The 121,896-nt window shown below is 38.7% G+C and overlaps 7 protein-coding genes and 2 long non-coding RNA genes across 14 annotated transcripts in view; 4 read left to right on the plus strand and 5 right to left on the minus strand.

The window, feature by feature from the left end:
* The window catches only part of LOC148849915 (protein MID1-COMPLEMENTING ACTIVITY 1-like), a 21,070-nt gene extending 18,041 nt beyond the window's left edge, over positions 1 to 3,029 (minus strand). Inside the window, exons 1-3 of one of the 2 annotated variants that reach the window (XM_088945038.1) lie at positions 2,597 to 3,029; positions 2,398 to 2,481; positions 1,212 to 2,209 (exon numbers count right to left, since the gene is read on the minus strand). In XM_088945038.1, the coding sequence (XP_088801164.1) occupies positions 1,212 to 1,622 (411 nt within the window). In that variant the 5' untranslated portion in view covers positions 1,623 to 2,209; positions 2,398 to 2,481; positions 2,597 to 3,029. Of the gene's footprint in view, positions 1 to 1,211; positions 2,210 to 2,397 lie in introns of both variants that reach the window. The other variant, XM_088945039.1, reaches the window with a different exon arrangement.
* A 13,916-nt stretch (positions 3,030 to 16,945) lies between these two features.
* On the minus strand, positions 16,946 to 17,661 carry LOC148849916 (uncharacterized). Its single transcript, XR_016098818.1, has 2 exons — positions 17,439 to 17,661; positions 16,946 to 17,352 (listed from the first exon to the last, which is right to left on the minus strand). It is a non-coding gene; the product is annotated as an uncharacterized LOC148849916 (long non-coding RNA).
* Positions 17,662 to 29,844: 12,183 nt separating this feature from the next.
* Positions 29,845 to 32,831, plus strand: FBS4 (F-box family protein). 3 transcript variants are annotated; one of them, XM_088946469.1, is made up of 6 exons: positions 29,845 to 30,073; positions 30,271 to 30,355; positions 30,445 to 30,961; positions 31,940 to 32,014; positions 32,155 to 32,264; positions 32,363 to 32,831. In XM_088946469.1, exons 3-6 carry the CDS (start codon positions 30,575 to 30,577, stop codon positions 32,613 to 32,615), a joined length of 825 nt encoding a protein of 274 aa, XP_088802595.1. In that variant the 5' UTR covers positions 29,845 to 30,073; positions 30,271 to 30,355; positions 30,445 to 30,574; the 3' UTR covers positions 32,616 to 32,831. The 3 variants fall into 3 exon arrangements, with proteins under 3 accessions (XP_088802595.1, XP_088802597.1, XP_088802596.1); XM_088946471.1 differs by having other exon boundaries at positions 30,494 to 30,961; XM_088946470.1 differs by having other exon boundaries at positions 29,876 to 30,073; positions 30,479 to 30,961.
* A 4,879-nt stretch (positions 32,832 to 37,710) lies between these two features.
* On the plus strand, positions 37,711 to 42,564 carry LOC148849918 (chloroplast protein FOR GROWTH AND FERTILITY 2-like). Its single transcript, XM_088947090.1, has 2 exons — positions 37,711 to 38,288; positions 41,602 to 42,564. The coding sequence occupies exons 1-2, from the start codon at positions 37,974 to 37,976 to the stop codon at positions 42,433 to 42,435; spliced, it is 1,149 nt and encodes a 382-aa protein (XP_088803216.1). The 5' UTR covers positions 37,711 to 37,973; the 3' UTR covers positions 42,436 to 42,564.
* A 229-nt stretch (positions 42,565 to 42,793) lies between these two features.
* LOC148849919 (GDSL esterase/lipase EXL3-like) lies at positions 42,794 to 45,367 on the minus strand. Its single transcript, XM_088947091.1, has 5 exons — positions 44,992 to 45,367; positions 44,648 to 44,778; positions 44,301 to 44,534; positions 43,391 to 43,646; positions 42,794 to 43,292 (listed from the first exon to the last, which is right to left on the minus strand). Exons 1-5 carry the CDS (start codon positions 45,290 to 45,292, stop codon positions 43,099 to 43,101), a joined length of 1,116 nt encoding a protein of 371 aa, XP_088803217.1. The 5' UTR covers positions 45,293 to 45,367; the 3' UTR covers positions 42,794 to 43,098.
* A 1,876-nt stretch (positions 45,368 to 47,243) lies between these two features.
* Positions 47,244 to 53,233, minus strand: LOC148849920 (GDSL esterase/lipase EXL3-like). The gene is made up of 5 exons (XM_088942449.1): positions 52,133 to 53,233; positions 50,565 to 50,695; positions 50,207 to 50,437; positions 48,504 to 48,759; positions 47,244 to 47,653 (listed from the first exon to the last, which is right to left on the minus strand). The coding sequence occupies exons 1-5, from the start codon at positions 52,431 to 52,433 to the stop codon at positions 47,460 to 47,462; spliced, it is 1,113 nt and encodes a 370-aa protein (XP_088798575.1). The 5' UTR covers positions 52,434 to 53,233; the 3' UTR covers positions 47,244 to 47,459.
* A 14,543-nt stretch (positions 53,234 to 67,776) lies between these two features.
* LOC148849921 (GDSL esterase/lipase EXL3-like) lies at positions 67,777 to 70,498 on the plus strand. Its single transcript, XM_088947094.1, has 5 exons — positions 67,777 to 68,613; positions 69,033 to 69,163; positions 69,287 to 69,517; positions 69,685 to 69,940; positions 70,070 to 70,498. Exons 1-5 carry the CDS (start codon positions 68,319 to 68,321, stop codon positions 70,261 to 70,263), a joined length of 1,107 nt encoding a protein of 368 aa, XP_088803220.1. The 5' UTR covers positions 67,777 to 68,318; the 3' UTR covers positions 70,264 to 70,498.
* A 2,524-nt stretch (positions 70,499 to 73,022) lies between these two features.
* LOC148849922 (protein FREE1-like) lies at positions 73,023 to 96,919 on the minus strand. Of its 3 annotated transcripts, none has more exons than XR_016099724.1 (10): positions 95,485 to 96,857; positions 84,874 to 84,960; positions 84,575 to 84,706; positions 82,676 to 82,807; positions 76,649 to 76,714; positions 76,420 to 76,530; positions 74,537 to 75,633; positions 74,068 to 74,101; positions 73,540 to 73,610; positions 73,023 to 73,422 (listed from the first exon to the last, which is right to left on the minus strand). XR_016099724.1 is itself a non-coding variant. In XM_088947092.1 (10 exons), exons 1-10 carry the CDS (start codon positions 96,697 to 96,699, stop codon positions 73,345 to 73,347), a joined length of 2,019 nt encoding a protein of 672 aa, XP_088803218.1. In that variant the 5' UTR covers positions 96,700 to 96,857; the 3' UTR covers positions 73,023 to 73,344. The 3 variants fall into 3 exon arrangements, 2 of the variants coding, with proteins under 2 accessions (XP_088803218.1, XP_088803219.1); XM_088947092.1 differs by having other exon boundaries at positions 75,541 to 75,633; XM_088947093.1 differs by lacking the exon at positions 74,537 to 75,633 and having other exon boundaries at positions 95,485 to 96,919.
* A 6,196-nt stretch (positions 96,920 to 103,115) lies between these two features.
* LOC148849923 (uncharacterized) lies at positions 103,116 to 120,883 on the plus strand. The gene is made up of 3 exons (XR_016098958.1): positions 103,116 to 103,452; positions 120,446 to 120,540; positions 120,627 to 120,883. It is a non-coding gene; the product is annotated as an uncharacterized LOC148849923 (long non-coding RNA).
* Positions 120,884 to 121,896: the final 1,013 nt, after the last annotated feature.

Below are 121,896 nucleotides of genomic sequence, written 5' to 3' on the forward strand. Positions count from 1 at the left end.
CCTTTTAAATCATTGGATATGATTCAATTACTAAGTCACTATAATTCAAAAGAAAAAGAAAATCATGTAACTATAAAAGTATTCTCAATCTAATCAAAACATAAAATAACAATAAAGGAAAAAGTTAAAATGGCAAATAAATGACATATATGGAGAAAGAGAAGATAGCTAAAGACCAAAAGGGATACAAAGAGAAACATACCTATTACGGTATCTTAATTTTTCCTATTTGATTTATATAGTTCTTTGCTATGGTTTTGAGCCTTAAATGTGCAATTTTATATTTCTTCTAATGATGTCTTGAAGGTTTATTAACAAATTCTGTGTTTCTAGAAAACTTAACTGATTTTTTAGGTTTTCCAAATATCTCAGCAAAACTAGTGAAATATCTCCAAAATTTCTCCAACTCTAGATGGCGAAATATTCATCAATATTAAAATAACAAACCATGGCAGGAACCTAGCAACTAAAACCTAGACATTCTAATAAATTCGATAGCAAGACAGCGCCCATTTGAGTCAAAGGTAAGATTGATGCAGAGTTTAGATCAACTGCCCCAAGTAGGACAGGAAAGAAATAGTATGTTCAGTTACAGGATAAAGAAAGGTGCTTTATTGATACACAGTTCCTCACAGCACACCAACCTGTTGAAATGCTTGACCTATCCAGCCAATCCCAAATCCCAAATCCCCAACCCAAATGGTATTGTTGCAAAAGTTAAAGTCAAAATACATTTTTAATGAAATCCAATCAAGCTGAAGTTTTCCTTATGAATGATCATTTTTCCTACTAAGCTGTTATCAGTTGTTAAGATTGTGCTCCACCCTCTAACATGTAAAGTTGCAACTGAGGTCAAATGTACTAGAAAATAGCAGTGTATGTAACTATGTATAGCACCAATATTTCACCCTCGTGTGCAATAAAGATCATAATGTTATAATATCCCTGAAGTCATTATTACATCTGAATGTTAATATAATTTAAAATAACTAGCATTGAATTCCAACTAATTAAGCAACTAAGAGAAGACATAATGCAGAGAAAATATATTTTGACTTCAATTTCTGATAATCAGATTCCAGCAATAAATAGGAGATACAGCCATCAAGGGAGCAGTACATTGCAAAAGGCAAAAGAGAGAACACTAGTACCTTATAGGAGAAGAATCAAAACAACCAAAAAACAACAAAATGAAAATAATTAAAGAATACCTTGAGCCTCGCATTATCCACAAGGGTGATGAGGGGAATAATTTTCAAGTACCGGTCAATCTCTTGCTGGGCTTTCCTGAACTGGTACACGATGTTCCATCCCATTGCCAGCAGATAGAGATAGCTCCTATCCTGGCAACTATTCACCAGAATGTAAGACCTTCTCAACGCATCTTCAAGTTGTTCCAATGGCTCTCGGGTTTCCGGATACTTCTTTAGCTCTGAGATCTTGAGCTGCTGTAGCAAGTTCCCAATTAGCTTCAGATGCAAAGCGAACTGCCTGCAGTTCTTCTTGTGCATACGCGCTGTGCTTGCGGCTTGGACTATCATCCCAATTAGCCGCACGGCATCAAGGCCAGTGAGCTGTGCAACATTGCCAATCTCCCCAAGATGATCCCAAGCACTTGCCATCGTTACCTCTCGATCACTCTAATTCCTGCACATCTTAGCCAAAGCTATATCCACAACCCTAAAGGGAGGCGCTTTCCAGCTCCCTTTCTTCAAGAAACTTTAAACGCCAAACTCTTCACTGAATCTTAATGTAGAATTAGTTTTGAATTCGTTAATTTAATGACAAAGCCTAGATATTTCCAATATTTTCGGCTGGAAACAACAGCCCACCTAATTCTGACAACGCACCACCTTTGATCAAAAAGTTTTAAACCAAGGAGGTGGAAATAATGATTTTTCTACCTCCTTTAGCTCTTCAAACTTGTTTTAATTCCAACAGTCCGCCTATCCTCAACCTCCGTAAAGAAAACCTTGGAACAAAATATTGCAACAAAGGAAGCCGAATTCGAAGGACAACCGATGATACCGTCGAAGAACCAAAATGCAGGGCCAAGAACCAAAGATTACAGAGATCAAACAGCTTTTTCAATGCAACATAAAGTTCCCAGCGGAATCAAACTCTTTTCCTCCAAGATCCTTTTAGAAATCGCATTCTCATGATAGATCTTCAACCAGCAAAGCCGAAAATCCTCCAACACTCATTTCATCTGCAAAGAAGTTCAGCAACAAAGACAACAAAATGTCGAGATTTATCCACTACGTTTTTTCCATTGCTTTACAGTTACATAAAGAAAAGCTAATTAGAAAAAAAAAAAAAAAAAAAAAAAAAGGATACTGTGGTCGTAATCACTTCAGATGGAAGAAAGAAACGGAAACAAGAAGAGAAAAAATTTACCGAAATTTCAAAGCATTTGGCGGAAACCGGTTAGCCAGCCGCATTCCGCCAAAATGAATCATTCGCCGGATAACCTTCACATCCCTGCGAGATCAACCGTCCTATCACTAACACAAGCACCCAGAAACAAAAACTGAAGCCAGGAAACTTTTCTAGCTGTCAAAAACCTCCGAAAGCATTCCGAGACCGTGAAACTTACAAAGAGAATGGAGAGACCGAGCAATAAAGCTCAAAAGATGGTAAATACTTTTCTTTGCAGTGGAATTTTCCTTTTTCTTCTATAGGTTTCAATGTTCCTTGTTCACGCTCAAAATGCCATTTTTATTTTTCCTGTTATTCGCGATCTTCTTTTATGATCAAACATATAGAGAGTTTTGATTTATGCGAGTATTAGGCATTGGTTTGCGTGAAAAAAAGCCGCTTATGAGGGAGAGAGAATTTAGGGTTACAGGAAAGATATGAAGGTCGTCATCTTTGCGCAGAGAAGAAACTCCGTTGCACAGTCGCACTCGGCTTCGGTGTTGTTGCAGAGCTCTCGTGCTGTGTAGCCTAGCAGCCTGCAAGTACATGCAATAGCAGTTACTAGCCAAGCAGAGTGTGTGAAGTGGTGGGTGGGTGGGCACAGGGCACACAAAATAGAAACTGATGACCCTCGATTTTTACGTATATTACGAAAACACCCCATCTTTCACGGACGAGTAAATTCGGATTGCACGACATTGACCAAAATGCCATTATTTGAAATAGCTAAAACTGCCATGTAGATGCAGTGCAATTTTGTGCAGATTCTAGATTTCTAGGGTAACGACTAACGAGGCATACCCCATAATTTCAAGGGATTCTAAACTACCAACGGAAATATAAACCGTATTAGATTTATATATAATTTACGGTCTACCCTGTCACCATGACATTCCAGCCTCTTCAAGCTCAACATGGGATTTGATGAAGGAAGATTTGGCACGAACTCTCTATTACGTGATACGAGGCATAAACAATAGCTCGACAAAAAGGGCTAAGCCTAGGGGGAACAAGGGGATACTAGCGGACTGAGCTCCCTATCGGGGGCCCGAACTGACCCACCTATAGATACCTCCGAGCTCAAGATCGCCTCGCTCAGCACTTCGCATCACTTGGCACCAAAACCAAACAAGTCGTACCACGCCTGACACTAAGGAAGTTCGTGACCAAGGGCGTCGCGTCTGACTGACTTGGGATCTGACATTTGACGGTAACACCCTAAACGGCCACCTGCTACCGCCACTGACACCGCCATCTCCAGTTAGATGACGGTTAGGCAGTGACGGTTCTGTCTCAGCAAAAAGGACGACGGCCAAATTGACAAGCACAAGGGTAATCATACTTGACCTGACAAGGGCCCCGGGACGAGTGCACGAAGTGACTATAAGAGCCCCCTGCCCCCCGACAATAGAGATATGCAAACTTTGCGCTATCTGGTATTACCTTGCTTTTGAAGGATTCTAACTTGAGCTTTGGAGCCTCTACACCGGGTTCCCCCCGGAGCTTCCCCATCTCCTCCGTTTCAGGTTCCCTGCTACCCCGTTCAGAAGCAAGGCAACGAACAGCCAAGACCGGTCGGATCGCGCTCCATCAATTGGCGTCGTCTGTGGAAAACGCTTCAAAAAGCCTCCCTCCAAACTTCGATAACCCCTTTTATCAAAAAAAAAACCCAACACTCATGGCCTCCTCCAGCAACACCGGGCGTGGCACGGAGACAAACGCCATTGGGGAACAACTTCAAGTCCCCGTGGTGTGCATCGGACAGTTCACCATCCCCCTTTCGGCGGATGGGATCCCCAGCTTGAACGCGCCACAAGCAGTGGCACCCGTAAACCCTCCTACTACAAGCATCCCCTTTCCTCTCCCCATTGAGACAACCTTCACTGAACCGGCTACCGGCTACCGTCCCCCTGGCAGCTAACCAAAACCGATTGGACGACCTGATGCAGTGCATGCAGGCAATGCAAGCCCAAATGCAACAGTTCCAACAGCACCAGCTTCACCAGCACCAAGTGCTGCACAACATCTCCCAGTATCACTATCAACAGTAGTTCCCACAACTGCCACTGAACCAACCACTACTTCCACCTCGCCACCCCTCTCCGAGGCCGGTCAAGGCCTCCCCGCAGAATGGGCGCCCCCACCAGGCGAAGGCCTCCCGGCCCCATAACCACCAGAACAGCCAGGCCTCGTCCCCAGGCCGAAGAGAGAAAAATGTGATCCGCGCCTCGCAACCCGCAGGCGGGTCGAGAACCTCGCCCGCGAGGTCGGCACCCCGGTGCTCCAAGCCCGAGCTCCCGCTCACCGAAAACCAATTCGCGCCGCTGGTGGCAGACTACCAGCATTCCGGGCCCATCGAGCTCGGTAACACGGAGGCCAGCAGCGCCAGCACAAGGCCCGCTCAACGGCGAAGGCGCCGGCGAAGTCGTCGAACCGCCACCCGCGCCTTGTCGGAACCCAGAGGTAAAGACACGAGCTCGGATGAGGTAGGGGCTCCCCCGGTTCTCTCGGTTCCTTCCCCCCTCGCATCGGAACTCCTGGCGGTCCCCTTACCCAGAGACTTCAAGCTCCCACCTCTGGACAAGTACAACGGGTCCTTCGACCCCAACGACCACGTTGACGCCTTTTAGTCCCAAATGCACCTCGCCAGGGCCAGCGAATCGTGCATGTGCGTGGCTTTTACCACCACCCTCAGGGGGGTAGCTCGCACTTGGTACAGGAACCTGGCCCCCGGGTTGATAAAGTGTTGGGCCCAGTTCGTGCAAGTCTTCACCACACACTTCGTCACCAGCCGACGGTTCCCCAGAATAGAGGAAAGCATCTTCGGAGTGGTCCAAAGAGAAGGAGAATCTATTCAGGGCTACATCAAGCGGTTCAACGAAGCATGCTTGCAGATACCGCGGTTGGACCCCGCAGTGCAGCTCGCGGCGGCCAAAAGAGGGGTGACGCACAAAGAATTCAAATGGCACATGGTGGCCAACCAGCCCGCAACTGTGGCCGAATTCCTCAAACTCGTGGATAAGTTCATCAGGCAAATCCCGAGGTCAGAAAACACTAAGGTCGACGCCCTGTCCCGGTTAGCCAGTACGAGTCACAACAACATGAAAACTATGTACATAGAGGACTTACCTTGGCCTAGTATTCTCGGGGGGACAGAGGAGGTCGCTTCCGTCTTAGAAGCAGAGCCGAGCTGGATCGATCCACTCGCGAGCTTCTTGATAGACGGAACCCTCCCTGCAGAACGCAATGCGGCCAAGAGTGTGCAACGTCAGGCGGTCAAATACGTCATAATAGACGAACGGTTATACCGACGGTCGTACACGCTCCCCTATTTGCGTTGCCTGCGACCTACCGGAGCCGAGTCCGTACTCCGCGACACTCATGAAGGCCTGTGCGGCGGACACTTGGGGGGCAGAGCACTCGCCCAAAAGGCAATTCGACAAGGATACTACTGGCCAACGAAGAAGGCAGAAGCTGTCGAGCTCGTCAGAAAATGCGACAAGTGTCTGAAGCACGCTAACATCCACCATCAACCTGCCTCCGACCTCAAATACCTCGCCAGCCCGTGGCCCTTTGCACAATGGGGCATCGACCTCCTGGGGCCATTCCCACCAGCAACAAGCGGAAGAAAATTCTTAGTTGTTGCAGTAGATTACTTTACGAAGACCGACCGGATCGCGCTCTATCAGGATTAAAATTTAATAGCTTAGAGTTTAATATAATTCCCTTGTAGCCCCTCCATTCAATGGATTGTCAGAAACACCTCACGCTTGATGGGAATCAATCCACAATTACACTGCACGGTTCGAATGTTCCGGAAAAAAAACAAGATCAAGTTTGTCGTAAATTTAAAGTAAAGATAAGGATATTAAGGTCATCTTACTATCTTAGCATACATATAAGACGGGGAAGAGCTCACGGGTCACAGCTCAGTTATTAATTTGGGCAATTAACTGCTTACTCAGTTATTAATTTGGGTAATTAACTGCTTACTCAGTTATTAATTTGGGTAATTAACTGCTTACCAATACGATGTGGTGGACAAATTACTATTTACTAGCCTCCGATTTGTAGGCTATGGGGGAGCTCCTAGTCCTATACGTGTAGGTGGGTTAAAAGCCGACAATGACAGTGGGTCCCGCTTAAGAGACGGCCTGATTTTAAGTTTTGAATGTTGGGCTCGTGACCAATCTGATCTGACGGTTGGAAAACTGATGCCTAGAATTCCTTCCACACCCCCGATACGATACAGTCGTATCTCGCTTTTCAACTCCGAGTTGCAAGCGATGGGAACAGCTGTCACTTGCGGCTTTTGGCTCCAAAATCCACCCCTGTACTCTCCCTCGGTACAACCGCACAAGCCTTTGACTCCCAACTACTACTCGAATCAATTCGTCCAACCGTCCGTCCATCAGGGGAAAATTCAAATCGGACGGTGGTGACTCAGAGAGTACAGGTGTAGAAGTAGAACCCGTGGAGAAACCTGGAGAGGGGTAATTTGGGAATGAAAAAGATAGACTAGCGGGTATGAACCATGTGAGGGAAACCACCCACTGACCCAGGACGAAACGAGCACCTCGCGCGTCCACTACCACGGTTCAACAGTCACAGACTCACAGGTCAAGGCGGGGAGGCCCGGCACGCATTAGTCCCGATACGACCGCATACGGATCGTTTCGAATCCGGTGGATATTTATAACGGATCCAAATCGATAAGAATAAGATTGCAAATGAATATTAAGTAAGATAAATAAATTGAAGTAAAAATGAAAATAGTATAAGTTATTAATGAAATAAATTAAAAATGGGTTTGGAATTGTGTTGTTATGAATACAATGACTTGAAAATTATTTATATGAAACTTGAAGCTATGGCAATTTGAAACAAAAATTCAATAAAGATAATTTGTATTATTATAATAGTATAAAGGGAAGTTGTTATTCAGAGTGCACATGATCAAGATAAAAGATATGTATAAGTCAAATATATGTTTTATAATAGCAGAAAATAAATACATAGAGCCTCCTAAATGGGGTTCCAAAAAATCTATAATAATTTATGGAAATAAATTATAAATTTTTTAAAAATAAAACAAAAGTGAAACAAAAATAATTTTGGTATTTGATTTGGACATGAATGGTGGGAAGGAAAGACAATTATCAGCCAATTGCTCGACAATCCATTTTTTTCATGGGAGCAAGCAACCATTGACCCAACACAAACATTGGAAGTCACAATCACCACTCACCTGACGTAGCTTTCATTTGTGACTCGTGAGGTGGAGCAATGCTTTGTAATTATGTCCCGCATGTATCTCCATGCTTTCCCTCTATCTGTCTGTGCGTGTTCAGAAATTTCAAGGCACAGTGGCAGTCAGTATAATAAAAGTTAAACAAATGTCTTACTGTACTCCACCGTTGTTTAGTGATGAAAGAAATCTATTATCAATTTATCATCATCCACGGTTTGGCAAATTTTTTTGAAAAGATATTCTCATAGTTATAATGGTCAATATATGTATTTAGGTTTTGAGTAAGACCCAGGCAATTCGAAGACTCTTTGATACATACTTGTGTTTTCTTTTATGCATGGTTTTGGGTCTTTTCACAATAGATTAAAACGTGAGAAGTTTCATTTAGAGGTTCTCAAATTTAGTCTAAAATGAGATTTGCACATATTTTCGGTGCTATATTTTTTGGCGGTTAAATCCTCTGCGTGCTAAATAGGAATAAATCGATTTTCCATCTTTTCAACTTATAAACAACCGAAAAATCATACAAAAAAAAACACACCAAATGGCATTTTAATTGACAAAATGAGAGTTTTAGGTTTAGAATGTAATCTTCACAATCGAGCTGTGAAATCACATCACCAACATCTTTTATTTTGTTTTTCCCCTAAGTATTCTGAGGCAGGGTCGGATTGGTGAGAAGGCCGGGGGTGGGGACTTGTAATGGCTTCACCATAACCAACAGGAAAGGGCCTGGTGATGGTTGGTGGTTAGAGGTAAAGAATGGTGGGAACAAGGGATGTCTTGAAGCTTACACCATGCAACACACACCAACAATCTGATAAAATGCTTAAGATGTGATGTCTTTGTAATTAGCTTCTCTTTGATGAAAAGAATATATGGCCTAACTTACATAATTTAACATCAAATTGAAATATCACAAGGACATCTTTTGGGGTTGACTACAATATATTTAAAATTTAACAAGCCTCTACCTAACTACATAAGAAAAGCTGAAATCACATGGAGAGTCACAAGGTAATTAGCTTCCACCCCTTTCTCTCCTTTTCTTATCCATTTAGACAAGGTAATTATTAAGGATATACATATATATATATATATATATAAGCACCCTCTAATTTGTTATTTATTATTATTTTTTTTCATTACCTTGCTGGTTGTCACGGGTTTGAATATTCAACCTTATCGATGTAGTTCTGAATTGTTAATCAAGACAGAACCCACCCCAACGAACACATATTCCCACTACAATTCTGAATCCCAAATGCTTACAAACCCTCCAGCTGCAACAAAAAACATTATTATTTATTTTTTATATAGCTAGAGCGAAAGAAGAGATTGGGATAAGTGACGTCCATCTGGTTTTCCGTAAAAGTAGGCCAAGAATTGGGTTTGATACTGAGGTGGGGGTCAAGTGGAAACGTCCATATCATTTGTTTAAACTTAGCAAGCAGGCTTGTGACAAGGAATCAGCACTAAGTCACTAACAAACAAAATGGAGGTTGAGTGCAGAGTTGGGATTTGGGGGAGGGAAAGAAGCATCGAAGCCTTGATTCTTGAATGAAGAGAGAATCCACCAGCATCAGGACGAGCAGGAGATAGAAGGTTTTAGATTTTAATATACAATTCTGAATCATTATGAGAAATCACACAAGTGGTTGCCAGCAACGCTTTTTCCATATGTCCATTTTCTATGTATGAAAAGTTTGGGGCCTTTATTAGTGCTGAGAATGTGGCCGGCTTCTCTCTCTGTAGCATATTAGAATAAAAGGGGATATCCTAAATGATTCAACCTTCAAGCGCATAACACCCAGAAAGACTAGAGACCACATAGTGTGTGTGGGTTGTTCAATATAAAATAACCACCTTTAATCTTTTTCGCCTGTCGTCGTCACTCATTACTCTGCCTAGTGAAACGGCTAATGAACACAACCCAATATGAGATAGTGTACACTTTCCCATTGTGTTTTTTACATCGGTCAGCTTGAATGCAGCAGGATCCATGCAATTGCAAAAGAAAAAAGAAAACTGTCTATGTAGTTTTTTTGCCATCTTTACATGAATCTGAACCCGGCATCGAGGAGGTTTCCTACTTTTTATCTATTGTAGTGCGCCCTCGATCTGGTGCTGGGTTGATGTTGTTTTGTTTATATTACAGTGTGTCTGCAGTTTGGTAATTTTAAGTGTCCGCAGTGTTTCTGTTGGTGTCTCTTATTGTTTGTTTTCTTCCTTTTCTGCTATTGCAATTAGGGGTGCAATCTGAGTGCATCAAATTACAGTGTGGACTGGGGTCGGGTTGGGAAATCGGGCTTGACCTTGGGATTGATCTAGATTTGGGCCTTAAACCAAATTTTAGGGTCGGACCGAGGTTGACCATGAACTCAGTCCTACCCACCCAACTTACACCCCTAATTGTAATGAATTGCCTTTTTATCAAAAACAAAAACAAGATATAAAAAAAAAAAAAAACGGATGAAACACAAACTTCCCCTCTCCTAAGTAATCATCTTAGGCTTTACATTGGGTTGGGCATTGATGTTGTTTGACCCGAGGTGGAAAGATGAAACTGCACACCAAATTTTAGAATCACACGAAGAACCAAAGGCCCGAGGAGTTATTTCCAGAATAGGCACTCCTACGCTCAAGTTAGTGAGTGGTAAAGAGATCGGTCAAGACAAACCGAGGTATGTAGGTTAGTTGAGAGCTTGGTGAATGCAAGAAAGGTGCTTGATTGAGTTCTGAGTCCAAAAGTCCCTTACCATGAGCGTGTCGTACCTATTCATAGCTAAAGGTGTATGTTCTGGTTGGATTGGGCGTCCAGGATTGTCAGGATGAGGTTGTTCATCGAGGTCTTCAAGGGGACTTCCTCAATGAAGTATGCTTCATTGTCTATGTAGGACACTCCTTCCTAGTCGTGCCCTCCCATTACACAGTTGATACTAATGCTGCCCGAACAGAGCAGCCACGGAGTTTGCCACATGGCACCCTTAGGCCAACTTAGCAACCACCCAAACAGGCAGGAATGGCTTGGTGCTAGGGGTAGATTATAGCCAAGCGAGCTAACTATTCAAGCTCGAGTCAAAATCTTGAGTTTAGCTAAAGACTTGAGCTTGAGTTCAGCTCAAGTCAATATCTTGTAAACACGAGTTCGATTATGAGCCAAATGTTTTATAAAAATAAGATTTTTTTTTGTTTGATATATAAAAATTAAGAATTATAACAATAGTTATTATTATATATAAAAATAACAATAGTATATATAACATTTTTATTTTTTATTTATATATTTATATTTATTATTTTATAATAAATAAATATATATATATATATATATGTGTGTGTGTGTGTGTGTGTGTGTGTGTGTGTGTATAAAAGCTTCATTAGGTTCATGAGCCTCATAAGCCCAACTTTATTAGGATCGAGCTCCACTAGTACCTAGGTTTAGACAAAGTCGAATCTAGTTTTTCACGAGCCAAGCTCAAATAGCTCATGAAAAGCTCAACTCATGGCCACCACTACTTGGTGCTAAATCAATCTAAGACAAGTTCAGATTTCCTCCTCCCATCAATAACATAAATTCCAATACTTATTCATGGGGAAATGTTCCCAATACATAGCTGCAAAAGACTATGAAGACCAAATTGTGAGGGGGAAATCCAAATTCACCATAGATTGCCAAGTGCCAAGTTGCATTCCACTACCAACATATCCAGATTAGATACTCACACCAACCTCACAATACTTGGAATTGCACAATGGGAGTATCTCCCTATTTGTAAGTTGTCATTCATTGAAGATGTTTCCAATGCAGGACTAGAAGGTGTTGTAGCATGTTGCAACCCTGCATTGGGAACATCTCCCATGAATGATAACTTACAAGCACATAGATGTTCCAGACATACATCTCCTAGTGCTGAGAGGTTGGTGTGAGGAGCAAAACCTAACTTCCATTACCATCGTTGTCAACACTAATGCCTCACTTGATAACACTTTTCAGAGGTCTAGCGTTTGAAAAACTTGCTTTTCAGACACCAGACTCATTTGGTGTTGCGTCTGAAAATAAATTTGAATTATTTTTTCCAGATCTGAAATTTTAAGTTAGTAGTTTAGCACTTATGTGTTCAGATGTAATCGAATTAGTAGTTTAGCCCTCAAAGAAATTTTAATATTACATGTTTTTGTCCTTCATGTAACTCAAGTTGAACGCTTAGTGCGACCTACGAAGCTCCACCACCGCTGCACTCTCCCTCTCTCTCCCTCCTGTATTCTCACCATCGCCGCTGCAACTTGCAGCAGCAACGGTTCCTTCTCTCTCTCTCTCTCTCTCTCTCTCTCTCTCTCTCTCTCTCTCTCTCTCTCTCTCCCTCTCTCTCTCTTCTCGCTCGCTCTCTCTCTCTCTCTCTCATCTTCTCGCCACTACCACCACCGCTGCAAGTTGTAGCGGCGGTTCGGTGAGTAGAAATAATAATAATATTATTAATTATTAATTATTTTAATATTTTTATTAAACATTAATAACTTTTTATTAATTATTAAGTATTAATATTTAATAATTATTTTTTATTAAACATTACTAATTATTTTTATTAAATTGTAATTTTAATTATTTCATTAATTTTTAAAAATTATTTTATTTTTATTTGTGTAAATTATTAATTATGTTAATATTTTTATAATCATTAATTATTTTTTTAATTTTAATCATACCATTTATTAATTAGTAATTATTAATATATTATTTTTTATTTGTTTTGTTTCAATGTTATTTTGAGGTTGAAAATTATTTTTTATGAGATAATGCATATTGAACTCAACATTTACAATAGTATGTTATAGGGGTAAAATAGTAGAATCAGTAAATTTCATATAGTAATGGGTTGATTCAATAAAAACAAACTCATGGATTTAGAGCTTCTGAAAAATAGAAAAGCATATATGACTCTTTTCAGATTTCAGACACTTAATATCTTTTTAACTTTTTAGATCTGAATTTTCAAATTTATCAAACGCCACCTAAGTGTATAGAATCACATGCATAATTCAATACTCATGGGATTTATTTCTCAAAGAGCAAATCTCACAGATACATCCTTACCATGTATTGAGAACATCTTACATGAATATAATACACAAGTAGGGAAGATGTTTCCCTTTTGAGGTTAAGACGTGTTTTGAGATTGAGGATAACTCTGCGAGGAGCAGATCCGGTCTGTTGACGATGAATTCACGATGGCATTGACCATATGGCGCGTAGCTATTAGTAAATGTACCAAAATGAATCCATCTTTCCATGGGTATGGGTCTCGTTATTTTGGGCCTAGAATTGTCCCACGAACGTCCATGATAAGTTGATGCACAAGTCTGATCCATCATTAAGTTCATAGCCCGATCCATCATTTTTCCCCACCGGATTTCATGTCTAATTAGACTAAGGCTGCATTCGTTAAAGTTAAGGAATGCCAAATACAGCCTAAGGCTGTTTTAAATAATTTGCCCATCTCAAAATTAAATCGAGGCCCCGTATGTTACCAAGACCTTGCACTAGATCTAGATCCCAGATCTAAATAGAAATGTTTCAAAAGGATACTGAAAACATGCCTGCACAATGGCCCATGGGTGATCATGGGCCGGGCCTGGGCTAGGCTTTGCACCTATGATAAGGATTATACCTTAGGCCCTACACCAACATTCCGAGCCTGAAACATTAGTCTTAACTTGGGCTCGGGTTGGTCCAAATTTAAGTTTTTTATATTAAATGTTATATAATATACATATAAATTTATTTTATACATTATAAAATATAATACATATACTAAGTGTTACATTGTAATATTTATATATTAAATATATAGCATAACATATATCCATATCCATTTGTACACATAAATACATTATGTTTAAAATGCAGGCTTAGTATTAAGCCCAGCCCGGCCCCGAAATTTTTTAATTTCATGTGGACTCAGGCCCGTCTGGGCTGAAATGATCACTCATTGGGCTTCAAATTTGCTACAGTCTACAAACAAGATTTGTAAAATGATCTACGTCAATGAATCAAGAGTAAATACATCAGTTTCTGGTAACTCTAAAGGTCGCTGGTGTGTTCGCTTCATTCATATTGGGCTAAGTTTACCATTATAAACGCCATGCTTGTAGAAGATCCGGAGTGGAGTGTACCAACTATCTCTCAATCTGCAAATAAGAGTAATAGCCTAATAGGCGTATTATTGCATAAACAAATTTTATATATATATTTGAATCCAAAGTTGGAGTGCAAATACAAAGTACAAATACATATAAAATAATACAAAATATAAAATTTTGCACTCTACATATTTGTATTTATATTCATTCTAAACTGAGCTTAATGCTCAATGGAGATCTACACTATACATATATATAATTCACAGTACCCATCACAGAACCATATTCGACTATGCTGATAGTTTGACAGAAACGAAGATAACCAACCGTTCATAGAACATATTTTTTATTAATAACAATAACAAATCCTTCACTACTACTTCGTGTTAACATATTCAACACTAGATTCCATATTTTAGCTATTAAAATGTGAGGGTAGTTTTCTCCTATGGCTGGGTAAGGTTGTTAATGGATCAGTTTTGGATTGGACCCCATCCAGTCCAAAATCAATTTAGATGGATTGGACGGACCAACAAGATATATTGGATTGGACCAATCCGGTCTAAAATATTTATTAGATTGGATTGAACCTGGCCCATTCGTAATAAATTTATATTGGATTGGATTGGATTAAGCCAATATCTGGTCAATGGACCAGATTTGGGTTGAAACCAATCTAAATTAAAATGGATTCGAACAGACTGGATGCTCCAGGCATTGAATTGGACCAGTCCAAAATATTCATTAGATTGGATTGTCCCTGGTCCACTTATAATGGACTCACATTGGATTGGATTGGACCAAATCCAGTCCAATTGACACCCCTATGACTGGGGAATGTAGACCCCCTATTTTAGAATCCTCTTAACAAAGAATAATAAAAATGTCCAAAATACCCATATAGTTACTTTTGAACAAAATGTTTATTTTCCAAATTTTCTCTTCATATCAATCAATATTCTAAATCCTTACAATCACTAAATCCTTTCAATCACTTTTCTGAAATCGGTTTATTTATTATTTTTTTAATTTGCCTTTCATATCAAAGGTAAAGCTACAACTTCAAATTATCTTTTATTTGTTATTCATGAAGTTTGTATTATTTTTTCTCTATAAACCAGCCTCAGTTGTAAGTTGTAACTGCATTGGTACTTTGGACATTTTATACCTCTTTTTTAGAATATTCTAACAGAGGGGGTTCTACTTGCAACTATGTCAAAAAGTTGAAGGGAGGTGAATGCAATTACCAAAATTCAGGGAAGTTTTTAGCAACAGCCAAGAACTTAAAAGATCTAATGGTTCGACTACCATACCAGAAAAACTTGTAATCAATCACCAGGTATAAAGACATGATAGCAGAGCTACTTTCATTGATCAAAATCCCCCATGAATTTTGACAAACACCACCTAATTGTTTATTGCATTTGTGATACTAGTTAATTAGGTGGCGTTAGATAAATCTGAAATCTGAAGTCTAAAAAGTTAAAAATATAGTCTCAAATTTGGAAAGAGGCATAGATGCTTTTCTACTTTTTAGAGTCTATGAATAGATAATCTTGTTCGTGTTGGATCAAACCTTTAACATATAAAATTCCCCGATTTTTCTGTTTTACCCCCGAAATAGACTATTTGGTAATTTTGAGCCAAATTTGTACAATTTCAGATAAAATAATTTATCAAATTCAAAATGATATTTAATAATTAATAATAAATATAAATTTAATAATTAATAATTAATAAATTAATAAATTAAACTAAATAATTAACAACCAATAAAAATACTAAAATAAATAACACTTATTAACAATTAATAATGTCAATCATTATAATTAGTAACTAATAAATAGTATAAAAGTAATCAACACTAAATAAAGATTAAAATAATTAATAATTAAAATTACTAATACGTAACTAATATCTAATAAAAATTCAAAATAATCAACAGTAATAAAAATTAAAATATGAAAGTATTAATAAAAATCATAAAAAATAAAAATAATTTATTCAATTCAAATAATTGATTAAGATAAAAACAAAATCGAAAATATGTATACTTTCTAAGAATTCTACTTGAAAATTTTTAAAATTGAAAATAAAATATTAAAAAATAAAGTAATGTTGAAAATACAAATAAATTCCACGAATCCATGATAACAATTAGCAAACGAATATGCTGAAAAGTTTCAGAAATATAACACTCAAAGCAATAAGCAACTTGAAATAGTTAGCTTCACCACCATTCGGCTAGCAACTAATATGTTTTTTTTCATTTGCTTAAAAGAAATATGGAATATCAACCATAGTTGATATTTTCATTTGCTTCACCACCATTGAAATAGCTAGCTTCACCACCACTCGACTACCTTCAATTCTCAACATCCAGACACCTTTTCTGCCTCTCCATCCATCTCTTATGATCACAAGATTCAGCTTGCTCTAGATCAAATTGATCTGTATGTGGAAAACTCTCTCCAGCTTTTAAAGCTGTACCAAAAATTGTAGAAACTATCAACTTCTTCTATTGCAGTATTCTCATTACCTAAAGATGGCACTGGTTGGTTAAGTGACCATCTCCCATTCCTCATGAAAGCTAGACCAAATACATTGAAAAAATCCTGTGGGGCAAAATAATGGGAATTTCATCATCGAATTTATCAGTGGAGTCATAAACCCTTCTCTTCACAGGGTCAATCAGGACCTCATAAGCTTCTTGAATGGCTTTGAAATGGTTTTCCATTTCATCCTTCTTCGCTTGCTTTGTAACTTCAGTTTCCTCCGCAAAAAAGGGGGGCTGCCTGTTTGTCAGGATGATACTTTAAAGCAGTCTCCCTGTAGCTTTTTCTTATTTGTTCCTTGGTGGCTAGAAACAGTAAATGCCCCAAGCCGAGCAAAGCATAACCGTAAATGCCCCAAACGCTAATTTTAAGCCCCGTTAATATTTAAAAAGAAAAAAAAAACAATTTAAGGACGAAGAAATCCATCACAAAAGAACAAAATCCATAACACCACAAAGCAATTGAACCAATAAGAGAATTAGAACCCCGGCCTCAACTTTATCGGTTATCACCATACCAATTGAAAAATTAAAAACAAAAATCCAGGCCAACTGAATGAAACCCAAAAAATCAAAAGAAATATGAAAAACAGTGACACCAGATTCATTATTCAGCACCATAAGCACTAAACCAAGGGAAATAATAATACTGATAATAAAAACAGAACTCCTTGAGCATCTACAACTCCATTAGAAAAACGCCCAAGCCCAACCATTCTCGAAATTGCCAAACAATTTAACCTCAAAAAAGCCAAGGAATTCAATCATCAATAAGTTACAAAAATTCATTAAAACAAATATAACTAACAGAAGAAAGCTATATTGAAGAACCACCGACGATTTGAGAAACTTGCCAGTGATCGGAAAAAACCAGGTGAAGAAGAGTTGGAGAAGCACCACCGACGGTTCGCGAAACTTGCATGTGATCGAAATAACCCAGACGAATAAGAATCAGAAAAGCTGGAAGAAAGGCACCACTGACACACCTCTGCTAATGCTTCAATGCTGAGAGTTTGCATTTGCAACCACGAAATAGCAAAACGATCAGATAAAGTAAGTGGATTTGAGACATACCTGGAGCAGAGCTTCGAAGGTATCCTGTTCGTCTTTCTCGGCAGAGAGGAACACTAATGTTTTGGTTTTGGGTTTAAAACGGGGGCATAATCTGTTTTTTCCAAAAAAAATGTTGGGTACTTTCTACTTTAGCCCACGTCTAAGACGCATCTGAGCACAGAGCACGTTAGTGCTGGGCCAGCGTGTTTGGTTTCAGATCTGAAAAATCATTTCAAATCGCCATTCAGATGCAATACTATCAAAGGCGCCCTTTAGTTACAAATTTTTCCAAACATGATGTCTACGTCTCTTTGGTGTCTTGGTGGAACCCCATAAAATTGATAACCAATTTAGTGGTAACGTATAAGGCTGTTTATGCGTCGGGTTTGATCGATTTACTAGTTTATTTTTTATTTTTTTAACTGACCCGATTTCGTTGGGTTACTTAAAGATTTAAACTAAAATCGATCCTATTAAGCAAAACCGACTTGATGAGTTTAAGTCGATTTTTTAAAAATATATTTAAAATTGAATTATGTATTTCAGAATATATATATATATATATATATATATATATATATATATATATATTATAATATTTCAGTGAGAATATATTTATAGATAACTCGATTCGATTTTGGTACTGAAACCGAACTGAATTATTGGTTTATCTATCTTTTCAACCCAAAACCAACCGGTGGTGAAGAAAAATTGGCCAAATCGGATTGGATCGAGCCAGATTGGTCGGTTTGATCAATTTGAATTTATTTGTGAACAGCCCTAATAACGTAGATATAGATTCTATATACCTATAAGCTGCATTTGGATGTAGTACAATTTTATTTGCACTGATACAAATGCATGAGAGTGCAAATGAAAAGAATGAAAAATCTAGCCTAATTTTCTTTTGGGTTTTATTTTATTATGCTTCAGGCCTTATTTGACTTCACTTGTATTGCGATCAAACAAAATAAGGTGAAATTTGAAACAAAAATACACCAGAGTTTGCATCCAAATCAATTGCACAAACATAATTTTGCATCAGTGTAAATTTGTTTGCACCGCAATCAAATACATCCATATGTGTTTTTTAAATATGAAAAATATGTATTCATATGTAACCACTCCCCATCTTTATATTTTGAAAAAGAGGACTGTAACAACCCCATGATTGGCCCTTTTCGGACACTTGGCTTTGATGCTTTGTTTCTGCCATATTTGTTATTAATGCTCAGTTTGGAAGGAGTACAAATATAAATATATAGTGTAAAGCCTGATATTTTGTATTATTTTGCATGTATTTGTACTATATATATTTGTATATTTGTATTTGTATTCCTTCTAAATTGAGCTTAAAATCAGTTTGGAATCAATACAAATACAAATATGTATAGTATAAATACATACAAAATAACACAAAATTTAAGATTTTACACTCTACATATTTGTATTTTGTACTCTCTTATAAAAAAAAATTATGTAATGGTATGTGTATATATTTTCATCTTATTCTTTTTTATAAATCGAATAATGAAGCACAAATGTAAGACAAAATTGCATAACATGAATAAAAAGATTTTCAAACCCATGCAATCCCGCCTCGACCTGAACTATCTTAGCTGTATCTCTATGCTTGGGTTGGAAATTTGTCAGATTTTCAATGGGCCCGAGCCCAAGCCTTAGTATATTTTTTTTAAAATCTTTTTTTTTCTTCTATTAAAAAAAGGTAAAATACAAAAACCTCCCCTCAAGTTTCTGACAATAATAAAAACCTCTTCTCTAGTTTACCTTTAGCAAAGTCCTCCCTTCTACTTTCAAAAAAAAAAAAAAAAACAACAAAAATCTCCCTTCCTTAATGAATTTGATAGAAACCGTTAAATCGATGATACTTTTTTAAAATACCCATTTTAATCCTGTACAAGTTATTGTGTTCATCTATTTACTAAAATACCCTTTGCATTTTTTTATTATCCTGAATAATGGGTGAGGAACAAACAAAGGAAGAGGGCAACTGGAGAATGAACCAAAAAGAAGAATGGTGAACCTAGAAGAAGGATTTCTCGGTCACACAATTGCAAGGCTTTCACTAGCAAAACTTGGGAACTGCAAAGACAAAAATTTTTGTCGGATTTAGGTCAGAGTCACTTAACTTGTTATAGGGTCACATGGGAAAAAAATGTAAAGCTGTTTCATCTCTGTTCTTGGTTTCTTATTCTACCACTTAGTTGTTATCAAACGGCAAACTTTGGGTCCACATTGCACATAAAGATATTATACGGTGGCACCTCCTACACTCAAAATGGTTCCTTTCACTTTTGCCAACCCATCTTTCCTTAAGACATTAATTGGCTTAATCTGAAGAAGTAGTGGATGATGAGCTCAAGTTCGGGCCCCCTAGCAACAGAAAACTGAGGATATTGGTAGATTTTTACGTAGACGTCTCAATGAGGGCGGATTTGAGAAAGGCAAAGGCAACTAGAGGCAGAGGTAGGGGAGGGAGAGGTTGGGTGTCGAAATAGCTTCACACTTGGACAGAGGCTGTTTCTCTTGAGTTTGGCGTACCCAGATGCGAGGGCTCTGTGTTTGGGAACTAGATTGCTCAGGAAAACAGAATTGTTATCATTGTTCCTCAGTTTTTTCAACGCCCATCTTTTTGGGTTGTTCTAATAAGTTCATCTCACGTTTATTTGTTGATTTCAGTCTTTATTTTGAGTTGCGTTATGTAGCTTCTGTTCCAGGTCCCTCCCTCAGGTACTCTGTTGCAATCGTTCTCTTTTTCTCTTTAATAAACTATTTTTATTTATTAAAAAAATAGGCCATCTGCTCAATTAACTCCATGTTTGAATCTTAAGAATTCATATCATCAATGAGGTCTTCGATCCAAATGTAATTGAAAGTTAAGAATTAAATATCCGTTTTGTTCATAACAATGGGGTTTAGAATCGGAATGGGTCATTCCCATTTCCTCCCTTGGGAATGAAAATCCATTCTACTTTATCCAAACCAGAAATGCTTGGTTTAGGACCAAAATCATCAATTTTCTTATAAGCTCTAATGGCATCCAAGGGTAAATCAGCTTTGCAACAAGCCCGAAAGATAACCCATAAAATTTTCGGCCTGATTTCATAATCCCCACTATATCTTTCATCTCATAAAGAAAAACCCATACCAGAGGAAATTCCTTGCTGCAGCCAAGGATATCTACTAGAATATGGTAGCTTTCCCTGCTATGATTGAAACCTGGCAATTTTCGGGCCCAGAGAAAGAACCTGTGAGCAGAAATCCCTAGATTTTTACACCTTTTCAACACCTGTTCAACCAAATTAGCAGAAATCTTGCCTGAGAAACGTTCAAGTGCAGATTCAAGGTCATGATGAATGCAATGGAAATCACTCAACACCTGGCATATCTCATTTACATCATCTGGTAAAGCAGTTGGACCTGACCCTATTATTTGCAAGAACAACAGAATCCATGTATAGAACCTGTTATGGAACACCTGAACAGACACATGCTGCATAGATTCAAAAAATGAACCTGCTATGGAACACTTGAAAAGAACCTGTTAATTCATTCATCCATCACTTCAAGAACTGGCCGTCGTCCGGTGAAGAATCGTCGCCGAAATATTCTGGCAAGTGAAATATTCTGATCATTGTCTGCTTGCAACAGTTAGGGTTAGGGTTCGACTGTTTTTCTCAAGAGAATAGTGAGTTTTTGCGAACAAGGGTAAAATTGATATTTTGCAAATTGCTTAGGTGTTGTATGAGGATAAAAATGTAATTTTTGATGATTTCCGTCAGATTCATTAACGCATGGGAGGTTTTTGTCGCTTTTCTTATAAGTAGTAGGAAGGATTTTGCTAAAGGTAAATTAGAGGGGAGGTTTTTATTATTATCAAAAACTTGAGGAGAGCTTTTTGTATTTTACCCTTAAAAAATGAATTCAAACGTAAAGCAATTATGGGCGCATGCCCCCCCCCCCTCCCTTTTTTTTTTTTTTGATAAAATGGCCCAATGAAATTGAGATCTTCAAATGTGGGCAACCCGACTGGCCCCCAACTTGGGTAATGTAATTAACCATAAATGATTTGGGATACGTTAATTGTATATTAAAACCGGCTGGCTGTAGTGGAGATGCAAGCTTAATTCCTGTCTTCACCATGGCTGGGATTTGGGGGTCTGATTTCTGAGGTTTGGGGGAAGAGTCTAGATCTACTACAGCCGCACACAGGGAACAACTCTCTTGAATGCCTACGTCCATCCACCATGGCTGGGATTCAAGTTGAGCCAAGCCGGGTTAAATATTTGACTATTCAATTTCAGCTTGCTGAAACTGTATTAGGTTTGAGTTCGAGTTCGATTACAAGTCAGTTTAAAAAAATATATATACATATAAAAAAATTATTTTGCATACAATAAATTAAGAATTATAAAAATTACTTATTATTATACATATAAAAATGTCTTTATTTTACATAAATAAAAAATTATTTACTATTATAAATAAATAATAAAAATTATTTATTATATATATTTATATGTATGTATATATATAATAAAAAAATATTTATTTATTATACTAGGCTGGCGAGCCTAACGGCCAAGATTCACTGGGCTCGAGCTCGAGCTCGAGTTTGGTTTAAATCGAGTCAAGCTGAGCTTTTCACAAGCCAAGCTCAAATAGCCCTAACAATGGCAAAGCTTATTTTCAACTCGGGTTTATGTTATAATTGGGTAGGAAGTTGTCCTTTGGTCTGACATTATTTTTGAGAATTGTTTGTAACTCATCTCCCGTAACGAATGGAATGCGCCTGATGGTTGTTTTAAGAAAAATAAATAAATAAATTTTAATTGAAGTTTGATGGACATAGAAATATATATGGGTGTCAATGGGGAGTCCAGATTTGTTCCTCACAATGCACGCCTCATGCCAACCTCACAGCATGCCCTGGCTGCACATTGGGAATATCTCTTGTACCTGTATTTATTATTAATGGGAGATGTTCCCAATTCAGGATGGGATGTGGCTGTGAGGCTGGTATGAGGCACGCTCTGTGAGGAGCAGATCCTAATTTGTCATTGAAACTAGATTTGATCCAATGTGATCCTGGGTTCAATATGAGTCCATTACCGATAAATCAGGTCCATTCCAATCCAATGAATAATTTGGACCATTTTGAACCAGTATAATTCAATCTCTAAATCACCCAGTTTGTTCAAACTCAAACCTGGATCAGATATTGGTCCAATCCAAAATAAAATTATTACGAATGGAGTAGATCCAATCCAATCAAATAAATACTTTGGACCATTAAGTCTGAATTGGTTCAACGCAATATGTTTTATCGGTCCATCCAACCTATCCAAATTGAGTTTTATTTGGGCATGCAGGTCCAATCCAAAATCAGTCCATTGACACCTATTATGGGCCTATATATGACATATTTTGAGGGCTATGGGCCTATGGCATAGTCCTGAACTCCATTTATATTCAATGGAGTTCAGCCTAATTCCATCTTCTTCTCTACGTGAACAAGTCGATGAAGCAAGTGAGGAACGCATCACAAACTAGATTAAGCAGCTCTGATTCATATTCAAAGTTTCAAACAATCAAAGTTGTGATGCGCTCCCATCCAATGGAGGGTCCAAAATCCTTGAAAGAAAGTCTGTCAGTTTATGGAGGATGGAGTCCTCATACTGTTCACGAATTGGCTCTCGATAGGGAGACCTATGAATGATAATCGCGTTATTATTCCCATAGTTTTGAGCGCGGATCTCAGTCCTTTTCAAGATGACGATGATGATGTAGGAAAGCCTAACAGCCTAATAGTCAATTGGTCTCACTTAAAAACGCATCCTAGAATGAGAAAGAAAAAACAAAGAAATTGATTAACGATTTGACTAAAACTATATCTCTACGCATGTATATACTTAACAGCTCAGCAGCCTCTATCTCGATCCCTTCAATTTTTCTGTTTTTTTCTTTGAAAATTTAAAAAATGCTACCAAGTGTCTTATGGGCTCATCGAACTATCGAAAAAACTGTCACGGGAGAAACCCCATTCAACTTCACCTACGGCACTGAAGCAGTGATCCCGGCGGAAATCGAATTACCAACATTGCGATTAGAAACATACAATGATCGGACGAACGGAGATGAGTTACGTACCAACCTCGACCTATTGGACGAGGTAAGGGACCTCGCGCACATCCGAACAGCGGCATACCAGCAGCAGGTAGCTCGCTACTACAATAGCAGAGTAAAGCAACGAAGCTTCCTAGTCGGTGACCTAGTCCTTCGTAAGATTATGGCGCCCGAACCCGGCGTGGGCAAGCTCAGACCTAACTGGGAAGGGCCCTATAAAGTAAAAATAGCGCTCGGGGGGGGCATACGAACTTGAAACCTTGGAAGGCAAATGAGTACCTCGAGCGTGGAACATCGTGAACTTAAGGCGATACTACCTATAAACCACCAAGCGAAGTGGACGAAATCAGGTCCTATGTGCCACGATGCAAGCCAAGAGGAACCCCAGCGTAGACAAGCAAAGAAGTCGAGCATATTATCAGCTCGGCAAAAATCCAGTTCGCGGCAGAATAGACCGCGGAAATATAATAACCCGGACAAAGTGGCATAGACAAAGAATCAGTTCGGGGAAGAAAAACACGGGGAAAAAGACATATATATTCCATTGCAATAAACAATACATTGGCCATCAGAAATGACTTACAAAAAAAAAAAAAATTACATGCCCGGAGCCACTTCTTCGCCATCGGAAGGCACTTCAACAACACCCGAAGGCCCTGCCTCTCCTTCAGAGTCCGGCTCACCATCGGCAGCATTGGCCATCTCCTGAGTTATATGTGAAGTGGATATGGCACTTACATCGAGGTCGGGGTACGTATTCCGAATCATCCACCGGCTCAACTTGAACCCCCTCCTATAAAAATCCACCATCAGATCGTCAAAACGCGGAGAGGCAATGTAGTCTTCAACTGCCTTCTTCTTGGCATCTTCAATGCCTTGGGAAAAAATCTGTGTTCTCTACCTGATGTCCTCTTGAAGATATTCGACTTGATGCTGCAAATCCAACTTCAAATCTGCCATATGCTTGACAACTACCCCCATGGCCTCGGTGTCACGCTGAGACCTTGCCTGCCTGGCCATCGCGACGCGAGCAGCCTCTTCAGCAGCGTAAGCAGCCGCCTCAGCAGCCCGGGTATTTGCCTCTGCAGCACGGAAAGGTTCTTCAGCAGTATAAGCGGCAGCCTCAGCAGCTCGCGCCTGTCGTGAGCTCCTCTCCACTTGGGCCGCCAAGGCATGAATTGAAGAAAAGGAAGACGGAATCTAACTTACCACCATGGCATGTGTTACGGCGCGGCAAGTGACCTGATTCAAGGGAAGATCGGTCCACGCCGCGACCTCCTCAAGGAAAGTAGCATCCCTACTCTTCTGAAGAGCGTAGTTCGGCATCAACACGCTCCTAAACTCCCCTTGAGCTCCCGAGCCTGAGTGCCCAGCCCGCGTATGAGCGGACCCGGAGTGAGCAGGAGCACTTGAGTATGCAGGAGCGCCCGTATAAGTGGTCTCAGCGTAAGGCGCCCCGACAGTTTCGTGCATCGGTGGAGTCACTTCGGGCTCCCTGGGCAGATCCTCCGGCGTATGGTCTGGAGCTTGGGGCTCCTCATCCAGGGGCAGCTCGGTACGAGTTCGCTTGGCGACCCGCTTCCTCCTCTTCATACCTTGGAACAAACGCCCCCCACGAGTTCTCTCCGCGTCCATTACACCTGCAGAAACGAATTCGACATCAGAAAAAACGAAAAGAACAGAGCAAGCAAGAAAACCGCATAGCCAGAAACCTACCCGAACTCAGGCCAGCTGCAATAAGCTTGGCCTCCGTTAAGTAGTGGTGGCACTTTAAACTTTGTCGTGCCCATTGCCGGAGGCCCTTCACCGTCTCTTTATCGAGAGTCACGCCTAAATCGGGAGCGGCCTCACCCCACCCGGTCTAAAAAGGGCCATCCTTGTGCACTTTGCACGCCGAAGTAGTCCCGCTTCCACGCTGGGACCTTATTAGGAAGATCGTGCAGAAGCTTATAACCCTGGCGAGGAGAAAGGTAATACGCCCGTCTCCCCCCAGGAAGAGAACCCGCCTGTCTTTTGAGCATCAAGATAGAGGAGAATATCTCTAAGTTCAAGGGGAAGTTCTGCTCGCAAAAAAGGGAAACTGTCCCCACCAGGTTCCGAATAGAGTTCGGATGAAGTTGGCCAATGGTGACACCGAAGTGGTTTATGACTTCGACGAGAAGGGGATGGAAAGGAAGTTGCAACCCCACAGCGAGCTGCTCTCGAAAAATCACGATCTCGTCAGGACCGTGTTCCCAAGGAAAGCTACCCGAAGGAATAAAATATGTGTACCCCCCAAGAAGATTGTAAGACACAAGTATGGATTGAAGCCCCTCAGGCGTCATGGTCGAAGGACCAAACCTGTCTAGCATCCGACCTCGGCGGGAGGTAGACGCCAAACTGTCCGAAGCGACTCGGCCTATTGGTTCATAGTCCTCAAGCTCCACCTCAGGATCATTGAGGCAGTCGAGGGACACGGCTCGGTTGGTGGAACCTACGTCGGCCCTACTCGAAGAATCGTTTGAGCTATCAAAGTTAGACATTGGGGAAAAGATGGATTCAGGAAAGTACTCACCGGAAAGTTTGAAGAGCAAGCCAAAGAATCGTGAAGACTATATAACCAGCCTTAATGCAAGCTGGAAAATTCTTGGACACGAGCTCAGTAGACACACCGCAGAAGTGACAAACCGACTGGGGTCCCCCACTATTTATAGCTACAGTACCAAGAATCGACCGTGCAGATCGAAGACGATCCGACGGCCGACGTTCTTACCGACTGCACGACTCTTAAGGTCGAGACATGATTGGCGCACGTCTTTCCGAAAAAAGTGAAACGTCAGCGCACGCCTTTTTGAAACCGACGTCGCTTCGACACGCGTCTTTTCGAAACTGACGCGCCGCACGTCTCCCAAACAGTCGCCCGCGCACGTACAGCGGTGGCGCGCCTTTTTGAAATGACCCACTGTCACGTCCCAACGGCGCGAATTGGTTTGAAATTTAAAACGCGCGCTGTCACAACCATCAGTATTCTTGAGTAAGCACATTTCCAGCCTTCTCGGAAGCCGAAGGAACCCTAGCGAAAGCAACTTGCGCAGTGAAGATTCGAAGGGTGGGACAAATCCACCTGCTACCTCGCGAAACTCCCCGCACCATGGCAAGACCACCGGCGCAAGGAGTGGGGGGCAATTGATGAAGGAAGATTTGGCCCGACCTCTCTATTACGTGACATGTGGCAGAAACAACAGCTCGACAAAAGGGGCCAAGCCTAGGCGGGAAGGGGACACTAGCGGACTAAACTCCCTACGGGGGGCCCGAACTCACCCTTTGTAACAGCTCGGGATACACCTCGCTGAACTGGCCAACTTTGTAACTGCTCGGGATACACTTCGTCGAACTGACCAACTCTGTAACAGCTCGGGATACACTTTGCCGAACTTACCCTCTGTAACAGCTCGGGATACACTTCGCCGAATTGACCAAACTTTGTAATAGCTTGAGATACACTTCGTCGAACTGACCAAATCTGTAACAGCTCGGGATACACTTCGCCGAACTGACCCACTTTGTAACAGCTCGGGATACGCATCGCCGAACTGACCTGCCCTATAGATACCTCCGAGCTCAAGACTGCCTCGCTCAGCACTTCGCATCACCTTATGGACACCAAAACCAAACAAGTCGTTCCATGCCTGACATTAAGGAAGTTCGTGCCCGAGGGCGCCGCACCTGACTGACTTGGGACCTGACGTTTGGCGGCAGCACTCTAAACGGCCACCTGCCACCGCCACTGACACCGCCGTCTCCAGTTAGAAAAACGGTTAGGCAGTGACGGTTCTATCTCAGCAGAAATGACGACGACCGAATTGACGAGCACAAGGGTAATCATACCCGACCTGACAAGGGCCTCAGGGCGAGTGCACGAAGTGATTATAAGAGCCCCCTGCCCCCCGACAAACGAGGTATGCAAACTTTGCGCTATCTGGTATTACCTTTCTTTTGAAGGATTCTGACTTGAGCTTTGGAGCCTCTACACCGGGTTCCCCCTGGAGCTTCCTCATCTCCTCCGTTTCAGGTTCCCTGCTACCCTGTTCAGAAGTAAGGCCGCGGACAGCTAAGACCGACCGGATCGCGCTCCATCACCTTCCTTCTCATGTTTTTCCGTGAGAATTATTTAAAGATAACTTCGATTTTTGTGCATGTCTATCATTTGGGAAAGTTATTTTTTAAAACTTTATCAAATGGTTAGGTGTTTTTTAGCTTTTATGATGATGTGGTGTCTAATGGCGCCTATTTGTCATAAATGACTCTAATTATTAATTTTCTTGGTTTTGCAAGCAAATAAAGTATAAACGTTGAATGAAAAAATGTAAGCAAAACCAAACACATATTTGTTCTATAACAAGGCAAGAAAAAGATGATTTTGCTTTATATCACTAGGAATGTCAATGAGGTCGGTTTAAGAGAGTTTTGAAAATTTTAGACCTTATCCACCTACCTCCCTAGACCTCTATACCCGTATCTTTCCCAAAATTTTGATGGCACATGGAAACATAAAACATTCCCCTTATTGCATTTGAGGGTGGAATAGGTCGGATAGAAAATACATAAATTTTCAATTGCCTTTTAACATATATGATATCTGAAAAACAACTGACCAATTGATCAAAATCATAAACATGGTAGGGAATGTGGTGTTATTCATCAAAATTCATGGATGTGTTTTGATTAGGAAACTCTTTCCATAGCATATATTTTCTACATCATATATTTTCCAATTTCAAAATATTATTAAATTCAATATTTAATACATAAATTTATATGCCTTAATTGCCTTGCAACACTTAGGGTCCGTTTGGTTCGTAGTCAAAATCGGAATTGAAATCCTTCGGAATTGGAATGGTCTAACCCCATAGTCTGTTTAGTTCAAACAGAAATGATAATGATAATTAAAATTAGCAGGAATGGGATTTCATTTTCGAGGGAGGGACAAGGAATGGCCATTCCCTAAAATGGGGGAATGCCATTCCAACTGAAATGGGAATGGGATTCTAATTCCACACAATCAAACAATTGAAATCGGAATAGCCAATTCCGATTCCGATTGCAGACCCCTATTCCCGCAAACCAAATGGGGCCTTAATATATATGTCTTCAAGTAAAAAATCATCTCTATTGAAATGGATATAAATAAATACCTATTCGAATAGACTCTGGATCTCCTGCCCACATCTACCCACAATACACTACCCTTTAAATTAGAAACATCTATGCAAAGGATGAGATATTGTCCATGTGCAACTGTGATAAACGTTGGCAGAATTCTCGTGGGAAAGAAATCCAGATTCGTTTTACTAGGGTAAAAATTGCTACAAACAAATATGGACTTATATCATATATAATCTTATATCTCTACAGAGTCACCCGAATTTTAAAACTAATGATACCAAATCAGGCAACCCATCTGTCAGACCTATCTTTGACTGGGTTATAAAATAGGGAGATAGAGCATTGATCACCCGGGCCATCCCACTAGACCCGGGATGCTTGTTGGGACCCAGCTCCGTGTAATGGCGGTGTCCAATGTTCCATACACAATGGACATGACTTGGAGACCAAAACTCAAACCTCCTTAAATCATTAATGTCCCACTAAATGCAAAAATAAAAATAAAAATAAAAAAACTGGATTTTCAGGTGAGGGTGTAAATATACTGCCACTATAGGGACAAAAGCGTATATGTGAAAATAGCTCAAGTTCAGCCAATCCATTACACGTGAAAGGGTTCAATTTCGAGGGTCTAAATTGTCCTTCCCAACATTTAACTTCCTCATGCGAAACTGCTGAAGCTGTGGAGTGTGAGCCTGCATGGAATAGTAATACAGACGTTATAATGACTAATATACCCTTGTAATTTCACATAAAATCGCATACCCATACTAATTAATAAAAAAGGAAGCAGAGTTCCGAATTCGCTTCAACCGGGTTAAGAAAGATTTTTAACTTCCTTGAAATGGATGGGCCGTTTTTCCCGCAAATATTGCGTTAACTCCCGGAAAACTCGGGCGATATTTACAAACTCAAAGGGCAATTTAGTCATAACAGGAATCCAGGCTTCCGTGGAAAAAAGGTGAAAGTAATTTGTAAATTTGATCTCCCATTTTTTTCACCGTACGATTAAATCCCACTTAAGATACAACATATTCCACTCGTGCCTGCAATAAATGTGGGCCAATGGGGACGCGCAACGTGTACTCCTGCTAGATTTAACTATAACTCGTTTTTTTTAGGGTTTTGTTTTCTTGCGTGAGTTGATTGAAAATTTGGCGGGCAATTGGATGAAAGAATTTCAAACCAACCAAACCCTAGAGGGTCCCTCCAAAACAAACCCACATACACGCACTCTCTCTCTCTCTCTCTCTCTCTTTCCCTCTCTTTCCCTCTATAGTGTTGTTGTTGTTGTTGTTGGGTACTTGGGTTTTCAGTTCCTAGGATTCTTATCTGCAGCCCTGCACTCTTGTCTACCATGAGAGGTTCGTATTTTTCTATTGTTATTATTGTTTTTGGTTGATTCTTCCTGTTGGAGGTTCGTAATTTTCTGTTCTGGATTGAATTTATTTTTGCTTCATTAGTTCATTTTTTTGTTACATACTTGTGATTCCTTTCATAGCCAGTAAAAGAATTCTCATCAGGGGTTTGTTGATTTTCAATGTTTTTTCTCTTCTTTCAGGATAGAATGAATGATAGAGCTGTATGGATTGGAGGACCGTGGCTAATTGCTTGAAGGTCATCTTCATTTCTATTATTAGTTGCAGGTTAGCATTCCATGTTTTTTTCTTTATTATCGTTATTTTCTTTTCTCGGTTGGGAAACTGACCAAGTTTCTAAAATACATCTATCTCAGGTGTAAGTGTCTAATTTATTTTCACTACAAAAAGTAAACATTTTCATAGGGGGAACCGGAGAAGAACAGGGGAAAATCGATATAAGGAAGCAGTGAAGGGAGCATACAATAAAAAGATAGGGTAAACAGTATGGGAAAGGTTTCTCCAAAGGATGAGAGCTCCATGACTCCGAAGCAGAAGAGGCGACTGAGGAAATCGAGTAACAAATATGTAAAGCGTGGTTCTCGTTCTCAGCTTCGTTACAGCAGGGCTACCTCTGCCAAGTCTTGTACGGATCTTGGCAAGAAAAGGGTTGTTGTATTGGACTCCAATGAGACCAAGAGTGAGTCGGTGCTGAACAACAAGTTCGTCCTTCAAAGCCCTCCGATTTTGTCACCAGAAAGGATTACTTTCCGCCCGGCTGGGGGAGCATTGGATTCGATTAGACAGAATAGTTTGCCAAAAACACCGAAGACACCTCAGGATAAACACTGGGAGTCAGAGTCGAGGCTTGAATCTCTTCCTATGGATTTACTGGTATTTGTTTAAATTTCATCATAACCTCTAGAAAAAAAGAATTGTTCTTTTTTCTTTTAACTATTGTTAAGTTCAATTTGTTTCCTTAACTCCTATATTTTTTAGGTCGGCTGTTTATGTTTACATCCCCGATAGCTGTTGATTTGTTTATTTTTATTGTAGCCACAGCAGTACCTGTGTTTGGGTTCCTTGGTTTCCCCAAGATCATTGCCTACTGTTTCTAATTTTCTTTACTGATGTGTATAATTTACATTTATTTTTGCCTTTTCTATTGCATCAAATGAAGTTAGACTCTGTTTGATTGGTGTAGCCTTCTTTGTTCTTGCCACATTGAGATTTTTGTACTTTTCATTTACCAGATGGAGTTGATTCGTTCCTAGATAGAGAAATATAGTTAATTTACCATGTTTGGAGATTGAAGTTCTTGTTGCATTTCTACTAATTTACAAGATAAAACTGGTTTTCTAACTATTCTTGTTCCACGGCTTAGGGATTGAAGTATTTGTTTCACTCTCTTTACTTTGACAGTAAATATTTATTCTCAAGTGGGTTTTTGTTTAATTCTTTTAGTTCTGTTCTGTGTCTGTGTTCATGATTGCTGTTGTAAGTCCAATTCTCAATATGCTAGTAAGATATTTCATTAATTGATCTATATTTTGTAACTGGGATAGGAGTAGAACTATTTTACCATGAGAAAAGATCTAAGAATGTGGTTGGAATGGTTAAAAATGAAGTTGTAGCAATTCCCGCACACCTCTGAACTATGATTTGCTTGTTTTCTAATTGTCTACTCATAAGATGACATATGGCTATGACCAAACTATTTGTTTGAGTTCACAGTTCTTGTTATGATTCCCCTACTCATGTTAGATGATCTTTATTTATTTATTTTTTCTTTTTACATTATCTCATTATGATCACTGATATTTTTCTACTAATAAAAGTTACTGATTTCTTGTCTATTTTGTGTATTTTGAGGTTAAAATCCTTTGTCACTTGCACCATGACGAACTGGAAGCAGTTTTCTATGTCTCTCAAAAGCTTAGAAAGGCTGTAGGTGTCTCTCTTCCTTTCTCCATCCCTATCTCTCCTTTACCTTGCTGTTCTGGTTCATCCTTTTATTCATCTGTTTCTGTTCTAGATTTTAAATTCATTTTTGAGAATAGAGATGATGCTCGCAACTTCTGGAGCAGGTTGACCTTGCTATGAACTGCCATTTCAATTACACAACTCCTGATCGGTCACGGCAAGAGATGTTGAATATGAAAACTCCCCTCCCAACAGAACGTTGGCCTTTTATGAGGTTTGTATTTCTAATAATAGATTTCCAGTGTTTTGTTTTCGGTGATTGTTGTTTTCTTGACTTAGATTGATCATGGGTATATCCTGGTCCTTTTGCAGCAAGAGAGATGGGAAGCAAATCTGTCCTCACACCCCAAAAGCACCTAGACATGGTGCTCGCCCTCCTTCTCGTCTCAATATCACTGAGATGCGGAAATTTTCTGCTGTACTCTTCCCAGAGTCTGCTTTCCCTTCAAGATGTGTAGTGCTGCCTGGCTTGCCAAAGCCTCCATGCAAATCTTTGGCTTCCAATCGAGCTTTATTCTGTGAAGATGATTTGTGCCAGGCTGTTGCTCAGAATAAACTACGCTGATTCCTTTGCTGTTCCCTACTCGCTTTTGTTTGTATATGTATATAGTCTCCTCCCACTCTGTAGGGGTAGTAAGTAGTGAAGCAGTTTTGTAGTTTGCCATGGCTGTATTAGGTTTTCTAGTGGAAGTTGATAGATTATAGTTTACAGTGTCAAGCTACTAGTATTAGACATATTGGTTACCTGTATAGTGTTCTATATATATTGCAAGTTGTGTTATACCTCTGGAGTTCTCTTGTAATAGGTCTTTCATATAATTCTTGCTATTCTTTTTGGTTTGCAGTAAGCTGGGAGAACTCTTGTAATAGTTCTTTCAACTATTGGTGCCATCTGCAGCTTTGAGTGATATTCACTATTCTCCCATCTGAATTCTGATGGAAAGCTGTGATGACATGAAATTCTTTATCCCCATATAGCTTATGTGTATGTGGAATTTGTTATGTGTTTATCTGACATGCACACTTACTCTGCTTTTCACCAGGAAAAACATCCATTAATGTACTTGAATTTTTTTAAATGAATAAATAGGGGTGAGGAAAAAATAACTCATTTTTTCCTGTAGACATAAACTAGCTGGTAGGCCAACATGCTATGTTACAGAACCCGATCACGGGTGAACCAAGGTTCAAAATATCGATATCCCTCTAGGCATATCGGGCAGTATTGATAGCTTTTTATTTTTTTATTTTTATTTTCTTTAGTATTTTTTTAAATCCGGTTCAGAGGGGCTGGTTTAAGGTCTGTCCACCCCTGAACCAGTTGAAATCCTGAAACACCCCCCGGAGGGGATTTCGAACCTTGGGATGAATGCCTAAAGTATTATCAAAAAATTATAGAAAAAAAAATGGAAGACATACCGGATTCTATTAAAGGAAAACTGAACATTTTTGTTTGGGTGGCGTAAAGGGAAACTGACTCAAGAAAAATAAAGGAAAAAGATACTCAGCTTCTTGGTCCAGTCTGGTCTTCAAGACAAGACTCAAGAGGAACAACCGAACAATGGTTTGCCAAAGCTAAAGAACCCAAATGGGTAGTGAAATGATGTAACCATCTGAAGAGGATTTGGACCTACCACTGAATGGTTTAAGGGATTTAAATGATGACAGAATGCTGGTGTTGGCCTTATAGAAAGATACACAGGAATAAAGGTAAAGATGGATGGTTTGCCTTTGCCTAAATAAATCATTATCAAATAATTTTTAATCCAATTTTTTATGTTTTATTTGGGCTATAAAGTATTAACTTATCAATTACGTTCTTTATGTCAAAATTTGGTAAATTAAAGATGCGCAGTTTAATTTTCCTTCCTTGTTCTAAAGCATGGTTTTTAAAAACGAAACGGTGACCGAACCGGTCAGGGGTCCGTTAATCGGTTTGAATGGTCTGACCGTTCAACCTGAATGGCCGGTCTGTTCTGACGAGAAAAATAAAAAAATTGGAAGACGGTCAAAATCGTTCAAATGGTTAACTGGCCGGTTCAGCGGTTTGTTGACCAAAATCAACGGTTTTGAGGGAAAAAGCGGTTTTAGAGTAAAACGAAACCGGTCAGGTGACCAATTCCCGGTTTTTCCAGTCCAACCGTCCTATCCGGTCCGGTTTTGAAAACAGTGTTCTAAAGATGCCAGTTGGAAGAATTGAGCTTTGGGGTTTTTATTTTTCAGTCCACCCCAGAAATCTGAGCCCCACCATACAAGTGGGATGAATCCTGACCGTGGATTGTTGCCAAAATCCAAATCCACAGCAAGGAAGGGGACTAGTGGGACCACTATTAGACTTGGAGGGGGCTGTAATTTCAGATTTCTGAGGTGGACTGCAGTCTATTTATCCCTTGAGCTTTTAACCCTTTTGGTTGGTCATGCTAATAAGATGATTTAATGAATATCAATAAGATCTTCACCGTCAGTTAAGCCTCATCTACTCTTTTTATAAACGAACTCCACATAAATAATAATAGGGTAAAATACAAAAACCTCCCTTGAAGTTTTTGACAATCATAAAAATCTCTCCTATAGTTTCATTTTAATAAATATCTCCCCTGAATTTTTGAGAAACTCAACAAAAACCTCCCTTCTGTCACTGTCCCAGATGGAAAACGTTAGGTTGGTGCATCGGATTTTTCCAAATATCCATTCTACCCTTTTATAAATTATTTTCCATACACAATTACTAAAATAATTCTATTTTAACTCAACAAAATAGGGTTATTTCAGTAATTTTTGTTGAGTCAAAATGGGGTTATTTCAATAATTTTGTATGTAAAATAATTTATAAAAGGGTGGAATGGGTATTTGAAAAAAAAAACTTGTGCGTCCATCTAACGTTTTCCATATGGGATAGTGATGGAAGGGTGATTTTTGTTGAGTTTCTCAAAAGTTTAAGGGAGATATTTATTAAAATAAAACTATAGAAGAGATTTTTATAATTGTCAATAAGTTGAAGAAAGGTTTTTGTATTTTACCGATAATAGTAATAGGGATTTTTGGCCTACAATCCCCTTTAAAAATACAATTTGCAACCTCCTCCTCCTAGTCCAGTAGTTAAGCCCTCTCAGTTAAAGAGTTTCAAAAAGATGGGAAAATCTTGCTGCAAATAGTTGTATTTAATTTACTGTATATTTGAAGATGCTACTGTCAAAGAAATTTATGAGACTTATAAACTTTGAATATTAATAAATAATTTGATATTTAAATGCTCTATTTACTTAAAAAGTTAAAAAAAGACATATCCATTGAAGAGAATCAAGAAAAATATTTTACTTTTTATATGAGGTAGACAGATAGTGGTTTTCTTTTCCTTATGCCATATGGCAAATTGGCAATGCATATATTTTTCGTGGCACTTACTAGTAACTGCACCCATAACCCACAGTTGGACATCATAAAAGAGAAAAGTGATCCAATGAAGGGTCCATTGACCATTGGAGGGACTCTCCTTTGGCCTTTTTCTTTTGGCTCATCTTGAATTGGAACAGGAACCAGTCAACAGTCAACAAATTATCATTTTCAAATTTCAACTACTTCCATTTATTATTTATTGCCTTGTATCATTAGGTAAAAAGGTAGCCAATCAACCCGTATCATTGATTTGGTAACTAATCAACTGTTATTCATTCAAATTCAAATTCCTATAGGCTTTTGATTGCTTAATGTTTTCCAAGTATGGTACCTTTTCGTCATCATACAAATTGCCTTCATACAACATTATGAGCCGGTTTCAGAGGGTTCCAGCGTCCATTGAGTTGAATTGACTGAACTGCTATTTAAGGGAAAAATTTATAATTTGTTTTTCTCGTAAATTTTTATTAATTTTTTAATTGTTTTTTAATCATTATTGACTTAGATGGTTTTAATTCTGTTTTACCCCAAACATAATATTTAGCCAAAAATCATTAAATTGGTTAGTGATCTATTGATCCAAGCGGTTGAATTGTCAACCTGTTCAATGGTTTTGACCATTTTTTTATTTTAATTATTTTTTAGTTAGAGTGGACCGTCCATTCATACCAGACGGTTGAACTACCAACCTAGAAACCGATGGCCAGAATGGTTCTGATTCAAAGTCGTTTTTTAAAATCGCGAGTTTTTTTGAATGTATTACCCCAAACCCTATTCCTAGTTATACAAAATCTATAAAAATTTATGAGGTGGGAGAATTTATAAAAATCCCTCCTAAAAGCTAACGATAATAGCCTCACAGGAAAGTTGATTTTAGTTATTTTTGGTTTTCTTTCAGGGTTTTCATAAAAATGGACATCATGACTTTGTAAATTAGGTACTAGAATCCTAAATAGGCACTATATATTTGATATTTGCTCGAACCTGAATGGAACACAATCCTTTTTTCTAATAATTATTGTAAGAACATGTCATATGTGCAATATGGTAAAAAAAGTATAAGTTGACACTATATCATCAAATTTAACTTTTATGACTTGCACCAAAACTAAGGCAAATATGCGCTTTACAATATTATAATTGTGGTTGAGGGTTGAGATATGAGAGCCGGGGAAGAGCCAAAAAGGGGCATAACTCTTCTACATAATTTACAAAATACAAACCGAATAGCTCTCAAATTCTTTATCTTAATAATTTCCCAAACCTCATCTATATCAATCAAAAGCATGTTTGAATCTAGTAATGTTTCGAACCATCTTATGGTGGCTAAGCTTGTAAAATCTTTGGATAATTGTAGTAGAGATCTAGGATATGCTATTATGGGTATGGGGGATGGGCTACCACCCATTGTTTAGCCCATGAAGTAAAAAATAAAAAAGTAAAAAAAAAAAAATTACAAACCATTTTTCCCTTGGCCATTATGTCACATGACATAATGTGATAAATTACCAAAATATCCTTATAAAATTTTCTTATTTCTTTTCATTGCCTTTTTCTCCTAAGCCCTTATTGACAAAAAACTGCCTCCTATTTTTTTTTTTCAAACGGAACTGGCTAAAATAATACAAATTATTTCATTGATGTAGAAAAACAAGTTTCTTTAAATTCTTGTTTCATTTCACTGATGTCTCTATTCATCTTAAAATATAAAAATATCCGCTCCTTTTTTCAATAAACCAAGAAAAACCAAATGAAATTGGCTAAAATATATAACAAGAATCATTTTATTAATGTAGAAAAGTAAGTTTCTTTAAATTATTATTTCATTTCATTGGCATGAGTATGTATATTCATATTAAAATATAGAAAGTATCCAATCCTTTATCCAATAAGTCAAGAAAAATCAAACAAAACCTTAAATTTATATCTATAAAAAAAAACCTCTATCATTTCAATGAATATCATAAATCATTCAGATTTCAAAGCAATGGAAAGAGATTCAAATTCGATATTATATTTGCAAAATTAATCAAGTCATAGATATTTCAAATAAATAAGAAAATAATAGTTTGGGAATTTAAAAAGTTTTAAACAGGTGAATGATAATCTTTTTTTGAGGTTATCTAAGCAACTCACAGAAAGGGGTACTTGTCGCAAAGTCAAAGTTGAGGGGTAACTGTCTGTCACTGATCCCACAGTACGGAGGTTCTTTCGTAATTTATCGAAAAATAGAAGAGAAAAGTTTAGGAATGTTTTCGAAAATTGCCAAATTCATTAACCCACCATAGAAATATAGAATGATAGAATGAACCGTGAACGCAGTAATCATTCGCCGTCTTTCTACATTCCCTGTTTATCCAATTTGTTGAGGATGCGATGAGATCAGTTCAACGGATGTGAGTCTATAATATTGCATTTGCAACTTTATCCTAACTCTCTCTCTCTCTCTCTCTCTCTCCTGTACGACCTGCCTTACCTTTAAACTTGTTGAAGATCTGCGAAAAAACAAAAAGAGGGAGAGAAAAGAATGGAGAGGCTTATCTATTCTTCCCCTCTCCCTTCCAAAATATCTCTAAAACCCTACTCTTTCCTCCCTCGAATCGGCCGGCTTGATACTGGAAAACTCGGGCCTTCCCCGTTATTCCGTACCGAGTTCAGGCGGGTCGGCTCGTTTTTCTGCAAACAGGAAGGTCTACCTTCTTCATCGTCACCATTCCCCACGAAATTTCATTCCGGATGTTCGTTAAAGGCGCCACCTTCCCCCGCCGATTCACCGGTTCGCTCAATTTCCATTTTTCCTTCTCTTAAACACATCTTTGGAAGTGCTTCAGAGCATCAAAAGGTAAGCTTTTATGCTCCTTTTTCTGGATAAAGCACTTATTGACGGCCGTTCTTGACATTCTCCTTTTTTGTGCATTTCGGCTATTCCTTGCTAGATTCCAATAACTCTAAATTGGGTTAAAGCTGCTCAATGCGAAATCTCTTCTTTTATTGGTTTCTATTAGTTCCTGGACTCAGGTTACATGTCTGCTAACCAACCCTGATAGGTTGAATGTGGTTTTAGCATGTAATTGTTCCATGTTCACGTCCAACATCTTTCTTACGCTCTATTGTTTTTGACTGGTCTGAAATAAGATTTTATGTAGTTTGTTTAAGAATTTTTAGGAATTCAGGGCCTAGTGTGAAGCACCACATTGTAACTTTTGTACTGATGCTAACATTGATGTAATTGGGCTATTCAGGATAAGGGTCTCGAGGGACTCCATTTTCTTCTTCTCCCCTCATTGTCTTTTTTGCTTTACTTCTCTTTTCCTTAACAAAATGAAAATTGGCAAGAGCTTCTTCTTTACGTTCACTCTATCAGTCTATCTTATTCTTACCCATATTTAACTATGGTATTTTCCCTTTAGGGAAGTAGAGTGCTACCGAGTTAACTGTGACAAGTTGGGGCGGGGGGGGGGGGGGGGGAGGTTGCCCATTTTGATGAACTGAACCATAATATGTTAGCTTTCTAACATATCTTTGTCTGGAGTTATATTTAAAGAATTATTGATGCTCTGAAACTATTTAATTTTGTGATGACTTGTTAGATCAGTATGCATATTCCCTTGAAACTATTCGGTTTTGCCTTTTCTTGTAATATGTGTTCATCTGGAAGAAATATAGTGTTTCAAGAACTAGTGGCTTTTCTGAATGTTGTTCTTGAATTATTGTATAGGTTGTGTTGGGTCCTCTTTGTTGTTGACTGAGTTTTGGTTGATGATCATACAAGATAATTAGGTTTTGCAGATGGAGAAGCTTATCGCTGACATCAAAATTACTCCATCTTTGCAATTTGTGGTAGTTGTTGATTGTTTTAGTTATGAAATGAAACTATTTTGATATTTGGAATTTTGCAAGAGGCTATAAAGAAATTGGTTTTCTGTTCTGAGGTATTCTTACATTCCAGGTGTAGTAGACGAGATTACAGTTGATGGTCTATGCAAACTTGCAAAGATGGGATGTTACAATACCAATACAAAAGACAGGATGTTGCGATGTAGGTGGTGTAGGACAGGTAGGGGGTCCTACAACTTTTAGATCTAATGGTATTATAGGTTGAAGGAATACAGTTAAAATGATTAATGATGAAGACAGAGATGGAGAAGAAAGTAAACATTGTGCTGTCCGCTAAAGAATGAGCTAAATGTTAGGAAGGAAAAAATGTTAGAGTTGACAGCAAAGAGATAGTTTTCTTAGGAGAAGAAATAAATATGAGGGGGAGAGAGAGGAGAAAAATACCTGGCTACAACTAAAATTGACTAAAGCAAACTCTTATTTTTCATGAAAAATTATTATATATTTCAATTACAATGACTTTATGAATTCACAGACTCCAAACTCAACTAGGAAGCTGACCCCAAAACAACTTTTACTGTCTTTGTAACTAAGACACTCCCACAGATAACCCATAAAACATTTACAGGGACTCTAACTCCTAAAGTAAACCTCTAATTCTACTAAAACTAAATAAATCAAAACAATTCCAAGATAGACATAAACAAGGACCCAAATCCCATTGCCGACTGGCCCTCCATCAGCAAAATAACTATAGTTTTCTCAAACCACATCAGATTTAAAAAGATATTGTTCTTGTTAGAGAGATTATCCAATAACCTATCTAATGACATTAAGATCTTGCAAAAATGGACAAGTTTTGGCACATGAAAAAATAGTCTAAAAATCACAAAACTTGACATTCTAAAAACTTTCTAAGAAGAAAATTTAAACTATGATGGCCCTTTAAAATGATTAACCTCATTATTAAGACACTACTGAATTAGAATGATAATTCTTAAAAGACTAAAATTGACAATATTCAAGTAACTCCAAAACTATGTATTGTCATTGGTATTGGAATTTGAACGAATTTGGTTTCTTCTTCCATGGTTTCTTTCCCTTTTTCATACCTTCATCAGTGGGCATAGTTTTAAAATCTGTGTAGATAATAATTTTTCCCCCTTTTGAGATATACAGTGAGAGTCTGAGAACTAGCTATTTTATGCTAAAAATGACAGAAGTTAGGTCCATATCCTGCCCACCACTGCCAAGACCCGAACATGTAGGTCCAGCATTGGGTAATGACCTTTTTTTAGATAAATGGTGAGGGTTTTGTGGTAGGAATGAGAACTATCTTTTCTTTTCCTAATAGAGTGTCGTGTTTCCATGCCACAGAAAGGGGAAAACCTGAAATCCCCAGAAAGATATCAGATCTTTACATGGTTAAGAAAAAATAATGTACATCTATACTTATGTCTAATTAATTAAATCTTCCCATTAGAGCCTGAATTATCATAGTTTGTCTGTTCAAAATTCTTTAAATAGACCGGTGAATCAATATTCTTTCAATATTTCCAGTAGGAACATTGATGGTTGAGCTTTTGCCATTGAAGATTTGATGATTCCTTTCCTTGCAAAACACAAGCACAGGGAAAATGGAAGTGTGCTCAATTGATGATTCCTATTAGAGCCTGAATTATCATTATGCTATGCTTGTTTCTGTTCATTTCTTCATTGTTTTTAGGCTGGGAAGTGGTTGTAGTACTCCCAAAGCAGTTGTTTTGCCAATCTTGAAACTACATGATTTCCTGTAATACAGTTAGTCCTAAGTGGTTTTCGGGGAGACTTTCTTCACATGCTAGAGTTTGGAAAATATCAAAACACATAGAAACATGATAGATTCCAAATAATATTTTGGAGAAAGAAAGGCAAATTGACTAGGTTATACTCCCGGATATGAGCGCAATAGACATATAAATATTGAAAGAAATTAGTAGGTTATATTATTATAGTAAATGTAGTTATGGAGGGTAATGAGGCATCCTTCAATAGATCCTTTATGTTGTACTTGTTCATGAAGTTAATCTATTGCTTCTTTTACTAAAGGTTCTCCATACATGCCGAAACACAGCTTTCTTTTTAAAATATTACAGTGGTTGGATCATCCAATTGTTACATACATACAGGCATCCGGACCAAAAGAAATGCATATTTTTTTGGCTGTAAATAACATGATGACTTGCTTTTGCTTCTTTTCTATTAAACCATACCAAACAAATAATTTACACAATATCATATTTGCTCCTGTCAGAAGTCACAAAATTCTCTTGTTTCAGGCACTTCCGGCTGGTGCTATTATTCTGCTCTCCTCTCTAATAGTGTTCTTGGTCCACCCAATTCTTGCTCCTCCAGCACATGCTACAATACATACTACAACAAGGGGTTCTGCTGTTACTACAATTGGGGGAAGATTTGTTCAGAGTGAGCTACTTAGCAGTGCTTGGACTGGCTTCTTTGCTGGTTGTCTTCATACGTTATCAGGTCCAGATCACCTTGCTGCTTTGGCTCCACTCTCAATTGGGCGTTCACGGCTGGAGAGTGCTGCAGTTGGAGCTCTCTGGGGCTGTGGCCATGATGCGGGTCAAATGATCTTTGGGTTGCTTTTTCTACTTCTCAAGGACCGTCTCCACATTGAGGTCATTCGAACATGGGGTACAAGAGTGGTGGGCATAACTCTTCTCATCATAGGGGCTATGGGAATCAGGGAAGCATCTGAGGTCCCTACTCCTTGTCTTGCCCTAGAGAAGGGAGAATGTGACGTGAGTGCCCTTGAAGCCTTTGATGCAGCACCAGTGGAGAAAAAGAAGATTGGATTTGCAACTTTTGCCACAGGGATTGTCCATGGGCTTCAACCAGATGCATTGATGATGGTGCTGCCTGCGCTAGCTCTGCCATCACGGTTGGCTGGTGCTGCCTTTCTAGGTATGTTCTTGCTTGGAACCGTAATTGCCATGGGTAGTTATACAGTGTTGATTGGTTCGTGTAGTCAGGCGTTGAAGGAAAGAGTCCCTAGAATAACTGAGAAACTAACCTGGGCGGCTTCTCTTGTTGCAATTGCTCTTGGATTGGCCATTCTCATTAGCCAGCTCTTTGGATTTAGCTTGTATTAATCTGATCCTCTCAAGTTACCCATTTTTTTTGAACTTGTAGTTTTAATGTCTTTACATCCAGAGTTATTCCTGTATTTACTATTACGTTTGGCTCGACAAGAAATATATATATATTTTTTTCTGTTTTCATTTTCCTTGATGCTCCTAGGTCTGATAGAAGGGGACACTTATCTTTCTGCCTATACCGGCTACCGGCAACTTTTGTTGCTTTATTTTTGGTTAGAGTTGAAATTGGTTTGTATTCGTTTATTTATACCACAATATTTTTGTGTAGCCCCATTGAACCAAGAAAAAAATCTCTTTCTTTCTTATCTTATTTATTTATTTTTTATTTTTTTATAAAAGAGAACAAATACAATTGATGAAAAAGCTTTTATCATTTCATTCCTTGCATTACACAGTACACAGTTACACACCATGACACCCTAACGGCCGGATCTTCTGGTGCTGGTGCTGGACTGATTGGGTCAAATTTGGGCCTGGTCCGGCTGAACACACACGCCAGGCCTGGCCCATAAAATTGCATACCTACTTCAGAGCCAGGCTTTATTACACACAGTGACACACGCCTGACCCATAAAATCCCTTCATTCATGAATAATGAATTATGAAGGTTACAATATGAACGAATGCTATACATTAACAAAGGCGATTTCCTTTGCCTCAGTAGAAAAAGCTAAGGTACTTGCGTAATAGTGGACCAAAGAGAGCTTTGTAGGCTTTCTGGGTGGGATGAAAGCTATCCCAAAATACATATTTGGAGACATCTGCGCACGTAAAAGGGTTCAAGTCATTGCACAGCAATGTTACTTCTATCTTCCCCGTACCACAACATCCTTTGCTGACCTCTTCAAACCCTAATAAGTGGATAGAGGGTGACAGGCACATTAACGATTAATCCATTCCACACAACATAATTAAAGCAAACGATGATTTAGGTTTTATATATGTTTACCGTAATCTTGAGGCCTTTGAATAATATCCTGCAAAGGAGAGTAGACGTCAATGTAGAGAAGCCTTGTCCCAGGAAGCTTGTGTCTGAGTGAATTTAGCTGGGAAGATAGCTTGGCATTGAACAATCTCGCCACTTGGTTGTACTCTTCTGCACATTCTCTGTATATTCCTCCAGCTTGGGTTCTTTGGGATGGCACACATCCTATTGGTGGAGAGCTAAAGAAACCTATCCTTCTTCCCCCAAGCTCATACAATTCCTGTATGCCGTGCCCCAAGCCCCCCAACAATTATCACCATCAGTTAAAACATAATCTACTCAATCACTAAAAGCTTTCAAACCTTGGAAGAGTTTTGTTGTAAAGCTTTCAACAAACACATGGCAAACTGGAGCCCTCTATTGATCGTGCGTGGGTTATGAATCAACTATCAAACTATAGTATTCAAAAGCTTAATACATCTCCTCTGTGATCATCGACCCTAAGAATTGGGGTACGGTAGACCAAGTCATAGATTGACTGCGTTTCAAAGCATCATGAGAAAGCCCATGGGCTGCTCTATACAGGAAAAACCCACACCACAGAAAGCTTATGGATGTCAAAATGGCCAGAAATCAGGATATTTAACAAACGATAGACCAGGATATTTAACAAACCATTTTCATATTTAGGCTTAGTTTGGAAGGTGTATAAATGCAAATATATAAAGTATAAAACCTTGTATTTTGTATGTATTTACACTGTACATATTTATATTTGTACTCATTCTAAACTGAGCGTTAAAGACAAAGGCCCTAAAAGCACAATGCCCTTTTTTTTGGTGGGCCTGGTTGGGCTGGGCCATGACAGACCCACAGGCCACGACGACATGCAGTAATAAAACTAAGAGCTATTAAAAACGGTGTACCTCAGTACCTGTACGAAACCTGAAGCCTCCTGGACCATGAGATCCGTGTAACTGGGAATGTCGTAATGAAGTCTCCTGAACGTTGCACCAAAATATGTATTTGCAATGTCGTCGCTCCCCGCACCAATAACATATAGGCTCTGTGATACGATGGTTGAGCTTCTCTCCTCTCCCACAGCTTCGTTCAACTTTCCTATATACTCTTTGAATAATTCCAATTGCTTCGGCAATGATAAAACCGACTGAAATATATATATATATAATTTGAAGAAATCCCACATAAACATATTTGCGATTTTGAAAGTAAAAGAAAATAGACAAAACATATATATTACAAATATGAGGAGGACTATACCGATGCTTGTGCAGTCAGAGGATCAAATCCTGCACCACCTGAGGCAAAGCTTACGCCGGTAAGGAGGTCTTCAGTTTGGAGATCGGGGTCGAGATATGCGGGCAAAAGCTCCTTTATCCCAATCTCTTGAACTGGAAAAATTCTCAAGCAAATAAATTTCTTTAACAAAAAAAAAAAAAGTACTAATCCTTCTAGTTTAGCTTAGCTTAGCTTAGCTGAAGTGACCTTTGATATGTGATTTGACAAAACATATTTCTCACCAATTCATAGTAATCAATCGAAAAGTATTTAAGGTATAAACAGCACAGGTACCAATCACAACCTTGGGGGGATGAGAAAACTACCTAAGAGGTCGGAAGGGACCCTTCCATTGCTAAACCTTCCAGTTGGAATTCCTCCCATGAAATCCCTCCCATATGGAGGGAAATTACACTTAACTGCAGTGAGAAGGTTGTTGTTATTGCCGGTATCCACAATTGAATCTCCAAACACTATCAAGGCCGGGATGGTTACATTGTGAGGTAAGGCAACAAGAGTATCAATGAAGGAAAAGGAAAAGAGAAGAGGAGAGAAGAAAATAATGGTTAAAGTAGAAGATAAAGAAGAAGAGAAAAGACCAACTGTTAGATATGTAAGACGGATCATAATGTTTATGGAAAAGAGCTACTTGGTCTTAGCCTAGAAGAAGAAGAAGAAGTGAGGATTTTTTTTTTTTTTTCTCTATTCCATTTATCATATAGGTAGGTATTTATTTTACTGGGCTGGGCTGGTAAGAGAAAAGGATATCAGTGGTTGACACATTAAAGATACACACGTAACGTGTACATAAAGCCATGTAACGTAAGATGTTAGTTGAAGATGCATGCAATTCTATCACACGGCCAAGCTATTTTCCGATCAACTTAAATTATCCTACTCCTACCCAAAGCTTATTGGAAGTAAAGCAACTTAGTTAAAATTAATGTATTCACAGACACATTTGTTCCCAAACACCCAAACTCAAATCCTGCTTTTCTATGGTGCATAACAGACTCACGTCTCTCTTGTTCCAGAAAAGCAAACGGTATTATCTAAGGTTGGGCCTCCGGGGGTTATACATTCTAACTGTCCCTCCAATTTGGGAATGGCTAGGGGCCGCCCCATAGTCAAGATACTTTGCCTTGTTCCTGGTGGTGGGGTAGGACATCCAATCCTAGTCAGGGATGGGGAATTCTTGAATTTTCTCTACTCCAAGGTAATTACTTAAATAATGATATATTTTATGGATAATTTATACATAAGATATATGAATTTGGGGGTATTTTAGGAATTGAATTATAATACTTTAGGGATAATTCATAAATATAATTATGGGATCGTAGGATTTTAAGAACTTACGGAAAACTTAGAGATATTTTAAATATCAATGTTAAACCTAGAGATATTTTACTAATTTATCTTCGGGTTTAGGTATACAAAACTCGTCCCCGGTTCAGGAAAAAAAATTTTTTCCCATCCCCGCCCCATCTTTGTTTAGGGTTGGGGAAAACCCGCCCCATTTGGGGCGGGGTCCCAGTTTTATAGGGAAATTGCCATCCCTACTCCAATTGGTGGGTTTAAATTAATTCAACAACCTGAACCAAGGTTGTTCAAACTGACTTGGAGAACGAACCGGTCAGGGGTTCGGTTCCCGGGTCGAACGGTTGACCCATTCTAACAAAAAAACATAAAAAATTAAAAAAAGGTCAAAACCATTGAACAGTTCGAACGGTTTGACCGCCTAAGTCAGTGGTTTACTGACCAAATCAATATTTTTGGCCAAAATCTTGTTTTAGCGAAAAACGAAACTGGTCTAACCGATTTCCGACTTTTCTGATCCAACCATTCGGTCCAATCCGGTTTTGAAAACCATGGCCTGAACTGTCAACAGAGCTCTCCATGGTATCTGATGCATTGCAGCATAAGTGTCATACGTGGAGTTAGAGAACCCCCATTCATAACCCAGCCCAAGCGGAACCCAGATTAGCTGAACACAATGGTTGTATAACCAACAATAACGCACCAGCAATAATTCATATGTGCCCAACAACCACTCAATCTCAGATATTATTATTGGTTACACAGCCCAGTAACACAACCATCGCTTTCAGCTAATTTGATTTTACAGCCGGAAGTTGAAAATGAACAGCCGGAAGAGGCTTGGTAACCTATCAAGATTCAAGACTGAACATGCATATCAATGTTTTAGTAATTGCGCTGGCAACTGGCAACAGAAAAGGGTTTCGGTAGTTGAGACGAGACTTTTTTTTTGGGGGGGGGGGGCCACACAATTCAGTAGTTGAGACAATAAAGAGAGATTTAAAGACATCTAATAGTTAGGGATGTTATTGAAGGTTAGTTGAAGATGCAGTTGTATGCTGAGAATCATATATAATAGACAAAGTCCAACTCTATAAACCCTGAGAGTTGGCTGCTTTATGATTGTAGGATTAGCAATACCACCACATAGAAAACTGAAAATGGGGCCTTATTATTTCTATTGTTCATGGGGGATCTTTCTTGTTATATGAATTCCCATATCAATGTCGTAGACCCACCACATACATTGCTATCCGTCTAAAATGAATTGTTTAAACATTCATTACTCTCGTTTAATTTATTCCAAACTTACATTAAACTTCTACTACTGCAACAGGTATGTTTTTAATTCCCAAGGTAGATTGTACTTGTAATCTCAAACTCAAATAATGCAAATTCTGGGGCCAAAGACTAACGACCTAATTAACTAATTAAACTGAATTTAACAAAAGGCGATGATCTGCCTAGCTAATTATTAAACGAAGCTCTTGGTGAACTCTTTTACAAGAATATCGACGAGAATGGCGTAAGCTTTTTCTGTGGGATGGTAACTGTCCCAGAACACATACTTGGACGCATCTTCACAGGTACAAGGGTTCAAGTCATTGCACAGTATCGACAGTTCAATACTTCCCGTTCCACAACATCCTTTGGTAGACTCTTCAAATCCTGATGACATTATAAAACAAAACAACACCGTTTAAACTGTCGCAAATTGGAAGATTAATTAGTGTTAGAATAACCAAGAAAAACAAAAAAAAAACAACTTGAAATTGAACTGGTAGCCTTGTCTTGTCATGAGATCTTTTTTGCTCATTGAAAATTAAAGAGCCCATAATAAAGGTGATCCAATAACGAGCATGTTTTATAAGACAATTAATTTTTATACTGACATCCTAAATCCCCAAACCTTAAATGATTTAACCTTAAGCCCTAAAATTAAGCCCTTGATTGCACACACCCTTTATTTTGTTTTGAAAAGTGAAAACAAGTTGATTTTGTTAAAAAAAAGCAAACGATAGTTAAAAAAACAAATTTTGTGGTATAGATATTAATGAATTATGGAATATGATATTAAATATGAAAATATGTTATATATTTAAACCATAAATTCAAGAAAATATTTTTTTATTTCAGTTTGGAAAACAAAATCACACATATACAATCAGGAACATAGTTTCCATGTTTTCATTTCAAAAACGAATATATTTTCAAATTAGAGGAATTTAACTTGTTTTTGGAGCTCACAAAAAAAATTTACAATATTGGAGAATACTCCCTTGATTAGTTTTGGAGCCGGCCATCCAGTATGCCGACGAGAAGATAGAAGGGTCGTTGGCAACCACTCTTAGTGGCCGACGGGGACATGTCAAGGTATGTCATGACAAGGATGACAGTGAACATGAAGGTGACATTACTATATATATATAACAGTGACATTACTATATATATGTGTGTGTGTGATCTTCACATATATAACAGTGACAACAATAAGGATGTTCATAAAAGATTGAATTACCATAAAGATGAGGCCTTTGTATAATATCTAGCAAGGGATAGTAGACATCAATATAGACAAGCCTGGTATGAGGGAGTTCTTTTTTCAGCCAATGTATCTGGGGCTGTAGCTTAGCGTTGAACATCTTCGCTGCTGCATTATAATTCTCTGCACACCCTTTCACTTTTCCTCCGTTGACGGTTCTCTGGAAAGGCACACACCCTACTGGTGGAGCGTTGATCACTCCAATATTTCTCGCCCCAAGTTGATGCAATTCCTGCATTTTTTTTATCAATAAATTACAGTTTATTAGTGACTTGCCAGACATAAAGCTCTTTTGTTCATGCAAATTATCTGACAAATATTTGATAGTTTGAAGTTAGAAGTATTGAAGACTAGATACATTTACGGGCCTTAATTAAAATTAGGTATTGACGATGACGCACCAATGACATTACTGCCTTTTTTTTCATGGTCATCCCCTCCTTTTCTTTCATTATCAAGAGACAACTATTTCCAGCGAGGGAGAGAGAGAGAGTGAGTGAGTGATGAGAATTCAAGTTTCAACTCTCAAGAGTCAAGACAATAACTAGCCCCTTTCATTTGGGCAAATTTCCCCACATTGTTACTGCCTAAAAATTTTGGATTAACACTGAACACAGGTCCGTCCAAGACGAAGGTTCCCCCTTTTTGATCAATGACCTGAATTGGCAACATCATCCCTGGACAGGAGCCAGCTAGGGGACCTCGTCTCCCTGAATTATAATATGGTAACATGTACCCGACTGGCCCCAGTGACGGTTTTAATCACTTCTTTGAAACCCCAAAAGGTATATATATATATATAAGAGATTTATTCAGAAACAAGAGAACAATAGAAACAGATATAACAAAAGGCAAACGCAAGACACTCACAGACCTAAACTTGCGACACAGGAAAAGAAACGACAATGCACCTGCAACAAACTGCAACAAACAAGGAAGAGAAACATAACCAGAAAAAAAAAGACACACAACAACTACCTCCGAAACTAAGGGTTTTTACTAACTTGATCAAACACCACAGAGTCTGCCAACCATCTAGGCATAGCTTAGGCGAAACAGCTCAGAGAAGACAAACCATAGATAACTAGCTTATGTGCCACCCCATTAGCAGAGCGAGACACCCAACAAAAATCAAAAGATCATCCTTGAACAGATTCCTTAAATCCATGCATAAAAACAAAAAATACGGTGACATTTCATATCAGAATAAAAAAGACTGTCTATCAGAGATTTACAGTTTGATTCAAAAACCACTGCTTCCAAAAGGTACAGGGATTAGCTTTGATTCACAAAGTTAAACCATATGGTTATCTTTGGTTTGAAGGAAAAAGTAGGGAAAGGAAAGGAAAAGCAAGGAAACCTTTACAAATCTTGTCTAGGTTTTGATATCTTTCCCTTCCTTTCTCGACCTTTTCCTTTAAACCAAACATAACCTAAGAGAAATTTCCTATAGAAAAATCCAGATATTCAGACACCAAGGTTGTCAGTTTTTTTTTTTTTTTTTTCTCTCTTTCGGGGGTCCATGAATGATACAATTAATTTATTTTATGTCCCTTTAAGGCTTAAACCAACAATAGCTATTTGGAGCTTGTATTACTCATCAAACCCATGAGCTTAAATCATCATCACTTCAATACTGCAACTAGCTAGCTAGAAATATAGCTGTGCTTAGTGCTTACCCGAATGAAAGAAGTAGCCATTTGAACCATGAGATGAGTGTATGAAGGGACATCATAGTCCATTTTCCTGGTTGGTGTGATGAAATACCCTGCAAGGTCGTTACTACCAGCACAAATGATGTAAGCGCTCTCAGCTAGGATGGTTGCAGTCTTCTCCTCTCCAACAACTGCCTTCAATTTTTCTATGTATTGTTTGAACATTTCCAACTGATCCGACATTGTAAAAGCCGACTGATATTTTCATTTGGTAAAAGAAAAGGAAAGCCTTGCATATTAGAGCTAAGCATAGAAAAATAATAATAAAAGCTAGCTTGACACAAATTAATATAAATGATGAACAGAATGGTTATACTCGTACCAGTACTTTAGGTGCAATAATATCGAATGCCGCACCGCCTGATGCAAAATTTACCCCGGTAAGGAGGTCTTCTATTTGCAGAGTTGGGTCAAGATAGGGGGGCAATAGCTCCTTTACTCCCAAAGCTTCAGCTGGGAAATTATCAAAGGAAATAAACTTTTAATGTAGCAGGAATATGCTCTAGCTAGCAATTAATATACATGGGGTTGAATTGAAGTTTTGTTAAGTTTGGGTTGGCAAATTTAGCTAGGTTTTGACATGCATCGATCAGTTTGGGCTTAGGCCAAATTCCATTTTAGGGTCGGTTTTTGGTTGGCTCTTGACCTATTTGTACCCCTGCGCTGCTTTGCTCCAATAGAGAAAAGGGTTCAAAAAAGATTTAAGTGGAAAGAGTATTTAGAATGATGGATATTATTATAGAAAATTAATAATTAAGATGTAAGAGGGTATTTATTATGTAGGGGGCCACGATATACAGCATAGTGCAATAATTAAGCAACAAATTCCAAGTGACTATTTGGCCTTCTTTCCTCTGTATAATGTAGATATCGATTGATGCATACACCCTAGCTACTGATTGTGAATCTTCAGTTGGGTGATGAGCAACCCATATTGATTATAAGGTTGTGATGACCACGTGCAGTGGTTTATCTCCTGTGAAACACTAGTTATGTATTATTTAATGATATACGTACTTTGACACAGTGTTTCTTAATTAGGTTATAGTTATTAATTGATAAGGAGGTAGCTAGCGTTGCAATTTGCAAGAACAAGAGGCTAAGGGGAGACTGGAGGGGGAGCCACAGATGTAAGTTTCATCATAGTACTTGACATCTTCAAATTAAAACTCATCATATAGATCAGAGTGAATCCATTTCAATTCTTCTTCAACGAACTGCCCTTGGAGTTGACACTTGAGAGCTGCATGGTCATCCATCAGTTGTCCTTGGTTCTCTGCAGTCTGCGCTCAGCCCATCTCATCATGGATGTTCTCAACAATTAATACAAATTAATTATTAATTGCTGACTTAATTTGCATAGGTTACGTCTCTAAATGTGTGGAAACTCAAGCTAGCTTCTATTTCTAGAACCGTCTCTGAAACTTTTGCCAGCTAGATGGAAATTAGTAATACAATTCCCACATGAATCCAACTCTCCTCGATCGACCGGTAATTGAAATAGGAGAAGGTAGGGTTTCGATCGACTATATATATATATATATATGTTTGTCAAACGAGATCAAGTAGTGTGTCTACCTGGAAGGAATTGAATTGAAGGATGACATTATAACAAGGTTGGTAATGGTTAGTAGGGGAATCCCTTCTGCTTCTTACACAGTCTGTAACTCTGTCCTCCTCTTGTCAGGGTCAGGGGACTGAGGAGGTTAAATAGTACGCCACCATGTTCATGTACGTACCAAGAACAAGATATAGGAAACTGATCGAACACATATTGTATGGTGGATGAGTTCTGCAGGAGACTGCAACTCAAACCACGTAACAAAAATAATTGAAGTAGCTAGAGAGAATGTGCGGTATGTACGTAGTAAGTGACAGTTACGTACGTACCTATGAGGTCTGAAGGAACCTTTCCGTTGCTAAACCTTCCTGTTGGTTTCTCTTCTGGGAAATCTCTCCCGTATGGAGCGAAGTTACACTTGGCTATCGACACGATATAGTTATTGTTGCCTGTGTCTACAATGGAATCTCCAAACATGAACAGAGCCGGGAACGAGACATTCTCAGGTAGGATGAATCCGGCGGCTTGGATGATCTGCAAATCAATACAGCTGAATATAGAGAGAAGAAGAACTAGGCAGCAAGTTGTAGGGGAAACTAAACCCAATTCTAAGGCCGCAAGCTGCTGCATTGTGGATTGTGGTTTGCACTTCACAGGGGAGATAAACCCTCTAATTACTCTTAGCTTCCTTCTCCCTCACAGTAATAAACTGGCCGGCCGGAGGAGAAGAGAAATTAAGTAGGGATCGTCGGTGTTCTGGTACTCGGCCTAGCTAGCGCTTTATAGTTTTATATATATGCATGGTTCTTGACCCATTTAGCCGTGGTGCCATGTGATGCACTTTCGGTTAAATTTGCAACTCTCGTACGCAATCTGCATTAATTTCCAAGATTAATACGATGCGTTGAGACTTGAGAGAGACGAAGAACTTCACAAATCGACAACTTCCACACAGCCTGTCTAATTAATACTCTCTTCGTGTTTATTTCTTCATTGAGTTTTCTGCCATTCCTTCCCGCCATCAGATACGTACCAATAAACATTAATTTGTTTTTGACTGTGCGATAATCGATTTTCATCGCTGATGCTGATGGAGGCACTCGTAGCCATAGCCTAGCTTGTCCCCTTCTCGTTTTAGCATCTCATCTCATATAAATTAGACCATCCCAAAATTCTAATCCATTTAGTCTTACGCAGCTCGTGTCATTCAACTAAAAATTTGTAAGTCAGCAGGTAGAGAGCTCTCCTACCCCATCTACACTATGGATAAATTATAAAGACCCTTCAGTATGGGCTCAATGACAACTACTCTCTTGATCTCTTGAACTTTCATTTGCAAGAAAGACTACTACCAAGTCATCAGTGAAACAACCGACACCCCCAAAGCTCACCGGGGGTGTTCTAGTCTGAGTCTCAAAATACTTGTCAAACTGGATACACAATACTCATCTCAGATCCATAAATGGCTGGGAGCAACCAGGATCCTAGTTCATGGAAGAGTCACGAGCGAGCATTGGTGTGTAGAGTAGGGATTTTTGAGATTTTGATTATTTATAACCTTGCATCGGAAATAAAAAATCTGGATTAAGCCTATCCGTACTTTTTGTGGTCCTGCATGATCCCACGAGTACTCACAATCGTCACAGAATTATTTATTTATTTTTTGACGGTGGGCTATAGGTTGCGCGTCACTCTGCTGCAATCAAGCATCAAACTTTCAGCTGACTCACAAACCAGGTGGTTTTGAGTCTTGACTTAAAGTTTTCATAAATTTTACCTTTAATTTTTGTTAAATTTTCAAAATATACCCTGAGCTTTTCAACCAAGATACCCCACTGTTTTAATTTGTTTAGATTGATTTACTTGGAAGGAGATTTCATCGGTAAGGGAACTGAGCCTTTGGATAATCCAAAAATCATATTGGATTTCAGCAAGGAGAGGTGTAGGGAATCCAATAATCCTAATGCTCCAAATAGCTTGATGAGGTCTTATGGGGAACCCCCTGAGTAATGGAAACTCTATGTAGCTAGATTTACTGTTCAGGAACGCCGCATCACTTCAGTAGGGGTGATCATGAGCCGGACTCGGCCCTAGTTTGTAAGCCCAAGCTTACAGGTTTTCCGGGCCTATCACATCCTATGATAAAAAATTTATTATTTAAATTTTAAATTAAATTAAATTACATGTAATATGTGCAAATATATATACATATATGGCACAAACCCAAGGCCTCCATTCTTATGCACAAAAAAAGACATGCGCCTCATTTCATTCTTAGAGTTGGTTTGACTTGGTTTAGCTTATCTATCATTTTATAGATGAAAGGCGTCACCTCCATTTTTATTTTTGGATAATATGGGACTTGAAACAACACTAAATATTAAGTGCTACTATTGAGTGTTCTTCTAAGTCCTACATTTTTATTTTTGGCAATGAGAATGAAGGCATTGCCTTCATCAATGTTAAGGCCTTGTCTAGGACAATTTACAATTATATACTTGAATTGGTTTCAAGACTTTACACATGAATTGACATGTGTCAACTAATTAATATTTTTTTATATGTTAAAATAAAAAATAAAAAATTGTGTATCTTATATAAAATATTAAACATTTAGTATAAAATAAAACATACTTGTATATATATTGCAGACTGGGCTAGGCTGGGCATGGGTGGGGTTTAAAATGTTAGGCCCAAGCTCGGCCCAAAACTTTCCAGGCTTGATGCGGGTCTGGGCCCGGTTTTCGAGCTGGGTCAGGAATGATCACCCCTACACTTCAGCCACCAGAAGGAGATATAAATATGATGTGAATTAGGTCATACATATTAGAGAGAGCAAAATGGGATTTTAAAAATTTTAAATGAGTACACATGTGACATTTAATGGGGGATTGGGGGTATGTTTAAGTCTAGATGGGTCAGCTTACAACGTATATTTAAGTCTATTTGAAAAAACTTACGATAAGTCAATTTATAAAAGGTCTTAAATCTTTTACGCGTAGTTTAAAGTTACATGGCTGACCCTTCAAATGGAATCACTAATAAAGGAGCCATTATTTTTTGTAATAATTACGAAGAATCTATAATATTCTTCTTTTAACCTAAAAGATAATTTGGTTTCATTCATCACCAACCCACCAAATGATAAAAAAAAAGAAACCATTGTTTTGGTTAAAAAAATGGGCTTTGTGAAAAAGCGACTTTTAGTGCTTCTAAAAGCACAAAAAGTCCTTTCTGAGCTTTTAAATGGAAGCTGAAGCCTGTGCACTCTGTGATGGTTCAAAGCTCTGCTTAGATTTGAATTGGAATCAAATCTCAATTGAGTGTGATAATAAATTGTTGGTGGAGCTAATTAAAGACCGGATAACAACTCCCTGGACTATCCACTATCATATGCAAGAAATATCTCTCTTATTGAGTAACACAAATGTAGTCATTTCTCATGTCTATAGGGAAACAAACAGAGTGGCAGACTCCCTAGCCAACTATGGAATTGATTTAGGCACCAAGGTGATTTTTACTGAATTCCCCCAATTACTAAGTGAAACAAAATCCTTCCTCCAAGATTATTTTTTTTGGTACCCTATTCCTAGAGATGTGTAATTTTGTCTTTTTCCTGGGTGGTCTTGAGAGATTCAAGGAGTGTTTCCATGATTTGGTTAGGGGCAACGCGGACTATATCCTCCCCTTTGTTATTAATCTCTTTTGGATCTTGGTTTTAACAATAGTTTAGGTGGCCTCCCCTCCACCTGGCTACTAACACACCAAGTGATAAGAAACCATTGATTTTATTTGATTCAATTACTAAATGAACTTTTATTGCCATATTTGGCAGAGCTTAAAATAAGCACTTCTAGCTCTTATTGTGTTTTAGAAGCCAAAAGCACCCCTAAAAAGGCCATTAGAAAAATTTTAGTTGATGGGGCGGCTTCCGGCTTTTTGCATTTTCAAGAAGCGCTTCTTATTTCTCATGTTGGTTTTGCCCATTTAAACTTTTTTTTTTCTGAACTTAGAATGCCCCCATCAACTCTAAAACCTCTGCCCCGTCTTCTTCCCCACTTTTCCTTTTCATTTTCACTTCTCACCACTTGCAGCAAAGGTGAATTTCACCTGAGCTCCAGCAAATGTGGTTTAGGGTCAATTAGACCGTCTGGATCTGGTGTGTGAACATGCGTGGGCTTGACGATTTATTGACAACAAAGAAATGTTGTCAAATTAGTGTTTTTTTTTTATTTATTTTTTTTACATTATAAAAAAGTAAAAAACACCCTAAAATGGAAAGGCTGGCAAAAAGCCTTTTTTAGGAACAACTTATTGAAAAAGTGATTCGAAAAAAAGTTAATGTAGAGGCAAAAAGCTGATTTTAAGGTTTTTTTTTTGAAACTTTATGTTGAATTCATGGGGGAGATGTGGGTATTAGATCGATACATACTTGTGTTCTAGTAAGTCATTGCCCTTGTATTTCATTGTATTTGTTGCACAAAACCCAAAAGTACAGATTCGAAAAGCATCCAAAAGTACAGATTCGGCCTATAACATATATCCATGGAAGAATGATGAAAAGAAATCCACTACAAAATCAATAATGGTAAAGAGTACAGGGTTGTGCACACACAACCTCACAATAAAACCCTAGACCCAAATACACCCAAAAACCCAATTTCTCCCTCAAGCCAAAAACAAATATACAAAAGAAAAACCTTAAATACCTAAGGTGGCATTTGAATGCACTTTTCAGACGTTTGAATCTAAAAATATTGCTTTTAAGATGCCACATTTGTTTGGTATTGCATTTGAAATCTATTTGCAACGACGGTTCTCTCTTTCTCTTTCTGTCTTCCCGCCATCGTCACCACCACTGCAATATGCAACAATGGCGGTTTGGTGAGTAATAATAATAATAATAATAATAATAATTATTATTATTATTATTTTATTAATTATTAATAATTTTAATATATTTTATTAAGCATTAATTATTTTTATTAATTTTACTTGTGTTATTTATTATTTATTAACTATTTTAATATTTTTATAATCATTAATTTTTTAATTCTAATAATTTCATTTATTAATTTATTATTTTTTATTTGTATTGTTTCAATATTATTTTGAGGTTAAAAATGACTTTTTATGAGATGATGCAAATTGAACTCAAGATTTCCAAATAGTATGTTCTAAGGGTAAAATAATAAAATCAATAAATTTCATATGGTAAAAGATGAATCCAATACAAACAAACTTATGGATTCAGGGCTTCTACAAAGTAGAAAAGCACTTATGCTTCTTTTCAGATTTCAGAAAAAATATCTTTTTAACTTTTCAGATTTGAAATTTCAGATTTATCATATGCAACTTATCCTCAGTATTTTTTTTCCTTAACTTAATTTGAAATGGAATCATAAAACGGATCGCAACAAAAATGTCAAAATACAAACATAACGGTATCGGGCTTTAAAAAGACAAACATGAGCTTCCTTTCCAGATCGTTTTAGCTGTTTTGAAGCTTTTATGTACATGATGGGTGTGTGAGGTAAAAGAGTAAGTACAATTAATATTGTTTTGACTAAAAGGATAAGCAAAAAAATTAATCAGATAACGTGTCATGTGCAGGAAATCCCCTAACAGCCCAATTTTTTTTATTTTATTTTATTTTATTTGTTTCAAATAACTAAACCCAATTTCCCCCCTCTCTCTCTCTCTCTATGGATTGGGGAATACTTATAAAATTATTTATTATAATTATTTGTCATCATCTTTATTATTATATATGCTAAGTTTTAAAACACTGCCTTGGATTATCTTGTTCCATTTCTTCCGTAAAGCTCTCAAAATAAATTAATTTATAATACGTTAATTGCTTTTTAACACAATGTAAGTGAGGCAATAGAATTGGATGGTAGTTTTAGTATTTGGTATTTACTAATTACTAAGGACACAGTATTCAGATTTCAGAGACAGAGGTGGCAAGTTTTTTTGGCCGCGCCAGAGCCCAGTTGGGAGGACTTTAATGAGCCATCTGAAAGGCCAAGCCAAATAGGAAAAGTCATTTTCTTTCTCTGCATGAAACAGAAAACACAGTTCATACATTCAAGCAACTTTAAAGCATCTTTTAAATTATTAAACACTTTCGTTCAAGAAAAGACATGCTTTCTAAGGATAATACCGTCAGTGCTTGCTCTTGTCTCAATTCTAAAAGCGTCAGTTCATGTATTGCTGTGGCTAAGGTTCGGAGTAGTAATTCATGTCGATATGTCGGAAAGGGTGTATCGGTACTTTACCCCTATTAAGTATTACCCATTGTAATGGACCAAAAGGCCAAAATGCTTTATGTTTCCCGGTTCGGACCCTACCCTAATGTCAATTCATCTAATTTAAATGGGACCATAGCAATGCATCAAATCAATGGCCCTGATTTCACTGTTTATGGGGAGAAAGGACAAAGATTATCAGGCCAAGAAATTCGTCGTTTTCGAAGTTTTGCTGCTAAAAGAAAAGGATTATGTCAAGAAAAACAGGGCATTTGATCTGGTCTTATTTTTTTTTTTTAATTTATGTTGGAATCTGTGACAATTCTCTGGGCCTGGGTCGAGATCCAGCAAAGTCGTTGTGTTTGGGTTATATCACAGGGCTTAACCTGCCCAGTAAGTGGCCCATGGGCCATTGTTTTGAGACAGAAATGAAATATCAAATATCTCCGCACCACAGTGAGGGAATGATCAACCAATACACCTCCTTGCTTACATTCCTTGCGACCTAGTTAGTAATGCCTTGCTATAAACGAAACCAGAACAAGAGAAGAAAACAAACAAAGGAGCAGAAACAAAACAACAGAAAAGAGAGAAAAAAAAAAAAAAAAGAAAAACTACAGAAAACAAGAAACAGAGGGCGTTAAGGAGGGATTAAATCCTTTTGGATCAGGCCAGAAAGCCAGAACGGGCAGCCATATTTACAGCAACCTGCACCACTCAAACCTTTTTGAGCTGCTACGTGGGCAACCATATTTGCCGATCTTGGAACCCACTCAAACTTAACAGGTACAGATCTTGCAAAGTGAAGAGAGTCTTGAATAGCAGTAGATATTTCAGAATCACAATCAACACCAGCAGAAGTCAAACAGTCCACAATAGGTTTACAGTCACTTTCTATGATGAAATGGGATAATCCAAGATAAGGACTAGGAGTAAACCAGTTAAAACTGCAAGAGCAACTAAATTGACAGAAAAACAGGTACCAAGACTATCCCTGACAACAGCTTCAGTGAAGAATCAGCTACAAAAGCTCCGTCTCCATTAATCTTTATCCAACCTGACTGAGGGGTGGGGGGGAGTCCAGTGAGACCCGGCAACTTTACCACCTTCAGAACGGGGCAGTGCTGTTGCTGCTGATGAAACTACTTGACCCCAAAACTCCTTGGCTAGCATCACAGCCCTATTAATCACCAAGCAAGGGTCAATATTAGACTCATTAAAAATAACATGTTTCTGTGAAGCCATATACACCAAATCAGAGAAGCTGTTAGAGAAAGCAACTCCTCTTTTTTGTCCTTCTGCCCTCTACAAACTCTGATCCACCCAATAAGCCAATCCTTAAAACTTGCATTGTCATTTACATTGTAAAAAAGAAGACTTAGGGGAGACCCAAACCAGCACATGCTTGCACAATCACACCTACAAATAGCATGCAAGACTGTTTCTTCCTCTTTTAGACAAATAGGGCATAACGGGGAATCTACCACTTTCCTTTTGAACAAGTTTACATTTGCTGCAATGGCTCCAATGCAACATTTCTAGAGGAAAGTTTTGAGCTTTGGAGGCACTGCCAAGGACCAAATAGATTTCCAGAGGCATTTGTCATTCTCTCTGGCCGGGCAGGAGTTACCATCTGCATTCTTCATGACAAAATAGGCTGTTTACACATTAAAGTGACTCTTTATATCTAGACTCCATATCTTATTATCTTCTTGCTCCACCAAAGGAATCCTAATACTAAGAATTTGGCGAGCTATTTCAGGAATGAAGAGTGATTTTATCATCTCAATATTCTAGGCTCTGGATCCATGGTCCATTAAGTCTGCCACCAAGGATACCCCAAGAGTTTGAGGTTTGGGCCCATAGATTCTATAGGCAGGCAAACTAGGAACCCACAGGTCCTCTCAGATGGAAATTTTCCTTCTCAATCCCACCAACCAATATGCACTTTTGGAAATGACTTCCTATCCTTCCAACACACTCCTCCAACCCCATGAACCATTTCAGGGCAAATTGTCATTTAGGAAAGACCTATGCTTCACATACTTGGCTCTCAACACTTGAGCCCAAAGACTGTTATCATTACTTATTAACCTCCAAGCCGATTTAGCTAAGAGTGCCTTGTTAAAACAAGCTGAGTTCTTGAACCCAAACCAACATCCAACTTATTTTTACTAATTTGATCCCATCTAACCCAATGTATACCTTTCGACTTGTTACTTTTACCCCACCAAAAGTTTCTTTGTGATCTCTTTATAACCTTTGATATGCTTCCAGGTAAGAGAAAGCATGACATACTATAAGTTGGTTAGGAATTCAAAACTGATTTTATAAGTACTCTTTACCTGCTTGATTCAGTAACTTATTTTTTCAACTTGAGCCATTCCTATCCACTTTGTCCACAAGATACTCAAACATCCTTGATTTGGATCAGGAAAAATGAGAGGGGAGCCCAAGGTATGTTGAGGGTTTCTCAATTTTTTTTTTTTAAATGCATGCTCTTAGCTATGATTTTCCAGAATTTAGGGTGTAGATTGGAGCTAAAAGAAATTTCAGATTTGCTTAGATTCACCTGTTGGCCCAACGCTTGTTCATAGAGTTTAATGTCCTCCATAATCTTCTGGCCTTCATCCAAGTCCGCCTTTGAGAAGATGAAACTATCATCTGCAAAAAACAAGTGAGAGATGATAGGGCCTCCATGACTCACCTTGATTATAGAAATCAGTCTACCTTAAACTAAATCATATAAAATGCTCGAAAAAACATCAACACACAAGAGAAACAGATAAGGGGACATTGGGTTCCCTTGCCTTAGCCCTCTCAAAGGGTATACTTTCCTACTTGGAGCTCCATTTATCAAAATCTGATATGACACCGATGTCACACACTCCATGACTCACTTAACCCAAGTTTGCCCAAAGCCAAGTTTTTTCAAAATTTTCCTCAAAAAAGTCCACTCTATTCTATCATAGAGTGGACTTTACTCATATCCAATTTAATGGTCATTAGACCTGTTCATGGGCTGGGTGGCCCAACGGGCCGGCCCGACCCCTGCACGGGCTTGAACACGCAAATGAGTCCGCGGGCTTGACCTTGGGCCAAAAAGCCCGGCCCGCAATAAATTCAAGTTGGGCTGGGGATTTGCCAAAATAGTCCAGCCCGACCTATAGACTAAACACAAAAACCCTAATATCCTAACCCTTCTCAGTGCTGAACCTCTTTTCTCTTCACATCCTCCTCACACTCTCAAGCAGCCGCAAAACTGGCGAACATTCACTAGCACAACAACTCCAGTAGACCGGCGGTGTCTTCTCTTTCTCTCTTTCTCTTTCTTTCTCTCTCTTGTTCCTCTTCTCACTTATTCTCTTTCAAATATCAGACACTGGCGAGGTGGCAAACACAAGCACTGGTGGCGGCGACGGCGAGTCCTCTCTCTCTCTCTCTCTCTCTAAATGCGAATTGACTCCTCTTTTCACTATCGAAATTGCTTCTCACCGCAAAGGCGCGAACTGAGAACCGACTGGTGAATCCTCTCTCTCTCTCTCTCTCACACACACAGACGCGAACTCAGCATTGGCGATCACAGCCATTGGCGGTGAGTTCTTTCTTCTGTTAGGTCGAGCTTTGGGTTTTTTATTAGGTCTGGGCTCAGGCCCATGTTATAGGCTTGTTGGTCGGGTCAGGCTCAGGCTTGGGCCGAACAAAATCATGTTTATGAAGAGTAAAAGCCTGGCCCAGCCCATGAACAGGTCTAATGGCCATATAAGTTTCCCTAGCCTTTGTTTTCCCCATAAAGTGAAAAATCTCATGGGCTATCAGTATGTTGTCCCCAATAAATCTCCCTTCTAAGAAAGCACTCTGATTGTGTAAGATCACTGAGGGAATAATTTTGTTTTTTTCATCCCAATGGCAAAGATTTTTGCAATGACCTTGAACATGATGTTGTAAAGACAGATTGTCCTGAAGTGACCTTGCTAACATTACTACGATTGACATGCATTAGAACAACTGAGTAAAAAAAAGTAAAAATATAAATAAAAATAAAACCCTTCTCCTCATCGAGCTCAGCCATCAAAAACCATATATCTGAGGCTTATACCCAATAACATCAACAATGCAAGCGCAATCACAAAAGACACTCAGGCCTAGAATTGCGATTTCATTTGCATTAAACCCCATTTGTTTGCCAATTCTTGTTCATAGGCCGGGCTCATATTTGGATTTTGTCAAAATTTAAATGAACCCGATCCAAATTTTGAGCCCGATATGGTGTAAAGTCATGCCTGAAGCCGATCCCGTGAACAGGTCTTAGTCAGTGGGGTATGTTGGTTAAATGGGCAATTGACCATTCAATTGCCCCTATATTGAGTCCCACATTAAGCCAAGATATTGGACTTGGAAGGTGGGTAAATTACTTATCTTTGCACCAATAATGTGTTCTCCTTACTGCCTCTCTCTTTACCTGGGTAGCGTGTATTGTTTAAGAACGTTAAAACCTCACTTACCGGGTGAAGCTAGCGTGGGAAACATTTGCCCAGGCACATACCATCAGGTATGTGAAAATGAAGGGAACCCTAGTACAAAAGTATTGAGTGCAAATCATCTGGGTGTGAACAATTTGATTTATCTTTGTTTCATTTGCACTCTCATGTGTTTGTAGTAGGGCAGTTGAAATATCATGCAGACGAACGGAACCTTGGGTTTCTGCTACCTCCCTGCCCTGCAGGCTTCTAAAAGATGTGGCAGGCTGCTGTGGCCTGTAGTATCAAATTTCATCCCCAAATTTGAAACCATGCCAACGCCAACCTAGAGCTGTCAATGGGTTGGGTCCGATACGCAACCCAAATTGATTAGGTTGGTTCTAGTTTCAAAAATTGGAACCAACTTGATACATTATCCTGATTATTATCAATTCGAAATCAGTTCCACTCAGTCCTAAACCAATTCAGACCCGACTTGAATCAAAATCAATTCAGCCAGAATGATTATCGGGAAAAGTATGGACATGCCCATAATAGAAACCTGAACCGCAGGCCAGCCCATACAGAGTTTATAATGACTTTGAAATTATATTTATTTAAATTTTTATTTTGAAATTTAATCTTAAATTGCAAAAACTAAAATGACCCTGCTAAGGCCCACGATCTTTGTTTTCTCCGCCCTCCCTCTTCTTTTTCTTTCCGTTGTCTCTCACACTCTCAACTCTCTTCTCTTACTATTTGTTCCTGCAACTTTTCGACCTTCGGCTGAACTTAGGCTGCTCTCCCTCCTTTGTCACTTTTATTTCTTGTCTTTATGTTACATTACATTAGAAAGATGTGGATATTCCTGGATATACACGAATACGGAAAATGTGAATCCAGTTCCAGTTCAGTGTAGTGCCTCACTTGTCCAAGTAATTTCAGGACAGATGGACTACATTTATTAGGTGGTTAGAGATAGATGTTTTTATCTTGAAAGTTCACTTCTGCTAATAGAACAGGGCTAAAACAGAAAATCATGGCGTTGGATCTACTATAATGGCCACACCATGATTAAAATCAAAGGCTTTGATTTATTTGTTTCAGTTCAGTACAGTTCTACGTCACTATTGTATCAAATGCGGGTTGTTTTGGTGGTGACAATGGAAATTGACTCCTAATCTCTGAGGACCATGTACACCGAGTCACCATCAGATAGTTGGCGATGAATAATTGAATTACAAAAGAAAAAGGAAGAAAGGATAAGGAACTTGTGTGTATGATGAGTTGACGTCGTAAAGAAGTCGATAACAGTGAGACAATGAAATGCCAGCCCAACGAATTTGAATTGCTGATTAGAGATTGGACACTACTTACCGTCATACTTACGGCTTTTACGATCGAAACCCTACTCATGTTATTATAATAAGGGTAAATTTTTTAAATTAATTTTACTTTTACTGTTTGAAAATTGATTAAATGTATCTTTACTATTTCTGACAATTTCCTAGTTCTACTTTTAAAATTTTTAAAACTCAATATTACCCTTATCCCTTTCCTCTGGACTGGCAGCCCCTACCTCCTCTAACCTCCATTCTCTTTCTTCATGTTCTCCTTCTTCAAATTTGGCATTGTTATTTCAGGTTTTTACTCTCTCCTCACAAGAATGTTGAGGACGACATCTCTCCCACTTGCAGGTCCCAGATCTTCTACTGGAACATGAAACATAGTCGCGAGTCCCAGATCTTCTCTGAGATCTTGCCCGTTCAAAGTTAAGAGCTTATCTTCCCAGTCCGGAGAGCTTCTCTCTCTCTCTCTCTGGGCTCTTGGGTTTTTCTCTCATTGCTTTGGCTATCTTCTCTGATTCTGTATGTAGATTGTAGGATTCTCAGCTCCTGCTCGAGGCAAAAGACTTGAGTAGAGAGAGAGATAAACGAAAATGCTGGTGAAGCTGCAGGTTCCGGCGAGATTGAGTGGCGAAATCGAAAATGCAAGAGACTTCATTGGTTGACGAAGGAATCAACAATAAACACCAACAGCAGAAACAAGAAGAAGAAATCGGCCGGAGTCGATTTTCCTATTTTCTTCTTCCTCCGTCCCCCTCCCAGATTTGTAGATCTGGGCTTGTGACTTTAAAAAGGAGAAGATTTCTGGCAAGATCCTGGAGAAGCTCTCCGGATTAGATAAGCTCGAAATCCTCGAACTCTCCCACAAAACGAAATTTGAATGAAGTATAGTAAAGAAGAGCCCGAGGTGGTAGCCACGGTCGTCGGTTGGAGTTGATCTCCCTATTTTCTTTTTCCTCTGTCCCTCCCAAATTTGTAGATCTGGGACTTGCGACTTTAAAAAAGGAGCAGATTTCTGGCAAGATCCCAGAGAAGCTCTCCGGATTAGATAAGCTCGGAATCCTCGATTTCTCCCACAACGAAATTTGAATGAAGTCTTAGAAGGAAGTTTCAGAGAGAGAGAGACGCCGTTCGGTATTTGCAGCGACCGCCGTCGAGCCGTCGATGGATGGCACCCCTCTCTTCTCTTTCGACAGATTGGGCGACTGTTTGAGGGTTAAAAACAGGGATAAAAATATAATTTTGCATAGGGGGGCATAACAGGCATTTTACCTTTTTCGTCTATATTTAATGATTAAGGATACACTTAATAAATTGTCATAAATATAAAAAATACACTTAATCAAATTTCAAACAATAAAGATAAAGATAGAGTTGATCAACTAACTAAACCGTAAAATTAATTTAAGAATTTTATCTTTATAATAATTTCCCCCACCTTTCCCACTTTGTGATTGTTAATAACGATTAAAAAACGCAAGTAGATAGATAAAATTTTTGGTAGGAATTCAAGTTGAACGGGTTGAATTTGGTTTATCGTCAATCCGAGGCCAAGGATGGATGAACGACACAGACAGTGTGATGGCCTAGAAAAAGAGTTAGGTGGCTCTCTCGTAGAGAGGTATATCCTCAGTTCCTCACACGTAGCTTTCGATGCTCTGATCCAACATTACTTCATAATTCAAGGTGGTTGTGGAGGGGACACACCACAATACATAAGCAGGCTAGTTGGCTTCTGATTAATTTTAGTCGTTTGGTTTGGAAAAAAAATGTAGGCTTACGTAGTTTTCCTCAGAACACGTGGCCACCTTGTTATTGGGATTAATGCATGTCCAATGGAAATGGTCCTTTCTTTTTCTTTTCTTTTTTTCTTCTTATTTGATATACTTTTTTTAAAAAAATTATCTATTTTAAAAATATTATACTATAATCTCTTTTTTTTTTAAGTTTATACGTCAATTTATATTATTTACCATCCTTTTTCTACTTTATAGTTAAATATAATTATTCACTCTCTTTTATCTGAGAGGGCTTTAGTTTTGATTGAACTGCTTTGCTTTATTAAGCTTTCGTTGGAAGAAACTACCCACATTCAGGCTTTTTGCAATGTTGACGTTACCGTGGCCAACTCCATCGTTATGACATCGACATCAACAGATAAACTCATCAAGATTCCGTCTTGTACAGCAAAATTAGTTTGACAAAAATTTGAGAATCAGATTAAACGATATGATGAGTTTTATTTGCTAAACCAATTTGTAGTTATATTTGTTCTTCTGAAAACATGATGATACTGAACTTTTCCTATAAAAACTATATCTCATGGCCCTGCAGTCTTGAATGATAGACTTTAATCGACATGAGGTTTGGTTTTATTTAACTTATATACAACATGCCTGCAGCCAAAAAAAAAAACTTAATTGCCAAAATACTTTGATAAAAGTTAAGTATCTATTGTTGTCTTATTTGCCTTAACCAGCAAGTATTTACTCAGATTGAATGAAAATTAGGTTAAGTTTGGATTGATAAATTTGTGACTGATACCCTCCGCCGCTCAGATCATGCATAATAAGTTAGGGCTGCAACTTGGGCCAGGTTCGTCCAAACCCAACCTGAAAAAGTCAGATTGGATTGGGCTGGGTTGATGGTTGGGTTAGGGTTAGGATTGACTTTTTGGGCAACCCGACCCCCTATAGTACTAGACTACTACTCTACTAGTCTACAACTCTACTACATGTTATATATATATATATATATATATATATAATATACACTGATTTGTTTAGATGCATGATAGTTGTATAACCCCTCTATATACTATCATGCCTTTCTTTAGTTTAGTTATTCGCACCTACTTGACTATTTGTCTTTTCCTTTTGTCTTGTAATTATCTATCAAATAAATTCAAATTATTTGCTTGATCCTATGAATTGTTATTAGTGATTCTGTTTTTATAATTTTATGTTTCATTATTGTTCATTTCATAAATTTATATTTTTGAGAAAAATTATATCATAAGTCATAACTCATGATAAATAAACACTTATTTTTCCATTAGATTTTAAGGGATGGGAAGGTTGGGTTGGATTAGGATTGAAGAAATTAATTAGGGTTAGGGTTAGGGTTGAATAGGTAAAGTTGAAGGTCGGGTAGGATTAGGGTTAGGGTTGGGGGTTTAGAACATAGGATTGGGCTAGGATTGGCCTCAACCCAACTTAACCCGGCCCGACTTACAACCCTACAATAAAGTTGTCATCCTTTACCACCGACCTTACTGGAGCCATTCAATGAATCGACACATGACCCTTACATGTGTCATTTTAGCCACAGAGGTCATAGGTACTTTTCAGTATACAGACTTGCCAAGTGACAACATGGTGACACTAAAACCACACATTAAAAACATCTCCCCATCAACGAAAATCTCCTACTTTTGCATGGGTTATAAAATCATCCAGATTGATTTTTTTAATTGGGATTGGATTAGCATTGAAAACTCTACCAAATTTAAACAAGCATTAATGGACATATCGTATTTATTCAGCCGATCATATTTAATATGAAAATGATATCATAATAATATTTTATTACTAAATCACCGTTTATCATATAGACAGAATATATAGATTACAATTAAACTGGAAAATAGGCTTATAGCTTTGTAGGGGCATTGAGATATAATATAGCTGGGTGAAAAAGACTGTTGAATTTTTTACAAATGGGTTGGCCAAGCAAAGGGTGAATAAGGAACCTATTTTTTGGGTTTAATCTTCTTTCATTGTAATTTACTGATGGGGGAGATAAGACTCTTTATCTGCCTCTTATTATACCTAAAGCTTCATAAATCTTAATAAAATTTCTGTTATTGATAAATATATATATAAAGCCTCAGCCTGCCCTGTTGCCACCCTTACTTAAATTCCCACATTTACTCATTGAGTCTCGACTGAGCCTTCTCTGACCTGGATCCAGTACGCCCCGTTGGCAACATTAAATTGTATATTGGAATTTGACGATGAATGAAATTAATCAACAACAATAATAATACAACTCTTACCCAACTCAACCTTATTTCTTAGCGCTGCATTAAAGCTTGTTAATGTGTTTGCCAAATTCCAATATTCAAAATTTTGGACTCGGGCCCTGAAAATAAATACCAAATACATTGCGATCAATCCCAAAGCCAACCTCCAAGTGCTAATTGCGTGCATTTACTGGTGTAGATTTTGACCCTTCAATCAACAGAGTAAGGTGCCTCAGATGGACCCAATGGGCCTGTTAGTCGGTGGGTCTTGAATCTTTATTTCTTGATTCTTGAATCATATAAATACATGATCCGGGGGCTGTTTTCTAGACCAATCTTCTTCCCGTTCTCCCCTCCTCCATTCTACTTTGTTATAACCCAAACAAAAAACAAAGCTTTGGTATCTTGTTTATTAGAGAATAGACAAAACCCCAATGAAGCCTGTCACTCTAGAATTGGGTCCAGCCTCATTGAGTACTTACCTCGCTGTTTTATTCTCGGTCTTTATTTGTTTTCAGTTCCAGATCATTCAAGCCGGGTTCGTCCTACCTAACAACAATGTTTCAGTTCCGGCGCTGTTGGTGTTCGGAGATTCATACGTGGACACAGGCAACAATAACTATCTTGCCACGGTGGCAAAATCTAATTTCCCTCCATATGGGGAAGACTTCCCCGGAGGAAAACCGACGGGAAGGTTTAGCAACGGAAGGGTCCTCTCAGACCTTATAGGTAGTTCTCTTTATCCTCATTTTCTGTTCAAACTCCTGCTTTTCGAGAGCGTCAAATAGAGAAATGGGTAAGAATTGCAGCAGGTCCTCTGTTAGCTAATAAGCATGGTGGGCCAAGATCACATCCATTTATGAGAGAATATAAGTAGTTTGTGTAAAAAAAAATAACTCTGAATTTTGTGTCATGATTACATTCTTAATTGCAGCTCGCATGGTCGCCTACTAAAGTTTTACTTTGATGGGAGAAAAAATAATTGCAAATAGAAATAGTTGTTTACATTAGATGTGTATTAATGGAAAGATTGTACTGGGTTGCTATAATAATTTATCGAACACTTACTCTCCCTCCCTCCTGCACTGCACTCTACACATAAATTTGTTTATGAATCAAGATGATTTATTCTTAAATGAAATTTCCAGCTGAGGGTTTAGGAATCAAGGAGCTGGTGCCGCCCTATCTTGACCCGAATCTACAAATTCAGGACCTTCTTACCGGCGTAAACTTTGGCTCTGCCGGTGCAGGATTTGATACTGTCACCCCTGAAGTACTGGTAAATTAATCATACTCTTCCTTTGTCTCTTGCTATTCTTCAACCCATGTTTTTATCTTCTGTTCCATGACTAAAGTCGTTTCTTTTCTTTTTGTCTTCTTATTCATCAAACCAAACCATCAGTCAGTGTTGACAATGTCGAATGAGTTGGAGCTATTCCATGAATACATAGATAAATTGAAGGCAGCTGTGGGAGAGGAGAGGACGGCGACCATCTTATCTGAGAGCATATACATTGTCTGTGCAGGAACCAACGACGTTTCAGGGTATTTCCTGACTGATTTCAGGAAAAAGAACTACGATGTCCCTGCTTACACGGATCTCATGGTCCAATTAATTTCTGGTTTCATCAATGTAAGTTTTGAGTGTAGGATAGTGGCAACCTGCATGCATCCTCTATTCTCTTCGATCAAATAATAATAATAATAATAAAGAACAGAAAAGAAAAAATAGATTTCAAAAAATTAAAACCGGTTTTGAGAAGCTGTGGAACTTGGTTTCGGACTAATTAAGCTTGGCAGGAACTATACGATCTTGGGGCAAGAAGAATTGCTTTGTTGAACACTCCACCAGTAGGATGTGTGCCATTCCAGAGAACCCTTGGTGGAGGTAAAAACAGAGAGTGTGCAGAGAAGTTAAACTTTGCAGCAAGGCTGTTGAACTCAAAGCTATCTTCCCTGCTTAATTCACTTAATCACAAGCTCCCAGAGATAAGGCTGGTTTACATCGATTTTTACTCTTCATTACTGGATATCATACAAAGGTCTCACAATTATGGTACCTCCCTCCCCCTCCCCCTCCCCCTCCTCATCTTCTTCGTTAATTATGCCTGATTTGTCTGCAACAAATCAGGATTAATTTGAGTAATTACTGACTTGTCATGGTTAATGACTGAACAAACCCCAGGATTTGAAGAGGTTAAAAAGGGATGCTGCGGTACAGGGACTATAGAACAAGGAATACTGTGCAATGAATTGAACCCTCATACGTGTACAGATGTCTCCAAGTATGTATTTTGGGACAGTTATCATTTCACAGAGAGAACCAACAAGGTCCTGTTCGCTGCATTTCGTCAGAATCTCGCAAACAACTTGTTCTAGAGGCGGCGAATGCTAATCGTAATCGGGCTGCTCATCTCATGAAGCGGCACAAAGGGGATTTAATTGAATTAGGAGTGTTTGGTCAGACCCACTCACCCACCCACCCACCAGCTTGGTTCACAGATTGTTTAACGAATGTCTCTGGAAAGAATAAATGAAAATTTTATCAAGCACATCACATCTTGTAAGCCAATCCAACGTTAACCAAATGTCCATCATCATTATTTTCTTCTAAGCCTTGTCTTTATGTTCATCAAATATCCATACTAGGCCATTTGCGTCTACCTTGGGTAGAGGGACTACTGAGGGGCCAATTTTATGATTTTATCCAATCTTCTACTAACAGGGAGTGTACAGTGGACTACATAGCTGGTCAGGAGTGGACACGTCAGTGATCTGTTGGTTCCAATTTATCATGTCCCCCCGTTCCAACTACCAATCCTTCATCTATCCGTTTAAGGGGTCATCAACATTGATGATAAGCAATTTGGTGCTTCTTGTTGGTCGACAGTTTCTTAGGCCAATACAATCATACCATCACCACCACCACAACATCAATAATAATAATAATAATAATAATAATAATCTTATATAATTCCATGCATTTTCTAAAACCTGCCCTATAAGTTTTGCATTTTTAATAAAGTATCACCTATAATTTGCAACCAATTTAGTTGAGACCCAATTTATTATCATTTGAAAATGATCACAAGACCACCAAACGAGCACGTGTGATTTTTATTTCGATAGTACCCTAGCACTTGATTTCAAGCTTTAGCGTCTAGGAAGTTATTCCATCAAGGGGATGGGTTGAGTAACAAAATCAAATGATTAACCAGTCGACACACAAAATGACTATTCAGTAATAACCAGTAGATCCAGAAGTGGATTACAAAAAGAGTATACCATTAGCTTTAATCAACTGATAAAAACATCAACGTATAGAAATTAAGGGGCGTAGACTAATGAACCGCGGATTACTCCTGCGTAATTTACTAGTGAGGAGTTTCGTGATTTGGGTCAAGTCTCCTGATTATTTTTCATTCTATCACGTGCAGTGTCTACTTATCATTTGTTTAGAAACAAGTTATGGCAATACTATTCATGTGGATTATGCAAATTAATGTGATACAGGCATAAGTGGATGCGGAGATAACCAATACATGACAAGCAAATAGAAGTCCGTAACCATTAACCAAGGTCTTTAATTACAACATTTTGTATTGATTAATATAAAATTTTGAGAAATTATCTTATCACACCGCATTATATATTGGATTGGGTATTGACATTTATTATACAAACATCAAATTTGATGAAACAACAATGGTACCTGATGATGTGCGTTTTGATAGTTCCCGATTGGCAGGTGACTCGGATGCTTAGCTAAATTATGATGAGCTGAAAGGTGGTTCTGACGCCTAATAGAATGGTGATGAGTTAGGAAGTGGCTCTGATGCCAAACTGAATGGTGACGAGCTAGAAGGTGGTTGACACCTAGTTGAATGGTGATGAGCTTGAAGGTGGCTGACACCAAGTTGAATGGTGATGGGATGGGAGGTGCCTGTGACGCCTAGCTGAATGGTGACAAGCTGGAAGGTGTTTCTGATGCCTAGCTAAATGGTAATGAACTGGAAAGTGGCTCTAATACCTAGCTGAATGGTGACAAACAAGGAAGTGGCTCTGACGCTTAGCTGAATGGTGACGAACTGATAGGTGGCTAAGGCACCTAGTTGAATTGTCCCTACCTGAAGGTGGCGAGCTGCATAGTTTACTGGTGCAACCTGCAAGGAAACAATGCCGGTGTCTAGGTTGCTTTACCCGATGTGAATACTCCGATGCTTAAGTCAGTAAATCAGAGATTTTTTAAGAGAGTTGCGAGAAGTAAATTGTACATGTACCTTCTAAGGTTGGAGGTAAAGCCTTTATATAAGCATTGTTTGGCGTGGGCATCACGCACTGCGTACGAGATCTTTGGGTGATGTGCTTAACTGGTCCAAAATCCTCAAAAGTAGTCGTGCACATAGATCATTCTCTACGCCTTATTCGGTTTCTCCGAAAAATTCAAAATAGGAACCAACTTCTGAGAAACCCGGGAATGACGAGATGGACGTAAAATTCGTCGACAAGCACATATCACAGGTTGCCACCTGGACCTCAATCAGGTCAACAAACCCTCAAAGGAGGTCTCTCCTCACGTCAAGATCGCTTCAACCGATACTGACGAGGTACCACAAGTCGACCCTGTACAAGGTGCTTCTAGCCGCCCTAAGTTGTGGACGAAATCGCTAATTAGGTTTCCACCAGGTAGATAGAATCTAGTCACCAAGTCGATGACAAAAGCAAGTCATAAGGTCAACAACAAAGGCAGATCGCTAGGTCGAAAACATAGGCATGTCGCAAGGTCACCAAGTCAATTGTCACCTAGGTGGTTCTGGGGTGTCACCCAGTTGTTCCAAGATGTCATGTGTCATTAATACTCAATATTGTATCAACTCAAACCATTTGTGATAAGTAAAAATATTCATAAAATTTATGTTGACCGAACGAGAACGTTACAAGTAAAAGTGGCAATGGTACACCGTCAGCAATAGCAGCACCCTTGTGCACCCAAGTCGTGTATAAAGCGTCTTGCAAAGGGCTTAGCCACTAAGCCACCTGCTAGCAGTGTGGAAGTGGAAGTGGATGTGATGCATGTGGTGGAAGTGCGGAAGTAGAAAGAAATAGTATAGAGATAGGGGTTCACCAATCACCAACAGTTGGCGAATGTGCAACGATAAAACTTCATACATAAAATCTTTTTGTTGTTGTTTTTGGATGTGATACATAGAATCATGTCCACAACCATAGGGACTTCCACTAGAAATAAGTTTACATAAAGCGGGCAACTAACTACTTCCATTAGGCTAAACATGTATACGTAACCAATAGATGATATACACCAACTCCGCAAATGAAGATTGCTTACTGATAGCAGAAGCAACTGGACCAAACAAATCGAACTAAACATAGGAGATTCAGGGACGAGATCTTTTGTGTATTAACAGACGGTTGTCAAGGTATAATTACTCGGCTTGGGATTCAATGAGCACTCACGAGAAATGGATGCTGGCAGACTCCACATTCTATGGTCTCAGAACCAGTGCTTGGAACTTGAACCTGCACAAAAGCACAAAACATCAAGGGGTTTCTTATTTATTTCTTTTATATGCTATGCGACTTTGTCTGTATGGAATGAAAACGACAAAAAATTGCAATAGAACAAGCATTTCAAACCTGTAAATGGACCGTGCAAATAGGACAGGCAACTTCTCTCATCCTCCTCCCAGATCCATCAGACCTTGAACCTGAAATTTTCAATTACTTGAGCAAGGATGAAAAGAATCTTCGCTTTCAGTCTAAACTGCACGCAGATTAATCTATTTGCTAATCTTCGTCAAATCATCATGACAGACAGACAGAAGTCATGCAACTTGCCATTTGATATGGTTCAATAAAGGAGATCAAGATTAACCACCACCAAATTGGGTGGTTAAGCTCTCCCTTATCATATGGACTTTCCATGCAAGTTCCCCAAGGTAATTGACCATTAGATGCTCTTCACAGCCCCTTGTAGGAAGAAATTGGAAATGGCAATCACATCTAAAACAACCTCGATACTTTTAACTTAACTATCTCTTTGCATTGAATGGATGGGAACAGATCAAAACACACCCAACCCCTTCCCCCCACCTGCACCCCCAGAAATAATATATTATTTACATACCAATGATACCATAGAACATTTTATCCACTGATAATTACCTGATGACGATCTGCGATTTTTGTCCATCTCCTCCTGTCAAAAAATTGCCAAATATATGCATATTAAGATCAATTACAAATCAGGGATGATCCAAGCTCAATGGAAAAGAAAAAGAAATAGAGAAGGAAAAATGAAACAAAACAAAGGTCCAAGAAGAGTGGACCTTTAGATTGCAATTCTGAATGGTGACCAATACAAGAATATCCGAGAAAAAAAAAACATATAAATAAAGGAAGAAAATCTATTACAGCTCCATATATAGTTTAGAAAAAATGGAGCTAAATCAATATACTGTAGGCTTCTTGTAAATCTAAAGTATTCCACAATTTTTTTATCAATCTTCCACAATTTTACCAAAACAAATATAGTGAATGTTTCATAGTATTAGCTTATAGTCTTCTTATTCATAACGCTTATTTTCCAAAATTAAATAACTGATTTGTAATCTAGAATAAGACGAGGTAACACCTTTAAAAACACCGGAATATAGAACTAAGGCCCAGTAATTGCAATTATGTGCCCCAGGTCAACAATCTTTGATTCGATATGCCTGGGCCTGAAACCTAAAAAAGAAACAAAACAAAGGTCCAAGTGCATTCTTCCAGTCTGGAGCAGTTAAAAATCCTCTACCTTCTGATATGGTCCATTTAAAATGGAAACAAAACATTGATAACTAATTCAATTAAACAAAAGTCTTGATTACAGTGAGTGAACCTCTACAGCGCTAGGGAATTGCAGATAAAATTCCTATAGACATAAAGATAATCTATGAGCTTAGCTGATGCATTAGCCAGCAAAGAGGTGAACAGAAGAGTTTTGTGTTGAGGGGTCTTTCCATGAAAGTTGTGAAATTGGGGTTAGGTAGGTAGGGGATATCCTAAGAAATAAAGTCATTCAAAGGAACCTTGGAGTAGCTTCAATTGGTGATAAAATGAGAGAAAGTAGACTCAATATAATTGGGATATCCTAAGAAATAAAGTCATTCAAAACCATTGAGAGAAAGTCATTCAATGGTTTTGACATGTGCACAGAAGACCACCAAAAGCAACCCATAAGAAGAAGTGATGTGTTGCAAGCTGAAGGGGCTAGAAGGGACAAGGGTAGACAATGGGTATGACATTAAACAGAACAGAATGGTGAAACAGGAATCATGTAGCTGACCCAATATAATTGGGATAAAGCTTGGATGATGATAATGATGATGATGATGAGCTGGGGCTACCTTAACTTTCAAAGCAGGTGCTAGGCACATTTTGTACTGAAAATTTTTCCTTTTTAGCACATTAATAAAACTTCTGGTTACCAACCAAAAAGAAATATTACCTATTGTTCACCAAGTTTCTTATAATGAGTTAATGATTGATGAACAACTGTCAAAACAATGCTAAACAGTAAGCACCACTACTAGTAGAAACAAATAAACAATTTTATAGGATGCAAGATTAAAGGTCTAGCTGCAAATCTGCTGCCACCTGAAGCTTCCTGGCAAGATCCTCATGGCTGTGCAACACAGCAGGTTTGCTGGCCGTTTCCCTTGCACTACTTAGCCTTTGAGTAACTTCTGCCTGAAACCAGAATATGAGACAGTAAGTCTCTTTGGCTTTTCAGCATAACTGGGTTTACTTGCAAAGCTGCGGAACATGGAAATCCTTCTAGGCCAAGTCAAGTAGGCCAACCTTAATTGCAACATCAAGTGATTGTGATGAATTTCTGAAATTTCATTTATCTAATGGTAAGAAACATGTAAATAACAAATAAGAAAAGGTGACAGACTTTCTCTAAGGAATAATTCTAACCATTCATCACAATTAAAATAAAGGTTGTTAATTCACGACAAATGAAAGTCATCAAAATAGAATTTTAATTAAAACAAAAATAAAGTTAATAGGTTCTGAAACAGCTTAACTTGGTAGAGTCATTCCTATTCTCATGATTTCAATGTTTAACCTCTTTATACACCCAAAAGAGACTGACCTTTATCAGTTGCTACTAGAACAAAGAACATGATGCCAAATATCAAAGATAATTAAATCCATAGCCCAGAAGGTGATTCCTCATTGTAAAAAACCAAAGGATAAGGTTAACACCATCATTTAGTGGGTCGTAGCTAAAATAACCCTCGCATTCATATAGAACAATCTAAACATAATATCATGTCTGGTTTTTCAATTTTTCAGTCAAATAAGAACAGTGCAGAGAAGCAGGGATTACCATCCAGTCGTATTATTTTCTTGCCTATGCAATCATATTGAACAGGAACAAGAAAATTTCCAGGTTAACATATTAAGTGGTTGGTCTACTCAAAATTAACGATTCTTACAAGTTAAGTGGTTAACATATTAAGTGCATACCATGCATCGGTCACAAACTCGAACTGGCTGAGCTTGCTCATCTGCTGTGAGAGCAATTCTCCCATGAGTACACTTGTCACAGAAAATATCCCCACAATTCCTGCAGTGGTGCTGAAGTTTTGAAGGAAACAATGAAGTTAGAATGTGGGAAGCAATACGTTCCTTGAAGCTCAAAGTTACACCAAACATACTTTATGATAAATGGTTAAAGACAATGTGAAAGTCACACCTTTCTCACAAAAGCTCCAAAATCTGTCCCACAAGCTGTACATTTGGTAACTGCTTCATCAGGAACCTGTTTCATCAGGGGTGCAGTGGGGTAACAAACTCAAAGGATTAACCAAATGACAGAAAATGACTACTCAGTAAAAACCAGTAGATCCAATAACAAAAGCCATTTTCCAGAAGCAGTGGATAGCACACATAGAGTAAATATTAGGTTTAATTAATCAAGCAATAAAAGGAGCCTTATGTAGCCCATATATACTTAAGGTTCTGGGCCAACAACTTGTTTTGAAATCAATAAATTCCAAATGCATCATCAACAGTAATCATGCCTCTTTACTCTGTGTTTTAAGAAGCATGCACCTCACTTCAACTCAAGTGCAAGCCTATTTCAAAAGATACAACCATGTCCACAAATGCTTGAACTTAGTGTCTGTGTTATCTGAAACTTACCGTTCATCCATGTTCACAAGTGCATGATCACTTTTTTACTATCCTTCATAAACTTACCGTTCATCCATTTCCACAGTTTCATCTAGGCCAACACAAATAAAGAAAAACAAATAGTTCATGGCATGAACTTATCCTTTTGAGTGTAGACATAATAAAGTAATTGTTGCCTTTCTAGACAGGCCAATAGTTGTCAAGGTGATGCCTAGGTGACTAGGCAACTTTTAGAGGTCGACTCGCCTAACACCAATATAGTTTTCATATTACCTGTATATATATTTATATCATTTTATTGGCTTGTTTTATTTTATTAACATACACCCAGTGGTATGTTACACTTTTTTTTATTATGATAGTTCTTTTATTAGAATTATGCACATGTTACAAGTTTTTTGGGTTCTAAACCGAGACTGAGAAGAGAAGATAGAAAAGACTGACGACTGAGAAGAGAAGACAGAGAAGACCAGCAACTGAGAAGAGTTTCCATTGTTTCAATTGAGACTGCAAAGAGAAGACAGATAAGACCGATGACTAAGAAGAGTTTCGGTCCAAGACCTCCAGGACCTCCAGGTAAGTGCTTCCTTTTCCTTCTTCGAATTGTCCTATCAGTCTTTTATTTTCATAGTTTTTTAAATACTTTTGGGAACAAAACTGGAGCTCTGCCCCCTTCATCCCCTTATTTTGGAACGAAACAGGGGTTCCATCCCCTTATTTTTCTCCTTTTTCGTTGCATTCAACCTTGTTATTGGCCTGAAACAGGGCCTCTGCCCCTTAAACACAGTCCAAGTTGTCCAGAGTCCCCTTATTTTTTTCTGTCTCACTGCATTTCCTTTTTTTGTTGGCCTGATACAGGTTATTAAACATTGAAATTAATATATTTAAATGATGTATTTATGATGGCATTTTTATGTTTTTATATGAAAATTATAGTTAGCTACTCATTTGAATGGTTTTATTGGTATAAAAAACTAATGAAGTAGCTAAGGAGAAGTAGGGATCCTTATATTTTATGCTTTCAGATTCCATCGCCTAGGCGCCGGGGCACCCTGTGGTCAACTAAGCTCGCTTAGGTACCTTGACAACTATAGACAGGCCTGGTCCAAGTAATTGAGCAGATGATTCTCTTTCAAGACAGGTGGAGCTGGCCCATGTACTCACTCCTTGACCTCAAGTCCAAGGCCTATGCAGATCCAGAACTTGACTAGATCCAAGAACAGTGGTCTTACGATCCAATGTCAACACCAGGATACACTGTGAAGGGGAATGATTTGTATTTCAAGGGCTGGAAAGTTATCTACTCTTCCTTAGCCCATATTCAGAACATACTGCAACTATTTCATACTTTGCCAAAGGGTGATCACTCCAAGGTACTCCGGACTCTTCAGCGAATCTCTTCACATTATCATTGAAAAGGTTTAAGTAAACAAGTCAGAGAATCAGTGGCTCAGTGCCAAATTTGCTAGAAGCATAAGTATGATACAAATCTGCCAGCTGGCATTCTCCAGCCCAGTGTTTTAAAAGAGAAAGGCGCAAGGTGAGGCACGCATCTTTTTGAAGCAAGGCGTGAAAAAAAAAAACTAAAAATAAAAAAAAAGTCAAATTCCAAAAAATGCCAACAAAATAAAAATAATAATAATAAATATATTAAACGTAATATTAATAAAAAACATAAACTTAAATTTTAAAATAAATGCTTTAAAAAAACCTATTATCTAAAATTTAAATACATAAACAGAACATGTAAAGTGTATTCAAATGAAATTTTAAAAATTAAATCAAACATATAAAACATTTTCAAGAATATAAAACCCACAATCTCTTTTTTCCTCAATTGCATTACTTCAAGAAGGCTAATGTGATGTAAAACATTATATATTCCTGATTCTACAAGCCGCCTTTGTACCATGCCCCTCAAGGCAAGGCCAAACAAGCGTAAAATTTTCAAAAGGCATGCACCTTTTGAAAGTACTACGCCTAGGACTTGGGCGAGGTGCCTACCCTAAAATACGCCCTGCCTGTGCGCCTAAGCGTGCCTTTTAAATCACTGCTCCAGCCATTGCCAATTCCCAACCAAGTGTGGGATGATTCAGCAAATTATCATTTTGGCCATGGTGGACCGTCTGACCAAAAATGTCCATTTCATTGGCCTTCCCCATCCTTGCACAGTTTCTTCGGTGGCTGAAGCATATATCAAGGAGGTGGCCAAACTACATAGCACACCAAGGAGTAACCTCACAGACCATGATCTGACCTTCATGTGTAGATTTTGGGCCGATTATTTCTGTTTTCAAGGCATATGAACCATTGCACAATCACCAGCTATCATCCTCAGGGAGAGGTTCAAACTGTTTTTAATCATTGTTGGAGATCCATCTACTTTTTTAGTGGGTGGCCATTCAAAACAAAGGAATAAATAGCTTCTATGGCCAACGAGGTGATGTATGGAAGGGACACACCCATAAATTCTGCCTTATGAACAAGGCTCCATAGCTGTTGCCTTGGTAAAATATCAGATTTTACAAGATTTGAAAGCCTATCTACTTCAGGCACACCAAATCTTGAAGTCCTCTTCAGACTAAGCATCGAGACATTGAATAACAGGTGGGAGTCTTCATCTATCTCTGCTTACAGCCATACAGACAAATATCAGTTTCACACAGACCATGGCAGAATCTAGCGCCTTGTTACTTCAGCCCATTTCGCATCATAGAATGAGTGGGTCCTTTAGCCTACAAGTTACAGCTCCCAGACGCCTCTAAATTGCAGCCAAAAAAAAACATGGAACCCTCGATTATTAGCAGTCCAATTTCTCCGTAGAAGGCAAGCTTCAGACTGATCCATCCAAAATTGTCAAATTCCGCTGAGAGATGAGAAGATCCAGCAAGAGCTTTCAACTACCAACCTTGAGAACAAGGGGGCAGGAATTGTTAGGCATCCAGCAATAAAAGGGATGCTTGGCTCCCTCCCTCCCTACCTAGCCCCATTGACTAAGCTGGTTTGCATCTCCATACAGAGTTGATACAATATAGGGAAATCCTATGGTCATCATCTGGTAATATATATGGAATTGGGCCATACATAACTCACCATAGGGAGCAGTGACCCCTGTATCATATTTCTCTAAATGATTTAAAACCATATGATAAATTTTCAGAAACATATCAGAGCAGTGTATGTAATGTACTGTGTAGTGTACACACATACAAACCCAACTATTCATGAAACTAGTTACCCACTTAACCTTACAAGACCAGTTGTTGATTTCAGGATTGAAGATACTGGATTATAGGTTTTGATGCATTTGGGCTTGGTTCTATGTTTTCAGATTCATAAGCCTTATCAATGAGATGGACAAGCCTTATCGATGAGATGGTTAAGCAAAAGTACTAGTCTTGATGGTGGCAGATAGCATGTCACTGCCTCCAAGACATAAATGTGAAAAAAAAAACAATATTGAATTCCTGCAAGTAAATGACAATAAATGAACAGCCATTTGAAGTATACAAATTAAAAAGAATTAAGAAGTAAATACATAGTTGTCTAAGTCCCAATCCCGTGACAAGAATCTAGGAACAATAAAAAGAAGAACATGGTCTAATAAGGTGTTCTCCAGACACACCTCAGATTGGAGGCACAAGCCTCTACAGCTGCAGCTGCACCCTAATGTGAGGTGTAAGCCACCTTTGACAGATTATCAAGGAAGTGATCTACAATATGAATGCTTTTGTTTTCATTTGTTTTTAAAATTATCACATGAACAAAAATTTGAAATACATTCTTGAGCCCTGTTTTTATTTTGAGAAGAAAAGACAAGTTGGTTTTGTTTCAAAAAAAAAAACATTTATGGTTTTGGAACCATCAAAATAAAGGCTTTTAAACCAAAAAAAAAATGGAGTACAGTTTTTTTTTCTTGAAATGTAAAAAGGAAAGTGATATTAAAGCTTTCCTCATACTTCGTTCCCCCCTCTTCCTCTCAAATGCTTCAAAAGCTCTTCTAACAAACCTCTCTCCTCCCAAGAAAAACAAGCCCAAAAGCTTGCCAATTTCCACCTCTTTGTCAACTAAAATGTTCAAATCCAATCTTCCTTTCTTCATCTCCTTTCCCTTCGGCGCCTCAGCAGAGACCTCTTCAATTTAATTTCCATCCCTACTAGCCTTCTCTGACATTTCATTCTTTTTCGTTCCCAACACCATCGTGTAAAAGTCGATTTTCCATGCAAGGATTCTCATGACTGAGATCTGAATTTTACCCTTCTTCTTTTATAAATCCTTTTATATTTGTTGGTCGGCCCTGCCCCCAGCAGGCCATCTTTCAGCCTTGAAAAGACCTTCACAACATGAACCACATTGAATTTAGTTGAAACTCTGGACTTCTTTGAAACCTCTAAAACATCACCACTTCCAACCAGAATGGTCTCCTTCTCCCTGTGGCCCAAATCAACTCCCAATCTTCCAACAACCACTTCATATACCGAATAGTCAGAGATGCCCCCAAGCAAAGCATCTTGATTCAAGTTTTCTAAATCACTCATCACCTTCTTACCCTCACCTCCTCTTATGCCACCCCCCCTCTTCATTATCACCTCCATCCCTGCCCTTGAGCTCACTGCTCACCGTTCACCATGTCTTCCACTGCGTCCACCCTAACTTCACTCACATCCCCCTCTCCCAACACCACCCCCTCTGAAAATCCTTCCTGAGAATCAATGACAAAACCCCTACTCTCCTAACTCAACTCAGAAAAAGAAAAAAAAGGCTCAAACCTTGCATACCTTCGGCTGGTTCATGAGACAACATCGGATTTGACCTCAACCAGCTTACCTTGAAGAAGCTCCTCAGATCTCGATTTAGGTTCGCAAATCACAAAGCAAAGCTCAATTACACGATCACCAAAAATAGCACTCCAATAAACCAGTGATCAAACCCATCTTTCAATAAGACCTGGAAGCCGACTGATGCCTTCTCTCTTTTCTTCCCTTTCAAATTCCAATCACACCTCTACCTTTACTGAGGACCACGCACATATTAAAAATACTCAAATAATTCACGCCTAAACCCTTGCCATTGATACAAAGTGAACTCTTCGCTGTCACTTGGAAACTGCCCAAAGGAAAAACCACTTTATATGAATTATGAACTGACATTAAACCACCAGAAGAAAACATGCTCTTTAAACTATAAATTCAAGAAAACGTTTTTTAGATTAAGTTTTGGAAACGAAAAACACATAAACAACCAAGAACATTTTTTCTGCATTTTTGTTTTAAAAACCAATTTGTTTTAAATTAAATGGTTTTGATTTTTTTTTGGAACTCACAACAAGAAAAACAATTCACATATTGTCTTCATTATGTCTGCACAAAGTTAAATGACAGGGGGACAGGGGTTAAAGATCGGTACGGTATATCTCACATATCTCCTTATGAATACACAAACATGATGATTGTATGGTTTTATGTATTTTCGGTGAAGAAATTGATGCACAAAAAGCAATTTTTAGAAACACGAATGTATTGTTTTATGGATTTCCAGTGAAGAAACTGATGCACAAACATGTTTTGAAACAATTTCCCAATCTTACCCAATGATCTTTTTCCTCATTGCTAGGCTTCATCAAGTTCACCCAATCAGCAAAACCTTTCTTTCTCTCAGTGGACTGTTCAGATAACTTTATGGACTCAGAAGGTTTGCTTCGTCCACCCATCTCCTTAAGCTGCATTCCAAATAAGAGTTTAGCATTTCACTATTATCAACACAGACAAAAGCACATATCACACATGCACATCAGAGAAAACAACAAAGGAAAAGAAAAAAATATTTAAAAGAGAAAAAACAAGTGGAAACATCATAGAGAATGTCTAAATGAAAAGGAAAGAAAATTAGACTGAAAGTACCAGACTCTAAAAAAACCATGCACAGACATGTTAGTAAATTCTAAGCTCCATAAAATTTGACCACATCATCGCATCATGTAATGTAATGACTAATGAAGCACCAATATATTCTTTACACCAGGTTGAGGAATATTCAAAAGGAAAGGTGTCCCAATTGAATATATGAACAAAGGTAAAAACATGAATAGATAATATATGTAAAGGCAATATACTAACAGAAAATTTTAGTTCTACATGCAAAAAATTGCAATTATCAATAGCATATTTAAAATTTCAGATGTTGCAGAAGTATACACCATGCACTTTAATCACCCAGCCCTCTAGAATGGCCACCTAAGAATCCATGATGCAATGACAGATTCTCTCCATTATAACTATTTGCTGGCCCGACTAACAGGTCCAAGTTACCCACTCAAGGTTCATAAAGGGCACAACAATAGTCCAACAGCCGTGTGTGTCATAGATAAGGTAATTATGAATCAAATAGAGGATAATCTTGCCATCTAAAATGGAGCTTGGAGAACTCTTGCTTTTCATCAACCTAAAGCCAATCAGACGATTCAGACCTAATTCAGGTTTACAAGAACTGATTTTTTTTTTATTATTAGATTTAACTTAGATATGCAATGATTCAACCCAACAAGGATTCTCCCTCTCAGCCCCCAAAATGAACATTATAGAACCAACAGCACCAGATCTAGATCAGAGCAAACACTTTACACAACAGCCAGCAACACATGGTTTGGCCAAGGTTGGTAGCTGGCACACTTGCCAAATAGTAAAGCTGACAACAGTTCTACAAGATGTTGCCCTGGTCGAGGTTCACCTAGATTTTTTTTTGGTAATAAATTTCACCTAGATTAGACTGTAATAAGTTTCACATTGGGGAGAAGGTTGATCACCAGGTTGACATGACCAGAGATTAAACTGTAGCAAAATCAAGTGTTTGGGATGATAGATGGCAAGTTGTGAAAAAAAGGTGTTTAGAGATGGAAAAAAAAACTATGATTTAGAGTTTCGACAGGTTATATGGTTGGAAATGATGAGTAAATTACAAAAATAGCCAGCAAATCATAATTAATTACATGTCCATTCCATAAAGCGGGTGAGCATTTAATGGTGCATATTCAATACATGGCTACATGTGTCTTTAACTGTTAGATAGGTGCCCGATAAGATTCATCCATTCAGTGTAATATAAAGTTTATGGGTATTTGGGCCACAATGGATCAGAATGGAAGGGATCAATAGCTGATCCATTAATGGCTGTACAAGAAACTTCCTAGGATGCTAAATCGTTAAGTCCATCAGATCTTCTGCTGTAAGCACATTATCTGCAGGAAGATCATTTGGACCCAATCTAAATTTATGAGCATTCTCAAGTATGTAAACATGCCAACCCTCCACATGAGAACATGGCACCTTCTCATAGAAACAATTTGACAAATAACATGACCATAGCACATTCTCAACAAACATGCATATATAAAGATAGAATGTGCAGAAATATTACTGAAAACAAACCTAAAGAGATGTGAAGCAGCACTATATTTCAGACAAGAAACAACTAGTGTTTAGTTTCCAACCTGAACAGTTGCAGCTGTCACAGTGTCAAGAATGGTGCTAGTTGTATAGCTGTTTGATTGTAGTCTTATGCGTCTTGGTTCAATATCAACTGAGCTTTTGGACCAAAAAGTAAAGATAGACGAATCGGTGACCTGAATCGCAAGAAATGAATTTCAGAAACATTTTCATAGAAAACAGTAATTCAGGAAAATTAAGTAGAAACATTCCAAGATAAGAATGCAACTGCCAGATTTCCAATTGGAAGGATATAACAAAATTCCTCGTTAGGAAGTTTAAAGTGAAGAATGCAACCAATTACCTCCCATCTTGTCACTGTCTCAAGTGGGTAAATTCTCAATGTCCGACTTGTACTGGGATCAAGCATTCGAATACCATCCAAACCAATCTGAAATAGAGGAAAAAACAGCATTGTTTGTAAGTAAAAAGAAAAATTATATTTCAAGGCTACAAAGAGCAAAAAAATGAAATTCACTGCCATAATCAATGCGATGATGTATTAAATAGGGGTGCATTTTAGGTGGCTCCATGTTGAGCATTTGTCAAATTTTGAAGGGACCCGGACTTGATAGAAAGTAAACTCTTCAAATAGGCACCCATCTTGCACTCTAGAATAAACAAAGAATAACCAACAGGAACTGTTGGGCTGAACCACAAATATTCTTGTATAAGCAATGATGCCAAAGCAACAGTTGTACCTCCAAGAAACGAATTTAACTTTGACAGATATCATTGTCATTCATATATTAGCAAGCCAGAACATGAAAGATTGTATTAGCTTAAGTTATGAAAGTAAGAATGTTTATGTCCAAAAACAATATACCATCACTGGACAAAAAAAGGCACCATTCAAGACCAAATGCTGATATTGCTGGAGAAGGGGAAAATCCTAATACTGTTTAGATTCTGATCCGGATGTCATGATGGATGGTTGGTGCTGGAGGAGATTCAGAGAGTTAATTTATTTTAGGCAACAATAGTTAGGGTTATGGATATAAGGATATTGTCTGGTATAATGGTAAAATCTCTGGCTGACAAGCGTGACAACGCAGGTTTGAGTCTGAAAACAGCCATTTTGTGCAAAAATAAATGTCAAGGCTTAGGTGTGTATCCAGTCCACCCCTCCCAACACCCCAGATAGCTAGGACCAACAATGGGTAATGGCCTTCTAGTTAGGGATGAGGCTACAAACAGTATCCGTTTGTCCAAATATAAATTTTAATGTAATCTGGTTAAAGGTGATCTGGATTTGAACCATTTATAATTGGATAAAATGTCAATCCAATATACCCCTACCCAATCCAATAGTATTTATTAGTGAAGTTGGCTTGAATGTTTTATGTTTACTAAAGAGCCTTAGGTTCAAGTCTTATATAAGATATTTTCCATTCATTCTGTTCATGATAATACAATATCAAGGTAATTATTAGTTCATTTTATTAATAATATATAACATTTTGCTCTTTTTTAGTTCAATTTATTAATTCTATTCAATATCAGAACTGGAATCCAAAACTGATTTAAATCCAATGGGTAAGATTCAATTCAAATCCAAATTTTAACATATTAAATTCACATCTAGGTATATCTGATTCAATCAGATCAGTTAGCAGCCCTAGTTAGGGAGCTTTATATGGGGTTTCTAGGAATGCACAATTTGACACAAGGAGAGGAGTCAACAGCAATTGTCACATCTTTTACTGCATATTTATAGACTTTATTAAATCATATGAAATTGCAAAGATATTAAGTGCTTTTTCATGTATCATAAACATCTTAAGATTAGAGCATATTTTTGTATAGCCAACTAAACAATGTATTGCCAAAGGAGGCAGTGATTTAAAGGGCACGCCTGACTAGACAATGCATTGCCAAAGGAGTTAAGGAGGTCAAATTTATTAGTCATCATCTCACAACATTGACGACACCGTGATCTGCTCAGGCATCACAAAAGTGACAAATTGCACTATTTTTTATCTGTGGTTGTTAATGTAACTAGATTGTGAAAAAAGAAAGATAAAATGTACAATGGTGTCTGTGTGTGCCTAGCAACCCTTTAGAAATAAATGGATATGTCCATAAAAAAAATGTCATATTATTTCAAATAATTAAAGATAGACAGAGCGAAAAAACTTTTAAGTAGATTTTGCATTGACTAATTGACCTAGCTAAGGTTTAGTTGTCCCAGTTGACTGCATCATGTGTAAAAATTTGTTAGGGTTGAAGTCAAATAGTCATCATCATCATCCATAACATATCCCGACCATATGAAACCGGCTACATGAACCCTGTTTCACCAATCCGTTCTATTCAACACCATATCCACCGTTAAATTATTAGTGCTTAAATCATTTTTAACTACTTCCACCCATATTTTTTTTTGACTACCCCAAGCTCTTCTAGCCCCTTCAATGTGTAACAAATCACTTCTTCTAACCGGCATAGTTGGTGGTCTTCTATGGATGTGCCCAAAACATCTTAGTCCACTCCCTCTCATTTTATCACCTATTGGAGCCACCCCTAGGTTCTTACAGATAACTTCATTCCTAATCCTATCTTTTATAGTTTTTCCACTCATCCATCTTAGCAGTCGCATTTTTGTGACATTCATTTTCTGGACACTTTTCTTGATTGCCCAACACTCTACTCCATACAACATAGCTGGCCTTACAACTGTTCTATAGAATTTTTCTTTTAATCTAAGTTGCATTCGCCTATCACAAAAAAGTCTAGATGCATCCTACTCTAATTCTTGGGTGGCATCCTTCTCAATCTCTCCCTTGTTATGGATTATTGAACCAAGGTACCGAAAATGATCACATTGAGTTATATCTTGGTCTCCAATCCTAAGTGTATCTTGATTTACACTCCTATTATTACTAAATTTTCATGTTGTATACTTTGCTCTAGTCCTACTTATTTTAAAACCTCTTCTTTCTAAGGCATTTGTCCATAAGCTTAACATTGCATTTAATCCCTCATTAGTTTCATCAATTAAAACAACGTCATCCACAAACAACATGCACCATGGAACTTCCTCTTGAATATGTTTAGTCAATTCATCTACGATCTGTGCAAATAGATAAGGGTTGTGTCGAACCTCGGTGAACAATTGAAAATCCATAGTAATCGTAAAATCTGGAAAATCTGAAGGCTCTCCCACTAATGATCTAACTTTGGTTGTTGCCCCCTCATATGCCTTTTCTAGGTTAATGAAAATCATATGAAGATCTTTCTTCATCACTCTACACTTTTCTATCAATCGTCTCAAAAGAAATTTAGCTTCCATGGTTGATCTCCCTAGCATAAAGCCAAATTGGTTCTCTGAAACACTTGTTTCAAGTCGTAATCTTTGTTCAAGTATTGTCTCCCAAAGTTTTATAATCCCCCGATAATTATTACAACTTTGTATATCACTTTTTTTTCTTAAATATAAGCACCATACTGTTGTTTCTCCAATCATCAAGTATCTTCTTTTCCTTCACTATCTTATTAAATAGCTTGGTTAACTATAACAAATCCACCTCTCCCATAGCTTTCCATACTTCTATTGGAATCCCATCAAGTCCTAATGCCTTTCCCTTCTTCATCTTATTTAGTGCCTTTTTTATTTCAACAAGTCTAACCCTACAAGGTATGTATTATTTTTAACACTACTAGTATTGCTAAACTCTCCTATATTAACACCCTCTCCTTGTTCATTTAATAATTTTTTAAAACTGTTTTCTATCTTTATTTGATTTCCTCATCTTTTACCAAGACTCCTTGTATCTTCATCTCTAATGCACCTAACACAGTTTAAATTTGTCTTTCCTTCTCTTAGTTTTGTTAATTTATGCATTGCAATTCCTCCCTCATTAGTGCCTAATTTATGGTAAAAGCTCAGCAAAATCCTTACTTTTAACATCATTCACTTTCTTTTAACTCCTTTTCTTATGGTTTTATATTTTTTCCAGTTTTCTTCATTCCACCACCAAGTTTTTTTAGTACTTTGCCACTATTCTCCCAAGACATCCTTTTTTTTGTTAAAATAGCAGCTTTCAAGCTTTTTCTTTCTCCAAGGGACCACAGAACGGAGGATAACCCATAAAGCCCCCAACCCAAGTGTAGGTGGGATTTGATCCCAAGTCTCCACTACAAGTCTACAACCAATAGGAGACCTTATTAACAAGCCAATTGGCACAGTTGGCACTTGGCACCTTGCTCTCCTAAGACATCCTTTGCTACTTTCTTTATATTGTTTGCCATCAAGCCAAATATCATTAATATTTCTATCTAAATTCCATTTCCTTTATATTATCAATTTGTTTCTCAATTGAGCTAGCTTTTCTCCTTTCAGGATTTCCCACCTAGTTCTTGGACACCTACTTTCTTTAATATTTCTCTACCATTTCCTAATGCAAATATCTACCACCACTAGTCTATGCTAAGCTTTAAGTGTTCATCACTCTTTTGGCAAAAGATGTTTACAATTGTCATATCATAAGCTACTGCAAAATCTAATATTGTACCTCCTGAATTATTCTTCTCCCCAAACCGAAATCCTCCATGCACCATATGATATCCTACACTTTGTCTCCTTACATGCCCATTTAAGTTTCCTCCTAATAAAAATCTTCTTTTCATTTGAAATTTCTTGGATCAAACCTTCTAAGTTTTCTCAAAATTGTCTTTTAATGTTTTCTTCTAGACCCACTTGAAGTGCATAAGCACTAATTATGTTAACAATTCCTCACCTAAAACAAGTTTAATATTAGGGATTATAGTTGATAAGGGCAACTTTTGGGCTGACCCTGTTAGAGGAGAATTTCAGACCTCAGTTGTGGAGGTTTTTGGTGAGGGGGATCAGGTTGTTGCAAGGGCTGAAAGGAGTGAACAGGTGAAAATATATAATAAAATGAGGGAGGCAAAAAAGAATAAAGAAAAGAAAAAAAAAGGTCAGAGGTGGAAAGATTAATTTGTAACATAAACGGGAATTTAGAGTTTAGTGGTAGAGACAGGAGAAAAGGCATGAAGTAAGGAGTTGTGGTTTATTGCTAAGGGATCTCTATTGATTTGTGCCTTTGAGGATAGTTAGCTGGAATGTTAGGGGTCTAGGGAGTGCAAGAAAAAGGAGGGTGATTAAGGATTTACTTAGAAAGGAAAGAGCTGACGTTGTTATGTTGCAAGAAACAAAGTTGTCAGATCTGGACAGAATATGGGTGAGGAGTGTGTAGAGGTCTAGACGTGTAGGATGGACTTCAGCCCCATCTTGGGGAGCCTCAGAGGGGATTGTCACTCTCTGGAAAGATGATGTAGTAGAGGTAGTGGAGGAATTAATAGGGAGGATCTCAATTTCCATCAAATTTAAGAATGTACACTTGGGTGTTAACTAATGTCTATGGTCCCAGTAATTATAGAGAAAGGAATGACATGTGGGAGGAATTGTATGCAACTCAGGGTTTGTGGGAAGGTCTATGGTGCTTGGGAGGGGATTTCAATGTGATAAGATTTTCGGAAGAAACTAATAATTCCCAATAAACCATCACAACTAGCATGAGAAAGTTTAATAGCTTTATTGCTGATTGTGAGTTAAAGGAGATCTCGTTACTGCAAACTCAATTTACTTGGTCTAATTTACAGGAAATTCCCTTGTGGCCGAAATTGGATAGATTTATCTTTTATGTTGATTGGGAAAACTATTGGGGAAATTTGGTGTCTAGAGCTTTGCCTAGGGTAACCTCAGATCATTGTCCTATAAGAATAGGTGTGGAAGACTTTACCAATGGACCTAGACCTTTTAGGTTTGAAAATATGTGGCTAACCCACCCAGACTTTGTGAATAAAGTAAAGCTTTGGTAGAATGAGGAATTGAGGGGGATAAAATGGAAAGGGGTAAGATTTCACAAGAAATTGCAGAGGTTAAGAGCCAAAATAAAATATTGGAACAAGGAATTGGAAGACTTGAGGAGCAAAAAGTGAATCTAATCTCTAGGATAGAAGAGTTGGATGAAAGAGAGGCCCAATATAGAATGGAGGAGGGGGAGAGAGATTTGAGGGGAGAATTAAAGAATGACCTAGAAGAGGTCCTACTGTGGGAAGAAATAAGCTGGAGGCAGAAATCGAGGCATAGGTGGATTAAGAAAGGTGATGGAAACACTAAGTTTTTTCATGATGTAGCAAATGGGAGGAGGAGAAAGAACTTTGTGTCTAAGTTAGAGGTAGGGGGGAAGCATTCACTAATCAAAATGATATTGCCAGGAAGTTTGTAGATCATTTCAAATCAATTTACAAAAGACCCTTGGAAGAAAGGATGGAAATAGAAGGGGTAGATTGGCCAAGGTTGGAGGACAATCAGGTTAGATGGTTGGAAAGAAGTTTTGAGGAAGAAGAAATTAGGAAGGCGGTGTTTCTGATGGATGGATCCAAAGCTCCATGCCCAGATGGTTTTACAATGGCTTTTTACCAAGATTGTTGGGAGGTGATAAAATTTGATCTTTGTGAGCTTTTTAATGAATTTGCAGAGAAGCATATAGTCGGTCATGGCATTAATGCTACTTTCTTGGCCCTTGTTCCAAAGAAAGCTGATGCTATCCATTCTAAAGATTTTAGGCCAATTAGTTTGGTGACTAGTATCTATAAAATCCTAGCCAAGGTCCTATCTTTAAGGATTAAAGAAGTCCTTCCCTCCATTATTAGTCAGGCTCAAAGGGCTTTCATCCAAGGGTATTAGATAATTGATCAAAACCTGATTGCCAATGAATGTGTGGAAGAGATGAAGAGGTTCAAACAAAGAGGCTTTGTTTGTAAGCTTGATCTTGAGAAAGCCTATGACTTGGTGGATTGGTAGTTCCTACTGGAGGTTTTAAGGAGGTGTGGGTTTGGGGAAAGATTGTGCAATTGGGTATCTGGTTGTGTCTACTCTTGTCATTATTCCATCCTAGTAAATGGGGTGGTGAGAGATTTTTTTCCAGATAGTAAGGGTATTAGACAAGGGGACCCACTTTCAACTTTTCTCTTTACCTTGGTAACTAATATGTTCAATCGAATTATCACCATGGCTGATAGGGAAGATGTGATAAGGGGATGGAGAGTAGGCACAAACAGAATTCCAGTAACTCACCTTCAGTTTGCAAATGACTTGATGATCTTCTATGAGGGAGGCTTCGATGAGAAGGTGGAAAACATGAAAGAATTGATTAGAGATTTTGAAGGAGTTTCCAATCTGAAAATCAATCAAGGAAAAAGTTGCATAGCCGAAGTAAATCTAGACTTTGAGGAGATTGAGGCAATTGCGGATTGTCTTGAGTGTTCCATTTCTTCCTGGCCTTTGTCCTACTTAGGGCTTCCGTTAGGAGCAAACCCTAGGGAGAGTAGGTTCTAGACCCCAGTCTTGGAGAAGATCGAAAAGAGATTAGTAGTGTGGAAGAAAAATTATATCTCTTCGGGTGGGAGGATCACTTTGATAAAAACTACCCTCATGAATCTACCTAACTATTACCTCTCTGTCTTTAGGATACCGTCTAGGGAAGCAAAGAAATTGGAAAAATTGATGAGAGATTTTCTTTGGGAATCGAGAGAAGGTAAAAAATATCACTTAATTAATTGGGGGGTTGTGGGTAGAAGCAAAGAGGAAGGAGGATTAGGGCTCGAGAATATGCTCAAAAAGAACTCAGCTTTGTTAGGGAAGTGGCTGTGGAGGTGGCCTTTGGAGCGAGAGACTCTGGCACGAAGTAGTGAAGAGTATTCATGGAGGTTCAGAGAGTGCTTGGGATGTTGGTGCATCAAGGAAATTCCTCAGTTGGGTCAGGTATGATGCTTGTTTTGGTAATTCTATTCGGTTTTGAACGAACATTTGGGTTGGAGATCTCCCTCTAAAAGACCTTTTTCCTTCTTTGTACTCTGTTTCTTTGTATAAAAAAGAGGTGATCTCAAAATTCCTTCCGTCGATTTTAAATTTGTTAGCGTTGTCTTGGGATTTTGGTTTTCGTAGAGAGTTAAGGGATGAGGAAATTGAGTGTTTATCTACTCTTCTATGTCTCCTTGATAAGGTTTCACTGGATCCCTCGAAACCTGATAAAAGAATTTGGGCCATTCACCCCAATGGGTCTTTTCCTTGTAGCTCCTTTTTCAAGTTCCTCTGTCAAACTTCCTCTCAACAAAGTTTCCCTTCCAAAGAAGTCTGATGTAGACCCTCCCCCCAAGGTTATGGCTTTGTGTTGGGAAGTGTGGCACGGTAAAGTAAACATGATGGATAACCTACAAAAGAGAAGACTCGTCCTTTGTATTTCACCAAACTAGTGCATTCTTTGCAGATCTCATGGTGAGGATTGCAATCATCTATTTTTATCTTGTAGTGTAACTGCAAAGCTCTGGGCTTGGCTTCTATCTTTGTTTGCGTATAGTTGGGATATGCCAGCAGAAGTAAGCACAATCTTCAATCCTTCTTTTTTCTCTTGGCCCCATAAAAGAGGAAGGAAAATGTGGAGATGCACGCGAGCAGCATTGTTATGGACAGTATGGGAAGAAAGGAATGCCTGAATCTTCCAAGAAAAAGGGAGTAGTCAAGCCTTGAATGACTGCATTATGTCCAAGTCAATACATTGGTTAGATTCTAGAGTTATTTAACCATTTCTCTTTTACTGATTATTGGAAGGATTGGAAATTGGTAGCAGGTTGTTCCTCCTACAAGGTAAGGGTATTGACTAGCTGGGTCCCCCTTCCTCTTGGTTCTTTGAAGCTAGATTTTGATGGGAGTAGTCAGGGTAACCTGGGTCCCTCTAGGACGGGAGGTGTACTGAGGAATGAGGCTAGAGAGGTTGTCTTACTCTACTATGGCCCTTTAGGTGTTTGGAACTCTATCCGGGCATAACTGCTTGCTGCAATACAAGGAATACTTCTTGCAAAAGAAGTGGGCATGGAGTATCTTCTGATTGAAGGGGATTCTAAGACAGTGGTGGACTGGTTAAATAATCCGGAGGATGTCACTTGGGGCTACGAAAATGGGTTACAAGGGATAAATAGGGAAACATTGTTCTAGGCATGACTGTAACTCTTGTTTTAACATCAACATTCATGTAATTTCTGTTATAGTTCTTGTATTTGTTGTTAGGAGACGCGGCACCTAGCACTTCTAAAGGGATTTTCTTGTAACAAACCATTAATTTAATGGAAGATGAATCTATTTATCAAAAAAGGGCAACTTTTGGGCCCTAATATCAATAAAAGTAATTCTTTTAATATAATTTCTAAAATAGGTTAATTTTTTAAAAAATATATCAAATAAGGGCAGAAACACTGTTCATCTTCTTCCTCCTTCAAACCACTTCCGCCCTAGCCCCATGAACCTCAATGACCACCATCGATCAGCGCCGCTGCCGCCTCTACCCAACGTCGCTGCCTTTGCCCACCTCCGTCCCAACCCTGCGAATCTCAATGACTACCATCCACCAACACCGCCGCCTCCACCTCTACCCACCTCCAGCAACACCAATCTGACGACATGAGGTGGGCGGCAGTGGCTGGAGGCGTTTCCGGAGGTTGCTAAAGGCAGCACTGGTGGATGGTGGTCATTGAGGTTCATAGGGTTGGGCTAGGGTGGAAGTGGTTTGGAGGAGGAAGAAGATGAACAGTACTTCCGCCCTTATTTGATATATTTTTTAAAAAGTTAACCTATTTTAGAAATTGTATTAAAAGGATTACTTTTATTGATTTTAGGGCCCAAAAGTTGCCCTTATCAGCTATAACCCCTTAATATTATTCTATCCCCAAATCCTTTAACATCTATAGTTTCATTTTTTTAATCCTTATCTATTATCATCACTACACCATTTCTATTATTTACCTCTCCTGTATATCATAATTTGAAACCATTAATTTTTTTTGGCTCTTTTGCCCTTACATTTAGTTTCTTGTAGGCATGCAATACTAATCCTTCTCCTCTTCAATAGTGTTTGCTTTTTTTATCAATAACTCTGAAATCTTTCATTAATTAAGATGCTTTAATATACAAAAAGAAACAAAGAAATCAGCATAGAAGCTGACCCAAGACAGAATTACAAATGTGCCCAAAACATCTGTTCTTTGAACCCCTTGCTTTGCTAAGCTATCAGCCAAGCTGTTGGCCGATCTCCTAACCCAACCCACCTGAAACATATTTCTTGAAATCCATTTGAACCTTCTGAAATCATTCTTCAGCTGCCAGGTCACTCCTTCCCCTTTTTGCAACCTTCAATAGTGTTTACTAATTTCATAGTTTTTCCTGTTAATGTTCCTACAATCCAAGTGGTTAAACAAAGTCATGTTTCTTGGACTAGTTTCTTTACCTGCCCCTGTCCAAAAGGATGTGAGAACCCTTTCCTATTTGACACCACAACCGGGTGTTTCCATGACAGGTCACTTACGGGTCCAGCCCTAAATAGACCAGTTGGTTGACCGGGCAACTATTTCATAACACTGAATGTAAAGTTTCTAGAGCATACTCCAGATAAATCTGCCTAGAACTAAGAAATTCCTAATCAAATCTTGTTCCCTTCCGGTGCTTCTAAAAGAGAGTAACTAAACAAGGCTTGAAGACACAATCATCTATAGAGCATAACCAAACCGAGCTTGAATTTTCTCAATACAACTTTGTTGTTTTCAGCATCCACGTGAAAAAAAAAAATTGTCTCCTGGGGATAACCACATTTGATGCTTTGAAAAGGAATTATGACGCTTTCAGTTCCACCAAAATCAAGTTCTCTAATTCAGAAAATTAGAGTTGGAGTCGGCTCTCCAGCCCAGTTTTACTGCTGGAGAATTGTTTTCTGGCTATGTTTTATCTATGAGTGTTGGCTAGTATCAATCACGATTCATGAGTCAGAAAAACACAGGAGAGGAAAAACGAAGCTCAGCATAGACAAAGTCATACTGAGGGCAAGCATTCCTCACATACCTGGCAAAGAACATCGGTGGTGCCCTGACTTCCGCCTTCTGGTAAAAGCTTGACCCGGAATTTCTGCACTCCATTTTTCACGTCTTGTTGCGTATCTGCCTTTGGAACAGCCCTCACAATCTTAGTGGAAACCACTTGGTCCTTCCCACTCGAGAAGCTAGTGGACCTACCAAAATCGTCAAAAGCCGACCACGTAGATGATTGGGAGCCAGTTCCACGAGCACCGTATGGCTCCACCCTTCCACCATCGTAAGCATAAACACCCTCTCCAAGGCCATCGTCACGGAACCCACCCCGATCGTAACGAGGTTCCGTTCTCTTCTCGAAGAAACCTGACCCCAAATCGGATCGACTCCGGCCGTACATGCCTGCACCTCCATATCTACCAGAATTGTCATCAAAGTAACCTCCTCCGTGATCAAATTTCACGCCACTCTCGTAAGGGTTTTCATGTACGGGCGGTGAGGGTGATGCCGAAGAACCAAAGGGTCCATACGATGCGGAGTAGGGCGTTGGAAACGAGGAACTGGGACTGAGATTAGGGTTAGGGTTTGGAGGAGTCGACGGTGGAGGGGCGTAATTAGGAGCCGTCTGATGCTGATCATATGGTGGATAATACGATGGTTGCTGGGTTGGAGGTGCGTATAGAGCCTGTGGTTCTGGAGCAGATGGGAAGGAATGGAAGGTAGAAGGTTGAGAAGAGGGATTAAAGGACTGGAAGTTGGGGTTCTGTGCGTACGAAGGAGCAGTAGGGGGGAGACTGGGGACAGGTTCGGGATTCTGCGAATATGGAGGATATGTAGAGGAAAAGCCTGGAAAATCTGACGCAGGTGCAGAGCAGTTGGAGGAGAAAGGAGGAGCGGAGGCGTAGAGCGGAGGAACGGGATTAGACTGGAAATCAATAGGGTTAGGATTAGGGTTAGGGTTTTGAAGGTGGGGCTGGTGGTATTGGTAATAAGGAGTGCTGCTGTAATCTCCTTGTTGCATCTCCAAAGTCAGGACCTCCTCTTCTCCCAAAGAGAGATCGATGGAAATTGAAAGCTGTTCAGGGTTTTGGTTTGGTAGACCTGAGATGAGATGCAGAACAACTCTGGTTCGTCTCGTGGTATTGCGTTTCACTGTTTGTCGGAGGGAAAATTGAGGGATACGACTGGAATATAGCGTCGGTTCTTTTCGTGTCTGTTCTCTATGTAGATTGTCAAAAGTAAAATACATCGAAAGTTGGAAACCCGCCAAAAACCGTTAACAGTCCTAAGACCAGGAGGCTACGCACCATGTAGAATGTGTAGAAATTTGGAGAGCTCAACAATGCCAAAAGCCCGCAAAAAAAATGGCCAATCCACGAAACACGTTAAGGCTATAATAGAATACCCAGGCCCACTTCGAAAATGGATCTTTTATGCAGTTGCGTTTAAATCTAGCGAAAAAGCTTTTCAGCGTAAGAATTAGAGGTGATTCCTCATCTTATTTTTATTTTCAGCTTTTCAGCGTAAAAATTTAACAGTTTGAACGGTTTTGACTATTTTTTTTCTTTTTATCATAATAATTCAACCATTCGATAATTATATAATATAATTAGATATACATAATTATCTAATTATATAAATATATAATAGTTATTGTAAATATTGTTAATAACTAGATATTGAAGATTGGAATGGTTATGACCATTTTTTATTTTTTTATTTTTTTGTCATAATGGTCCAATCATTCAATAATTGTATAAATATATAATAGTTACTATAAATATAGTTAATAATTAGATATCGAACCGTTCGAACGGTTTTGACCATTTTTTATTTTTTTATTTTTTTGTTATAACGGTCCAACCATTCGATAATTATATAAGTATATAATAGTTATTATAAATATTGTTAATAACTAGATATCGAACCATTTGAACGGTTTTGACCATTTTTATTTTTTGTCAAAATGGTCTGATCGTTCGACCCGATAATCGGACCCCTAACCAGGTCAGTTTTAAAAACCATTATGTTATGTCATTCGAGCGTGTGACTCATACGACCCGAAAATGAAACCATTCTAACCACCAGTTTTCGAGTCGATGGTTCGACTATCCAATTCACACGGGTGGCCCATTCTAACAATAAAAAATAAATAAATAAAATAAAATATGGCCAAAAACCATTGAACGGGTCAAACGGGTTAATGGTTCAACCTCTCAGGTCAATGGGTCATTAACCGATTCAACGGTTTTTTGCCAGAGACTAGGATTGGGGTAAAACGGAACTGGTTGCTTGGACGATCCCCAATTAAAAATAATAATAAATAAATAAATGGATGACCCATTTTGACAAAAAAAATTTAGTGTATGAGGTCCATTAAGCAGTATCATACGTGTTATGTCATCCGAGCGTGTGACTTATCCGACCTGAAAATTGAATCATTTTGACCACCAGTTTTCAGGTCGATGGTTCGACTATTCGGTTCAAACGGATGGCTCGTTTTGACAACATAAATTAAAAAATAAAAGTAAAAAAAACAACCAAAAACCATTGAACGGGTCAATGGTTCGACTGCTCGGGTCAATGGGTCATTGACCGCTTCAACATTTTTTTGCTAGGGACTGAGATTAGGATAAAACGGAACTGATTGCCTAGATGGTTCCCAATTAAAAAAAATAAAAAATGGCCAAAAACTATTTTATGGGTCAATGAGTCGATGGTTCAACCCCTCAAGTTAATAGGTCATTGACTCATTCAATGGTTTTTTGGCCAAAGACAAGGTCAACAGGTCGACGGTTTCATTCTAGCCTCTGAGAAGTAGGGCCCCTCCACTAGTTAATCATTATTCAAGTCAATGTTAAGTGACTTTCGCCAATTATCACACCATTATATGTTAACCCTTCTTTTTTTCATATAGGCAAAAGATGAGCTACACAAAACGGGGGCAGCTCTATTCCAAGAATTAAAAAAAAAAATTACGGGATACAATTAACATTAATTAGAGTGATAGATTGAGCATTTCTAGCTAGGGGTGAGCAAAAAAAAATTGAAATTTTGGTTAGCCGAACTAGTCGGTTTGATTTTAGTTAACCAATATAAAAAACTGGCAGTTAACCAAACTGACTGGTATACATATATTTCTATATTATATATATATATATATATATATATATATATATATATATATATATATATATATATTATAAATTAATAAATATGCATTATATATAAATATATATTTTTAATATATTATTTATTATTTAAAATATTATATTATATATATTTATAATTTTTTACTATAAATTTATAAATATTTTTATAATATATTTTGTAAAAACTAAAAAACAAAAAACCGACAAGCTGAACCGACATTTAACCAAACCAATCAACCAATTAACCAACTAGCTTCGGTTACCGGTTTTTGGAAAACCGATACTACCATTTTGGTTTCAAAAAATGCCCCATAGTTCGGTTAAACCCTTATTTCTAGCAAGTCAGCCTGTAGCTTGATTTGCTTCACAATACACATGTTTGAATGAGATTCTTGCATTGATCCGCATCAGTTCGTTGAGGCACTCTTTGATGATATTATCCAAGTTGCACGGGGTTGCACCTTCCTTCTAAGACAATTAACCACAAGCTTGGAGTCACCTTCTATGATGATTGGGGAATTCTTGTAGTTAATGGCCATGCTTACTGCTTCCCACAACGTCCAAGGTTCAGCTAAATTAATCCAAGTGTAACCAATGTGCCTTAAGATCAAGAATAGCTCCTAAGTAGTTCCTAGCAATACAAGCAATGGAGCACCAACAGCTCTACCTACGAAGCGTTAAAATTGACTTTAATCATTTTGGGGTTGGGGGGAGATCACACAATTAACTTCCATTCTTTAGAACAATCATTGACTTCAGCAAGAGTATAATTCTTAATCTCATTCCAATAGTTCAAAGCTTTGTCAAAAATAATTTGAGGGTGTGAGGCCTTATTACTAAAGCATTTATCAATTTTATTTTTCTAAATAAACCAAAGAAAATTTGCAAAATTTTCTCTAAACAACTGATCATTATTTGGACCTTAATCTCTAGCAATTCTGGTCCACCATAAATTGAACGAGGTATCACTCTCATTTGGCACTGGAAGCATGGTTTTAACAATCATCCACATTTGCTTAGATAACACAGCTTATCAATATTCTCAACCTCACCACAAAATCCACAATCAAGGTTAATATGTTAACCCTTTATGTTATGTGTAAATATGTTATAATTAAATAATAATATATGAATACATCTTTAATATTATATATTCATCATATTAAATAAGAATAACTATGATAAATAGGAATTTTTTTATACACAAAAATATAAAAAAATATTGAGAATTTAGAAATATATTATTAGTATCATCATCAATAGCATAAATTGCCATGTGCAAAGCACTTATACAATTGCTAGTCTCCTTATGCATAATAAATAATTAAATATGTACAAATCTCGAGAACATGATATCCAACTACACATTGAAAATATAGGGGATCTTTGGAACCGTGGCCGTTTCTCAAGAAAATGGTGCCATGTCAGATCCACACAGGTGTTTCAACAAATGCCTAGGTATCTCATTGTTTGGTTCATCAGATTATTAAAAGATCAGGCATGCCTCGAAAATTGGGACCCCACCGATGCATGAAACACCAAATTTGGCATTTCATGCATTAGTGAACCATTTCCCCCAACGGTTGACTGATGTATATTGTATGTGGTGCTTACCACAGCACATACATGAAAAACAGTGATGAAAATCAACTTACCAAACAGCATAATGTTGCTCACTACCTATGTGGAAGAAACGTTTTTTTTTGTAAAAAACGGGCTTTGGAAGCATGAGCATTTTTTCTTGAAAATCGATCCAAAAAAACATCCACACTTCCCAAAACCATGATATTTGACGTTTGTATGTTAAATTCGTGGCGAGTTATTCCTTACATGCAAAAAAAAAAAAGTGCGAGGCCAGGTGTCTATTGTGTATTCCCACCACAATGGTCTTGAGCTAATGGATCCCTCTCATCTACCCCTTCTCACATATAAGCAAGTTGAACTACTTGTAATTGGCTTATTGAATATTCAAACTTCATTTGAGGATGATCAAATTGAAGTCAAATAGTTAGTTGGATTGAGTTTGAGCACGACAATATACTTGGCTCGAGATGCTCATAAGCTTACAATAAAATACAGATATACATAAATATATTAAAATTTAGACATTTATCTATAATAAAAATAAATAAAATTGTATCCACGTTTTATAATATATTTTTATTTATAACATTATAAAATTAATTTATTTATAATCGGCTTGGATCAAGATCAAATAGAGAAACATGCATAGTCCTTTAATCTTAGTTAAGAATGTAGAAAAATAAAACACATGAAAATCACTTTCAAGTTCAAATTTTCAATCTCTCTCTCTATCTATATATATATCCCCAGTTTAGAAATCACTGTCACGTTTTCTCTTATCCTTATCAGTATCAAGTATCAACTCTATTTAATAAAAGTAGAGTACTGTGCAATTTGGGGTCGGGTATGGGGCCAACCCACAAGACATGGGCCTCAGACCCATTTTAGAGCACAAACATGTCCAGCTCATGGCAGTTTGGTAACAGATGAAGTGGTTGAATTAAAAAAAATCTGAATACTTTGTTTTTTAGGCTCAGTGTGGAAGGAGTATAAATACAAATATGTACGGAAAGAAAATTGGTCAGTTTGGAAGGTGCAAATTGAGCCTTAGTGAATAAGATCATAGGGAGGTTCAGAACTTCTTAATGGTAGAAAGAAAATTGGTTGGTGGCTCAGATGGTAGTGTAGCTGTTTAATTGCAGCATGACCAGGGCTGTCAATGGGTCAGGTCCAACCCAATGGACCTGATGGACCCGAACTGATTGTGTCGGTTTTGGGTCCTGATAGTGTCTCGATTATTATTAATTTGGAATCGGTTCCACTCAATCCCAAACTGAAATCCTAAACTGATTCAAATCAAACCCGAGCTATATTGATATAATACATAATAAATAAACAAATTATATAATATATAATGTATAATATTTCATATTTATTAAATGCATTTATTTATTATAATCAAATCTATTAGGTCAGAACCGATTATCCAAAAAAACCCGATCGATTCAGTTCTATGTCTGAAAATTATAGACCCTATCAAGTCTAATTCAATTGTGGATCCACAATATTTCCTATCATTCGGTTATTCGGTTCAATAACTCAGCTATTATCAAAGGGCCTTTCCTTTCCCATTCTATCAACATTCCTACTAAAATTAAGACACTGGGCCGCCTTTCTTAAAATTCTTCAAATTTCAAATGGCCCATGAGTAAAATGTCTAGCCATGGCTGCAACATGTTCATTTTGTAATGACGCACAGATGGCAATACGGTTATTTGACATACTGTGTATGATGACTAATGGTCCGGACTCAAGCCTTAGCCAAGGTCTGCAACCATAAAGAACCTGGGGGATATTATTAACTTATTTCTGGTTGGTCCTAGGCTGCTACTAGGCGTTTAAGTTGGGTGGATTGGGTTAGATTTAAGTTCAACTTATGCACAACCAAGAATTGGGCCTAAGGTCAAAATTGGACCAAACCTGAATCATTCTGATTTATTCAATATAAGCCCAGTCTGCATTAAAATTTGATGCACTTGGATTAAACTCTAGTTCAGGCCAGATTGGATTGATTAATTAATATATACTAAGGCTCCCTTTGATTTGCTAGAATAGGGGTCTGGAATTAAAATTAGAATGGGCAATTCGGATTCCAACTGTTTGGTTGAGTGGAATTGGAATCCCATTCCTATTCCTAGTGGAATAGCATTCCCTCATTTGAGGGAATGGCTATTCCCTCACCCTCCCGTGAAAATGAACCATTCCTGCTGATTTTAATTATTGTTCCTATTTCTGTCTGAACGAAACAGATTATGGGAATAGACCATTCCCAATCTGAAAGTTTATAATTTTAATTCCGATTCTAATTCTAATTATGAACCAAATGGACCCTAAATTCTGGCATTTATTTCAAATTTGATTTTGTCTTATTTGAGTTAAGTTATAAGAGAAAAGGGCAGAAAGAGGAAAGTTATTTATTTGGAGGGAGTAAATTAAGAAGCAAGAGAAAGGTTAGTTGTTTTGCATTAGGTAGGATAAGACTGTAAATCATCAAAAAAATAATAATAATGATAATATAGTAGGAGATTAGAAGGTAATTTTTCTAAGCTGATCTTTAAAAATTACATGTTCAGAGAATACACGTCAGAATTGGGATCTGCTTCTCATAAATCATGCCTCACAACAATGACCGACCTCACAGCCACATCCCACCCCAAATTTAGAGCATCTCCCATAGATAATAAATACAAGTATGGAATATGTTTCCAATGTGCGGCGAGGGCGTTTTATGACTTATGAGGTCCTTCTGAGTAGCAGATGGAGCTTTACAAGTTAAAGCCACTGTGTTTTTGAACATTAACGCTAGACACGTGGCCCACCTATATTCAAACACCTGTCATTTTAAGAAGAGAGACCACTGATTTGTAAACTTAAACCCATCACCATGCTGAGTCGTGTGTTTTTTACATAATGTGAAAAGTGGGAAAGCTCCCACTCTCAATCCCTTCCTAAAAAAATGGAAGCCGGAGATTTTTCATTTCTGAACAATATTGATAATCATCCATCCCAAATAGAAAAGCTTTTGCACAGAGAACTGTAACTTTTGAAATCTACAACTCACAAAACTTTGGGAGAAGAGTGCAATCTCAAAGAAGCTCAGTTAACCTTCATTCGAACGGCCAGGAATGACATTTGTTTAAGCCTGCAACTCAGAGAAGTTCAAGAAACGGGAGAAGATTTCATTACAGGAGCTGCTTCAAACTGCATTTCAAAGAAACTTCGAATTCAGAGTATTAATGCAATTTCAGAGAAACCAATTCAATTCGGTTAGTGTTCAGAAACTGATTCACAGAAACTTCAATTTCTGTATTTTTTTAGAATAGTTTTCGATTAGTTTTAGAGAAAATGATTGCATAAGTAAGGAGAGTAGTTCCATTTTTTTTTTTTAATCTCTATTAAATACGAATGAAAGTGCTTGTAGATCTTTGAGAATTGATTTTAGTAGATTGTCTCAATCCGATTAGTCTACAGATTTTTTACAATTATTAGATACTATGTTTTTTACAGTTATTAATCGCCGACCACCGGCGATCACTTCTGGGTGCTTGTAGATCTTTGGGAATTGATTTTAGTAGATTGTCTCAATCCGATTAGTCTACAGATTTTTTACAATTATTAGATACTATGTTTTTTACAGTTATTAATCGCCGACCACCGGCGATCACTTCTGGGTGGCTGTCGGTGGTTGGGATGGACATATGAATTAATTATAGGCCACCGTTGTACTGTTCTAGACCGGACTCTCTGTGTTATATAGTTATTACATGCTCTGTTTTTTACTGTTATTATTTAGCCGTTAACAGTCATCGCCAGCCACCAGCAGTCACTTCTGGGTGGCTACCAGTGGTTGGGGATGGCCATATGAATCACTTATAGGGCACCGTTGTATTGTTTTAGAATGGCTGAGACCAACGCATCTTGGTTGAGCGATTCTAAGATGTAATAAATAAAAGTAGATAAAACACACTAAGGATACCATAATGGCAACGAAAGTATAGATAAACATACACACACATAATTGATACCCAATAGTAATTACCGTGAGAGAGTAAAAGAGCAGTTGCCCGATAGGAATTACAGTGAGAGAGAGAGAACAATTGCTGGAAAAATGAGGAACTATCGAGTGTTATTTTTAAACCCAATTACTCATCATCTTTGTACTTGAACAATGCAAAAACTAGAGTAGTACAGATATGATGAAGGATGATTTGGTTCGACCTCACAGTTACGCGACACGTGGCAAAAGTAACAGTTTGGCATAAAAGCAAGCCTAAGGCGTTTTCACCAAGGGAAGAAACCAGCGAACCAAACTCCCTACTAGGGGCCCGAATTCACCCTTGGCCCCAAACCGGGACATACCTCGCTGAACTGACCTACCTGGTAACAGCTCGGGATACACCTCGCCGAACTGGCCTGCCTTGTAACAGCCCGGGATACCCCTCGCCGAACTAACCTACCTGTTAACAGCTCGGGATACACCTCGCCGAACTGGCCTACCTTGTAACAGCCCGGGATACCCCTCGCCGAACTGACCTACCCTATACATACCTCCAAACTCAAGACTTCGCCTTGCCTCACCACTCCACATCACCTTTAGGGCACCAAAACCAAACAAACCGTACTATGCCTAACACTGAGGAAGTCCGTTCCCGAGGGCGCCGCACCTGATTGACTTGGGATCTGACGCTTGACGACTGCACTCTAAACGGCCGCCTACCACCACCACCTGACACCGCCATCTCCAGTTAGAGAGACGGTTAGGTAGTGACGGTTTTGTCCCAACAGAAAGGACGACGGCCGAATTGACAGACATAAGGGTAATCAGACCCGACCTGACAAGGGCCTCGGAGCGAGTGCGCGAAGTGATTATAAGAGCCCCTTGCCCCCAACAAACAAGGTATGTGAACTTTGCGCCATTTGGTCTACACTTTGACTTTGAGAGATTACTGACTTGAGCTTCGGAGTTATCACACCGGGTTCCCCCCGGAGTTCTCATTTTTCCCGTTTCAGGCTCCCAGACGCTCCAGCTCAGAGGCGAGTTCATTGACAGCTAAGACCGACCGGATTGCGCTCCATCAATTGGCACCGTCTGTGGGAACGCTTCTAAAAGCCTCCCTTTAAATCTCTTTAACCTACCCTTCTTTCAAAAACTCCAACACCCACTCCAACACTGAAATGGCCTCCTCCAGCAGTGTCGGACGTGGAACCGAAACAACCACTACCGGAGAGCAACTTCATGCTCCGGCGGTGTGCATTGGGCAGTTCTCCATCCCCCTTTCAGTGGATGGGATCCCAAGTTTGAATGTTCCATATGTGGTGGCACCTCTGAACACTCCCTCGCTGAACATCCCTCTCCCACTCCCCATCGAAACGAACTTCACGGAACCAACTACTGTCCCACTGGCAGCCCGTCAAAACCAGATAGATGATCTCATGCAATGTAGGCCCAAATGCAGCAATTTCAGCAGCACCAACTCCAGCAACACCAGGTGTTGCACCACCTCTCCCAACACCATTATCAACAACAATTCCCTCAGCTACCCTTGAACCAGCCGCTCCCCCCCGGCACCCTATTTCAAAGCCGGTCAAGGCCTCCCCCAAGGTGGACGACCTCACCAAGGAGAGGCTTCCCGACTGCAGAACCCCCCTAACAGTCAGGCCTCATCCCCGGGCCGAAAGCAAAGAAAGATCACCCCCGCCTCACAACCCGCGGGTGGGTCAAGAACCTCGCCAACAAAGTCACCTCGGCGCTCCAAGCCCAAGTTCCCACTCATGGAGAACCACTTCAGCGCCTTAGCAGCAGGCCAGCAATCCGGGCCCATCGAGCTCGGCAACACAGAGGCAAGCAGCACCAGCACCAGGCCCAATCAAAAAAGGCGTCGACGAAGTCGCTGAACTGCTACCCGCGTGCTACCCGAGCTCAGAGGCAAGGAAGAAACGAGCTCGGGCAAGGTAAAAACCGTCCCCACTCTCAGTTCCTTCCCCCCTCTCAACAGAACTTTTGGTAGTCCCCTTGCCTAGAGATTTCAAACTCCCTTCTCTGGACAAGTATGATGGGTCCTTTGACCCCAACGACCATGTCGACACGTTTCAGTCGCAAATGCACCTCGCTAGGGCAAGCGAGTCGTGCATGTGCGTGGCCTTCACCACCACCTTCAGAGGGGTGGTCCGCACCTGGTACCGGAACCTAGCTTCCGGGTCAATAAAAAGCTGGCCCCAGTTCGTGCATATCTTCACTGCGCACTTTGTTACCAGCAAAAGGTGTCCAAAACCCGAGGAAAGTATCTTCGGGGTGATCCAAAGAGAGGGAGAACCCATCCGGAGCTACATCAAACGGTTCAATGAAACATGTTTGCAGATCCCTCGGTTAGACCCCGCGGTACAGCTCGCCGCGACCAAAAGAGGAGTGACTCACAAAGAGTTCAAATGGCACATGGTAGCCAGCCAACCAGCCACCATGGCCGACTTCCTCAAGCTCGCGGACAAGTTTATGAGAACAGAGGAAGAGATCAACCAGAGAAACGAAGGCAGGGTTGAAAAAAGAAAAAGAGAAGGCGAGCCCTCCAACCCAGGTGATAGAAGAGGCCATAACCGAGAGGCGAAGCCAAGCCAGCCGTCCCGAGCTCCCTTAGCAGTTCGGATGGATTACACACCATTGAACACAAGGCGGACCGAGATCCTGATGACGATCAAGGACGCCCCTTACGTAAAGTGGCCACCTCGCCTGAAGAGCAACCCCGACGAGAGGAACAAAAATTTATATTGTAGTTTTCATAAAGACCACGGTCATAGCACTGAGCAATGTAATAATCTCCGCGACGAGATAGAAGGACTCATCCTTTGTGGGTACTTAAGAAATTTTGTACATTATGACAATAGTAATAAAGCAGGTCGGCAAGGGGAACACGGGAAGGATGTCCTCGAGCCGAACAACAGACCGGCCAAAACCTTGCAACGACCTCCCCTAGAAGAAAGGCCAGTCCGGGGAACCATCCACGTGATAGTGGGCGGTTCGGTGGTGGCAGAATGCACTTCGGCGGCAGCAATGACGTGAGTTCGCGAAGTAGCCCGAGAGGAGCAGAACCCTCCCAAGAGGCCGAAGAAGGAAGAACCGATCTTTTTTACAGAAGATGACGCGCGAGGTGTTCATTACCCCCACGACGACGTGCTCGTCATAAAGCTAAGGAACAACGACTTCGAAGTCCGGCGCGTACTGGTAGACTCAGGCAGTTCGGCGGACATACTATTCAAATCGGCATTCGACTAGTTGCAATTGCAGAAAAGCGATTTGAAACCCGCTCACACTCCTCTGGTAGGCTTCAGCGGAGAGGAAGTCAGGCCCTTGGGAAAAATAACAGTACCTGTGGAAGTCGGCACATGGCCGTGCGCGGTAAGACTCAACCACGATTTCCTGGTGGTCGCGACCCCCTCCCCATACAATGCCATAATAGGGCGATCAATTACGCATATTCTGCGTGCAGTGGTCTCCACCTATTATCTGGCAATGAAGTTCTCCATGGACTTCGGTGTGGGGGTAGCGCGGGGCGACCAACTTGAGTCCCGCAAATGCTATGTTGCCGCCCTGAAGGGAAAAACCAAGGCAGCCGACGATCTCGAACTAGAGCGACCTGCAGAGCAGGGCGAGGAACAAGCTTCGCCCATTGAGGAAACAGTCGCAGTCCCGGCCTTGGCTATAGATCCGCCGCAAACACTACAGATCGGTGCCTCCGTCAACGAGCCTTTGCGAACTGAACTGATGAGTTTCTTAGTCCAAAATTTAGACATTTTTGCATGGTCCGCGGCAGATATGCCTGGTATTGACCCCGACCTTATAACTCACAAGCTTAACACTGACCCTGTAGTCAGACCCATTAGATAGAAGAAACACAACTTAGCCCCGGAGCGCTGGAGGGCGGTCGACGAAGAAGTAAAAAAGCTCCTCGCAACGGACTTCATAAGGGAAGTTCATTACCCGAGCTGGGTAGCCAACCCAGTGCTGGTGAAAAAAGCCAACGGCAAGTGGCGCATGTGCGTCGATTACACCGACCTAAACCGAGCTTGCCGAAAAGACTGCTTCCCCCTACCCCGAATTGATCGCCTGGTGGACGTGACCTCGGGACACGAGTTGCTAAGTTTCCTGGACACATACTCGGGCTACAACCAGACTAAGATGGACCAGTCCGACCAAGAAAAAACCAGTTTCATTACCGATTTGGCCTGTACTGTTACAAGGTCATGCCCTTCGGGCTAAAGAATGCTGGTGTGACCTTTCAAAGACTTGTGAATAAACTTTTTCGGCCTTTAATTGACATGAAAATCGAATGTTATGTAGACGACATGGTCGTCAAAACACAGTTTTTGCGAGAATTAATAAAAGACGGATTCTGTCTTCCAAATTCTGCGTCAATATAACATGAGACTAAACTCAAACAAGTGTGTCTTCGGTGTTACATCGGGTAAGTTCCTATGGTACATTGTCAACCGGCGCGGCATTGAGGCCAACCTGGACAAAATAGAGGCCATCCTTGATATGAGACCACATCGGAAAGTAAAAAAAGTTCAAAAGCTAAACGGTCGAATAGCCGCTCTGAGCCGCTTCATGTCCAAGTCGACAGACTGCTGCCTACCTTTATTCAAGGCAATCAAAGGCAAAGGGTTCGAATGGACCCGAGATGCCAGCTCGCGTTCGACGAGCTAAAGACTTACCTCGCCACTGTACCAACCTTAGCCAGACCCGAAGCGGGCGAGGTCTTAGAACTGTACCTCTCGGCGAGCGACGAAGTGGTCAGTTCGGTATTAGTAAAACAAGTAGATCGGGTCCAACGGCCCGTCTATTATGTTAGTAAAATTCTGCAGTGAGCAGAAACAAGGTACCCGCAGATAGAAAAAATTGCCTACGCACTGGTGATATCAGCTCGGAAACTCCGCCTGTACTTCCAAGCTCACACCGTCGTTGTCTTAACCGACAAACCCCTAAGACAAGTTTTGCTGAAGCCCGAGGTCTCCGGTAGGCTGATGAAATGGGCCATCAAACTCAGCGAGTACGATCTCTAGTACAAACCCTGGACCGCAATTAAGGCCCAAACTTTGGCAGACTTTATCGCCGAGTGCACTTTCAGCCACGAAGCCCTACAGGTCGAGCCCAAGGTCCCCGGTTCGGGTGAACCCGGAGCTCCCGAGCCAATAGAGTCTGAACCCCGTGAAGTAGCAACCAGTGTGGCATCTCTCTTGGTCAAGCAAAACGCGAATTGGGATGAGGAGCCCTGGATCCTTCACGTGGATGGTTCATCGAACCAGCAAGGCAGCGGGGCTGGAATAGTCTTAGGCGGCCTGGGCGGCACAAAATTAGAATATGCACTACGCTTTAAGTTTGCTGCATCCAACAACGAGGTAGAGTACGAAGCACTGATAGCCGGGCTGAACCTAGCATGAAAGGTAAAGGCAAAGCACTTGGTCATCTGCAGTGATTCCCTGCTCGTGGTCAACCAAGTTACGGGCGAGTATGAAGCACGCGAGCTCTCCATGATCGCATATTTGGCGAAAGCAAAAGAGGCCCTGCTCAACTTCTAGTCACACTTCATCGGGCAAATCCCGAGGTCAGAGAACACTGAGGCCGACGCTCTGTCCTGGTTAGCCAGCACAAATCACAACAACATGAGAACCGTGTACATAGAGGATTTACCTCGGCCTAGTATTCTCGGGGGGGGGGGGGCAGAGGAGGCTGCTCCAGTCCTCGAAGCAGAACGCAATGCGGCCAAGAGGGTGCAGCGCCAGGCAACCAAATACGCCATAATAGAAGAACGGTTATACCGACGGTCCTACACGCTCCCCTACTTGCGTTGCCTGCGACCTGCCAAAGCCAAGTTCGTACTCCGTGACACTCATGAAGGCCTGTGCGGCGGACACTTGGGGGGCAGAGCACTCGCCCAAAAAGCACTTCGACAAGGATACTACTGGCCAACGATGAAGGCAGAAGCTGTCGAGCTCGTCAGAAAATGCGACAAGTGTCAGAAATACGCCAATATCCACCATCAGGCTGCTTTCAACTTCAAATACCTCGCCAGCCCGTGGCCCTTTGCACAATGGGGCATTGACCTCCTGGGGCCATTCTCGCTAGCAATAGGTGGAAGAAAATTCTTAGTTGTTGCAGTAGATTACTACATGAAGTAGATAGAAGCCGAACCTCTAGCAACTATTACGGCCCGGAACATACAGAACTTCTTTTGGAAGAACATAATATGTCATTTCCGGTTACCTCGGATACTAATTTTCGACAATGGCAAGCAGTTTGAGGATATCAAGTTCCAAGAGTGGTGCCAGAACATGGGGATTCGGCAAAACTTCACATCAGTCGCGCACCCGCAGGCAAATGGTTAGACGGAATTAATGAACAGAGCCATCCTGCGCAGACTGAAAGCACGTCTGGATCGTGCTAAGGGACTGTGGGTCGAAGAGCTACCAAGTGTCTTGTGGGCTCACCGAACTACAGAAAAAACTGCCACGGGAGAAACCCCCTTCAACCTCACCTACAACACTGAAGTAGTTATCCCGGCAGAAATCGAAGTACCAACATTGCGACTAGAAACATATGGCGATTGGACAAACGGAGATGAGTTACGTACCAACCTTGACCTATTGGACGAGGTAAGGGACCTCGTGCACATCCGGACAGCGGCCTACCAGCAGCAGGTAGCTTGCTACTACAATGCCAGAGTAAAGCGACGAAGCTTCCGAGTCGGCAACCTGGTCCTTCGTAAGATTATGGTGCCCGAACCCGGCGTGGGCAAACTTGGACCAAACTGGGAAGGGCCCTATAAAGTAAAGAGAGCGCTTGGGGGGACATACGAGCTCGAAGCTTTGGAAGGAAAACTAGTACCTCGAGTGTGGAACATCGTGAACTTAAGGCGATACTACCTATAAACCGCCAAGCGAAGTGGACGAAATCGCTATAAGGTCCTATGGGCCACGATGCGGAGCCAAGAGGAACCTCAGTGTAAACAAGCAAAGAAAAGTTGGGCATATTATCAGCTCAACAAAAAATCAGTTCGCTACAAAAGCCTTCGCGGCAAAACAGGTCGCGGAAGTATAATAACCTGGACAAGTGGCATATTATCAGTTCGACAAAGAATCAGTTTGGGAAAAAGGAACATGGGCAAAAAGATTTATCTATTCTGTTGCAAGAAACAGGAGTACATTGGCCATTAGAAGGCACTTCAAAAAAAAAAAAGAGATTATCTTTACATGCCCGGAGCTACTTCTTCACCATCAGAAGGCACTTCAACAACACCCGAAGGCCCTGCCTCTCCTTCAGAGTCCGGCTCGCCATCGGCAGCATTGGCCATCTCCTGAGTTATACGCGAAGTGGATATGACACTAACATCGAGGTCGGGTACGTGTTCCGGATCATCCACCGGCTCAGCTTGAACCCCCTTCTGTAAGAATCCACCATCAGATCATCAAAACGCGGAGAGGCAATACAGTCTTCAACAGCCTTCTTCTTGGCGTCTTCAATACCTTGGGAAAAAAATCTGCGTCTTCTCCCTGATGTCCTCCTGAAGTTATTCGACTTGATGCTGCAAGCCCAAATTCAAATCCGCCATGTGTTTGACGACTACCCCCATGGCCTCGGCATCACGCTGAGACATCGCCTACCTGGCCATGGCAACGCGAGCAGCTTCTTCGGCAGCTTAAGCGGCCGCCTCAGCGGCTCGGGTATTCACCTCGGCTGCACGGAAAGCCTCTTCAGCAGCATGGGCGGTAGCCTCAGCAGCTCGCGCCCGTCGCGAGCTCCTCTCTACTTGGGCCGCTAAGGCATGAATTGAAGAATTCACCTACCAAAAGAAACAAGTGAGCAACAGTCGCAAAAGCGATAGAAAGTGACGAAATCTGACTTACCACCATAGCGTGTGTTACGGCGCGGCAGGCGACCTGATTCAAAGGAAGATCAGTCCACGCCGCGATCTCCTCGGGAAAAGTAGCCTCCCTACTCTTCTGAAGAGCATAGTTCGGCATCAACACGCTCCTGAACTCCCCTCGAGCTCCCAAGCCCGGGGGCCCAGCTCGCGTATGAGCTGGCCCTGAGTGAGCAGGAGCACTAGAGTATGCAGGAGCACCCGTATGAGTAGTCTCAACGTAAGGCGCCCCGGTGGTTTCATACATCGGCGGAGTCACCTCGGGCTCCCTCGGCAGATCCTCCGGCGTGTGGCCTGGAACTTGAGGCTCCTCATCCGGGGGCAGCTCGGTACGAGTTCGCTTGGCGACCCGCTTCCTCCTATTCTTGCCCTGGAACAGGCGTCCCCCAAGAGTTCTCTCCGCATCTATCGCAACTGTAAAAATGAGCTCAACGTCAGAAAAAATGAAGAAAAAAAGCAAGCAAGAAATCGCATAACTAGAAACCTACACGAACTCAGGCCGACTGCAATAAGCTTGGCCTCCGTCAAGTACTCATGACACTTTAAACCTTGTCGTGCCCATTGCTGGAGGCCCTTCAACGTCTCTTTGTCGAGAGTGACACCAGAATCAGGAGCAACCTCACCCCACCCGGTCTGAAAGGGCCATCCTTGTGCACTTCGCACGCCGAAGTAGTCCCGCTTCCATGCCGGGACCTTATTAGGAAGATCGTGCAGAAGCTTAAAGCCCGGGTGAGGAGAAAGGTAATACGCCCGTCTTCCCCCAGGAAGAGAACCCGCTTGTCTCTTAAGCATCAAGATGGAGGAGAATATCTCCAAGTCTAAAGGGAAATTCTGCTCGCAGAAAAGGGAGACTGTCCCCACTAGGTTCCGAATAGAGTTCGGGTGAAGCTAGCCAATGGTAACACCAAAGTGGTTTATGACTTCGACTAAAAGGGGGTGGAAAGGCAGTCGCAGCCCCGCGACGAACTGCTCTCGAAAAATCATGATCTCGTCAGGACCGTGTTCCCAAGGAAAACTACCCGAGGGAATGAAATATGTATACCCCTAGGAAGATTGTAAGACATGAGTATAGATTGGAGCCCCTTGGGCGTCATGGTTGAGGGACCAAACCTATCTAGCATCCGACCTCGGCGAGAGGTAGACGCCAAACTGCCCGAAGCGGCTCGGCCTACGGGTTCATAGTCATCCTCAAGTTCCACCTCGGGATCACTAAGGCAGTCGGGGGATACGGCTTGGTTTGTAGAACCTACATCAGTCCTACTTGAAGAGTCGTCTGAGCTATCAAAGCTAGACATCGAGGAAAATATGTGGATTCAGGAAGGTACTCACCGGAAGAAAGTTTTGAAGGCTCCGGAGACGGGAACAAGCCAAAAAACCTTGGAGGCTAAGTGACCAGCCTAGACGCGAGCTGAAAAAACTTGGACGCGAGTTGAAAAACTTGGATGCGAGCTCAATAGGCAAACCGCATAAGTGACAAATCGACTAGGGTCCCCCACTATTTATAGCTACAGTAACCAAGAACCGACCGTGCAGATCAAAGACGATCCGGCGGCCCACATTCGCGCTGACAGCATGTCCCCTGAGTTCGAGACGTGATTGACGCACATCTTTCCGAAAGGAGCGAAACGTTAGCGCACGCCTTTTGAAACTGACGTCGCACGGGCGCACGTCTTTCTGAAACTGACCGCGCCGCACGTCCCCCTACAACTAACAAAAACAGCCAGCACACATCCCTTCAGAACGATAGAGGCGCGCTTTCTTCAAATTTAAATGACCCACTGTCACGTCCCAACGGCGCAAGTTTTTGAAATTTAAAACACGCGCTGTCACGACCATCAACACTTATGAGCAGTAGTTACGTTTCCCGCCTTCTCGGAACCGAAGAACCTTGGCAAATGTAACTCGCGCAATCAAGATTCGAAGGACGGGACAAATCCACTTACCACCTTGCAAAACTCCCTACACCAGGGCAAGACCCTTAGCACGAGGAGTGGGGGGCAATTGATGAATGATGATTTGGCCCGACCTCACAGTTATGCGACACGTGGAAAAAGCAACAGCTCAGCACAAAAGCAAGTCTAAGGCGTTTTCACCAAGGGGAGAAACTAGCGGACCGAACTCCCTACTAGGGGCCCGAACTCACCCTTGGCCCCAAACCGGGACATACCTCACCGAACTGACCTACCAGGTAACAGCTCGGGATACACCTCGTCGAACTGGCCTGCCTTGTAACAGCCCGGGATACCCCTCGCCGAACTAACCTACCTGGTAACAGCTCGGGATACACCTCGCCGAACTGGCCTGCCTTATAACAGCCCGGGATACCCCTCGCCGAACTGACATGCCCTATACATACCTCCGAACACAAGACTTCGCCTCGCTCACCACTCCACATCACCTTCAGGGCACCAAAACCAAACAAATCGTATTATGCCTGACACTGAGGAAGTCCGTTCCCAAGGGCGCCGCACCTGACTAACTTGGGATCTGACGCTTGACGGCCGCACTCTAAATGGCCTCCTGCCACCACCACCTGACACCGCCATCTCCAGTTAGAGAGACGGTTAGGTAGTGACGGTTTTGTCCCAACAGAAAGGACGATGACCAAATTGGCAGACGTAAGGGTAATCATACCCGACCTGACAAGGGCCTCGGAGCGAGTGCGCGAAGTGATTATAAGAGCCCCCTGCCCCCAACGAACAAGGTATGTGAACTTTGCGCCATCTGGTCTACACTTTGCCTTTGAGAGATTACTGATTTGAGCTTCGGAGTTATTACACCGGGTTCCCCCCGGAGTTCTCATTTTTCCCATTTCAGGCTCCCAGACGCTCCAGCTCAGAGACGAGTTCGTTGACCGTTAAGACCAACCGGATTGCGCTCCATCAAGATCCAATCCTCTCGTTTCTCTCTCGCTCCCTCTCTTAGGTGAAGGCGTTTCAGAAGTTTTGGCAAGGGAGAAATGGGAGTCTTCACTTTGTTTGCAGAAGCTGTGTTGCCAAATGGAAAGCAAAACAGCTTTTCGGTGACCTAGAAGCTGCGGCTGCATCAACCTATGTTGGAGCGAAGCAGAGATGCGCCTGTTCACCTCCTGTTGGTGAACAGAGGAGTCAACAAACAGTATCGTCGACACTGCCGTCAGCTCGCGAACAGTATCACCCGTGTGAAAACAAACTCTTCTTAACTATAGTGAAGAGTCGATGACCATGATCGTCAACATTGCTGCTCACAAAGACCTGTTCATCTTAAAATGAAAACAAACATTAGAGAGAAAATTTTCTCTATTAGGTGTGCCCCTTCTGAAAATCAATATAAAATGATACCTCCACCCATCCCCTATTTTTCATTTCATGCCTTTGACGATGACCACAGAGATTCAACCCATTCCAAGTTTTTGTATTTATATTTTTCTCTTCATTTTCTCTTTTTATGCTTTTTAAATAATAACCTGATAATCATTTTAATTATAGTTAATTGTGCATTAGAGTTATGTAAAGTATCATAATTTAGTATAATTAAGAAATATATTATAAGAAAGTATTTTGATTAATAGTAAAAATTTTAATTATAACAATTATTATGATAATAAAATATTTAGTTAAATACTTATTATTAATTAATTAATTAGTTAATTAATTAAATATTACAATACAAATAATCTTTCAAAAAATAAAGAAATAATAATAAAAATTAGACATTTTTTCAAATAATCATTCCTAAACTTCTATAAGTGAAGGTTAATTGAACTTCTTTGAACTTCTCTGTGTTTGCAACTCATAAAAGACTGCAATATTAGAGAAACTGATTCTATAAGGTCATTTAGTTTATCATGCTTTGTATTTTATTAATGTGTAAGAAATTAGTTGACGCTATTAAGGTTTGTTCTGTTTAATTTTTGTTCAAGAGCTATGCTTTAATCGATGCATTTTCAGTTTTGTGGTTCATTGTTATTTAAATCTTCATGTTGTTTAGAAACCATTGGCGACCAACGACGATGTAGTGCTTTCTTCTCCGACACTAATAAAACCCATGATGTTTAATTTTTTTTTCCTGCTCTAATGTAATGTCCGCCAAAAGTAAAATTTCCTTATTACTAATAACTTATATTTCTTTGAAAATTTCTTCTTCTATTTATTTTATCTCTTGTTTATCTTATATATTTTTACATGTTTTTAGGTCCAAATGGGTGGCAAACCTCCAATATTTGGACTGCTGATGTAATATGCAGTGTCCTCTATGTTCGTAACTCTAATGAGTGAACAATTTTAATATCGGGTAAAGAACGTGAAGGTTTATGGTTAGTTGGGTGGGGTCAGTATTTGATTATAATTTGGCTCCTTTAATAAAATGATTTGGCCCGGTTCATTAACTAAGTTGCAAACCCAGTTTAATTCATTTAAAATCAAACTGGTTTCATTCATTAGGAAATTATTAATTTGACATGCTAATTAATTATTGTTAATTGCTAAATGAATACTAATTAATGCTTTCTAATTAATTAATTCCATCTATTAATTACTAATAATAATTACTCATAAAATTAGTTAATGATAATAATTACAACTAATAATTAATTGATGGTATTAATTATTTACTGATAATATTGCTAATTATTATTTCGAAATGATTATTAATATCGATTTTGATAAAGGTACATAATATTTAGTAAATAATCATTTTATATTTATATTAACTCATTTAATATATTTTTAACTATTATTTAATGCTAATTATTTATATAATAATTATTTTCAGAATTTATAGTTCAGACATTTAGATGAAATAATTAATTATATTATTATTATCACTAATTATAATTAATACTATTGTATTAGTTAATTTAATTATATTATTATTATCAATAATTATAATTAATTATTATTACAAATAATTATGTCTGATTATAATTACTTACTGATAATTAATTCCTTATAATAATGATAATTATTAATTCAGAATTTTAATTAATTAATGATAATTAATAAGTATTTTAATAATTTTAATTATCAATTGTGATTTAATCATTATATATATATATATATATATATCATATTAGTACAAATATAATTACATATTTAGTGTTAATTATTTACATTATTATTATTATTATTATTATTAATTATAATTAATACTATTATTATTCTCCAATCAATATTTCATTTAGTAAAAGTTAAATTATAAAACTTTGAATTATTCAATTTTGTTAAACTAAAAGAATTATTACAGCAATTACTTTTTCATGAATTAACTAAAAATCTTAATTATAACAAATTATTTACTTAATAATAACAACAACAACAACAACAACAACAACAACAACAATAAAAATAATAATAATTTAATAGAAAATTTTATTACTTAAAAATCTTTGCTGAAACTACCCATTTTAATTCAGATAGATTATTAATCAATAATTTTAATTTCTTAAAATTACTGTTTACTCAATATTTTTAATTACTCTTTGGTTAACGACCTTATTTTTGAATAATTGGTTTTTTATGTTCAATAAATATTTTTTTTTTCAAAAATCCAAATAATTTTTCATTTTCAATACTAACCATTTTATTTTTCTCCTATTCAATTTTCCAATAGATAAAAAATAAATTAATGAGATTTACTATTATTATCAAACATAGTTAAACTAAATACTAATAATTAATAAAAATAATAATAATTCTTTTATACTCATAATAATTAATTTATAATGATACACATGATGTTAATTATTAAATGTTAATCATAATTATCATTACTTAGTACTTGGAAGTTAATAATTATTATTTCTATGGGCAGCAAATAATGTTAAAATTAACTTCCCCCGCTCCCTATACTTAGTACGAGTTATTCACTAGTTCTAATAAATATTTTTTTTTGCAAAAATCCAAATATTTTTTCATTTTCAATACTAACCATTCTATTTTTCTCCCTTTTAGTTTTACAAAAGATAAAAAACAAATTAATGATATTTACCTATTATTATCAAACCCGATTAAATTAAATACTAATAATTAATAACAAAAATAATAATAATTCTTTTTATTCATAATAATTATTTTATAATTATACACATAATGTTAATTATTAAATGCTAATAATAATTAACATTACTTAGTACAGGGAAGTTAATAATTATTATTTCCGTTGGCAATGAATAATGTTAAAATTATTTGCTGAAATTACCCATTTTAAATTAGAATTCTGCATTTGGTTGCAATGTGTGTGTGTGTTTATATATTCATAATAATAAAATTATAATTATACATGTAATGTTAATTGTTAAATGTTAATCATAATTAACATTACTTAGTATGGGGAAGTTAATAATTATTATTTCCGTTGGCAACAAATAATGTTAAAATTATTTGCTGAAATTACCCGTTTAAAATCAGAATTCTGCATTGAGTTGCAGTGTGTGTGTGTCTATATATATATAACTTCCCTTGTTCCCTGTACTTAGTATGAGGTTATTCACTAGTTCTAATAATGTAAATTTAACATTATTGATTCCCCATACTTAGTATTGGTTCAGGGCGAGGCACCAATTCCCCATCGGGGACGGAGAATCCCCAAAATTTCCCCACACTGAGGGAACTACCTAAACACATCTAATTTATGGATATTTTACAATTAGGATTATGAAAATTTAGGTGTATTTTATAAATGAAATTATGGGATCCTAGGATTATAAGAAAATGGGGAAAACTTAGAGATATTTTAAAAATCAATATTAAATCTACGAATATTTTACTAATTCACCATTGGGTTCAGGGAATTATATGCAAATCTATGGATATTTTCCTTGTCCCCGCCTCGTCTATGCCCCATCTTTGTTTAAGATTTGAGAAAACTTGCCCCGTTCAGGGAGGGGTAGGGTAGGGCCCTAGTTTTATAGGGAAAATTCCCATCCCTACAATTCTAATAATTTTCTATAATTAATTAAATAATGATGATTTCTAAAAATTATTGAAATTGCTATTGAAAATTAATAATGTATAGTAAATTAGTTATTTACAATAACAATAAATTAATGTAAATTATTTACTTTTTAAGCCTAAATTATTGACTATTAATCAAAGTAAATGTAATTATAGTAAATTAATGTAATTATGGTAAATTACATTATTTTTAATTAAAAGTAACCCATTTGTTGCTAATTAATGTAAAATCAGGTATGATTGAATTAAACCAAGTGGTCTAGATTGGTGTGGATAGACTTAATAATTTTCCTAAATTATTTAATAATTATTTATTGAAATAATAACAATATATAATGGATTTCTATTTAAATAATTTAATTTTCCTAAATTTTTAATAATAATTTATTTGAATAATATGGATTATTTTTTAAATAGTTTTTGAGAATATTTTTTTCATAGATTAATTTCTTATTTTTAATTACTTATTTAAAAAGTAATTATGGATTCTTAGTTAAAGTGTTTCCTTAAATTATTTGATAATTGTTAACTATAATTGTTGATTTTATAGAAATTAGTAAATTACACTATTTAGTAATATCTTTTATCAATAAGTTATTATTGTAATGATTAATGTAAATTATGATAAGCGTTGAAATTTTGTACATTTATTAACAACCAAAAAATATTAAATAATGGATTGTTCATTACTTTTTGATAGATTATTAAATTATTTAATATTTGTTAAATAATGGATTATTTCTGAAATAATTATTCCATAATTTTTGGTAGAATATTTTCCATAAATTTTTAATAATTTTCATTAATGGATTATTTAACTATAGATTATTACTTAAGAATTGATTATTTAACAATAATGGAAGATGCCACGAATATACATGAAACATCGAATTCCCCTCATTCCCTCTCTTTGCTTGAAATCAGGTATATAGATATAAATATTGTTTTATTTGGAAAACCAAATGTTAATAAATTATGATCCTATTTTTATAAGAAAGTGGAGAGAATAGGTAATTAGAGACAAAAGTGAAGGGGAGGATAAAACATATATTGAGCTTATTAAGGAGAGAATTTAGGTTGTTATAGAAAGTGAGAGACATGAGTTGTGGGGGGAGAGAGAGAGAACCAATGGGAAGGGAGATAAATAAAGAAAGAGGGTGCTGAGATGGCAAATTGGGAGTGATGGAAAAAGGGAGAGGAGAGAAAGTCAAGGAGAATGATGGGCTGCTCTCTCTCTCTCTCTCTCGCTCTCTGTTTGCCATTGTTTTGTATGAAAGGAAAACTACCGTCGCTGTCAGTTGTTCTCTCGTTCGTTGACACGGTAAGACCGCCGTCGACCCTAAGACACTATACTATTTCGTTTTCTTCTAGTAAGCTAGCTCTTATTGATATTTTTTTTGTTTGTTTTTTTGTAGATCTATTGCTTCTTCCCGCAAGTCTCGCTTTTCACAAACCATTGCGGTCTTATTTCGATCCTGATATCTACCTATTATCCCATTCGTTGGTGCCAGTAAGACCACCGTTGAGCTTGAGGCCCTCAACTCTTTCGGTTTTCTGCTGATAAGCTAGTTTATATTGACTTTATTTTTTTTGCAGATCTATTTCTTCTGGCAAGCTAGCTAGTTCATATTACTTCTGGTAAGCTAGTTCAAAATTTTTTTGGAGAAGGACAAATAATGATACAACCAAATCTCAGTCCAAGCTTCATCCACATTCTAAGAGGGTCATTTCACTTAATTGAGTGATAGATGGAGAGCCGTAAGAACATACAAGAAGTTGATTTGGGCACATCCCATTTTTTATTTCCATTCTCATTACTTCCCTTGTGAAAATTAAAAAAGAAAACCCTCTATTTTTTTATTGCTTTTACATGATATTGCTCCAAAAGTATGTTGTATCTCTCATGCAAATCTCAGATAGTCGTATATCTATTAGCATAAACACTTGTCATACAAAACGAATTTAGTAGATATCTCAAATGGTAGTATATCTCTCCTGCAAATCTCATTATTTCCCTTGCTAAATATTATTAACCGGATCTCAGCTGTTGTAGCCTCAATAAATTGGTTCAGAAGATTCAATACTTCATGGTCTACCCCATGCTCTTGTAACACGCTCGTACAACAGCCATGACAGGAAACAGAAAGTGCTTGTGTCAATAACAGGGATTCACATTAGACAACCATTTGCTAACAAAAACTGTAGAATGGGTATGGGCATAAAGAAAAAAGATTAATGACGATATGAATTTGGGAGTGATATAAACAACAATTCAATCAATAATAGAATAAACTTAAGCTCCTTTTATAACAATAGAACAACCTTAATTGCCTTATAACACAGTCAAGTAAATTCCCGCATGAGCTCATATTATCTTGTGGACCCAGTAGGTCAGAAGATGGAAGAAAGTTGATTGAGATGGTCTTATTATGTGAAAATGGAAAAATGACTATTCTTATGTTTGGTATTGTGGGTCACTGAGGAATAATTTAGGCTGTGTTTGGTTTGAAGGAAAAAATAAGGAAAGGAAAGGAAAGGTAGAGAAACTCATATAAGGTTTGTAAAGGTTTTTTAACCATTCCTTTCCTTTCCCTACTTTTTCCTTTAAATCAAACAAAGCTTTAGTGTAATAGGAATGCTAGAAAATGCCTAGATTGATGTAGTAAGTGAAAATGATTCTAAAACTTATTTGTTATTGGGATATACCCTAGATACATTGGATGCAAAAAGCAGAATGTGTACAAACCACAAATGCATGAATTAAGACATAAAAATTTCTCTTTATTGGCCTTAATTATCGATGGGCAATTTTTATTTGATTGTAACAAGTAAGGGCCACTCACACATACATCCCCAGTTAGATGTG

Source organism: Nelumbo lutea, chromosome 5 (assembly GCF_056320005.1).
Source record: "Nelumbo lutea isolate HS-2025 chromosome 5, American lotus-T2T, whole genome shotgun sequence".
Lineage (NCBI taxonomy): Eukaryota > Viridiplantae > Streptophyta > Magnoliopsida > Proteales > Nelumbonaceae > Nelumbo > Nelumbo lutea.

Bases quoted from the DNA above. Each gene is read 5' to 3' on its own strand.
- FBS4 (XM_088946469.1), top strand. From the start codon at position 30,575: ATGGGAAAGGTTTCTCCAAAGGATGAGAGCTCCATGACTCCGAAGCAG. The intron at 30,962-31,939 runs GTATTTGTTTAA...GTGTATTTTGAG, and splicing joins CTCTTCCTATGGATTTACTG to GTTAAAATCCTTTGTCACTT. The intron at 32,015-32,154 runs GTAGGTGTCTCT...CTTCTGGAGCAG, and splicing joins CTCAAAAGCTTAGAAAGGCT to GTTGACCTTGCTATGAACTG.
- LOC148849918 (XM_088947090.1), top strand. From the start codon at position 37,974: ATGGAGAGGCTTATCTATTCTTCCCCTCTCCCTTCCAAAATATCTCTA. The intron at 38,289-41,601 runs GTAAGCTTTTAT...CTCTTGTTTCAG, and splicing joins GTGCTTCAGAGCATCAAAAG to GCACTTCCGGCTGGTGCTAT.
- LOC148849919 (XM_088947091.1), bottom strand. From the start codon at position 45,292: ATGATCCGTCTTACATATCTAACAGTTGGTCTTTTCTCTTCTTCTTTA. The intron at 44,779-44,991 runs GTAGTTTTCTCA...GAATTTTTCCAG, and splicing joins GGTCCCTTCCGACCTCTTAG to TTCAAGAGATTGGGATAAAG. The intron at 43,293-43,390 runs GTAAACATATAT...TCCACTTATTAG, and splicing joins TCAAAGGCCTCAAGATTACG to GGTTTGAAGAGGTCAGCAAA.
- LOC148849920 (XM_088942449.1), bottom strand. From the start codon at position 52,433: ATGCAGCAGCTTGCGGCCTTAGAATTGGGTTTAGTTTCCCCTACAACT. The intron at 50,696-52,132 runs GTACGTACGTAA...ATAATTTCCCAG, and splicing joins GGTTCCTTCAGACCTCATAG to CTGAAGCTTTGGGAGTAAAG. The intron at 48,760-50,206 runs GTAAGCACTAAG...AAAAAAATGCAG, and splicing joins TGGCTACTTCTTTCATTCGG to GAATTGCATCAACTTGGGGC.
- LOC148849921 (XM_088947094.1), top strand. From the start codon at position 68,319: ATGAAGCCTGTCACTCTAGAATTGGGTCCAGCCTCATTGAGTACTTAC. The intron at 68,614-69,032 runs GTAGTTCTCTTT...TGAAATTTCCAG, and splicing joins GGTCCTCTCAGACCTTATAG to CTGAGGGTTTAGGAATCAAG. The intron at 69,164-69,286 runs GTAAATTAATCA...CCAAACCATCAG, and splicing joins CTGTCACCCCTGAAGTACTG to TCAGTGTTGACAATGTCGAA.
- LOC148849922 (XM_088947092.1), bottom strand. From the start codon at position 96,699: ATGTATTTTACTTTTGACAATCTACATAGAGAACAGACACGAAAAGAA. The intron at 76,715-82,675 runs GTAAGATTGGGA...CTGATGAAACAG, and splicing joins ATGAGGAAAAAGATCATTGG to GTTCCTGATGAAGCAGTTAC. The intron at 74,102-75,540 runs GTGGCAGCAGAT...ATTTTTTGACAG, and splicing joins ATCTTGCCAGGAAGCTTCAG to GAGGAGATGGACAAAAATCG.